This window comes from Saccopteryx leptura, chromosome 10 (assembly GCF_036850995.1).
Source record: "Saccopteryx leptura isolate mSacLep1 chromosome 10, mSacLep1_pri_phased_curated, whole genome shotgun sequence".
Classification (NCBI taxonomy): Eukaryota; Metazoa; Chordata; class Mammalia; order Chiroptera; family Emballonuridae; genus Saccopteryx; species Saccopteryx leptura.
In genome coordinates, this window is record NC_089512.1 from 64,387,890 (window position 1) to 64,532,068 (window position 144,179).

The 144,179-nt window shown below is 42.7% G+C and overlaps 1 protein-coding gene across 1 annotated transcript; it reads left to right on the forward strand.

Moving 5' to 3' along the window:
• The first annotated feature begins 24,926 nt into the window (after positions 1 to 24,926).
• On the forward strand, positions 24,927 to 104,590 carry RYBP (RING1 and YY1 binding protein). The gene is made up of 5 exons (XM_066350650.1): positions 24,927 to 25,165; positions 25,806 to 25,931; positions 99,536 to 99,712; positions 100,325 to 100,423; positions 100,847 to 104,590. Exons 1-5 carry the CDS (start codon positions 25,134 to 25,136, stop codon positions 101,097 to 101,099), a joined length of 687 nt encoding a protein of 228 aa, XP_066206747.1. The 5' UTR covers positions 24,927 to 25,133; the 3' UTR covers positions 101,100 to 104,590.
• Positions 104,591 to 144,179: the final 39,589 nt, after the last annotated feature.

Consider the following 144,179-nt stretch of genomic DNA (forward strand, 5'->3'; position numbering starts at 1 on the left):
TGCTGACAGACTGCTCTGCTCTTTGATAATCAGCCCCTGCTTCTCAGCACCTCCTTTCTTCTCTCCCTCCCACAGCAGTTAGGAAGACTTTTCTTGTCTGGAGAAAGAGCTCCCCTCTACTTCTTCCAAACATTTGTCTGTCCCCCACTTTCCTTCCCTAAGTTTCCATGTGGGGACTTAGGATTAGGAGAAGTTAGGATGGCAGAACACAAGAGCAGAGACTGAAAGATCTTTTTGCTTCTACTCGATCACATTTCTTCCTTAAGACAGAGAACTCAGGCCCAAATAACTGCTTGAGAAAGGAAACAATACCAGGAGACAAAAGAACACAGAGGGACAACTGTGATCACCTGACAACCATGGTCCTCAGGCAGCCCCTGCTGTCATTATCTGCTCTGCACCCCTTTCCTGCAGACTTAGCATTCTAGGGGCCAAGGCCTGCTGTGTCCTCTGTCCCAGAATTGTCAGCACCTGGTGTCTGGCACATAGCAGAAGTCTAGTAAATAAGAAGAGAGTGGACTGTGGAGTCAAGGAGACCTGAATAATACTGCCAGCTGCCTTCTTAGTTGTGTGACCTGGGCCACATTACTTGACCTCTCTGTTATGGGCAGTAGCAACATGGGGGAGAGGATTCCACAGGGAGAAGAGGGACACAGTACTCCTCAAGGCTCTGTTGTTTGTTCATTCCCCTCTTCCTAGCCATCCCAGGTTCTGGCTCAATTTTGCCCATTTACACTTACCCTTCAAGTGACCCAACTTTCTATGTCAGATACCCTAAGACAGTGGTCCCCAACCTTTTTTTGGGCCACAGACTGGTTTAATGTCAGAAAATATTTTCACGGACTGGCCTTTAGGGTGGGATGAATAAATGTATCACGTGACCGAGACAAGCGTCTAGAGTGAGTCTTAGACAAATGTAACAGAGGGAATCTGGTCATTTAAAAAATAAATAAAACATTGTTCAGACTTAAATATAAATAAAATGGAAATAATGTAAGTTATTTATTCTTTCTCTGAGGACTGGTACCAAATGGCCCACAGACCGGTACCGGTCCGCAGCCCGGGGGGTGGGGACCACTGCCCTAGGAAACACCTTTTGCATGTACTTAGATTTTTTTTCTCTAACCCCTTGAAATGGACCCCTTCCCTTCCTCCAATTAGTGGTTTTTAGGATTCTTGAGTTTCAGAGATTCCGTTCGTGATTAAATACAAAGAACTTGAAATTCTGGTTCCGCTCTTCCTGACTGTGGGACATTGGACAGATGCCTGGGTCTGAGTCTGTTACCTCATGTGAGAAATGGGATGGTAATTAACTTGACTACGTTCTTCAGAGAATGGGCTCAGGAGCCCAGGCCCCCTGGGTTTAAATTTTTTTAATTAATTAATTTTTTTTTTTTCAGAGACAGAGAGAGAGAGTCAGAGAGAGGGATAGATAGGGACAGACGGACGGAAATGGAGAAAGATGAGAAGCATCAATCATCAGTTTTTTGTTGCGACACCTTAGTTGTTCATTGATTGCTTTCTCATATGTGCCTTGACCGTGGGCCTTCAGCAGACCGAGTGACTCCTTGCTCGAGCCAGCGACCTTGGGTCCAAGCCGGTGAGCTCTTACTCAAACCAGATGAACCCGCACTCAAGCTGGCGACCTTGGGGTCTCAAACCTGGGTCTTCTGCATCCCAGTCCGACGCTCTGTCCACTGCATCACTTTTAAATCCCAGCTTTGTCACTTTCAAAATATGAAGCTCAGCGCAAGTGACTTTTGATTTTTGTCTTACTTTTCTTATTTATAAAAGGAGCCTCAACATAGAACCTTCCTCACAGGATTAGTGTTAGCATTCACTGAGTTAGAACACCTAACACTTTGTTCAAGTACCTTGTTCAAGTAAACACTCCATAAATGTTGGTTCTTATACCACAGGCATTGTCTCTTTAGTGACACACAAATTGGTGATATGTGTATTAGTCTGCTTGAGTTGCCATAGCAAAATATCAATGACTGGCTTTCTTTTTTTCTTTTCTTTTTTTTTGTGGCAGAGACAGAGAGAGTCAGAGAGAGGGACAGATAGGGACAGACAGACAGGAAGGGAGAGAGATGAGAAACATCAATTTTTTGTTGCAGTTCCTTAGTTGTCCATTGATTGCTTTCTCATATGTGCCTTGACCAGGCGGCTACAGCAGACTGAGTGACCCCTAGTGAACCAGCGACCTTGGGCTCAAGCTGGTGAGCCTTGCTCAAACCAGATGAGCCATACTCAAACTGGCGATCTCGGGGTCTCCAACCTGGGTCTTCCACGTCCCAGTCTGACGATCTATCCACTGTGCCACTGCCTGGTCAGGCTATATGGCTTTCTTAAACAACAGAAATTCACTGTTGGAACTGTCTCACAGCCTGGAACCTAGAGTTTAAAATCAAGGTGTCAGAGGGTGGTTTTCTCCTGAAGCCTCTCTCCCTGGTTTGCAGATAGCCACCTGCTTGCTGTATCCTCAAGTAACCTTTCCTCTATGCCTGCACACCCGGGTGTCTCTTCGTCTTCTAAGGCTATAGCCAGATTGGATTAGGACCCACACTAACAGCCTCATTTTAACTTAATCACCACTTTAAAAGCCCTATCTCTAAATACAGTCACATTCTGACACAATTCAGTCCATGACAACATGAGATGTTCCTTATGAATGAGACTCTGTCTCAATCTAATTTTTTTTTTTTTTGTATTTTTCTGAAGTTGGAAATGGGTAGGCAGTCAGATAGACGCCCGCATGTGCCTGACCAGGATCCACCCGGCATGCCCACCAGGGGGCGATGCTCTGCCCATCTGGGGCGTCGCTCTGTTGCAACCAGAGCCATTCTAGTGCCTGGGGCAGAGGCCACAGAGCCATCCTCAGCACCCGGGCCAACTTTGCTCCAATGGAGCCTTGGCTGCGGGAGGGGAAGAGAGCGACAGAGAGGAAGGAGAGGGGGAGGGGTGGAGAAGCAGATGGGTGCTTCTCCTGTGTGCTCTGGCCAGGAATCGAACTCAGGACTCCTGCACACCAGGCCAACGCTCTACCACTGAGCCAACCGGTCAGGGCCTCAATCTAATTTTTAATTAATAAGTCTCAAAGTGGTTGAGTTTTAGTGGTTCCTTTTTTTTTTTTACAGGGACAGAGAGAGAGATAGACAGGAATGGAGAGAAATGAGAAGCATCAATCATCAGTTTTTCATTGGGAGACCTTAGTTGTTCATTGATTGCTTTCTCATATGTGCCTTGACAGCGGGCCTTCAGCAGACTGAGTAACCCCTTGCTCGAGCCAGTGACCTTGGGTCCAAGCTGGTGAGCTTTTGCTCAAACCAGGTGAACCCACGCTCAAGTTCGCGACCTCGGGGTCTCAAACCTGGGTCCTCTGCATCCCAGTCCGACGCTCTATCCACTGCACCACAGCCTGGTCAGGCTTAGTGATTCCTTTTGTGGTAACATTAGATAGAACCTGGGATCAGAAAAGTAGGATATTTTTTGTTTGGTTTTGGTTTTCTTGACGGGAGAGAGATAAGAAACATCAACTCGTAGTTGTGTCACTTTAGTTGTTCATTGATTGCTTCTCCTACGTGCCTTGACCACTGGGATCAAGCTGAGCAGTGACCCTTTGCTCAAGCCAGTGACCTTGGGCTCAAGCCAGCAACCTTGTGCTTCAAGCCAGTGACCTTTGGGCTTAAGCTAGCGATTATGGGATCATGTTGATGAACCCACACTCAAGCCGATGAGCCTGTGCTCAAGCTGGTGACCTGGGGGTTTCAAACCTGGGTCCTCAGAGTCCTAGGCCCATGCTCTATCCTCTGTGTCTCCACTGGTCAGTCAGAAAAGCACATTTTGAGCTCAGTTTTTAAACTATTGCTTCCAAATCTGTTCAGGGTTCTGTAGCCTTGGACCAGTCACATGCCCTGCCAGAACCTCAGCAAGTATCCTCATCCTGAGGAGTACATAGTCTCTCACAGCAAGGGTGGCTATGAAGGTCAAGGGCAACAATGTGGTGAAAGCATTCTGTAACCTCCATGCCCCCAGGTTTTTGTCTCTGAACTCAAAAGACAGAACTAGATGAATTGTCTTGACTCTCTACCTTCAGAATTCTATGATGCTGATACTAAGGATGGAAATTCAAGCATGAAGAACAAGCTGTTGGGGAAGCAATTTCTGGACCCAAAGCCTTAACAGATATTATTGAGTCAGTGAAAGAAATCATACAATTATAGGAACCCTCCCCCATTCTGCATATTTCTAATGCCAAATTAGAGCAGTGCCCAAGTGTATCATTCATTCTCTGGGTTCTGGCACATGTGGTTTGTCTGCTTTGGTGAGAACTCACAGTAATGTGGACTCATAAACAAAATGTGCAAAGGCTAGCAAACCTTCCTGTCATTAAGAGCACTCTGGGATCCTCTGTTGGAAAGGGCCACTTAAACTTCCCTGTCTTGCCTGACCTGTGGTGGCGCAGTGGATAAAGTGTCGACCTGGAATGCTGAGATCACCGGTTCAAAACCCTGGGCTTGCCTGGTCAAGGCACATATGGGGGTTGAAGCTTCCTGCCCCTCCCTTCTCTCTCTCTCTCTCTCTCCTCTCGAAAATGAATAAAGTCTTTAAAAAAAATTAAACTTCCCTGTCTACCTACCTTCCTCAGGCACTCTCAAAACCAGCTGGCTCTTTTTATTTGTTTATTTATCTTTTTATTGATTTGACAAAAAGAGAGGAAGAGAGAGAAAAAGAGAGAGAGAGAGGAAGGGAGAGAGAGAGATGAGAAGCATCAATTCATAGTTGTTTCACTTTAGTTGTTCACTGATATGTATGCTTCTCATACATGCCTTAACTGGGGATCAGAGGGTGGCTCAAACAGAGCCAGTGACCCTTTGTTCAAATCAGCAACCTTGGGCTCAAGCCAGCGACCTTGGTCTTCAAGCCAATGACCTTTGGGATTATGTCAATGATCCCACGCTCAAACCAGCAACCCCGCATTTGAGCTGGCAAGCCCACAAGCCTGGGCTCAAGCCAGCAACCTTGGGTTACCTCAGCATGCCTGATCAGTGTGCTATCTACTGTGCCACCACCAGTCAAGCTGTGTGTGTGTGTGTGTGTATCTTTTTAAAAATGTTTATTTCATTGATTTTTAGAGAGAAGAAGAGAGAGAGAGAGAGAGAACATCAATATGTTCCTGTATGTGCCCAGATGTACCCTGATGTGCCCTGATGTACCCTGACCAGAGATTGAATGGACAACCTCTATGCTTTAAGAGGATGCTCTAACCAAACAAGCCATCCAACCAGGGCTGGTTCTTTTTCAATGAGAGGGTGCTTTAGAAGCAGCAGAGTGAAGAAAGAAATTAGGGATGGAGCTGGGAAGTCAGATGCTGAGTATGAATTCAGACTCTGACCCTGACTCTGGGCAAATCACTCGGTTGATTCAGTGTTCTCATCTAACAAATAGGGTGATAATAGGTCTTATAGAGTTGCTTAGAGTTTCAATGGGGTAACAGATGCAAAATTGCTTCAGTCGTTCTATAAATAATTTTTGGATTCTTGCTATGTGTAGGAACATTTACTATACCGCTCTATTTACTAGAAACAGAATGGAACAAAATAAAGTCACTTTCCTGATTAAATTAAATTCTAGAAAGAGTCAGGCAAAAAGAAATTATACATCATGACATGCCAGGTCATGCGAATGCAATGGAAGATGTCTTAGTCAGGGAGGTCCTCCCTGAAAAGGAGGAGCTAGCTGAATGAGGAGAGAGATGAGGCCATGGGAATTTCTAGGGGAGAACTGGTGGAAAGGCCCTAGGAGTGGCCAAACTTGGCAGAACACTGCCTGAGGTTAGTGTGCCTGGAGCTGATTAGCAGGTCTTGAAGCCAAGGGTCAAGAGTTTCAATTTCAATCAAAGTGTCATGAGAAATCATTAAATGATTTCAAACAGAGGAGTGACTTTATCATATGCTCTGTTTGGAGAAGACATTTTAAAGAATCAAAGGTCATTACAAAACTGACAACCAGATATTTCCAGTTTTACAACTCTGGGCACAGGCTGGGCTACACCTTCTACACCTCCTGCTGTTGCATGGGGATGTGCAACTTTGACCAATTAGCTGCAAGCAGAATTCACAAGAGTCACTCCAGGCCAAGCAATTCATTGTCAATGTGAGGCCCTCCTGAGCTCCTGCTCCTTGTGTGTCAGTGAACAACAGGGTTCTGGTGGAGGCTGTGCTTTCCACTTGAGTGCCAGGGGGAGGAGATATGGAACAGCGCTGCAGCTGGCCGGCAGGAGACTTGTCACTTCAGAGAGAATTCAACCTCTGTAGGGATAAATCATAAAGATTTGGGAGTGATAACCACAGCACAATCTAGAATATCCTGACAGGTTCAAGGAAAAGAAGAAGAAGGGAGGCCAATTAGGAAGCTTAAAGATGGTCCTCTCCTGGAATGGAATGACAGCAATAGGGATGAGAGAAAGGAGTCAGATTCATAATATGTATTGAAGGTCAAGCACAAAGATTTGCAGACTGGCTGGATGTAGGGGATAAGGGAAAGAGTGGAGTCAGGGATGACTCAAGATTTATGGTCTGAGTAGTGGAAAGAACCCTGAGAAAAGCACAGGGTTACCCAAAGTGTAAGGTCACACGGCTAAACTACAAAATGCTAGCGCTTGTGGTTATTACTATTGAGGGGGCAGGCAATGGAACATAGAGTCTTGAGGAACTCTTCATCCTGCATAATCAAAAGCCGGATTTATTGAAGTGTAATTTATTCATGGGGTCCTTGGGTTACAACACAGTTTTGTTCCTACGACAGTGACGTAACCTGAATTTTGGTGTAAGTTGAAGCACACCCTAGCCTAAGTCACCTACCTATCCTAACACAGTTGTAAAATTATAATCTAGAACATAAAAACACAACTAAGCCACAGAAAAAGGTAAAGGACATAAATATACTGTACTGTAGTAACAGCTGAAACACTCACGTCTCAATTTTTTAAAAATTTTATTGGTAGTGAGTGTCATAAATGTTGAGACTATGGTAACCTGAGGACCTCCTGTACAGTAAGATTTACTTTGGGGGGGGGCATATAGATTCAAGTTTTGACAAATGCATTTTGTCTTGTAACCACCTCCACAATCAAGATATAAATTACTTCCAACAGCTCCTGAAATTTCCTTTTGCTGCTCATTCCTTGTATTCGATCCCTTCCTCCACCCCTCACCCCTGGCAACCACTGATCTGTTCTCTATCCCTATAATTTTGCAATTTCCAGAATGTCACATAAGTAGAATCGCAAAGTTTGTGACCTTTTGAGACTGGCTGCTTTCACTTAGGGTAATGAATTTGAAATTCACCTGTGTTGCAGATATTGATAGTTTCTTCCTTTGTCTTCCATGGCATGGATGGACCGATCTTTGCCTATCACTCACCAGCTGAATGACATTTGGATTGTTCCAGCTTTTGGTGATTATAAATAAAACTATATATATCTGAGTACAGGTTTTTCTGTGAACATATGTCTTTTTCTGGTAAATTTTTATTTATTTTTTCTTTTTTTTTTTTTTTTATATTTTTCTGAAGTTGGAAATGGGAAGGCAGACAGACTCCCGCATGCGCCTGACCGGGATCCACCCGGCACGCCCACCAGGAGGCGATGCTCTGCCCATCCGGGGTGTAGCGACCAGAGCCACTCTAGCGCCTGGGGCAGAGGCCAAGGAGCCATCCCCAGCGCCCAGGCCATCTTTTGCTCGAATGGAGCCTCCGCTGCGGGAGGGGAAGAGAGAGACAGAGAGGAAGGAGAGGGGGAGGGGTGGAGAAGCAGATGGGCGCCTCTCTTGTGTGCCCTGGCCGGGAATCGAACCCGGGACTTTCGCAAGCCAGGCCGACGCTCTACCACTGAGCCAACCGGCCAGGGCCTGGTAAATTTTTAGAAGTGAGATTGCTGGCTCATGTGATAAGTGCAGGTTTAACTTTATAAGAAATTGCTGACCATTTTCCCAGAGGAACTGTATCATATTGCATTCCCACAAGCATGTGGGAGGGTCACCACACATCCTTCCCAGCACGTGGGATTGTTAGGATTTTTTTTATTTAAGCCATTCCAAAATGCATTGCATCTCAGTGGTCTTAATTTAAATTTCCCTAGTGAATAATAATGTTGAGCATTTTTTCATGTGCTTATTAACTATTGCCATATCTTTTTTTGGTAGGTTGCCTGTCTTCTTATATTCTAGATATGACTCCTTTATCAGATACATTTTGCAAATATTTTCTCCCAGCCTTTGAATTGTCTTTTCATTTTCTTAACAGTGTCTTGAGCAGAAATTTCACGTTTTGATAAAATCCAAGCTACTAACTCTTTCTTTTATGGAGCATAATTTGACTGTGGTGTATTTTTTTTGGGCGGGTTGTTAGTTTTTGTACCATATCTTAGAAATCTTTGTCTACCCAAGGCCACAGAGGTTTTCTCCTACATTTTTTTCCTCAAAGTTTTATAGCTTTAAATTTTACATTTAGGTCTATGATCTCTATTTTGCATTAGCTTTTGTAAACAGTGTGAGGACCAAGGACAGTTTTGACCACTGTGCAACAGGCAGATCAATTAAACTTTACCTCTCTGATAAGTACATGCACAAGTGGCTTTGCAGCTGGTTGCAAACTCTGGTTAAGGTTCAGACACAGAAGGTCAAGAAGGCTCTACCTCTCTTTGACTCCAGGCTGCTTCTTTATAAGTTAATCCTATCTTTAGTATCTCTGCAGAAGTCCCCAGTGATACCAGCACAAGCCTGAGCCTTAGTGACACTTAGTGAAATGTGCTGGGTTCTCCCCAGTTCCTAAGACACTCCAGGTAGTTAGCTGCTTCAAGAAGTGATGTTCCTGGCCTGACCAGGCAGTGGCACAGTAGATAGAGCATCAACCTGTGACACTGAGGAACCTGGTTTGAAACTCTGAAGTTGCTGGCTTGAGCATGGGCTCATCTGACTTGAGTGCAGGCTTATCAGCTTGAGCGCAAGCTTGAGTGAGGGATCATAGATGTGACCCCAAGGTCACTGGCTTGAGCCCAAGGTCATTGGCTTGAGCAAGGGGTCACTGGCTCACTGGAGCCCTCTGGTCAAGACACATAATGAGAAGCAATTAATGAACGACTTAAGTGCCACAACTATGAGTTGATACTTCTCATTTCTCCCTTCCTGTCTACCTGGTCTCTCTCTGTCTCTCTGTCTCTGTTTCTTTCTCTCTCTCTAAAAAAAATAAGAAACTGTTCTCTCTTTTTTCTATAAGAGAGAGACAGAAAGAAAGGTAGAGAGATGAGAAGCATCAACTTGTAGTTGCATCACTTTAATTGTTCACTGATTGCTTCTCATATGTGCCTTGACTGGGGTGGGGGTCAGCCAAGCCAAACCAGTGACCCCTTGCTCAAGCCAGTGATCTTGAGATCATGTTAGTGATTCTACACTGTTGGGGACTGAAAAGCCAACAGGGTTTTTGCAGTTTAGATTTTTGGGGGACAGAGGTGCGGGGAACTGGCTGTAAGCTGACAGTCTGCCCATCCCCCAACCTCACTTGCCTGACTAGGTTGCAAAAGGCTGTTAAGCTGTGGTGCTGGATTGTTTATACTCATCCTACCCCACATGGCCACTGGAAAGACTGGAGGCAAGTTTCTTCTATCCTTTGTTTTGTGTAAAGTTAAGATGTTATGTATGGTGGGGGTTTTCTGCACTTGGTAAAATTCTTGGGTTGCCTTGGAAACATGATCAGAGATCTTGGATTTGCTAATGGCCTAACTTTGCCCTATAAATAAAGCAAGAAACAGGCATGGAGCGTGCTCTCTTCTTGCCATCAGCAATTGCAGAGCCCTCCCAACCCCATCCTTTATTTCTTTAAGCCTATTTTCTTAATTCCACACCATTCCCACTCAGGACCTGGAATTACTAGCCGTGCTGGTTTGCAGTACTATACTCAAGCCAGTGACCCCATGCTTAGGATGGTGAGGCTGCACTCAAGCTGGATGAGCCTGTGCTCAAGCCAGTGACATCAGGGTTTTGAACCTGGGCCTTCAGTGTCCCAGGTCTATCTGCACCATCACTGATCAGGCAACAGTATTCTCTTTTAAACCACTGAAGGAACATTCAGTGAAAAATAGGGCATTACATCTTAGCAATTAGAATAAAAATCTTAAACCATCTTAGTTTAAGGATGTCCTTAAGTGGCTTTTTCAGCCACCAAATGATATTGTTTTCACCTTTCTTTTCTCCTCAGTAACATTGGCACTAAATGTTTCATTAAAATCATTTAGCTCTTGGCCCTGGCCAGGTAGCTCTGTGGGTAAGAGCATCATCCCAATACACCAACATTGTGGGTTGGATCCCTGGACAGGGCACATATAAGAATCAACCAATGAATGCATAAATAAGTGGAACAACATTGATGTGTCTCTTTCTCTCTCCCTTCCTCTCTCTCTAAAAAAAAATCAATCAATAAAAAGTCACTTAGATCTTGGTTACTTAAAACTTCAAGAACAAAGGGCTGAGGAAAGAGGAGGTTAGGAAGCCAATACAGAATTATCAACTTGTAGCTAGGCCAATTGGGGACATCTTAAGAAAGGAAACTACCAGCTACTATTGCCATCACTCCATTAAAAAGGAGACATTTAATTGACCAAACTCTCACTTGACCAGGCAGTGGTGCAGTAGATAGAGTGTTGGCCTGGGGTGCTGAGGACCCAGGTTTGAAACCAGCTTAAGTGTGGGCTCACCAGCTTAAGTGTGCGCTCACCAGCTTAAGTGTGGGCTCACCAGCTTAAGTGTGGGCTCACCAGCTTGAGTGTGGGTCACCAGCTTGAGCGTAGGTCACCAGCTTGAGCATAGGATAATAGGCATGGTTGCTGGCTTGAGCAAGGGGTCAGTGTCTCAGGTGCAGCTCCCCCACGCTGTCAAGGCACATATGAGAAAGCAATCAATAGAAACTAAGGTGCCACAAGTACAAGTTGATGCTTCTCATCTCTCTCCCTTCCTGTCTGTCTGTCCCTGTCTGTCTGTCCATCTTTCTCTTTCTCACTAAGAATTAAATAAATAGATTACCAAACCCTCCGGGGCTCTCTTGCTTTCTCTCTGGAGCACACCTGCATCCATCCCTACACCTTTCCTACAGGGCAATTGTTCTTTCTTTCTTTCTCCCAGGCTCCAAGGGTCCTTCTTCCACCTTTGTAACTTCTTTCCTGAGTCTACGCAGTCCAGCTGGCTCTCTTCTTCTATGGATTACTTTCACCTCTGTGACTTTCTATAAATTTTTGCAGGTATTTAAAAAAAGAAAAAAGAAGGCCCTGGCTGGTTGGCTCAGTGGTAGAGCGTCGGCCTGGCGTGCGAAAGTCCTGGATTCGATTCCCGGCCAGGGCACACAGGAGAAGTGCCCATCTGCTTCTCCACCCCTCCCCTCTCCTTCCTCTCTGTCTCTCTCTTCCCCTCCCGCAGCCGAGGCTCCATTGGAGCAAAGTTGGCCCAGGCGCTGAGGATGGCTCTGTGGCCTCTGCCTCAGGCGCTAGAGTGGCTCTGGTCGCAACAGAGCAACGCCCCGGATGGGCAGAGCATCACCCCCTGGTGGGCGTGCTGGGTGGATTCCGGTCGGGCGCATGCGGGAGTCTGTCTGACTGCCTCCCCGTTTCCAGCTTCAGAAAAATACAAAAAAAAAAAAAAAAGAAAGAAAAAAGAAAAAAAATCACCCAATTCTCCAAGAAAAGAAAAAAGGTTGGAAGGATATTGTTGGTCTTTAAATATGATATATATGTTTGCTCACTTATAGTTTGTATTGGGTGTGGGGGACAGGCTGTAAGCAGGCAGGGTGGTTATAGCCTAAGGCTTAGTTTTAAGACTAAGCTTTTTCCCACACCCTTGACTGATTGCATGATGTGGGGTGGTGCACTCTCATGAGGAATCTCATTATGCCTCAGATAGATGACTTTCTATCAGAGACTTCCTTGTTTGTATATTGGATTAAAGGTTTTGATTTCTACACTATAAAATGAGGGCAGACCGGGAGATTAGCATTAGAGGAGAGAGCAGAGGTGTTGTAAGGTACCAAAAAGCTGCAAATTAATACTGATATTCTAGGAAGAAAAGGTCAGGATTTCCTGTCCTTTCCTTAGAAAATGGAGGAAAAGGAATGTAAAAGTCTCCTGACTTACAAGGATGACTAGGGTCATTTGGTCTTAAGTTCTCTGAAAGTATTAAGCTTAACTGAGAAACTTTTTCCCTTTCAATGGGAGGCATAATTTACATACCACCTTGCATTGATTGTAGTTCCTACCTTTTCTGAAGTCTTGAGAGTAAAATACTTCTAGGCTAGTGAGCGAAGAGGAACCCTGAAAGATTTGTAAATGTCTTTGATTGTGTTACCTTGAAAGTCTTAATGTTTCTGTATATCCCCTAGACAAATGTTATAATCTTGTTAATAATTGTGCCATAATGTCATGCTCTCCCCCACCTCCTTGTGAACAAGGGCAGTGGTCCCTAACCTTTTTTGGGCCACGGACCAATTTAATGTCAGAAAATATTTCCACCAACAGGCTTTTAGGGTGGGACGGATAAATGTATCATGTGACCGAGACAAGCATCAAGAATGAGTCTTAGATGGATGTAACAGAGGGAATCTGATCATTTTTAAAAAATAAAACATCACTCAGACTTAAATATAAGTAAAACGGAAATAATGTAAGTTATTTATTCTTTCTCTGAGGACCGGTACCAAATGGCCCACGGACTGGTACTGGTTCGTGGCCCGGGGGTTGGGAACCACTGATCAAGGGTATATAAGCAGCCCCTGAACTATTCTGGGGGCTGCACAATTTGAGCCTGCAGATGCCCTGTGTCAGCCATATGCAGCCGGCATATTAAAATTTCCTCCTTTAATAAAACTCTTCAAAATTTATCTGGACTGGGTGTCTCTACGTGGACTCTATGAAGTGAGGTAAGGTGCCTTTCAGAATCTGGGGAGAAGTACATTATAACAAGGCCACCTGGAGGAAAGGAGAGGCAGCCAAGATGGTGGAGTGCTGAAGGAGAAGTCAGTTAATGCAGTTTATGCAGGAGATGGAAATGGGGGACTGTTGGGCAGATAAAATATATTATGCTCACTTTGTTAAAGATGGCGCTGCCCACATAGAAGCCTGTCGCCCAGGTGATATTAATGTGTGTTGGAGGTGGGCTGTGGGCAGGCAGGTTCCTTGTAGCCTGGGGCTTGGTTTTAGGACTAAGCCTTTTTCACCCTTTTTGATGTGTGGTGGTGTAATCCCATCATGCCTCAGATAAGTGACTTTGTATTAAAGACTTTCCTATTTTGTATATTGGATTAAAGATTTTGATTTCTACACTATAAAATGGGGAAAGAACAGGAGCTTGCTCTCTCAGTTCCTGGGATTATTAGCATTAGAGAGGAGAGCAGAGAGGAGAGAGCAGAGAGAGGCCACGTGGAGGAAGGCAGGAGAGACAGCCAAGATGATGGAGTGCTGAAGGAAAAGCCAGTTTGTGCAGAGTTTGTGCAAGGAGAAGGAAGGAGATGGGGAACAGAGGTGAATAAGGCTGGTGAGCTAGAAACCTTTGATTCTAGGAAACTTGGATAAGTCAGTAGCTTTGTGAGCACTGAACGAGTGGGTTTTGGAGCCCAGTGTGTGTGTGTTTTTCTTTAAATTTTTCTTTTATTAATTTTTAGAGAGGAGAGAGAGAGAAGGGGGAGGGAGGAGCAGGAAGCATCAACTCCCATATGTGCCTTGACCAGGCAAGCCCAGGGTTTTGAACCGGCGACCTCAGCGTTCCAGGTCAACGCTTTATCCACTACGCCACCACAGGTCAGGCCCCCAGTGTGTGTTTTTACTTGCCCGCTGGGTGCAAGCTAGGATTAAAGATGATGGCCCAGCAGTTTTTGGCTCCGTTGTTTCTTTACCAACTGTCCGAATCCAATGCGAACCTACATGGGCCAGGTGGCTGTGATGGTGGCCGTGGCTACCAGCTTTACATTTGGCGTAGCCGGCAGGATTTGATACAGATCGGCAAGGAGCCACTACCACCTTTGAGTGGTGGAGACTGGCTGCTGTTATGGTTCCCCATGGCTGTCCTTTTGGGGACCATAGGCTAGCTGACTTTTACAGCCATGTGTGAGGAAACCAAGAGCTCTGTGGAAGAGGCTGCCCGGGACCTGCAAACCAAGCAGTGGAAGGAGCTGGAGCAAACACAGGAGAAACAGATGCTGACCCTGGAGCTGGAGGAAGCGCTGGAAGAGGAGGCCGACCAGGTTTGCGAGATTTGCCTGGAAATGGAGCAGCTGCTGGAGTAGGATTCACGGGTTCATGAGTTGCAGATTGCTCTGGACATTGTGGAGAGCCAGCAGCGGCAGGAGGCTGGGGCTGAGGCCAGGGCCAGGGCTGCAAGGCCTGCGGAGCACATGGTGGCAGCAGCCTGGGGCTCGAGCTCAGCAGCAGGAGCTGATGTTTTCAGTTCCTCTTTGGAAGATGAGAAGAATCAGGCTGGAGTTGTGATCTGCAATCTCCAGAAGGTGAGAGCCCAGCAGCAAGGGGTACCTTGTATGCCTCTGGTAGGTCTGTGATTTTGGGACATAGGAGTGGACACCATCATGCTCTCCAGAGTAGAGATGGAAATACTGACTGCCATTGCCACAGGCTCCACCTTGGGACAGTGTAAAACCTACCAGGACGGCAGGGATGAGGGGGGTGGCTGAGGCCCCGTGTGTGTGGACTGATTCCTGGACTATGACCGGAGTGGGCACTGGCTCCTTTGTTGGATGGACTTACGGATTTTGGACAATGTGAAATACCCTGATTGGGGTGGGGGGAGGCTTTGCTGAAAGCACTCCCCTGCCCCAGGAAGCTTTTCCTATGGCTAGAAAGAAGGCCAAGGACATTTTGCACTTTTGGCAAAGTGCTCAGAGACTGGTGAAATGTACCTTTGTAATTGTTGAAATTGTATGATTTGTCATGTTGTAATTTGTGTAATGTGCCTAATTTCCTTGTGCAGGAATACCTGTGTTTTAGATTGTGAGCGAGCAAAAGGGGTGGAATGTTCAAATAAGTTTTTAAATGTGATATATATGTTTGCTTGCTTATAGTTTGTATTGTGTGTGGGGGACAGGCTGTAAGCAGGCAGGATTCTTATAGCCTAAGGCTTAGTTTTAAGACTAAGATTTTCCCCACACCCTTGACTGATTGTATGATGTGGGTGGTGCATTCTCATGAGGAATCCCATTATGCCTCAGATAAGTGACTTTGTATCAGAGACTTCCTTGTTTGTATATTAAAGGTTTTGATTTCTACACTATAAAATGGGGGCAGACCAGGAGCTTGCTCTCTCGGTTCCTGAGATTAGCATTAGAGGAGAGAGCAGAGAAAGGTCACATGGAGGAGAGGAGAGGCAGCCAAGATAGTGGAGTACTGAAGGAGAAGCCAGTTAGTGCAGAGTTTGTGCAGGAGAAGGAGATGCGGAACAGAGGGTGAATAAGGCTGGTGAGCTAGAAACCTTTGATTCTAGGAAACTCGGATAAGTCAGTAGTGTAAGGTCGGTGGGCAATGGGGGAAGGTCATGTGAGGAACCAGACCCGGGAACTTGGCTAGAACCACCCACACCCATGTGTGCCATAGGAAACTTCCCAGAATTCCTTTGGAAAAGAGCGACTGTCTGCCAGCCAGTGAGATTTTGCCACGTCATATCAACTCGCCTCCACCCTAAAGACTCTTTAAATATCCCCCACTTGGTTTCTTCCATGTGACTTCTCTGGCCCCTGGCCCCCAGACCAGAGAACCTCATCGGGCGGGATGCGCAGTACTAAATAAAACTTTTGTTTATCCACACTTGTGGCTATGCCCTTCCTTCTTCCTTGGTGGGGAAAAATACCTTACATTTGTTGCCGAAACCCGGGAGGAGTTCAAGTCCGCAAGGGACTGCTCCTCTCCAGTTCCCCTTCGAGAAAGAACCAGGACCTCCAACTTTCCACCCACTTTGGCACACAGTGCAGTAAGTCCCCTGCCTCCAGCCTCCCCTCAGGTCTTTCCATCGAGACTCCCTGTCCAAAACCCTGTCCTCTAAGAGCCCCCTGCCCTCCATTCACAGCAGCGGTTCTCAACCTGTGGGTCGCAACCCCGGCGGGGGTCGAATGACCAAAACACAGGGGTCGCCTAAAGCCATCAGAAATACATGTTTTATTTAAAAATGTATTGTATAATAACTATGTATTTTCTGATGGCTTTAGGCGACCCCTGTGTTTTGGTCGTTTGACCCCCGCCGGGGCCGCAACCCACAGGTTGAGAACCGCTGCTTCACAGGATCCTGTTTCTCATTCACCTGCAAATAGCATTCTCTCTTTCTCCTCCCCTGCTGGCCAGGGGTCCCTCCCTTCTCCACTGTGTTCTTAAGCCCCTCCTCCATCAGATCATTCTCCGCTGGGCCATTAGCTCTCACGCAGGTTTGCAGGGATCCTGACCCCAAGGCCCAACCCCGGTCTTTTTGCAGGAAGGCCTGGCCTGTCCTGTCTCTGGCTCCAGTGTTTCTGGCTGGATCTGGGTGCTGGGCTTCCCAGGAGCCCCCCTCCTGTTATTCTCAACCCCTAGATCCCCATTTGAGACCCATGAACATGGCATTTAAAGTTTTTAATGATCGCGGCTAGTAGGAAAAGGCCAAGGTTACTCGCTGGGCCTGCATGCAGCAGAAGGTAACACTCCAAACCCAGGCTCTTATGGCAGCCCTGAGGCCAGCAGAGCAACAGGGGCAAGGCACAGGAGGTGCTCGACCCAAGTCCGGGCCACAAGGAGGAATCCCACCAGGAGCTTGCTTTAAATGTGGCAAGCAAGGTCACTGGTCTCGGCAGTACCCCTGCCTGCGGCAGTGCCCACTAAGCTCTGCCCTGACAGCAAGCAGCCTGATCACTGGCAGAACTATTACCCCTTTGGGCAACAGGCTCATCCTCAGCGCCTCTACTTGGAGGACAACCCACCCAAATGGGAGGCCAAGCCAGCCAGGCGGGCCCACCACTCGAACTCCTAGACATCATGAACGACTGACCTGGCCTGGACTTGGAGACCCACGTCACCCTCACCAAACCATGGGTAATGCTACAAATAACAGGTAAATCCATCTTATTTCTTTTTTTTTAAATTTTATTTATTTATTTATATTAAAAAATTTTTTTTATTCATTTTAGAGAGGAGAGAGAAAGGGAGAGAAAGAGACAGAGAGGGAGAGAGAGAGGAGAGAGAGTCAGAGAGAGAAGGTGGGGAGGAGCTGGAAGCATCAACTCCCATATGTGCCTTGACCAGGCAAGCCCAGGGTTTCGAACCGGCAACCTCAGCATTTCCAGGTCGACGTTTTATCCACTGCGCCACCACAGGTCAGGCTATATTTTTTTTTTACAGAGACAGAGAGTGAGTCAGAGAGAGGGATAGACAGGGACAGACAGACAGGAACGGAGAGAGATGAGAAGCATCAATCATTAGTTTTTCATTGTGCGTTGCAACACCTTAGTTGTTCATTGATTGCTCTCTTATATGTGCCTTGACCGTGAGCCTTCAGCAGACCGAGTAACCCCTTGCTCAAGCCAGCAACCTTGGGTTCAAGCTGGTGGGCTTTTGCTCAAACCAAATGAGCCCGTGCTCAAGCTAGCGACCTCTGGGTCTCGAACCTGGGTCCTCTGCATCCCAGTCCGATGCTCTATCCACTGCGCCACCGCCTAGTCAGGCAAGTCCATCTTATTTCTTGTGGACACGGAGGCTACCTTCTCTGTTTTGCCATCATACTCGACCTCTAGTTCTCTCACAGGTCTCGGATATGAGAGTGAATGTAACCCCTTCCTTTCCCCTTTGTACGCCATTCCTGACATGCAGTTTTGCCTCAAGCTTGCCCCCATGCAGGACCGCTGGCAGTTGGAACCACTGGGCCGTACCTATCTCTGGCTCACCAAAAGGCTGGACCCTGCAGATCTCCCTATTACTCCTCTTTTTAAAAAAATCCTTACAGGACTGCATCCACGAAGTTTCTCGAGTCACGGTCAAACAGATGTTCCTCCCGACTCCCCTCAAAGCCACCACCTTCCAATCTCCCTTCCCCACAATGCCCCTAACCGGCAGGAAGTAGCCAGACGAATAATGGCGCCCCTATTTAACACAAAAGGTCGGAATGTAAGGTCAGTGGGCAATGGGGGAAGGTCACATGAGGAACCAGACCGGAAACTTGGCTAGAACCGTCCACACCCATGTGCACCAAAGGAAACTTCCCAGAAGTCCTTTAGAAAAGAGTGATTGTCTGCCAGCCAGTGAGATTTTGCCATGTCATATCAACTCGCCTCCACCCTAAAGACCCTTTAAATATCCCCCATGTGGTTTCATCTATACATCTTCTCTGGCTCCCGTCCCCCGGACCAGAGAACCTCATTGGGCGGGATGTGCTGTACTAAATAAAGCTTTTGCTTATCCACACTTTGTGGCTACTTCCTTCCTTCTTCCTCGGTGGGGAAAAATACCTTACAAGTAACTTTGTGAGCACTGAATGAGTGGGTTTTGGAGCCCAGTGTGTGTTTTTACTTGCCCGCCGGGTGCAAGCTAGGATTAAAGGTAATGGCCCACCAGTTATTGGCTCCGTTGTTTCATTACCGTCTGTCCGAATCTAATGCGAACCTTCGTGGGCCAGGTGGCTGTGATAGTGGCCATGGGTACTGGCTTTACAGACATATTTCCAAACACATAAGTGATGACCTCAGGACCAGCAGCATTGACTAATGACCCCTGGCATTGACCAATCAGTGGAGACCCTAGAAGGACACACCCGGAGAGCTGATGAGTATTCTAGAGATTCTGCCCTGGGACCTCCCCTAAAATTACTACCCTTAAAAGACCTTAGAATGAAGGACCCCAGAAGCATGCCTGCACCTTTATCTTCCCCCTCCCCCTGTTCTTACCCCACAGGTGTGTAGCTCCTAAATTCTAAATGTCCTCAAGGAACTTGCAACCAGGGAAGCAGTGGGCAGCAGCAGCTTGTCCTTGGCTAAGCCCCTGAGCCTGTCTCCCAGGCACCCTTTGCTCTGACTTTGCAGTGAGCCAAAGCAGCCCTGCCGAGGCTTTCCTGTTGCTTCTTCTACCCTAACCCCTTCCTTGTTTCCCTATCCCTAGCTTTACTAACCTTACTTTCAAAATCACTGGACTCATGTTGTGAAATTTTTCCTGCATGAAGTCAAGAACACACACATTACTGACTTGCCCTAGGACTACTTGAAGGGTCAGATCCCTTGTTCTGTAACAAGAACACATAAAAAATTTTTTCTTTCTTTTTTTTTTTTTTTTTTTTACAGAGACAGAGTCAGTGAGAGGAATAGATAGGGACAGACAGACAGGAACGGAGAGAGATGAGAAGCATCAATCATCAGTTTTTTTGTTGCGACACCTTAGCTGTTCATTGATTGCTTTCTCATATGTGCCTCGACCGTGGGCCTTCAGCAGACCGAGTAACCCCTTGCTCAAGCCAGCGACCTTGGGTCCAAGCTGGTGAGATTTTGCTCAAACCAGATGAGCCCACGCTCAAGCTGGCGACCTCAGGGTCTCGAACCTGGGTCCTCCGCATCCCAGTCCGGTGCTCTGTCCACTGTGCCACCGCTGGTCAGGCAAGAACATATAACTTTATCTTGTAATCCAATCCCCACCTTGCTTTCTCTCATCTTATGCTCCCACCTTAATTCTAAATGCATAAGAGAAACTGCAAACTATAGAACATTGGAGATCTTGCTTCTATTGATTATCATTTTTGGCTTAAATAAACTTATAAACATTTTCTATAGATTTGGATGTTTCTTACTTGACTATGGCTTTCATGCATTCAGGATAAAGACCCCACTCCCAGCCAAGCCTACCCTGCCATACGGGATCTAGCCAGAGTGTATCTCTGCAGCCTCATCTCTTCTCTCCCTCAGGGCTCTGGATACAGCTGTTTGCTTCCAGTTCCTCCAAAGCACCACATCCTGGAACAGTCTTCCTTTCTCTTCTCCTAGACAATCTTAACTTTTTCAGGAACCCCCTCTCTCCCTTACTATCCTCTTATTTTACATCCTGTACTTTGACTTTGTAGTAATTGTCAAATCATATTAATTGTTGTATAAAGTTTGGTTTCTCAACTAGAATGTAAATTCTAAAAGATTGGGAATTAAGTCAATCTTGTTTATCTGATCTCCTAAGACCCAGAAATGGGGCATGGCACCTAGAGGCTGTTCAAAAACTTGCTATTGTTAAATTTAAAAAAATTCAGTGTGTGTGTGGGGGAAATAAAAAAGAAAAATATCCTTGCTGTTATGGAGCTTATATACTACTGGGGCAAGATCTGCTAAACAGGACATGTAAATGACATGGTACATTAGATGGTGATAACTGCTACAAAAAAAAGTAAAGCAGTGCAGGGAGACATGAGGCATCAGGCTGTGGGCTGGTGTATGAAATTTTTAGACTGGATGACCAGAAAAAACCTCACTGAAGATTTAACTTTTTTTTTTTTTTTTTTAGAGAAAGAGGAAGAGAGAGAGAAATCAATTTGTTGTTATTTATGTGTAAAGCCAGTAGCCAGGGCCACCATCACAGCCACCTGGCCCATGCAGGTTCACATTGGATTCGGACAGTTGGAGCCAAAAACTGGTGGGCCATCATCTTTAATCCTAGCTTGCACCCGACAGGCAAGTAAAAACACACACTGGGCTCCAAAACCTACTCATTCAGTGCTCACAAAGCTACTGACTTATCCAAGTTTCCTAGAATCAAAGGTTTCTAGCTCACCAGACTTATTCACCTCTGTTCCTCATCTCCTTCCTTCTCCCTGCACAAACTCTGCACAAACTGGCTTCTCCTTCAGCACTCTGCCATCTTGGCTGCTTCTCCTGGCCTCCTCCACGTGGCCTTTCTCTGCTCTCCTCTCTAATGCTAATCTCAGGAACCGAGAGAGCAAGCTCCCAGTCTGCCCCCATTTTATAGTGTAGAAATCAAAACCTAATCCAATATACAAACAAGGAAGTCGCTGATACAAAGTCACTTACCTGAGGCATAATGGGATTGCACCACCCCACATCAAAAAGGGTGGGAAAGGCTTAGTCCCAAAACCAAGCTCCAGGCTACAAGGTCCTGCCTGCCCACAGCCCACCCCCAACATACATTAATATAATCACGCCCATTCCAAGCAAGAAGGGAAACTAATATCACCTGGGCAACGGGCTTTCACGTGGGCAGTGCCATCTTTAAAAAAGTGAGCATAATATATTTTATCTGCCCAACATTATGCATTCATTAGTTGATTCCTGTATGTGACCTGCCCGAGATCAAAACCACAATCTCACCATCTCAGGATGATGCTCTAAACAACTGAGCTACCCAGCGAGGGTCTCAAAATGTGACTTTTAAACAAAGACCTATAAAGTCAGTATACACAGCCACCATCGCAGCCGCCTGGCCCATGCAGGTTCACACTGGATTCGGACAGTCAGTAAAAAAACAACGAAGCCAAAAACTGGTGGGCCATTAGCTTTAATCCTAGCTTGCACCCGACAGGCAAGTAAAAACACACACTGGGCTCCAAAACCTACTCATTCAGTGCTCACAAAGCCACTGACTTATCTGAGTTTCCTAGAATCAAAGGTTTCTAGCTCACCAGACTTATTCACCTCTGTTTCCCATCTCCTTTCTTTCTCCCTGCACAAACTCTGCACAAACTGGCTTCTCACTCAGCACTCCACCATCTTGGCTGCTTCTCCTGGCCTCCTCCACATTCTCTGCTCTCTCCTCTAATGCTAATCTCAGGAACCGAGAGAGAGCAAGCTCCCAGCCTGCCTCAGTTTATAGTGCAGAAATAAAAACCTTTAAACCAATATACAAAATATGGAAGTTGCTAATACAAAGTCACTTATCTGAGGCATGATGGGATTGCACCACACCACATCAAAAAGGGTGGAAAAGGCTCAGTCCCAAAACCAAGCCTCAGGCTACGAGGATCCTGCCTGCCCACAGCCCGCCCCCAACACTCATTAATATCACCTGGGCGATTGGCTTCCACGTGGGCAGCGCCATCTTTAACAAAGTGAGCATAATATATTTTATCTGCCCAACAGACCTGAACGAAGTGAGGCAGCTGAAAATATGGTTATCTGGGGAAAGAGCATTTTAGGTAGACAGAACAGCAAGTGCAAAGGCCCTGAGGTGGGAGGTCGACAGTTTCAGAACAGCAAAGAAGCCAGTGTGACTGAAGTAGAGGAACCTGGAGGCCGAATATGGTCTTTTAATCTGTGCTATGCACCAGTGGAATTATTTACACAAGACACTTCATAGGGAGTGCTTCTAACCAGCATCTACTATAAAACCACAGGTTTCAAATAATTTTTAAAGCAGCAGAACTCTTCCTTTAAATGAAGCGTGAAATAGAAAATTCAAGATAGGAAACAGAGGAGCAGGGGAGGGGCTCTCTGTCAGCTCCCACTCATCTCTTCAAACCATGCTGGTTCAGGGCAACACTGTAGAGGAATGTTTGTTCCCCCACCCAGCTCAGGTTGAAACCATGGCTCTAGAACCATAGCTCTGCTTATAGCCATGCTATTCTATATAGCACACTGCTTCAGAAGTAGTTTTGTCTAGTTCCTGTCACTACAAGGAGACTTTCAGTAGATTGTTTACCTCCAACATATGAATGAAATTGTAGCCTCTACAGTTACAACCACATGGTGATATGTGGGTCTGATATGTTCTCAGATATTAGTTCCCTATATTAGAATTTATTTTTTTCCTAATAATAGAGTTTTAAGCTATGCCTCCCCCTCTTTTTGAAAAGGTAAAACAGGTTAAAGATACAAAAAAAAAAAAAGTCAGTCTCCTGTCGATGACTAAATTACTTGGTATTCCCAATGAAATTCTACAGACTTAAGCAAACAAGCAAAATTGAACTATTGATATAGGGAACAATATGGATGAGTATCACAAATATTATGCTGAGAAAAACGTGCCAACCCTATAAGTACATACCATATGACCCATGGATATGACATTCACAAACAGGCAAAGCGATCTTTGGTAACATTGGTTGAAATAGTGGTTACCTGTGGGGAGGGGATGAAAGGATGAAAATCTTCTATATCTTGATCTAGATGGTGGATACAGAGGTGTAGTAGATGTATATACATATATGTGTATATATAAAAACTCATGGAGCTTCAAAACAACTTGTGCATTTTACTCTACATAAGTAATAAAAATAAAGTCAGCCCTCTCACTACCTATAGTTCCCAGCTACGCAGTTCTTCCCAGAGGCCACTTCTCCATCAGGGATTTTTTACTGCCCCTTTTCTCTCAGTACCTTCTCATGAGGAGTAGAATCCCAGGAGTATGCCAGGCTGACACCAGAGGCCAAAATTGTGGACACTGGGCCATCGCTTGTGTGCATGCCCCTTGGCTTTCTCTGGCTCTTTTGGCCCTTTGCCCCATACCTCTCTCCTCTTCTTCCTACTTTCCTCTCTTCCTTTTTGAGAAGGCAGGCAGCAGAGAGAGAGTCAGAGGTGGGGTCTGCTGCCCCTTGCTAAACTGTGCTGTCCCTTCTGGCCATCTAGGGTGTGCCTGCCTAGAAAGGACAGCTTGTGCAGATCAAACTTAGAGTTTACACATTCCCTCCCCCTTTTATTCTCTGGCTTCTGATCCCTGGGTTGGTCCCAGAACACCCTGTTTCCAGGGCACCCAGTCTCAGTATTCTTCTCTTCCTGGGGCAGTCTTGATAATAACCCACTTTGTGTTTGCATATAAACAGGTCCTATAGGGTGGGTCCAGAGGACCCATTTTATCTTCCCTCTACAACCCTCTCCCCACTCCAATTTCTAGCAGCATTCTTTGACTCTCTCCCTAGCCTGACCCAGGGCTTCAGTCCTGCCAAGCTTCTATCTTATCATCTGGGATCCTCCCCCTACCCGGACTCCCCAGTGCCTTAGGGCAAAGGGGCCTGAGTCATGGTATTGGCAGGTATTCTTGGAGCATGGCAGAAAGTATAGGGTGCTCCATGTTTTTTACCTTCAAGAGCCTTCTAAAGTGGGGGAAATGGTACACAACCCAGTATTTTATATTGGTCCTTCCTAAGCATCGGGCCCTGGCTGTGCTTTTCTGCATCATGTCTCTGAATTTTCTAAACAATACCAGGACGGTTATTAGCCTCATTCTGGAGATTAAGGAGGGGAGGCCCAAGGTTTGACTGCTGGCACATGGCTGTCAGGATTCCCTAGAGAAACACCCTATTTAGGCTCTCGGTGGGCTACAGAGGGAGTTGAAGCGCAAGAGCTCAGTGTCCAGCGTTGGGGAACCTTTACTTGTGCCACACCCTTTCTGCACAGTTCAGTCCAGCATCATGGGCTTGGGCAGGATCTTAGAACTGGAGTATGTGCTGGAGGTGAGAAGTTAAGAAAAGCAGATACAAAGCTTCAGTGGCAGAGCGAAGGGCGCAGGCAAACCTAGACCAAAGAGGCCCTGACGGCTCCCGCGGTACTGCAAGCCTCGAGGCGTTGCCAGCGGCGCAGCTGTTGCAACCCCCAGAAGCGCATGCTAACTGCGCGGAACTACTTCCCCGGGGCGTTTTCGGGGCTGCGGTCCCGGGGACAGCCACACTAGGCGACCGTTCGGAGTCCGAAGGCCACCTCCAGCTCCCGGGCGCGGCCACGTGCGCCCCGCCAGATCCGCACGCTCCGTCGTGCTGGCCTGCGCGCCCCTAGCGTGCACATACTCCGGCGCACGCACACCGCCGACCCGACCCACGTCCGCCACGGCCCGCCCACCCCCGTCCCGCCCCGCCCCCGCGGCGCAGGCCGCCGCGCTCTCATTGGCCACACGGCGCGTGACGCGAGGCGCCCGACCCCGCCCCTCGTCAGTCACTCGGCGGAGGCGGCGCCGGCGGGGACTAGTCTCGTCCGGAGACTGGCGGTGCTGGCGGCGGCGGCGGCGGTGGCGGCGGTGGCGGCCAGAGCTTGAGCCCGAGCGGCCGAGGGCGGGAGCGCGCGGGGGAGGAAGGGGGCCGGCCCGCGGCGACTCCCCAGACGGCGGTTCTCCTCCGAGTGGCGCCGGTTTCGGCTTTGGGGGGCAGGGGTGCAGCCCGTCCATGACCATGGGCGACAAGAAGAGCCCGACCAGGTACCTGCTCGAAGCGGAGAGGGCGGAGGGGAGGGCGGACTGGAGGGCCCGGGGGCGGGCGCGGGCCGGCGACGACTAGGCCCCGGAGCCGCCCTGGCGGGGGAGGCGCCGCTAAGATGGAGATCCGGGGGCGGGAGGCGGGAGGCGGTGTCGCTCCGCGGGGCCCCGGCCGTGCGCGCCGCAGCCATGGCGGCTCCTCCTCGGCGCCCTCAGCCGCCGCTCCGCCCAGACAAAGGGAGATTTAACCAGGTGGGGAGGGCGGCGGGCGGGCGCGAGCCGGGGAGGGGAAGGGACGGGACGGGCCCAGCCTCCGCTGCGGCCCCGGAGGCCCCTGCGCGCTCCCCCAGACCGGGCCGCAGCCCCCCCAGCTCCGCGCGCGAGTCCACAGTCCGCCCGCTTCCTGCGCCCGCCGGGCCCTTTCCTGGGAGCCGCCTGCAGTGCGAGGCCACGCGGCCCGGCGTTCGCGGTGGTCAGCGGGGCCCCGGGCCCGCTTCTAGTCCCGGAAAAGGGGGAGGGTGGTCGCCCGGGCGAAGTTTCCAGCCCTGGATTCCTGCGAAATGACTGGCGCTTGTGATTTGCTGTCTCCCCCTTTCCCTGCCCTGTCCTCCCGCCCCGCTCCCCTCTCCCCACTCCTCCGAAGGCCGAAAAGACAAGCGAAACCTGCCGCAGATGAAGGCTTCTGGGATTGTAGCGTCTGCACCTTCAGAAACAGCGCGGAAGCCTTTAAATGCAGCATCTGTGATGTGAGGAAAGGCACCTCCACCAGGTACTTGAATATGAGTTGCCTTTTGTTAAAGGAATTTTTTTTTTTAAGGTGGGGAAGAGGGTAAGTAGTGAGCTATTCATTTTGCCTTCTTTCCAACTTGTTGATTACGGCTTTTTCTGTGTGTGTAGGGGTGGGTCTTGTGTGGTTTTGTTGTATTTCGTGTGTAATAAATGATGGGAGGGATTTTTTTCAGGTCTTCAACTCATTTCAGATTCCGACTTTATTTTATACCTACATCCATTTGACTCATAAAGAGAAAAAGCAGTACCTTTGCTATGGATTGTCAGGCGATGACCTTTTATTTTTGTCATGCGCAGGATGTTTTTGTCTTAAATTATTTTTTTCTTTGAGAAATTTAGTGGTGGTTGTGCAGTAACGCTGGTTGTGCTTTTCCTGTCTTGAACTGCAAATGTCTGTTATTTCCTTGCAGTTAAAATAAATGTTGAGCTTTGATAAAGAAGGTACAGTTTTTGGAAGGCTGCGTTGTCAGTTTGATTTTTCTTTTCTGATTAGCTTATGCATAGTGCTGGAAGATGATCTTGCAAAATGGTGACAGGAGTAGTTTAACAATATTTGTGATAAAAACTATAATAATGAAAAAAATACTGAAAGAATTTATTTTCATTTTGATGAAGGTTGTAAACTGCATCTGGTATCAAAACGAGTTGCGCTGGGGATTTAACATTTAAATATACGAGAGTAAAATGTCAAGGCTGGTTTTGAAGTCTTCCAGTCAACTTTTGATTTATATCTTGAGTTTGTTTAAGTGATTTTACAGTTTGCAGTTAAACTTTTCTTGATGTCATGTAATGTGCAGAGATTGGGGGGCATGAATGTGAAAGCAAGACAGGAGAAGAAACTTTCTGGTGGATCCTTGAAGACTTAACTTTGCCAAAAGTTTCATTTCTTGAGATACTTGTTTTTGTATTAGTGTCATTCCAATATGACTGTAGTAGTACTCCACAGTTTTAATTGGATTTTTTTTTTTGACAAAAGGAATGTGTCTGTTAGGATATCATGGCTCTATTTATTTATAGGTATTTGGAATTAAGTAGGATATTGGGCAACCTAAAGACTGAGAAGAATTGGTCCAGTTACTGACGGAACAGTTCTGAGAATTTTACCTAAGTAATGAGACCTTTGAATAAAAATACTCAGAAAGTGGAGATATTTTACCATAAGTTGTTTTTAAAGTAAATTTGTGTCAATTTTTGTATTACTGTAGTTTAGTTAAAATAAAAACATTGTGAGCTTATTAGATTTTGTTTTGTTTTCCAAAACAGGGAATTCCATCAAATGGCATGAAAGTTTAGAAATGTATGTGTTATTTAAAGCAGTAGCGAATGTGTTTTTTTTTATGAGTAATGATCTTTTACATGTAGGATCCCTGAGAAGCCATATCTCTTTATTGTGGTTTTGCTTTGAGTGTTACCGTAGATAATGTTCAAGTAAATGACTAGGAAACTCCTAAGAACTTGAGAACTTTACTGGTGAAAAGAAACACCAAATTCAAAAGTCTACATATGATTTTTGCTAGGAACAATTTTATGTAATGAAATGCATTACAGTTTCTACATGTATTAAAAATCTGACTCATCAACTCTGGAAGCACGTGAAAGAAAGATTTTGACTTTAAAAACACTGGATGTGTCAAGTTTTTTCAGTCACAGATGATGACACAAATTCAGTTTTTTAAGCAAACATTACATTATTAATGAAAATAATTTAGAGTCTTAAGGAATACAATACTTACCTACTATCTTTAAGGATCTTGGTGTAGTTTTTTTGATATCTGTTTAGTAGGTTTTGAACAGATTTCAGAGATCTGAAGACTTAAACTCTTTATCAACTCAAGCTAGATGATACCCTTACATAGCCAAAATTTGTTTCAGTTTGGTTATTGCCAATATTTTGGTGGTTCAGAGCTATTCTGGAAGTCATTACTAATTGGAAGGCAAATAACATTTGTGCTTCTCTGTGGAAAAGTTAATTTAATGGGTTTTCATCTTGTCCTATTGGTTAATTTCTCTGATCCTAGTTACTGATTTTTTTTTTCCTGGGCCTTTTTCTTGTCATTTTCTCTGTACCTCAGAGTTTGAAATTTTCTCCTTTGCGTAATGTTTTAATCAGACTTGGTACTGATGGCAGTAAAAAAAGCTTGTTGCTGGATTTTGGACACTCGGTAATAGGCAAAAAAAAGGGCTTTTTAAAAAAAAATCATTTTTAAATAATAAAAGGGTTTTTTCTAACCTGTTGACTAGCATAAAGATTGAATTTTGTTGTTCTGAACTAGTGTTTGTATTAGAACAGCCTAGTTGTTTGGCTAACCAGTGGTGATTTTCTCATTAGTTTGTCATTCTTGTCATTGTTGCCATCACTTGCCAGTCAACCAAAGAAGTTAGCTTTGAATTGGTAGTAGTCCAGTAGGACACAAAACTGTAATACACCAAACAGGATAGAGTTGGTCAAGAAAATAGTGCCAGTTACCAAAGAACATTTTTAAATTCCCTGAATGTGAAAGATACTGCTCAAGACATTGGGAAGGTTTCATAGGTTGGTAAGTCATATACCAGAATGACCATACTCCAAGTTACAAAGGCCCTAAGAGAGGTAGGTAGAAAGAGCTATGGGAGGACAGAACAGTCTGGCTTGGGGATCAATTAGAAAGAGTCCCTTCTCCCCCTATTTCTTCTGGACAGGAAAATTGATTTCTACAGAATTACCTGCCAACTCTTCACTGTTACTGCCGTGTGTACCAAATATAGTTAATTTTGCAGGAAGAATCATGAAAGTGATTCAAAAGGTGATTCTTTTTGTAGTAACAGAGCAGAATGAGAGGAGAGTCAGAAACTCCTAAGGAACATGTTAAATGTTAAGGGAAGAAGGAGGGAATACTTTATAGGCTACTTGGAAGTTCAGGGGGAAGTAGAGATTTTCTTTTTCTTTTAAATTAAAAAAAATTTTTTTTTTTTACAGAGACAGTCAGAGAGAAGGATAGACAGGGACAGACAGGAACGGAGAGAGGAGAAGCATCAATCATTAGTTGCGCATTGCGACACCTTAGTTGTTCATTGGTTGCTCTCGGATATGTGCCTTGACCCTGGGCCTTCCGCAGACTGAGTGACCCCTTGCTTAAGCCAGCGACCTTGGGTCTAAGCTGGTGAGCTTTGCTCAAAGCAAATGAGCTTGCACTCAAGCTGGCGACCTCAGGGTCGCGAACCTGGGTCCTCGGCATCCCAGTCTGACGCTCTATCCTCTGCGCCACCGCCCAGTCAGGCGAGATCTTCTATTTTAGAAGTGTTATCAAATGTGTTTTGGGTCTCTTTCCCTTCCTACTTTTTTTTTTTGTAGCTTTATTTAGGTAGGATATACGTATTGTAAAATTCACCAATTGTGTAATGCAGTGATTTTTAGTAAATTTTGAAAAGTGTAACCATCCCAACAAACCAGTTCAGAACATTTCCATTCCATCTTGTGGTTTTCTCATGCCTGTTTTGATATAGTTAGTGTGTGTTTGTGTGTGTGTGTGTGTGTGTGTGTGTGTGTGAGAGAGAGAGAGAGAGAAAGGAAGAGAGCGAGACACTTATATGTCTTTAACACTAGAGCATGGAAGAATCACCTCCAGTTGGAAAAGTTGCCTCTCCACCCACCATGCTGATGTACTTATTCTAAGCCTTTCAAGCTAAAAAATAAAGGAGTGTGTGTAAGGTGGTGGTGGGTGAGAAAGAAACATTATCCCTTCCTAGGTAATAGCTAGTGTATATATTTCCCAGCCCACTTTGCCAGTTTATGAAAGAGGACACCGGCTTAAAAAAAAAACCAACAAAAAACAACCCACAAACTCACAGATTTACCTAACCATTGTTAAGTTAAAGTTCTTAAGTGTTGGGTAGAGTAGTTTTTAGTATTGATGATAAGTATATTTTATTTTTGATCGTTTTCTCTGAATGCAGTGATGTCTTTAAGTAAAAATTACCAAGCTGTGACTGCAAGTCTTGCTGATTAATGGTTTTTTGATAATAGTGCTTGCATCTTGACCTTCAGCTACTGTTTAAATCCATCCACTTGAAAAAATTGGAAGTTTTTTGCTTTGGGAAATTATGTAGGTTTAGAAGTTGATTAATCTTAACTCCAGATTTTATTATGATGCTGAGTTGAAATCATTTTAATACTTGTTATTTGTTATTTGAATACTATTCCTTTGAAAAGTATCCTGTTCTTAGAGATTTTATAGACAAGTAAAAGTAAGGAATTTACTTCAGATGTGTAATAAGATTGTATAGTTTGATAAAAAAAAATGTTGGATATTTCCTAACTTAGGATATTGAACTGGAAGTTGGTTTCAGTAGTTTTATACATACAGTGTTTTCCTTGTTCCGATTCTTTGCAAACTCTCAACTTTTTCTCCCTTTAAATTCAAATACCCTGACAACTCAAAATCTCTCTAGTAGTCATGAAATACTTTAGAAGTTATAGGGGAAAACACACATAGTTGGTGATAATGTCAAAGTTTTGATATTAGCAGGAAACTTCAAAAGCACACCATCTTATAATTTTTTTTTTTTTTTATTTTTCTGAAGCTGGAAACGGGGAGAGACAGTCAGACTCCCGCATGCGCCCGACCGGGATCCACCCGGCACGCCCACGAGAGGGGACGCTCTGCCATGACCAGAGCCACTCTAGCGCCTGGGACAGAGGCCAAGGAGCCATCCCCAGTGCCCGGGCCATCTTTGCTCCAATGGAGCCTCGGCTGAGGGAGGGGAAGAGAGAGACAGAGAGGAAGGAGAGGGGGAGGGGTGGAGAAGCAGATGGGCGATTCTCCTGTGTGCCCTGGCCGGGAATCGAACCCGGGTCCCCCGCACGCCAGGCCGACGCTCTACCGCTGAGCCAACCGGCCAGGGCCTATAATACTTTTTAAATAGGAAAATGCCCAGGCCCTGGCCGGTTGGCTCAGCGGTCAGGGCCTATAATACTTTTTAAATAGGAAAATGCCCAGGCCCTGGCCGGTTGGCTCAGCGGTAGAGCGTCGGCCTGGCGTGCGGGGGAGTCCCAGGTTCGATTCCCGGCCAGGGCACACAGGAGAATCGCCCATCTGCTTCTCCACCCCTCCCCCTCTCCTTCCTCTCTGTCTCTCTCTTCCCTTCCCGCAGCCGAGGCTCCATTGGAGCAAAGATGGCCCGGGCGCTGGGGATGGCTCTGTGGCCTCTGCCTCAGGCTCTAGAATGGCTCTGGATGCAACAGAGCGACGCCCCAGATGGGCAGAGCATCGCCCCCTGGTGAGCATGCCGGGTGAATCCCGATTGGGCACATGCGGAGTCTGTCTGACTGCCTCCCGGTTTCCAGCTTCAGAAAAATGCAAAAAAAAAAAAAAAGGAGAATGCCCAGAAAGCAGAGGGAGTAGGTACCTAACCTGGAGCAAAGCCAGGCCACTTCTCCAAGTCCTGGGTCATCCACCAGGATGGTTTTGCTCCTTTGGTCACATTGATTTCATTATAGTGTTTGTTTTTCATAAAATTTCTTCATAAAATTGAAAATTACCTGCCTTCTAAATGATCAAACCTTGTCAAATCTTTCAGCATTGTCAATGCTGAATCAGTTACTCTTATCCAGAAACAGGGTGATAATTTATTTTGTATTTGTTACTACGTTGAACCCACTGATTTATTGGTCCTGACTTGATCTTGCGTATACTTGGTGACCTTAAAGTAAATTACCTGGGTAGTTGTGGTAATTTGATGGTTTTTATTTGAACACACAGCCATCTGGGCTCTGGCAACAGTGGTATACAGACAGATAAGATCTTTGTTCTTTTTTTTAAAGGTTTTTATTTACTGTCTTTTTTTGGGGGGGTGGGGGAAGTAGGATAAGAAAGAGGAGGGAGGAGCGGGAAGCATCTGCTCATAGTAATTGCTTCCTGTATGTGCCTTGACCAAGCAAGCCCAGAGATTCAAACCAGTGACCTCAGCATTCCAAGTTGATGCTTTATTCACTGTGCCAAAGCCTTTGTTCTTACAGAGCATAAAATGCAGTGGAGAAAAGAGAAAATAAACAAGTAAACGAAAGGAAGATAATTTCAGCTAGTGACAAGTGCTACAAAGCCTTTAGATCAGGGGTAGTCAGCTTTTTTATACCTACCGCCCACTTTTGTATCTCTGTTAGTAGTAAAATTTTCTAACCGCTCACTGGTTCCACAGTAATGGTGATTTATAAAGTAAGGAAATAATTTTACATTATAAAATTTATAAAGCAGAGTTACAGGAAGTTAAAGCATATAATGATAATAATTACTTACCAAGTACTTTATGTCGGATTTTTGCTAAGTTTGGCAGAATAAATCTTTATAAAACAACTTACTATAGTTAAATCTATCTTTTTATTTATACTTTGGTTACTCTGCTACAGCCCTCCATGAAAGCTGGAATGCCCACTAGTGGGCGGTAGGGACCAGGTTGATTACCACTGATTTAGAGCATGGGCCCTGGCCGATTGGCTCAGTGGATAGAGTGTTGGACTGGCATGCAGCCATTCGTGTTTGATCCCCAGTCAGGGCCCACAGGAGAAGCGACCATCTGCTTCTCTTTCCCTTGCTCTCCCCTTTCTCTCTCTTCTTCCCCTCTCGCAGCCGGTGGCTCGATTGGTTTGGGCATCAGCCTCAGGTGCTGAGGATGGCTTGGTTGATTGAGCATTGGCTCCAGACCAGGGTTGCCCTTGGGTCCCTGTTGGGGTGCATGCAGGAGTCTATCTCCTCCTCTCTCACTTAAAAAAAAAGAAAGAATTTAGTGCAGGATAGGAACTTTAGAGTGATGAGAACTGGGTGTAGTGACTGCTTATAGATTGTGGAGATACACATTTGCCTTCTTAGGAAACACTAATGCTACTTTCTTTTGGAGCAAGGGGATAGTTATTTCTGCAGGTTGACCTATGCCATTTTAACTCATTTGGTTGGGGGCATTTAGAGTTGGAGCCTTTGTGCACAGGCTATTCAACTTTTTTAGTTGCTTGTCACAGATTAAACCTAGGCTAGCTAACTTGCCAGTATATCTTACTAGTTACTAGGATGGGAAGTTCTGAATGGATTCAGTGAGGATTTATGAATGTGGCATACATTTACTACATGCTTACATAGATGCTGAAGAAATCTTAAGATTAATAAAAACTTAAGTGGCTGTAGTTTACCAAAAGAGTTATTAGCATTAATTCAGTTTATTAATACTTTAGTTGACGGTAGGTCTCTAATTGACTGCTTTCCAACTTGAACTAAGACATTCTACACTCTTTCTGTATCTTATTTTTTCTTTTGACCCATCACCAGGGCCTTTTCCCTTTGTGGCATTTTCCTTTATATTCCTCATCACTGGTGCTCTTCTCTCTCTCTCTCTGGCCTGTTGCTATTTATTTATTTATTTATTTTTTAAAGAATTCTCAGTTTATTTGCATATATACATGGTCACCCCAGGGAATCATCTCCACTTCACTCAGCCAACATACAAAGCCTACATAGGACACTGCGTCCTGAATAAATAATACCCAGGACTCATCACAACCCCACACATAGGTTATAATAATTTATTTAGAAAAAACAGAGGCCAGTGCCCATAAGACATCTTGACCCCTTTGTAAACATTTACTACCAGGCCACTGGAGCCTAGGGAAAATGCAAATATGAGGGTACCATACTTTGTGCTCACCAGGCCAGGGACACAGCTGCCAGCCATACCCGTGAAGTCCTGAGGACCTGCACTGACTGGAACCTGGCAAGTGCCAGGGGAAAAAATCAAGGCAGCTAGCCCATGCCTGAGGGCTCACGTTAGACTACAGCGGCACTCTTGCCCGTATGAATTCTCCACATGGGCAATCTCCTGGATGACTTAGTTGAAGATGCCTTGAGTCATCTGATTCTCTCGAGCAGATGACTCCGTGAATGTTGAACCCCAGGACTCTGCCAGCTTCTTTCCTTCAATTGCCTGGACCTCCCTGTCTGGAGAGAAATCTGCCTTGTTCCCCACTAGTACCACTGGCAGCTGGGTTTTTCCATGGCCTTCATGTAGCTTTTGGTACAGACTCTCAATGACTTGGAAGCTATGCAGAGAGGTGACAATACGCAAGCACGTAACCATGGACCCCAATGATGAATGAATAAGGCAGAATGCTGTACTCATCCTGCCCTGCTGTGTCCACCAGGTGTCGGTGAAGCTCATCTTTGCCAAGAGTCACTATCTTTTTTTTAAATTTATTTATTTAAATTTATTTTTTCAGAGACACAGTGAGAGTCAGAGAGAGGGATAGATAGGGACGGACAGACAGGAACAGAGAGATGAGAAGCATCAATCATCAGTTTTCGTTGCAACACTTTATTGTTCATTGATTGCTTTCTCATATATGTGCCTTGACCATGGGCCTTCAGCAGACCAAGTAACCCCTTGCTTAAGCCAGCAACCTTGGATCCAAGCTGGTGAGCTTTTTGCTCACACCAGATGAGCCCACACTCAAGCTGGTGACCTCGGGGTCTCGAAACTGGGTCTTCCGCATCCCATTCCAACGCTCTATCCACTGTGCCACCACCTGGTCAGGCGTCACTATCTTGCTGTAAGCTACAGAGCAGTACCCGAGGATGACCACCTTCCTATAACGGACTAGCGGCGTGGCAGGAGCTGGCCCCAAAGGGCTTGCAGAGCTGCGGGCTGAGAAAGCCCTGAGAAGAGTTGATATTTATTTAAATTCAGAAAACTTTATTTAAAAATTTTTTATTGAATCTTTGGGGTGACATTGGTTAATGAAAGTATATAGTTTTCAGGTGCACAGTTCTGTAAAACATCATGTGTATATCATGTTTTGTATTCACCACCCGAAGTCTCCTTGCCTGTTGGTCTTTTTATTTTTTTTTATTTTTTATTCATTTTTGGAGAGGAGAGGGAGAGACAGAGGGAGAGAGAGAGAGGAGAGATAGAGAGAGAAGGGGGGGAGGAGCTGGAAGCATCAACTCCCATATGTGCCTTGACCAGGCAAGCCCAGGGTTTCGAACCGGCGACCTCAGCATTTCCAGGTCGACACTTTATCCACTGCGCCACCACAGGTCAGGCATGCCTGTTGGTCTTTAAGTAACCGTTGATAGCATACATACATACAGAGAAGTGTGCAAATACAGTATTAGGCTTGAAGAATTTGCACAAAGTAAGCACACCTGCATAACCAGCACCCAGATAAAGAAGCAGAACAATTTGAGAACCCCAGAAAAGCCCCTGTGTACTCTGCTGTCACTTCCCCTACCACAGCTGCTCTTCTGACTTCTAGTGCTTGAGATGAGTTTTGCTTGTTCTTGAATGTTAATTCAAACAGTATGTGTACTTCTGGTTTGTGAGCCCCATTCCAGTTCTGTGTATGGTTCTTGCTTATTTCACCAGGGCTGATTTATTCTAAAAGTATCTTAGAGCTCAACTCCTTGCATCTAGACCTTGATACAGTCGAGAGATAATAAGATAGCTTCTCTTCATTACCTGTGTACTTGAACACAGCTGTGTCCTCAGAGCAGCACCATAAATCCACACCTCAGTAGTTGAATGGAAAAAAACCTGGGTGTGGAACTTTCTAGAGTACATGAGTGGAGTGAACTTTGTCTCAGTAGTAGTTTTTTTTTTATGTCATTTATATTTCAAGGTTAAATAGTTAAATTGATAGAAAATTCCAGTTTTCCAGGAACTTAACAAACTTGTTAAAAAGATAAGACCGTAAAAAGATAACCAGTGGAAAGCATCCAGTGATGTGAATGAGTTTCATGGTAGGTATGGAGTGAATGAGTGCATGGTAGAGAACATAAGTGCTTTTTAGAGGAGGTAGAGACAGTCATTCTGGGGGGTACATTGAGAAACGTCTCAATCTGGGATTTAGACTAGGTCTTTGTGACAATTTGGGTGTAGGGTTTGCTATACAGGCTGATGAAAGTTACTTAGTTCTTTGCTTCCTCCTACCTACTTATTAACTGTACTTTTTCAGATGGCATCTACACCTTCCACTTCTCCGCACAGGCTGGTAATTTTATTTATTTTATTTTACAGAGACAGAGAGTCAGAGAGAGGGATAGACAGGGACAGACACAGGAACTGAGAGATGAGAAGCATCAATCATTAGTTTTTCGTTGCGCACTGCGACACCTTAGTTGTTCATTGATTGCTTTCTCATATGTGCCTTGACCATGAGCCTTCAGCAGACCAAGTAACCCCTTGCTTGAGCAGCGACCTTGGGTCCAGGCTGGTGAGCTCTTGCTCAAACCAGATGAGCCTGCACTCAAGCTGGCGACCTCGGGGTCTCGAACCTGGGTCCTCGGCATCCCAGTCTGACGCTCTATCCACTGCGCCACTGCCTGGTCAGGCTTTACAGTTTCTTTAGAAGATCAGGAAGCAGCTTGCCATCACCCCATCTGCCCTCTGTAAGAAGTAGTGTGTATTTTCTAAGCAAGGACCATGATGTCTTATTTCCATACCATACCTTTCACTTACTGACTCCTGTTTGTTCTTCTGATGTCTCAGGAAGCCTTTTCATCACCCTCCACTGATGCATACCTCCTCAAAACTGTATTTTCATTGGATCACCTTTGCTATTTTCATCTTTGTTGAGAACCTGGAACCTTTCATAGATTTTCCTATATCTGTTAACAGTGCCTGACAGTGGGCAGGGGTTCAGTAAATACTTGAGGTTTCAATTGGAGTCTCTTAAAACTGTTCCAGTTAAGAGTTCTAATAAAGACTCCTTAATATTAGGGCTTGTGTCTTGTGTATGTAAATGTTACTGGATTAGAGAAAAGTTGTCTTCATGAAGTATGTCCTTAAAAGTAGTAGTCCTGTTTTTCTGTTTTGTTTTTTTCTTGTTTGTTTAAGTTAGAGGAGGGGAGATGGACTCTCATGCACCCTAACCAGGATCCACCCAGCAACCCCTGTCTGGGGCTGATGCTCGAATCAGGGAGCTATCTTCAGTGCCTCGGGGCCAATGCTCGGACCAGTTGAGCCACTGGCTATGGGAGGAGAAGTGAGAAGGGGGGCGAGAGAGGCAGATATTTACTTCTCATCTGTGGACGTTCACACTAGGCCGATGCTATATCCTCTGAGCCAACTGGCCAGGGCCCATTTTTCTGGTTTTGTTTTCTAAATGTGTACTAGAAATTTAACACAGAACTAGAGCCTCAGAAGCTGTGGGCAATGCATTACAGCAGTGGTCCCCAACCCCCGGGCCGCGGACCAGTACCGGTCCTCAGAGAAAGAATAAATAACTTACATTATTTTCGTTTTATTTATATTTAAGTCTGAACAATGTTTTATTTTTTAAAAATCAGATTCCCTCTGTTACATCTGTCTAAGACTCACTCTTGACGCTTGTCTTGGTCACGTGATACATTTATCCGTCCCACCCTAAAGGCCGGTCAGTGAAAATATTTTCTGACATCCGTGGCCCAAAAAAGGTTGGGGACTACTACATTACAGTACTGCCTGGAGTCATTACAGCTTCAGAGCTTTAGCATACTCGCCTAAGTAACGGTAACTAGGATGTGTCTTATCCTTTCTGGTTGCCCATTTGGTGGTTTAAGCAACCAAAAGTATTACAAAAAAGTCTGGTAATAAAGCAGAGGCCCATTTTGCTATGCAAAACTAATTTTGAAGGGTGATAAGGAATTGAAGGGGGGGTGCTTGCAACGGGCACCTAAAGATATTTTTATAATAGCTACAGAACATTTTGGGTGTTATAAATGTCATGCTGTTTACTGTGTAAATTCTTTTGTGTCAGCATACCCATAACTTGGTAGTTGTACCTTGAACGTGGTATATACATTACTATTTTGTTTATTAATTTGGATGAATAACTTCTGAAGTTGATTTTTTTTTTTTTTTTTTGTATTCAATGAGAGGAGGGGAGACACACCTGGACTGGGATCGACCTGACAAAACCAGTAGGGGTCAATGCTCTGCCCATGTGGGGCATTGCTGCATTGCTCAGCAACCAAACTCTTAGCGCCTGAGGCAAAGGCCACGGAGCCATCCTCAGCAATTGGGGCCAACTTGCTCCAATGGAGCCTGGGCTGCAGCAGGGGGAGAGAGAGAGAAAGAGATGCGAGAAGAGGAGGGGTAGAGAAACAAAGGGCACTTCAATGTACCCTGACATGGAATAAAACCCAGGACTTTTACACGCCGGGCCAACACTACCACTGAGCAAACTGGCCCGGGCCAAGTTGAAATCTTGACTTATTCAATTTATTCATTTACTTTGGTATAATTTTACTTCCAAGCAGTGACTGACACACACTGTGGTGTCAAAGACAAATTCTGTAAAGGCAGTACAGATAAACTGTGTTACTTGGAAATCATGAATATTTGAAATCACGGTAAACAAGTGAAATTTTTATTTTTTTAATAGGATTAGATATTCTTCCTCTTTTCCCTCTTGTCAATTTAGAAAAAACTACTTAATTTACTCTTTAGTTGGGAAAAGTAACTAGTGGAATGCATTTATAAAAAAATTAAAGTTTGTTCAAAACATTTTTTCTATATAATAAGCATTAGCAATCCAATTTAAGATGAAACTTGGATAGCTTTTGGGAGGAACAAGAAATTAAAGGTGATGTGTAGGATACCAGTTTCATCATCATACTGGATCTTAAAGCACATCAAGTGCATGGTGGTTAGTTAAAGGGAGGAAACAAACCTGGTGACTGCTTTCTAAGAACAGATGAGATTTCATATGTAGGTTATGAAGTTTATACACTGTTCTCACTTAAATTAGGTAGATAGAAAATAGCTACCATAACCTGCCCTGTGGTGGTGCAGTGAATAGAGCATTGACCTGGAAAGTTGAGGATGTCGGTTCAAAACCCTGGGCTTACCCAGTAAGGCACATTTGAGAAGCAACTGCTGCTGCTACTATTGCAGTTCCTACTACTATGAGTTAGTTGATGCTTCCTGCTCTTACCCAACTTCTCTCACTCTCTAAGGTCAGTAGTCTTAAAAAATAAACAAATAAAATATATACTATATGTTAGTACTAAATTTCAGTTTTGTTACTGGGTTAATGTTCATGATAGATTCAGTTTTAAATTCAAACTAGGAAAATTTCTTACCCCAGAACCGTGTTAAAGTCTTTTTAGCACTTCGTTAATTTTTATCACATAAAGATTATCAATGGATTGACCTGGCCTTGGTGCAGTGGATAGAGAATCGGACTGGGATGCAAAGTACCGAGGTTCGAAACCCTGAGGTCACCAGCTTGAGCCCAGGGTCGCTGGCTTGAGCAAGGGATCACTTGGTCTGGTGTAGCTCCCCCACCCCCAAGCACATAGGAGAAAACAGTGAACAACTAAGGTGCTGCGACACAGAATTGTTGCTTCTCATTTCTCTCCCTTCCTGTCTGTCCCTATCTGTCGCTCTTTCTGTCTCTGTCACAATAAAGAAAGATCTAAACATTACTAAGTTTTTTAAAATACTGATGATCTGTACATTAATTTCTTTTATCACTATATATAGTCACTGATTTTTTTCCTTTATTTTAGTTATGAAGATAATATTTTTTTTTAAGGGGAAGGATAAAAATATAAAGCAAGTTTTAAAAAATGTTTTTACTAGTGAGAGAGGAAGGGAGAAAGATGAGAGAGAAGCATCAACTCGAAGTTGTATCACTTTAATTGCTCACATATTGCTTTCTCATATGTGCCTTAACCAGGGGGCTCCAGCTGAGCCAGTAACCCCTGCTCAAGCCAGTGACCATGGGATCATATCTGTGATCCCATGTACAAACAGGATGAGCTTGCACTCAAGCCCAGTTACCTCAGCGTTTTGAACCTAGGACCTTGACCTCCAAGGTTGATGCTGTATCCACTACAGCACCTTAGTTGCTCATTGATTGCTTTCTCGTTTGTGCCTTGACCTGGGAACTACAGCAGAGCAAGTAACCCCTTGCTCAAGCCAGCAACCATGGGGTCATGTTTATGATCCCACGCTCAAGCCAGCAACCCTTCACTCAAGCTGTTGAGCCTGTGCTCAAGCCGGGGACGTTGGGGTTTTGAACCTGGGTCCTCTGTGTCCCAGTTTGACACTATCCACTGTGCCACTGCCTGGTCAGGTTCTTTAAAAAATTTTTAAAAAGGGAAAAAAATTTTTAGGCTGGGAAATGGGCCTTCTCTCATGGATTATTGATGTGTGTGTAAGTTGATTTACATTTTCTGAAGGCCATTACGCTGGTTGGAATCAAATTTCTTTGAAATATTTGTACTGTGTGACCCAATTTAACTTGTGAGAATTTTTTATCTACATGTAAAATTTTCTATTAAGCCTCATCTGTGGTGGTACAGTGGATAAAATATCAACCTTGGAACACTGAGGTTGCTGATTCGAAACCATCAGCTTGCCTGGTTAAGCAGATATGGGAGTTGATGCTTCCTTTCTCCTTTCCCTCTCTCTCTCTCTCTCTTCACCACCCCCCCCTTCACTCCTTCCTTCCCTCCAATCTAAAATGAATGAATAAAATCCAAAAAAAATTTTTCCTGTTAAGTACATGTATCAGGTCTACCGGAAAGTTCTGTTTGTTTCTATCACAAGTTTCGACATGTAAGCACGTTTATTTGGCGCATGTGTGCCTCTCTATTTTTATCACTTAATGTATACATGTTGACGTAGCAAATTAACTAAAACAAAGTTGATTCACGTTAGTCTTATGTATGAAGCCATAGTGTACCCATGGCTACTGATAAAGTTCATTTACGCCACTGTAATTTTTACGAATTTCAACAAGGAGGAAATGCTACAGAAGCATGTAGAAATTTATTGAAAGTGTTTGGTGAAGGTACAGTTTCTGATAGGACATGCAGAAGATGGTTTGAAAAATTCGAAACAGGTGATTTTGACCTTTCTGATAAGCCATGTTCTGGGCGACCATCTTTGATCCAATACGATGTTGTTAAGACCATGTTGGAGCAAGATCCTTTTCTGACAACATTGGAGATCACAGAAAGGCTTAATTCAGCTCAGCAAACCATTTCGGACCATATTCAGAAGATAGGATTGGAAATATTCAAGATGGGTGCCACATGAATTAAGTCAGAAGAATTTGGATGATCGAGTCGTCATATGCACATCTCTGCTTGCTCGGAACAAAATCGAGCCCTTCTTGAACCGGATGATAACTGGGGATGAAAAGTGGATTACTTACGAAAACATCGTAAGGAAAAGGGCATGTTGTGAACCCGGAAAACCTAGCCCTTCCACCTCTAAACCAAATTTGACTCTGAATAAGAGAATGTTGTGTATATGATGGGATATTCGAGGACCAATACATTATGAGCTTTTAAAACCGAAAGAAAAGCTCAACTCAGAGAAGTATTGTCAGCAACTGGATGATTTCAAGACAGCAGTCCGAGAAAAGAGGCCGGCGAACATCATACTGCATCATGATAATGCCAGGCCACATGCTGCTTTGGGGACTCATCAAAAAATTGCAGAACTAGGCTGGGAAATTCTGTCGCATCTACCATATTCCCCGGACTTAGCACCCTCCAACTATCACTTGTTTTTTGTCCTTACAAAATTTGAAGGTCAAAAAATTCAAAAATGAAGAAGATACCAAACAAGCATTGGTTCAATTTTTCGCATCAAAAGATAAAACATTTTTCAAAAGTGGGATATATAAATTGCCCTCACGTTGTAAGAAATCATTAATAATAATGACAATTGTATTATTTAATAAAGTTTATTGACGGTAAGAAAAATTTGTATTTTGTTTTATTCCAAAAATGGACAGAACTTTCTGGTAAACCGTATATATATTCATTGCATCATTATTATAACAAAAATGAAAATTACCTACATAGAAATCAGCAGGGAGTTGTTAAAAAGTATGGACTAATTGTGAATACTTTGCAGATCTCAAAAATGTTTTGTGATCTCTCATCCATTGGAGGTGTAAATATAAAATGGTACAACCACTCTGGAAAATAACAAGCTATAGAAATGATCCCTGAAAGTATAGTCTTCGCTCTGGAAAATAGTTTGGTAGTTTCTTACAAAGTTAAACATAACACCATCTGTGATGGTGCAGTGGTAAAGCATTGACCTGGAATGCTGAGGTTCCTGGTTTGAAGCCCTGGGCTTGATCAAGGCACATATGACAAGCAACCATTGAACAACTAAAGTGAAGCAAGTGTGAGTTGATACTTCTCGCTCCTCCTCCCCTCTATCTCCTCTTTCTGTAAAAATGAGTAAAATAAAATCTTAAAAAAAAACCCACACAAAACTTAAAACATATATTTACCATATGACCTAGGAATTGCATTTATGAATATTTATCCCAGGGAAGTAAGTTAGGTTCATGTAAAACCTGTTGTGGAAGCTTTGTTTATAATAACCCAAACCTGGAAACAACCTAAATGTCCTTCAGTAGGTGAATTGTATATTTATACTGTGGAATACTACTCAGTGATTAAAAAGGAGCTCTTTTCCCTGCTGATTTGAGAGAAGGAAAGAAGCATCAACTTGCTCTTAGTTGCTCCACTTGGTTCCATTTGTTGTGCATTCACTGGTTGCTTCTCCTACGTGCTCTGACCATGGGTTGAACCCACAATCTTGGTGTGCTAGGATGACACTATTCACTGAGCCACCCAGCCTGGGCCACCATCAACATTCTTGAAATGACAGAATTACCCAGAGAGAACTGATTAGCGGTTGTCGGGGCTTAGGGATTGTGGGGAAACGGGGATGGGCGTCACTACAAAGAGGTAGCAAGGAGAGCTTTGTGGTGGTGTATAGACTCTGTATCTTGTCGTCTCATGAGTCTACAAGTGTAGTAAGGTGGCATAGAACTACATCCATACATTGTACTAACATCAGTTTCCTGGTTTTGATACTGTACTAGAATCAAGAAGATGAAACCATTTCAGGGAAACTAGATTCAGGGTAAATGGACCTCAAACTATTTTTGCAACTTCCTGTGAATCTATAATTATTTCAAAATAAAATGTTAAAATAATATTAAGAAAGAATCTAATAAGAGATCATTTGTAATAGAAAAAAGGCAAGCTATAGAATAATAAGCAGTATGATCCCACTTAAGTGTTATTCATACACCTAGAAGTAATGACTGGTCAAAATAGATTTTTTTTCTTTTTAAAAATTTTTTTAAAATTTTATTTATTCATTTTAGAGGGGAAAGAGAGAGACAGAGAGGGAGAGAGAGAGGAGAGAGAGAAGGTGGGGAGAAGCTGGAAGCATCAACTCACATATGTGCCTTGACCAGGCAAGCCCAGGGTTTCGAACCGGCGACCTCAGCATTTCCAGGTCGACGCTTTATCCACTGCGCCACCACAGGTCAGGCCAAAATAGATTTTTTTTAAAGAATTTTTTTTTTTATTTTACAGATAGAGGAGGGGTGGGGGAAGCAAGAAGTATCAACTAATAGTTGCTCCACTTTAGTTGTTCATTGCTTGCTTGTTGCTTGCCTTATGTGCCTTAACTGGGCAAGCCCAGGGTTTTGAACTGGTGACATCAACGTTCTAGGTTGACACTGTCCACTGCGCCACTATGGGCCAAACTGATTAAAATATTCTGAGTGGTAAAATGACAGATTGTTTTTGTACGTGTGCTTTTCTGTAATATCTATAGTGTTGATGAATTGGTATTACTTTTGTATTTGGTAAGACCAATTTTCATAATAGAACATTTTAAAAAGTGATCTGATTGTGGAATATGGAAATTTAAAAAAGGGAAACCATATTTTTACATTAAGGGATTAAAAATTTCTTTATACTGGTTACACTAACTTGGTATTACACAGTTTTTGTTGTCTTTTTTTAGCGAGTGACTGGAAGAGAGAGAAATGAGAAGCATCAGTTTTTCATTTTGGCACCTTAGTTGTTCATTGATTGCTTTCTCATATGTGCCTTGACCAGGGGGCTCCAGCCGAGCCAGTGACCCTTTGCTCATGCCAGTGACCTTGGGCTTCAAGCCAGTGACCATGGGGTCCTGTCTGTGATCCCACGCTCAAGCCACATGAGCCTATGCTCAAGCCAGTGACCTTGGGATTTCAAAACTGGGTCCAGATGTCCCAGGGTGATGCTGTATCCATGTTGCCACTGCCTGGTCAGGCCTATTAAGGCTGTAAAATACCTGTACTCTAAAACAGTGGTCCCCAACCTCCGCGCCGCAGACCGGTACCGATCTTTGGGCCATTTGGTACCGGACCGCAGAGAAAGAATAATAACTTACATTATTTCTGTTTTACTTATATTTAAGTCTGAACGATGTTTTATTTATTTATTTATTTTATTTTTTTTATTTTTTTAAGTTATTTTTTACAGAGACAGAGAGTGAGTCAGAGAGAGAGATAGACAGGGACAGACAGACAGGAACGGAGAGAGATGAGAAGCATCAATCATTAGTTTTTCATTGCACATTGTAACACCTTAGTTGTTCACTGATTGCTTTCTCATATGTGCCTTGACCGCGGGCCTTCAGCAGACTGAGCAACCCCTTGCTGGAGCCAGCAACCTTGGGTTCAAGCTGGTGGGCTTTTGCTCAAACCAGATGAGCCCGTGCTCAAGCTGGCGACCTCAGGGTCTCGAACCTGGGTCCTCTGCATCCCAGTCTGATGCTCTATCCACTGCGCCACCACCTGGTCAGGCTACGATGTTTTATTTTTAATAAATGACCAGAGAGAAAGAATAATAACTTACATTATTTCTGTTTTACTTATATTTAAGTCTGAACGATGTTTTATTTTTAATAAATGACCAGATTCCCTCTGTTATATCCATCTAAGACTCACTCTTGACGCTTGTCTCGGTCACATGGTACATTTATCCGTCCCACCCTAAAGGCCGGTCCGTGAAAATATTTTCTGATATTAAACCGGTCCGTGGCCCAAAAAAGTTGGGGACCACTGCTCTAAAACATGTTGTGTTTATAAATTTAAAATTGTTTTGTACTCTGCATTTACAAGGTATCCTGAATGATGTTCTAAATCAGTGCTATTCAATATAAAAATATGCATTGCAAGCCACATGTAAATATAAAGTTTCTAGTCGCCACAGTAAGAATATAAAAAGAAGCAGGTGAAATGAATTTTAAGAATGCATTATGTATCAAAAGTACTATCATTTCAATGTGTAATCACTATAATCTTGCAGTGAGATATCTTAACATTCTTTTTTTCATACTAGATCTTCGAAATCTTGTGTGGATTTGACAATTACAGCACAACTCACTTCAGACTAGCCACATTTCAGTAACCACATGTGGCTACAGGCTTACCATATTGGAGAGTAGTTGAGAGCCAGAGTTTCGGTGTCAGACCTAAGTTCCAGTAACACCACCTCTGTCATTTGCTAACTTTGTGACCTTGGGCATGTTACTTGAACTTGTGCTTTAGTTTTTCATTTATGGATAATAACTTCTCCATGGGTGGTGGATATTATAAGGATTAAATGAGTGAATGTGTGTAGCATACTAGGCAAAGGACCTGGCACAGAATACGTACTATAAACAATATACAACTGTTGATAATGTTATTATTCTAGTATAGTATTAGCTTGAATGACTAATCATTCTAAAGACATGACTGATTTCTTTATAATATTACTAGTGAATAAATATATAAATAGTACATGAGATAATCTTTATGACTGATGAGTGGACAAATACTTGAGCACCGATGTATAAAATATTGGACCAGTCACTTGAACATTTAGATACACATAGTACTTCACATTTTGCATGCCAATTTGATATATATTTTTCTAATGTGATACTCAAAGCAATCCTTAGAGGTAGTCATTCCAACTTTCACAGTTGAAGCTGTGGCTCAGAGAAATGAAGTGACTTAGTTGATTTCATACTCAGTAGAAAAGAAGAAATAGATGACTTAATTAAATGGACAAATATGATATCAAAATATTAACTGCCTTCTTTGAGTTTCAGGAGAGTACAGCATCCTTTTCCATGGCTGTTTGAATTAGAAGAGGGCAGTAACATAGTGTCAGTGGAATAGCTGCCTTGCTCAGAATTATCCTGGGATTATTAGCCAATTCCGATCACCTATGGTGTAAAAAGTTAACGTAAGCCTGTATAGGTTTAATTTAATTTTGCTTGTGATGTTTCTCTTTATTGAATGCTTATTATTCTGTCTCTTGGTTAGATATATCCACAAAAATGGGATGAGGATATGTAATATATGTGGACTGCCTTAAAATCAGATCCTTTGAAGTACTGCATGTCACTTGACTTATTCAGAAAATAACATTTTTTTGAATGAAGGTTGCATGCCACCATTAAAATTAGTGGTGAAAGGCAGTGAGTTTGTGAGTGATTGACTCTCCCAAGGAAGGGGTGCAGTAGAAGTCACTTGTCTCCTGGGCAGAGTCAGATATAGCTTATGTCATTAGGTGTTCAGTGTTTGTGTTCTCATATGTATATGTAGGTACTGCTTTCACTGTTAAGCTTTGCTGACTTTATTCCTAGTTTCTTCTCCAGTTAGGAAAATTGAGGTAGTCACATGATACTTAATTTGTTGTTGGGTACTCTGGCACAAAATGTATGATAGTAAACTATCATCTCATTTTGACAAGAACTTTGTGTATGTACATCAATGATTTATATATATAACAGGGAATTAATTACATTTTGGTTCTCAGAACCAGAGTGATGATAGGATAAAGTAGGTAAATAGTCTATTCTTTGCTGCTTGGTTTTTTCTACCTCTTCTGATATATTTTTTTGGATCGGCATAATTTGACTAACAATGCCTCTCTTCCTGTCTGTCCAACATTTCCTTTCTTTTTTATTTCTTGATTTTAGAGAGCGGAAAAGAGAGAGACAGACAAGACAGAAGCATAGATCTGTTCCCATATGTGCCCTGAGGATAGAACCTGCAACTCTTGCTTTGTCTACCCAACCTTTGCTATAGATTTAGGACTATACATCCATACAAAGAACCTATCAGAGTCCTATACTAAGAAGTTGTCATTTCTGGTCTTGGTGAATCTTAGCAACATAAAATTCTGCATTGGTGTCTTTTTTTGTTTGTTTTTTACTGAAACAGAGTCAGTGAGAGGGATAGATAACGGACAGACAGACAGGAACCGAGAGAGATGAGAAGCATCAATCAGTTTTTTGTTGTGACACCGTAGTTGTTCATTGATTGCTTTCTCATATGTGCCTTGACCGTGGGCCTTCAGCAGACCGAGTAACCCCTTGCTCAAGCCAGTGACCTTGGGTTCAAGCCGGTGAGCTTTGCTCAAACCAGATGAACCCATGCTCAAGCTGGTGACCTTGGGGTCTCGAACCTGGGTCCTCCGCATCCCAGTCCGACACTCCATCCACTGCATCACTGCCCGGTCAGGCTACATTGGTGTTTATTATTGAAGTGCTGTTGTGAGAATTGTAGAATATAGCTATCCTGGTTGAATTTTTGGATGAAATTTTTTGTAATATCGTGCCTGATATTTCACTTTTGGCAAGGGGGATCTCAATGCCTAGAATTTCTTAAAACTCTGTATACATCTGACCCAGTGGTGGCGCAGTGGACAGAGTGTCAACCTGGGATGCTGAGGTCCCTTGATCAAAACCCTGAAGTTGGCAGGCTTGAGCAGGGACTCATCCAACTTGAGCATGGAATCATTGACATGATCCCATGGCTGCTGGCTTGATTGAGCACAGAGTTATGGGCTGGTCTGGAGCCCCCCAGTCAACGCACATATGAGAAGCAATCTGAACAACGAAAGTGCCGCAACTACAAGTTGAATTTTCTCATCTCTGTCCCTTCCTGTCTGTCTGTTTTAAAAAAAAAGTCCATATAGAATTTTTGCTACTTAATATGAATTAAAACTAAAATTAATCACATTGTAAGACATTATATATGTAAAACGATAGATGTCTGTGCTAAGTTTGAATTTTTATATGTGGGTTGCAATTAATATTTGAAATTTGGAGAACTTGATGATTTCTATGTCTCTTTCAGTTCTGAAATATCCCGATTTGTGCCAGTTTTCAGTTTATAATAAATAACAAAATGGCTCAACTATCAAATGCCAAATTACTTCTCTAAAAAAAATATAGAACACAATTTATTTGTAATGTCTTACCTCTCCTACCCTCAAGATAATAACAGTGGATATTTATACATTTCAGTCTCTAAATAGGAAAGCTTTATTTTTTAAAACATTTTGACAATGTAGAGTTTATGTGTAGCTGAATAGTTTCCTTATTTAAGTTACAGTTAATGTTTTTATTTTGAAATCCTTCATGTATGGGTAATACATCTTTGTGCCTGATTTTTCCAGTCTAAGAAATCAAATTCATTGTAGACCGACAGAATTACTAGATTCAGCTAATCTATTTAAGATAAGAACTTCCCCTTGAAACATCTGGTATGGAAGATGAGGGGTTTTTTTGTTTTTATTTTTTCAGTACAAACAGGTATTCAGCTTTAGGAATAATTCTTTTTTTTTTTTAAAGACCTCGGGCTCTACACTGAGAAAGTGCAGTCGGACTGAACTTTTTTTTATTTATTTTTATTTATTTATTCATTTTAGAGAAGAGAGAGAGATAGAAAGAGAAGGGGGGAGGAGCAGGAAGCATCAACTCCCACATGTGCCTTGACCAGGCATGCCCAGGGTTTTGAACCGGCAACCTCAGCATTCCAGGTCGATGCTTGATCCGCTGTGCCACCACAGGTCAGGCTTTAGGAATATTCTTACTTAATGTTTGTTATATCACTTGAAAGGATGACTCTGGTCCATCTTTTTTTTTTTTTTTTTAAATAGTTAATACTTGAGTCATGCCCCAGGATAGTGCTTTGTTCTAATAGTACAGATGTACATTGGAAGTTTTTCATGCTTAGTATTGTACTGAGTGAGCTAGATGCTGTGAGTATGACACAGACCTAGAAGGAACTTCACTAGGTAACAGAACAGTGGGACACAGTTCATCAAAGGCTTCATTGGTGATCTGCATCCAATCCAGTAATAATGCTTATAAGGGCCAACATAATAGGCATTCAACACAGTGAAATCACAGGCACTATGTGAAATTTGTTTCATGCATTCTCATTTAACCCTTAAGAGTCTATGATGTATACATAGATATATCCCTATTTTACAGTTAACAAATTGAGGCTTAGAGCTTGCATTCCTAACAAGTTTATATATTAGAGTTGCCTTGACTCAGATCTTTCCCTGCTTTACAGACTTTCTCTTTAGTTTTATTCTCTGATCATGGCAGTCATCTGTATAGACTTCAGTTTAGACACACCCATCCATAGCAATTAGACAAAACAGGAACCCTTGCATATTTATATGTTGCTAAGGGAGTAGATCTTTTTTTTTTTTTCTTTTTTTTTTTTTTACAGAGGGAGAGGGATAGATAGGGACAGACAGATAGGAATGGAGAGAGATGAGAAGCATCAATCATTAGTTTCTCGTTATGACACCTTAGTTGTTCATTGATTGCTCTCTCATATGTGCCTTGACCGCGGGCCTTCAGCACACCGAGTAACCCCTTGCTTGAGCCAGCGACCTTGGGTCCAAGCTGGTGGTCTTTGCTCAAACCAGATGAGCCTGTGCTCAAGCTGGCAACCTCGGGGTCTCGAACCTGGGTCCTCCATATTCCAGTCCGACACTCTATCCAGTGTGCCACCGCCTGGTCAGGCTATGATGACAGATGTTAACTAGATTTATTGTTATGATTTCACAATATATACAAACAGTGAAGAGTTGTATTGTATACCTGATATCAATATATGTCAATGATACTGCAATATAAAAAATTAAAAAACAGTAAATTAATGCCACAAACTGGTTTACTTCCTCTTTTTAGTTTTTAATTTTAGTGTTTTGAGTAGTTTGCTATTTTTGAAAGGGGTTCCTTAATTGTCTCCTGATCAAGTTCATACCAGCATTTCTGCTCCATCTGAGATGGCAGTCGACTGTAAAATACAATTCTTCTGAAGCACTCTTTTAGAAAGGTAATCCTCAGGAGAACTATAGAATGTCTTTCTCTTAAATTCCATTCCATTCTGTTTTGTGCTTGTTGAAGCAGTGCTTCTCAAAGTGTGCGCCCTATGGTATTCCAGAGAAATATGAGCCTCTTGGACCAAAAAACCAACAGAGTTTTGGGAATTTAGATTTTTGGGGGACAGAGATGTGGGGAATTGGCTGTAAGATGACAGTCTGCCCAACACCCCACCTCACTTAACTGATTAAGTTGCAAAAGGCTGTTAAGCTGTGGTGCTGGATTGTTTACACTACCCCCCCCCCCCCCCCATTCCCGGAAACTCTGGAGGCAAGTTTCTTCTATCCTTTGTTCAGTGTAAAGTTAAGATGATACGTATGGTGGGGGTTTTGGATTGATGTTTAAACATAAGGAATTGTCTCTTGAAGCCTTTTGGATTTCTAAAGAGAATAATATGTGTCAATATCTAAAACGAATATGTGGCAATATCTTTGAACATTTTATTAAAATTTTCAACATTCTATTTATGTGAATTAGGATTTTCTACCCTCAACACAATTAAGAGTAAAAAGAGAGGAGTTCTTCAATGTATTGACGAGGAAATGAGAGTTTGCCTTTCAAATATATGCCCAAACATTGAAGAAATTGTTAGGACATGTCAGGCTCATGTTTCTCATAAACACAAGAATGAAAAAACTTAACACATTCATGCCGAGACCTGCTGAATTTACCAAATCTTACTAAGAATGTATCTATATATATAAAAGGATAACTTTTTTGTCGTTTTTTTAATTTATTTTTTCCCCTTTTTAAATTTATGATTTCAATTTGTGTTTACATAGATTTAAGTGTCCCATTGAATATATCTCACCCCATCACCCCTTATTCCCCTTGGCCCCTCCATGCCCCCTCCCCCCAATGCCTTCCCCCTTCCCTCCAGGATTTGCTGTCCTGTTCTCTATAATGCTGTGTTATGCATATATGTAATTTCATTAATCTTTCCCTTTTCTGATCCCATCTTCTCTTCCGCTTTCCCTCTGGTCCCTTGGATCCCGCCTCTGTCTCTGTTCTGTTGCACAGTTCACACTGTTCATTGAATTCCTCAAATGAATGAGGTCATACGATATTTTTCTTTCTCTGCCTGGCTTATTTCACTTACCATGATAGTTTCCAGGTCCATCCATGTTGTCGCAAAAGGTAAGATTTCTTTATTTTTCATGGCCCCATAGTATTCCATTGTATATATGTACCATTGCTTTTTAAATTCATTCGTCCACTGACGGACACTTGGGCTGTTTCCAGATCTTTGCTATTGTGAACAAGGCTGCCATAAACATGGGGGTGCATTTCTCCCTTTGAATCAATGATATGGTGTTCTTGGGATATATTCCTAAAAGTGGGTTGGCTGGGTCAAAAGACAGTTCTATTTTTTAATTTTTGAGGAATCTCCGTACTGTTTTCCACAGTGGCTGCACCAGTCTGCATTCCCACCAGCAGTGCAGGAGGGTTCCTTTTTCTCCACATCCTCACCAGCACTTATTCTGTGTTGTTTTGTTGATGAGCGCCATTCTGACCGGTGTCAGGTGATATCTCTTTGTGGTTTTAATTTGCATTTCTCTAATGATTAGTGATGTTGTACACTTTTTCATCTGTCTATTGGCAATCTGTATGTCCTCTTTGGAGAAGTGTCTATTCATTTCCTTTGCCCGTTTTTTGATTGGATTATTTCCTGGTGTTGAATTTTGCAAGTTCTTCATAAATTTAGGTTATTAACCACTTATCAGTCGTATTGGCTAATATATTCTCCCATTGTGTGGGTTGTTTTTATTTTGTTAATGGTATCTTTTACTGTGCAAAAGCTTTCTAGTTTTATATAGTTCCATTTGTTCATCCTGTCCTTTATTTCACTTGCCCATGGAGATAAATCAGCAAAAATACTGCTAATGAGAGATATCAGAGAGTTTACTGTCTATGTTTTCTTCCAAGATGTTTATGGTTTCACAACTTACATTTAGGTCTTTTTATCCATTTTGAGTTTATTTTTGTGAATAGTGTAAGTTGGTGGCCTAGTTTCATTTTTTTTGCAGGTAGCTGTCCAGTTTTCCCAACTCTATTTGTTAAAGAAACTGTCTTTACTCCATTGTAAGCTCTTATCTCCTTTGTCAAATATCAATTGTCCATATAGGTGTGGGTTTATTTCTGGGTTCTCTGTTCTGTTCCATTGATCTGTATGCCTGTTCTTATGGCCAGTATCAAGCTGTTTTGAGTATAATGGCCTTATATTATAGTATAACTTGATACCAGGAAGTGTGATACACCCCACTTTATTCTTTTTCAGGATTGCTGAGGGTATTCATGTTCTTTTTTGGTTCCATATAAAATTTTGGAATATTTGTTCTAAATATATCTTTGAAGTATGCCTTTAGTATTTTAATAGGAATTGCATTGAATTTATGGATTGCTATGGGTAATATAGACATTTTAATGATGTTTATTCTTTCTATCCATGAACATGGTATATGCTTCCAGTTTTTTGTATCTTCCTTGATTTCCTTTATCAATGTTTTATAATTTTTTAAGTACAAGTCTTAAACCTCTTTAGTTAAATTTACTCCTAGGTACTTTATTTTTTTGTTGCAATAGTGAAGGGGATTGTTTTTTTTTGTTTGCTTTTTTTGTTTTTGTTTTTTTCCCTTGTATTTTTCTGAAGCTGGAAACGGAGAGATAGTCAGACAGACTCCCTCATGCGCCCGACCGGGATCCACCCGGCACGCCCACCAGGGGCGACGTTCTGCTCCTCCAGGGCGTCGCTCTGTTGCTACCAGAGCCACTCTAGCGCCTGGGGCAGAGGCCAAGGAGCCATCCCCAGCGCCCCGGCCATCTTTGCTCGAATGGAGCCTCGGCTGCAGGAGGGGAAGAGAGAGACAGAGAGGAAGGAGAGGGGGAGGGGTGGAGAAGCAGATGGGCGCCTCTCCTGTGTGCCCTGGCCAGGAATCGAACCTGGGACTTCTGCACGCCAGGCCGACGCTCCACCACTGAGCCAACTGGCCAGGGCCCGGGGATTGTTTTTTAAATTTCCCTTTCAGACAGGTCATTGTTGGTGTATAAAAATACCATTGATTTCTGAATATTGATTTTTATATTCTGCCACCTTGCTGAATTCATTTATCAGGTCTAGCAGTTACTTTGACTGAGACTTGAGGGTTTTCTATATATAGTATCATAGCATCAGCAAATAATGATAGTTTTACTTCTTTTTTTCCAACTTGGATACCTTTTATCTCTTCTTGTCTGATTGCAGTGGCCAGGACTTCCATAACTATGTTAAATAAGAGTGGTGAAAGGGGGCACCCCTACCTTGTCCTGATCTTAAGGGGATTTCTTTTATTTTTTGCCCATTCACTGGGGAACAACTTTTTTTTCATTATCTGTTGTATGAGGTTTTAGAACTATTTCTGTATATCTCTGCATCACTGATTCCAAATCTGTAATTTGTTTTTTGATGCATGCTCTAGTTTTTATGCAATTTTAATTTTTTTTTGTTACAGTTAATGGCATGCATTGGTTTTTAAATTGGGAGTTAAAGGGCAACAACCATAAGGCAATTAATGTTTTACAGACATCACTTTTACATAATTGTAGTTGTTTTTAAATGTAAAAAATTATCTGATAATAACATCCTCTTATTTTGTTTTAAGATTGAATCATGGCTTCTTCAAGTAGGCGTAAATGTAAGAATAGTCCTAAAACCTTCTGTTATATAGGTGGCTGTTACACACTTGAACGGCAAAAGCACAATATTTCATAATTTGTGACACGTGCATATATTGCCTATTTTCTAGTTCCCTTTGGCGATCAAGAAAAGAATTGGAGCTCCTCATATTGTGTGTCATATTGTGAGGGAATGCTTCGTTACTGGACAAAAGGAAAACGCAGAGGAATGCCTTTTGGTATTCACATGGTTTGGAGTGAACCTAAGGACCACAGCATTGACTATTATTTCTGTCTGATCCATACAAAGGGCATTGGCAAGAAAAAGCGACATATGATCGCATATCCTAATATTCTTTCAGCAATACGACCCATCCCACACTCTGAGACACTCCCAGATAGGAGTTAGTTCTTTAAATATTTGGTAAAATATTCCTATGAAGCCATCTGGCCCAGGACTTTTGCTTGTTGGGAGTTTTTTTGATAACTTTCTATTTCATTTGATGAAATTAGTCTGTTTATGTTTTCTGATTCTTCCAGATTGGTTTTTGAAAGTATATGTTTCGAGGAATTTGTCCATTTTTCCTAGGTTGTCTAATTTTATGGCATACAGTTCTTCATAGTATTTTCTTACAATCCTTTGTATTTCTCATTTGTCAGTTGTTACTTCTTTCTCATTTCTAATTTTATTTATTTGAGTCCTCTTTTTGTTGGTGAGTCTAGTTAAAGGTTCATCAATCTTGTTTACCTTTTCAAAGAACCATCTCTTGGTTTTGTTGATCCTCTGTATTGTGTTTTTAGTTTCTATGTCATTTATTTCCTCTCTGATCTTTATTATTTCCTTCCTTCTACTTCCTCTGGATTTTACTTGCTGTACTTTTTCTAGTTCTTTTAGATGACGGGTTAAATTGTTTATTTGAGCTTTTTCTAGCTTCTTTAGGTATGCCTGTAATGCTATAAACTTCCCTCTCAGGACTGCTTTTGCTGTGTCCATAAATTTTAAGTTGTTGTATGTTTGTTTTCATTTGTTTCAAGGAAATTTTTTATTTCTTCCTTGAAATCATTGTTAACCCATTTGTTATTTAATAACATGCCATTTAGTTTCTATTGTAGTTATTTCAGTTTTATGCCACCGTGATCTGAGATGATAATATTTTAGTTTTCTTAAATTTGTAGAGACTCTTTTTGTGTTCTAACATGGGGTCTATCCTAGAGAATATACCATGAGCACTTGAAAAGAATGTGTATTCTTCTGCTTTATTGTGAAAGGTTTTCAAGATATCTATTAAGTCCAGTTGATCTAGTGTGTAATTTAAGGCTGTTGTTTCTTTGTTAATTTTTTGTCTGGAAGATCTATCCATTAATGTTAGTGGTCTATTAAAATCCCCTGCTATCATAATATTGCTGTTGATCTCACCCTTTATGTCCATCAAAATATGCTTTATATATTTACGTTCTCCTATATTAGTTGCATAGATATTTGTAATGGTTATATCTTCCTGTTGGATTGCTCCCTTTATCATTATGTAGTGATCTTCTTTATTTCTTTATCCTTTGTTTTCAAGTCTGTTTTCTCTGATATAAGTATTGCTACCACAGCTTTTTTTTCCTTTTCATTTGCATGAAATATTTTTTTTCATCCCTTTACTTTCAGTATGTGTATGTTTTGTTTTGAGATGTGTCTTTTGTAGGCAGCATATGTACCGGTCCTATTTTCTTATACATGCAGCTACCCTATGTCTTGATTGGAGTATTTTATCCATTTACTTTTGAGGTTATTATTGATATGTAGTTGTTTATTACCATTTTATTCTTTTTTTATTAGATTTTTTCCCCTTTTGTTCTGTTTACAGCAGGCCCCTTGACATTTCTTGTAGCATTATTTTTGTTGTGATGAATTCCTTGAGTTTTTTTTTTGTCTGGGAAGCTTTTTATTTCTCTTTCAATTTTATTTTTTTATTTTATTATTATTTTTTTTTACAGAGAGTCAGAGAGAGGGATAGATAGGGACAGACAGACAGAACGGAGAGAGAGATGAGAAGCATCAATCTTTAGTTTTTCGTTGTGACACGTTAGTTTTTTATTGATTGCTTTCTCATATGTTCCTTGACCGTGGGGCTACAGCAGACTGAGTAACCTCTTGCTCAAGCCAGGGACCTTGGGTCCAAGCTGGTGAGCTTTGCTCAAACCAGATGAGCCTGCACTCAAGCTGACGACCTCGGGGTCTCGAACCTGGGTCCTCTGCATCCCAGTCTGACGCTCTATCCACTGCGCCACCACCTGGTCAGGCTCTCTTTTAATTTTAAATGATAGCCTTGAGCCTTGCTGGATAGAGAAGTCTTGGTTGTAGGCTCTTGTTTTGCATTACTTTGAATATTTCTTGCCATTCCCTTTGGGCCTCTAATGTTTCTGTTGAGAAGTCAGATGTCATCCTTATGGGGGCTTCATTTTAGGTAATTGACTGGTTTCCTCTTACAGCTTTTAGTATTCTTTCTTTATATCTTAATTTTTATATTTTAAGTATGATGTGTCTTGGTGTTGGCCTTTTGGGGTTCATCCTTAATGGAACCCTCTGTGCTTCTTGAACTTGTGTGATTTTTTTCTTCATCCATTTAGGGAAGTTTTCAGCTATGATTTCTTCAATCAGAATCTCTATCCCTTGTTCTTTCTCTTCTTCTTCAGGAACTCCTATGATGTGGATGTTATTTCTCTTCATGTTGTTACAGAGTTCTCAGATTGTCCTCAAACTTTTTTTTTTTTTTCCCTGAAGCTGGAAATGGGGAGAGACAGTCAGACACACTCCCGCATGAGCCCGACCGGGATCCACCCGGCACGCCCACCAGGGGCGATGCTCTGCCCCTCCGGGGCGTCGCTCTGCCGTGACCAGAGCCACTCTAGCGCCTGGGGCAGAGGCCAAGGAGCCATCCCCAGCGCCCCGGCCATCCTTGCTCCAATGGAGCCCCGGCTGCGGGAGGGGAAGAGAGAGAGAGGAAGGAGGGGGGGGTGGAGAAGCAAATGGGCGCTTCTCCTATGTGCCCTGGCCGGGAATCGAACCTGGGTCCCCCGCACGCCTGGCCGACACTCTACCGCTGAGCCAACCGGCCAGGGCCTTTCCTCAGAATTTTTGAGCCTCTTTTCTTTTTGCTGCTCTGCTTTGTGCTTTCATTTATCTTGTCCTCTTAATTCACTGATTCAGAAGCTTCATCCATCCTGCTTTTAATTCCTTCCAGTGTGGTCTTTTTTTTTTACAGGGACAGAGAGAAAGTCAGAGAGAGGGATAGACAGGGACAGATAGATAAGAACAGAGAGAGATGAGAAGCATCAACCATCAGTTTTTCGCTGCAACACTCTAGTTGCTCACCAACTGCTCTCTCATATGTGCCTTGACCATGGTCCCCCAGCAGACTGAGCAACCCCTTCTTAAGCCAGCAACCTTGGGTCCAAGCTGGTGAGCTCTGCTCAAACCAGATGAGCCCATGCTCAAGCTGGAGACCTCGGGGCCTCGAACCTGGGTCCTCTGCATCCCAGTCCGACGCTCTATCCACTGCGCCACCGCCTGGTCAGGCTCCAGTGTGGTCTTGATTTCTGATACTGTATTTGTCATTTCTGACTGATTCTTTTTTATTATTTCAATGTCCTTTTTTATAGTTGCTCTCTCTTTATATAGGTGCTCGTTATGTCCATCCATTGTTGCTCTAAGATCTTTGAGCATTCTAACAATCATCATTTTAAACTCTATCTGGTAATTTGGTTATTTCCGTCTCATTCAATTCTTTTTCTGGGGATTTCTCTTGTTGATTCATTTAGGTTGCATTTCTCTGCCTTCCCATTTTGTTTGTGTATAAGAAGCGTGTGGCCTCTGTGTTCCTTAGGTGTGGTCTGTCTGCAGGACTGCCGGACCCCCCTCTGCCACTACCTTGGGCATTAGGGCATGGGCGTTGCCAGCTCTTGCTGCTGCAGCAGTTGCTATGGATTCTGCATACAAAAGACTGTGTTCTCCTGTCTGGGCTGCAAGCCTTGGCCGGCCAGTCCTCCACACCGCCCCCAAGAGTGGGACTGTGCTCTGGTGCCTGGGCTGCAAGTCCTGGCTGGCACCGTGCCCCACCCCCTTCGGCGGGACTGTGCTGGTTTGTCCATGTGGGCTGGGCTGCGCTCCTGCACCCAGCCGCAAATCTCAGCTTTTCCCAGCTTTCGCCTTTTCCCTGCATGCGTGACTGCAGGTTGGACCACTCTTGCCGCAGGTTGGACTGCTTTCCTGTGCTCTTGCCTCCACTGCGGCTGCCCCTGATCTCCGCCCCCGCCGTGCAGGACTGCACTGCGCCCCTGCCGCAGCCATGGCCAGCTCTCGGCTTTCATCCCCACTGACGGGACTGCAGCGTCCCTTCGCCGCCACCCGCCCTCTGGCGAGCACTCAGCAGTGTGTGGGGGCGTGGTGATGCAGCTCAGACCTCAGCACTCAACACTGTATCCCTGATGGCTCCCTGCTTCTAAGCAACTCTTCTCTGACTGCAGTGGGACAGCTTCTTTTTGGCTGGTGACCTGATTCCCTTTGCTGGTATTACTCCCACCATGTGAGTCCCTCCAGGCTCCTGGGAGCTGGGCACACGTTTCAGCTTTACCTACCAGTCTCAGTGTGGCTCTTTCAGTGATCTTTGGTTATAGTCCTCTGAGTTTAGTCCAAAGTTGGTGTTTCCAGATGATTGTTCCTAAATTTATGTTGTAATCCACTTTTGTTCTGGGAAGTGGAAGCTGGTATGTCTGCCTACTCCATTGCCATCTTGCCACCCTCTGTGTATTGATTTTGGGATAAAGAGAAAGATAGACATTGACTTGTACACCTTTTTTTTTTTTTACAGACAGAGAGTCAGATAGAGGGATAGATAGGAACAGACAGGAACGGAGAGAGATGAGAAGCATCAATTATCAGTTTTTTGTTGTGACACCTTAGGTGTTAATTGATTGCTTTCTCATATGTGCCATGACCGCGGGCCTTCAGCAGACTTAGTAACCCCTTGCTCGAGCCAGTGAACTTGGGTCCAAGTTGGTGAGCTTTTGCTCAAGCCAGACGCACCCGCGCTCAAGCTGGCAACCTCGGGTCTCGAACCTGGGTCCTTAGCATCCCAGTCCGACGCTCTATCCACTGAGCCACCACCTGGTCAGGCAACTTGTACACTTATTTATGCAGTCATTGTTTGTTTCTTTTATGTACCCTTACCAGAACAAACCCACTACCTCAGCCTGTTGGGACGATGCTCTAACCAACTATCCTACCCAGCCACAGCCTTCACTGGTTATTTTAAATTCATCTGTGTTTGTTAACCATATTGTTATAACCATATCAGGCAATGTTATGACTTTTCAAGTGGATCCTTTAGAGCTGCTTCTTTCTTTGAAATGGAGACTATTTCACCTTGACATCCAGCCCTTCTTTTTCTGGCAGCTGTTTATTCCATTTAAAGAGTTCTGGGCACTGCCATTGGTAGATCACCACATGCAATAGAGGAAGCTTTGCAGACTTGAAGTATTTACATAACCACTCCCCCCCCCCCCCCCCAGTCTTTTTCTCTTCTCTCTCCCTCCCCCATAAAATCTTAAAAAAAAAAAAACAACTTCTATACCAAGCCACAAAAGACAATCTCTGGAAGTGGATTCAATATTTATAGAACACAAAAATCAAATCTTATCTATCAGAAAAGTACTTTTCTAGTGTGGTATAGATGGAGTTTTCAAGACTGTAAGACACACAAATTTTGTTACCAATTCCAGGTTTACCAAGCAAGTTGAAATCACTAACCTGGGTTCTTAGCACCCTGACACATAAAGTACACATGACAGGATACCTGAGCATTCTCCTTATACCTCAGTCTTTTAGGAATCAGATTTCATCTTTGTCTTCTATCCTCAGGTATAGAAGTTGAAAAAGCTTAATCTCTTTCCTACTCTTCTTTTTGTGTTCAGGGATCAATAGTGTTGAATGATTTTGCTCACAGCTTTTGTTAGGTCAGTTTTGTGTGTGTGTGTGTGTGTGTGTGTGTGTGTGTGTGTGTGTGTTTTAGATTTTATTGATTTTATATAGAGGAGAGAGAGAGAAAGGCGGTGGGAAAAGAGTTATTATGTGCCTTAACCAGGTAAGCCTGGGGTTTTGAATCAGTGACATCAGCATTCCAGGTTGACATTCCATCCACTGTGCTACCACAGGTCATGCAGGTTTACTTTTTCAGGAAAAGGTTTTTGTTCCATAAAAAGAATAATATATTGTAACTTAAAATAATTTAGCCTTAGACTATGTGATATATTAGTATTCCATAGAAGTAGTGGTGTGCATATATAATATATGGACTGTTTTAACTCTTTATGTTGTCTGATCAGGCGGTGGCGCAGTAGCTAGAGAGTCAGACTGGGATACAGAGGACCCAGGTTCCAAACCCCGAGGTCGCCGTTTTGAGCACAGGATCACCTGGTTTGAGCACATCTCACCAGCTTGAATCCAAGGTCACTGGCTTGAGCAAGGGGTCACCCGGTCTGCTGAGCCTCCTCCCCGCACCGGTCACAACACGTCTCTGTCTCTGTCACACACACACACACACACACACACACACACACACACACAAACAACTTTGTCTTGAAATAACTAGTTTCACATGTAAGAAATACTCTTAAGGAAATCTCACATCCTTGATCCTGTTTTTCCTAATGGTAACTAACGTCTTACATGACTATAGTGCAACATCACCCAGGAAATTGACATTAATACAATTTGCAGACTTTATTGAGATATCTCTAATTTTTCTTGGACCTGTGTGCCGAGTTGTGACGAAAGAAGTTGAGAATATGAGAATGCACATCTGCACAGCTGGTTTTATGTAATCTTATCACGAGTGTGGTTTGTGTAATAACATCACAGTAAAGATACAAGATAGTGACATCACAGAAATTCCTCTTGCTACTGTTTTATAGTCACAGCCACCTCCCTCAACACCAACCGCTTTGGCAACCACTAATTTTTCTTCATCTCAATAATTCTGTCATTTCAAAAATATTATGTAAATAGAAGCATACATACAACCATTTGAGGTTTTTTTTACTCACAATAATTTTATTCAGACCCATTCAAGGTGTGTGTATCAGTTCGTTTTATTTATTTTATTTTTACAGTGACAGAGTCAGAGAGACAGATAGATAGGGACAGATAGCAGGAACGTAGAGAGATGAGAAGCATCAGTCATCAGTTTTTCGTTACAAGACTTGATTGTTCATTGATTGCTTTTCTCATATGTGCCTTGACCACAGGCCTTCAGCAGACCAAGTAACAACCCCTTGCTCAAGCCAGTGAGCTTTGCTCAAACCAGATGAGCCCGTGCTAAAGCTGACGACCTTGGGGTCTCTAACCTGGGTCCTCTGCATCCCAGTCCAACACTCTATCCACTGCACCACCACCTGGTCAGGCCATTTCTTTTTTCAGTTGTTGGTATACTGTGGCATGGATGAACCACAGTTTTAACATTTCACCCATAGGACATTTGACTATTTTCAAGTTTTGGCTATGAACAAATAAAGCTACTATAAATACTGGTGTGTGTAGATTTTTGTGCAACTGTAGGGTGGGGCAAAAGTAATTTTACAGTTTATATAGGAAATAATCTAGTAATACAGGAATAAACTTTTGTGTACTTAAAACTGTAAACCTGCTGTTGTCCAACTTTACATAAGGTTTTTTGTTTGTTTGTTTTAAGATAAATGGCCAAGAGTAGTTACTTGGTAGTGCGTTTTTTTTTTAAAGTGAGAGTCGGGGAGGCAGAGACAGATTCCACATACACATGACAGGGATCCACTGGGCAAGCCTGCCCATCTGGGGCCGCTGCTCTGTTGCTTGGCAACTGAGCTATTTTAACCCCTGAGATGAGGCCATGAAGCCATCCTAAGCACCCAGGGCCAACTTGCTTGAACCATTGGAGCCATGGCTGCAAGAGGGGAATGGGGGGGGGGGGGGTGAGGGATGGAGAAGCAAATGGTTGCTTCTCCTATGTGTCCTAATTCAGAATCAAACCTGGGACTTCCATACACTGGGCCAGTGCTCTACCACTGAGCCAATTGGCTAGGGCCTGATTTTTTTTTTTTTAATCCCTGTAGATGAAACTGGAATATGAGTGCTATGTTAGAACTTTCTAAACAAAGTGACTTAATATGGGACACTGCTACCATCTTTAGTTTTATTTAATCCTAATAGTTTATGTTTGAAAACATAATTGTTTATTGATAAGTAAAGAATAAGATGAGAATATGTTGAAAAGTAAATTCAGTATTAAAATTTTCTAGAGAATTGGATTGTTAAAAGTTTTCACTTTTAAAAAGCTTTATTGCATTATAATTTACTATACAGTTCACTTCTCAAATAATTCAATGAGTTTTATTGAACTTACACAGTTGTATATTCATCACCATAGCCCAGTTGTAGAGCACTTAAAATACTTTTTATTTATTCTTATTTTTCCAAGTGAGAGGAGATAGACTCCCAAATGTGCCCCAACTGGGATCTACCCGGCAACCCCCATCTAGGGCTGATGCTTTGCCCATCTGGGACCATGCCTGCAACCAAGCTATTTTTAGCACCTGACGCAGAGGCTTCACAGATCCAATTCGGCACCCACGTACAATGCACTTGAATCAATCGAGCCATGGCTGCAGGAGTGGAAGAGAGAGTGGGAGGGGGTGGAAAAGTAGATTGTCACATCTCCTTTGTGTCCTGACTGGGAACCTAACCTGGGACATCCACATGCTGGGTCAGTGCTCTACCACAGAGCCAAACAGCCAAGGCCACTTAAAACACTTCAAAACAATTTCCTTTGTGCCTGTTTATAGCCAGTCCTTACTGTCCAGGAACCAACCATTGATATCCTTTTAGTTTCTAGGAGTCATTCAGTATCTAGTCTTTCATATCTGGCCTCTTTTAGTTAGCATACCGGTTTTGTTTCTTAATTTTTTAGAGAAGCATTAACCCCTTGTTCCACTTAGTTGCACACTCATTCGTTGTTTCTCATATATGCCCTGACCAGCGGTGGAACCCATGAGTTCTGTGCTCTGAGACAATGCTCTATCCACTGATCTACCTGGCCATGACCAGCATACTGTTTTTGATGTCCTTGTCACATTATTGCTGTGTACTATTTCCTTGCATGGGTAAACTACATTTTTTGTATTTATCAGGTAATGGATTGAGATCGTTTTCAATTTGTGGATGTTATGAATAATGCTGCTATAAACATTCGTGGGGACTTGTGTTATTTCTCTTATGTAGATAATTGTATATTTAACCTTTTAAGAAAAAGTGGTGTAATATGAGGGTTCCAGTTTCTCCCATGTTCTCTCCAACGCTTGGTATTGTCTTTTTGATTTAGCCTTGATGGTGGGTATATTGTGAAACCTCATTGTGGTTTTAATTTGCATTTCTCAAATGGCTGATCTCAATCATCTCTTATATTTACTAGCCATTTGTATATCCTCTTTAGTCAAGTGTCCATATATTTTACCCATTTTTAGAATAAGGTTGTCTACCTTTTTTTTAGAGTTGTGAGAATTTTTTCTATATTCTGAGTATATGCCCTTTATGAAGTATGTGTGTCTTTTCATTTTCTTAGATATTTTTTGAAGATCAAAAGTTTTTATTTTGAAGAACTTCAGTTTATCCTTTTCTTACAGAAGACATTTTTTAAGAAGGCAGTTTTACCAGTGAAAGAGTAATGTAGTACGTTAAGAGCTGAGCCTTTATTAGTCTGTTTCTAAAACAATATTGGATTACTGTATTATTTTTTAGTTTTCTTGCCCCAAAATGAAAAAATGGGTAATAGTATCTATTTTTGCCCCGGAACCTGTGAATGTATTATAAATCTTGTATGAAATTTTTGGTTTCCATTATATTACTTTATATTGGAAAAGCAAAACATACTTTTACACTAGACCCATACAGGGCATTTTTTCTTCTTCTTTTTTTTAATAGGGAGAGAGAGGGATAGATAGGGACAGACAGGAACGGAGAGAGGTGAGAAGCATCAATCATCAGTTTTGTGACACCTTAGTTGTTCATTGATTGCTTTCTCATATGTGCCTTGACTGCGGGTCTTCAGCAGATCGAGTAACCCCTTGCTCGATCCAACGACCTTGGGTCCAAGCTGGCGACCTCTTTGCTTAAGCCAGATGAGCCCATGCTCAAGCTGGCGACCTCAGGGTCTCGAACCTAGGTCCTTCCGCATCCCATTTCGACGCTCTATCCACTGCGCCACTGCCTGGTCAGGCAGGACATTTTCTTTTGTATTTTTCTGAAGTTGGAAACGGGGAGGCAGTCAGACTCCCGCATGCGCCTGACCGGGATCCACCCGGCCCGCCCACCAGGGGGCGATGCTCTGCCCATCTGGGGCGTTGCTCTGTTGCAACCAGAGCCATTCTAGTGCCTGAGGCAGAAGCCACAGAGCCATCCTCAGCACCCGAGCCAACTTTGCTCCAATGGAGCCTTGGCTGTGGGAGGGGAGGAAGGAGAGGGGGAGGGGTGGAGAAGCAGATGGGCGCTTCTCTTGTGTGCCCTGGCCAGGAATTGAGCCTGGGACTCCTGCACGTCAGGCCGATGCTCTACCACTGAGCCTACCGGCCCCGGCAGGACATTTTCTTAAAGAGCAAATTAATAAAGCTTGATTGAGATGTACTGTTGTGCGAGTGTGTGTTAGTGTGTGTGTAAGTGAAAACTGACCTCCAAATGTCATCAGATTATTAGAAATTCAGGCGATTGTGGAATCGGGGGTCTCTATTTGAGCTCTGCTGTCCTCATTCTGTTTAGAATTTATAGCAGAGTAAATAAAAAGGCTCTTTTATTTTTCCTTTTGTAAACTTGTTATGTGAACTTGATTGTTGCTGTAAGGTTTCTAAAAATGATCACCTTGCAGTCAATTACAACACTAATTCTGGTTTGAGAGATGTCAAATTTTTGTCATTTTCCCCCTCCCTTCATGTATATCTCAGTTTGTCCTCATTTGCTGTCAGCTCACTAGTAATATGTAAATTATCAAAGTGCAAGATAGATCTTGAGTAAATTCCTTTTTTTAAAAGGAGAAACTGTACACCTCATTATGGCATTAGGATTAGATTTCTTATCCAGTCATCTTCGTATGCAAAAGCACAGGGATAACACTTAATTGAAAGTGAATGTCTCAGGTGGATTTCAAGATGAGCACAAGCTAGCAAGATTGAGTCCTTTTTCCCCCATATGCTTAGCAGTCCTTTGTATCAGCTATCTTTTATAAATCTCCTCTGTGCAGACCGACTTTGGGGCAGTATGTAGACATATATGGACTGCAAACCAGAGAAGTGACTGATAATGAAGATCAGAAACTAGAGGGGACACAATAGCATGGTAAAAGGACATTTCTAAACTTGGTGATACGATTGGGGAAGAGGAGAAGTAAAAGGAATTTAATTGTTGCTTCACAACAATTTTTCTGAAGCTGGAAACGGGGAGAGTCAGACAGACTCCCGTATGCGCCCTACCGGGACCCATCCATCCGGCACGCCCACCAGGGGTGATGTTCTGCCCACCAGGGGGCGATGCTCTGCCCCTCTGGGGCGTCGCTCTGCCGCGACCAGAGCCACTCTAGTGCCTGGGGCAGAGGCCAAGGAGCCATCCCAGCGCCCGGGCCATCTTTGCTCCAATGGAGCCTTGGCTGCGGGAGGGCAAGAGAGAGACAGAGAGGAAGGAGGGGGGGAGAAGCAAATGGGCGCTTCTCCTATGTGCCCTGGCCGGGAATCGAACCCGGTCCCCCGCACGCCAGGCCGATGCTCTACCGCTGAGCCAAGGGCCCAGGGCCTGAAAAGCTTCTTATATGATAGAATTATGTGAAGGAGAAAGTGTGTGGCATCTGGCATGTGGAGTAATTTGTTAAGCTCTTCTGCCAGTTATTCCATCAACAATTAGCTGTGCCTTTTACAAAGTGTCTACTTTGTTTTGCATTGTACACATTTATGGGGAGGTTCCTTTAGATGTGGAACACCTGCCCATTGCAGACATTTAATTTCATACAGTTCATAGCTGATGCAAAGAAGTGCATGCTCTAATCTTTTAAACATGTATATTAGCCTGACCAGGTGGTGGCACAGTGGATAGAGCTTCGGACTGGGATGCGGAGGACCCAGGTTTGAGACCCCGAGGTCGCCAGCTAGAGCGCAGGCTCATCTGGCTTGAGCAAAAAGCTCACCAGCTTGGGCCCAAGGTCGTTGGCTCGAGCAAGGGATTATTCGGTCTGCTGAAGGCCCCCGGTCAAAGCACATATGAGAGAGCAATCAATGAACAACTAAGGTGTCACAACGAAAAACTGATGATTGATGCTTCTCATCTCTCTCCGTTCCTGTCTGTCCCTATCTATCCTTCTCTCTGACTCTCTCTCCCTGTAAAAAACAAACAAACAAACAAAAAACCAAACATGTATTAACCTGAAGTTTGTCAGAAATGGATTTCAAGTAGCGGGTTTCAAGCCTGCTATGGTGATAGTTCCTGCTGAGTTGACATGAGCTTTTAACTAGGCTGCATTTAGCAAAGCAGCACCTGCCTATATAGGCAGTCTGATTCTGTCCTCTTACCAACCATACTCTAGTAAAGTGAGTAGATAGGTCCCCTCAGTCATAAACCAGAAAGCACGTTTTGCAGATTAAGAAATGTGGATATTCAGTCAGCAGGTGACTGGCCTTAACCTTCTTTTTAAATTTTTTTTCTCTAAGCATGATGGGTTTTTTTTTCTCACTGACTACATTTTTACTGTTTGATTTAATTATGTCAGTGTCTTTGGGAGGAGTGATACAGGTGTATGGGGAAGGAATTTTGATTTTACCAGGAAACTTGATCTGATCTCTAGGCTGCTCTACTTCACTTAAGTAAGCGTAAATATATATAAGAAGATAAATCTGCCTGACCAGGTGGTGGCACAGTGGATAGAGCATTGACCTGGATTTTGAGTTTACCAATTCAAAACCCTGGGCTTTCCCAGTCAAAATCAATTATAATACAATAATACAGTAAACTAATTTAAAAGTATTTGGACTTTAAAGATGCTGAGTTTGGGAAGCATTATAAAGTACAGTGATAACTTTGAGATACGAGTTTAATTTGTTTTGTAATCGAGGTCGTAAGTCAGTCAACTTGTATATCAAACAAATTTATCCCATTTAAAATAACAGAGATTTAATCCGTTCCTGTGAAATCCCCAGACCATCCTAAATTATGAAAAAAAAGACATTTTTAAATAAGAAACACACATGTATACTTTACCAATGCATAACAAAATATATGAAATAAAAGAAAAAGTGTTATTTAGTACTGTATTCTTACCTTGGAGACAGATCTGAGTGCAGCTAACGGGGGTGAATGGCGGAGGAGGAGGGAGAGAGGAAGGGATGCAGGCACTGTAGACACGTAAACTAAAACTGCACTTTCTTAACACTAAATGTAAAGTAAAACTGCATTTTCTTTCTTTTTTTTTTTTTTTTTCTTTTTTTTTTCTGAAGCTGGAAACAGGGAGAGACAGTCAGACAGACTCCATCATGCGCCTGACTGGGATCCACCCGGCACGCCCACCAGGGGCGTTGCTCTGCCGTGACCAGAGCCACTCTAGCGCTTGGGGCAGAGGCCAAGGAGCCATCCCCAGTGCCCGGGCCATCTTTGCTCCAATGGAGCCTTGGCTGCGGAAGGGGAAGAGAGAGACAGAGAGGAAGGGGGGGGGGTGGAGAAGCAAATGGGTGCTTCTCCTATGTGCCCTGGCCAGGAATCGAACCCGGGTCCCCCGCACGCCAGGCCGACGCTCTACCGCTGAGCCAACCGGCCAGGGCCTGCATTTTCTTTAAACAAAACTAAAACTGCAATTTCTTTACTTTTGAAATCACAAAAACTTAATTGTAAAAAAATGCAACTTAACCTAAGCTTAACATTACCTGTTTTTCATTTAATCATCACGTGTTTTTGCCTTTTTGGCTGCAGTTTCGGCACTTTCACTTGCAGGACTTTTGAATAAAAATCTATGCAAAGAGTCTTGCTTTTGGCGGCCTTTTAAAATGTTAAGAAAATGTGTCATTAAAAAGTGAAGCATGACCAGTTGAAACTTTTTCTGGGTGTTTCTTTTCAATGAAACTTGAAAGCGTCTCCCACATTGCCAGCATGTTTTTAATTTCACTTGCAAGAAATCACTTCCTCCGACTCTACCTCCTCCTCACTACCAATCTCTTGCAGAAGCTCTGTATGTTGCATCATCTGTAGCTCCTTCAACTCCTCAGTTGAGAGTTCCTCCCATGTTCCTCGACGAGCTCGTTTACTTCAACCTCATCTACCTCCAGACCCATCGACTTTCAGAGGGACACAATCTCCTCCAACGCTTCTACCTCGGTCTTGGTCTCGGTCTCTGGTTCGAATCCTTTGAGGTCCCTGTCTACAACAACATCAGGCCATAACTTTTTCCATGCCAAGTTCAAGGTGCTTCTTGTAACCTGTTGCCATGCCAAGTTAATAATGTGTAAACATATCACGATGTTATAGTGATCTTTCCAAAACTCTCGAAAGGTTAGAATTGTATTCCAGTCACTTCAAAGCAGTGGCGGAACAAGTGCTTTGTGTAAAGCCCTTTTTTTTTTTTTTTTTTTTGTATTTTTCCAAAGTGTGAAGCAGGGAGACAGACTCCCGCATGTGCCTGACTGGGATCCACTCGGCATGCCCACAGGGGGCGAAGCTCTGCCCATCTGGGGCGTTGCTCCATTGCGGCTGGAGCCATCCTAGCACCTGAGGTGTAGGCCATGGAGCCATCCTCAGCACCCTGGCCAACTTTGCTCCAATGGAACCTTGGCTGTGGGAGGGGAAGAGACAGCAGAAGGAGAGGGGGAAGGTTGGAGAAGCTAATGGACGTTTCTGTGTGCCCTACTGGGAATCAGACCCGGACTTCCACATGCCAGGCTGACGCTTTACCACTGAGCCAACCGACCAGGGCTGTGTAAAGCTTTTTAAAGTTGGAAATGACCTGCTGATCCATAGGTTGCAAGATTGAAGTCGTGTTGGATAGATGGTAGAGGACTTTCACGAATTTGAACTTATCGAGAATGTCATCTTCAAGACCAGGTGGGTGGGCTGGAGCATTATCAAGGATTAGTAATGCTTTCATTGGGAGTTTATTTTCTGGAAGATATTTCTTTACTGCAGGACCAAAGACGAGATTTATCCATTGAATAAAAAACAGCTGTGTAACCCATGCCCTAGCATTGGCGTGTCACAAAACCTGCAGTTTTCTTTAAGAATCTTGTGAGTCTTAAAGGCTCGAGGATTTTCAGAAGGATACACTAGCAGTGGCTTTGCTTTACAGTCACTGCTAGCATTTGCACACAATGCAAGGGTCAGACGGTCCTCCATGGGTTTATAGCCTGGCAGCTTCTTCTTTGCGGTGATGAAAGTCTTCCATGGCATTTTTTTCCAAAACAATCCTGTTTTGTCACAGTTGAACACTTGTTGGAGGATGTAGCCTTCCTTTGCGATAAGCGCAGCAAAACGTGCAATGTACTCCTCAGCTGCCTTAACATCAGCACTCGCAGCTTCACCATGCCTCAGCACCAAGTGGATGCCAGATCTCTTGAAATTTTCAAACCAGCTGTGACTTGACTTAAATGTTATTTTCTGCTGCCCCTTTTGAGGTTGATGGTTCTTTCTTCAAGTCGCTGTAAATAATACGTGCCTTTTCGCATATTACAGTCTCTGTCACTGTATCTCCTGCCAGCTCTTTCTCTTTCACCCACACCAGCAGAAGCTTCTCCATTTCTTCATGGATATTTGTCCTTAATTGGGACAGAATTGTAATTCCTTTTGCTGGATTTGCACTTTTGATGGCATCCTTTTGTTTAAGGATGGTACAAATTGTAGACTATTGCGGTCGTACAGCCTTGTCAGTTCAATCACTTGTACACCACGCTCATGTTTTTCTATTTCTTGCTTTATTTCTATCGACATCTTTCTCTTCTTCTCACCACTGTCCTTTACACTCACTTTCTTCAACCCCGTGATAGCACACAAAAAAGTTAGTAAAAAAATACAAAAATGATGCAAGTACGAGTACAGTGCACAAGATTCAACCTGATTCTGTTGATAACACGTGAGAAAGAACGACATGCTGGTGTTGTGCAGCCGATATTGGACTTGTGTGCCAATGCACCAACTAGCGGTAGCTTACTGAATCACAACTAGTATCTCGGAATTTCGCTTGGATCTCAAACAAAAATACAGACCGAGTAGCAGCTCGTATCTCAAAAATATTTGTATGTTGGTCTGCTTGTATCTCAAGGTACCACTGTAATGCTTTTTCTTCCTTATCATTGCTATTGCTAATTATTACTGTTACCAAGTCCTTTTGTTTTTAAGTGGGATGTGTCAGTTGAAAAGAGGATAGATCTTGAGCTCAGTGTGGCCTCTGCCTGAGCACACGTGTCACTGGGGGGAAGGTCACTAAACCTTCCCTGCCTGTTCTTTTCTAGTCTGTACAATGAAGTGTTTATACTTACTAGATCTCAGCAGTGTCTCCCATCTCTAATTCTCTTAATTTATTGGTTGTAATTTTTTATAAATCTTTGTGTTAAATAAACATACCATATGAAATACTTTCCAATTAAGTTATTTGCAAATATTTTACAGACTGGAGAATAGCATATCTTACTACCTTTCCCCCTTTCACTTCTAATAGAAAAATATAACAGTAATGGAAATTCCTTACCATTTATTAGCTTTCCTATATGGAGACAGGCCTCAGATTGGTCTTCTGTGCCAATTCAACACCCTAATGTGGATTGCAGTAAAGAAGAAAACTTTATTTGGTATAAACGGCTCAATTGTGAGACAGCGGGACTATGAAACAGCTTGGCTCTGAGGTTGCCCTGGGGCTAGACACCTGTTTGCTCCTTTCTGCTTTGCTGCCTGGGAAATGCAGTGTTCAGTCTTAGCTGGAAAGTGCCTGTCCACGCCAGAGGGGAGCTGACTTATAGAGAGAGTAGTCCCCATCCCTGGTGCCTAATTGGTCCATCTTTATGTAAATAGGACTCCAAATCTTCACAGTTTGATTGGTCTAAAAATCACTGCCCTGATTGGTGAATATATTAATAGGGATATAGTTTTGCATCTCAAATTGGACAGAGAAAGTCTCAGTCCTGTTGTTTGAAATATGATTCCAGGAACTCCTTTATGGGCTGGCTGGGATGGCAGAAACAGTGCAGGCAGGCAGTTTAGTGTAGGCTTCTTCCTGAAGTGCAGTTTGCACGAGAGGCCCCTATTTAGCAGTGGCTGCTGTGCTCAACAGGTATGTTCATTCTTGGGGTCAATAATATGATCAGTGCTCAGTACTTAGATAACTGCAAAGTCAGAGCTCTTAAACTCAACAGCTGTTCCTAACCTGTTTTGAGAAAATTAAGCTCTATTGCTTTAAGATTTCCACTGGAGATAGTGAATTACCTTCTTCCATCTGCATTCAAAGATATATATATCCTTGGGAGAATTGAGAAACTAAGTGAAGCGATTTTTTTTGTGTTCTGTGGTTCAGGCTGAGAAAGGCTGTGGACCTAGAAGGAAAGAATACAGTGATATAATCAGTTCTCACACGAATTTACAAATGCCAAACAAAACTAGCAACAAAGATGGTCTTTGTACTTGACACATGCCTCAACACCCTCTCCCCCAATATGCTTTTTGTTTTCCTGTAAACTCAGATACTTAGTGAACACCTACAGTTATTTCTGTTTATAATGTGCTAATGTGCTTTGCCCAACTCTTTTGGGAGTTCCCCACACTTGTCTCTACCACAGCATTTACATTCCCCTCTTAGGGGTGCTCCCTTTGTTCATCTGATTGACTGATTGAAGACTCCCTAGTCATTGTGTTTACTTATCTCTTGGGGCAAAGTTGGTATTTCCTCTTTTGTACTACAATAACTAATCTAATAACCATCATCTTTCACATTTAAACTTTTCTCACCACTCCTAACCTTATCAATCCCCAGGGGGCAGGGACTATTAAACTTGTCACTACCTAAAGTATGTTGGTTGATCACTGAATGATTCATTTATACTCCCTTGTTTAACGGTGGGCATTTATAGTAAGATTTTTCACTAGTAGCAGCAGCAGTGTATCTGGGTGCCAAACAGCAGAACACCTTCATCTAAATCAGCGGTTCTCAACCTGTGGGTCGCAACCCTGGCGGGGGTCTAACGACCAAAACACAGGGGTCGCCTAAAGCCACTGAGATAGAAATATAGTTCTTGGCTTCATTAACACAATACTCAAGTGAGCTGAACCTAAAGACATTAAAACACATCCTGAGTGATGTAAGGCTATAACCATCAAATACAGGTATGTATTAGTGGCAGAGACTAAGTCAAGTGGGATCTTTTGAAAAGTGGATAGATGGATGGGTTTATGTGTTTTAGATTAGATGATGTGGTAGGTAGAACTTAAAAGGAAGTATGTATGCAGAAGACATAAATGAGATTGCCTTTATTGTGATTAGTTAGAAGGTCTTAAAAGGTCAAAATCATCTCTGGGCCTCTCATAGTTTTCTTATTCAGTAAATTGTTTTGAGAGAATTGCCTGAGAATATATGAGCAACTATGTTGAAAGGAGAAAGCAACAAAAATAGAACTGAAGTGTAGGGAAACCAAACACATTCTAGGCTTCTTTCTAGCTGTCACTTCTTTTGTCATTCAGTCAGGTTAATAAATATAGTGGATTTTTAGTAAATATTTGAGTCAACTGAAAGAAATGAAGCTTTAGAATGTAATTATGAAGAATGACACTATAGGTTGAATTGGGGTACAGAAAGAGTAGTCCAGCTAAAGGTACCTCTGGAGAAAGTCTAGAAGCACTAGTGCTACTTGGGACTGGGTTGTAAAGTTAAGAACCCAGTTTTGGCCAATGGTGCATGTGGAAACTCATGCTGATACCTTTGAGGAAAGGAATGGCATGATTAATTTTGTGACAGTGTAAGAATGGATTTTCCTGTTCTTGGTGATAAAGTAAAGAAGCATTAATATTAGAGGCAGGAGGTTTATCCTAAGTAGCTCAGGTGAACTGTACTTTGATCTGCAGCAGGAGGTGAGATAATAACCATTTGAGTAGAAGGCATATTCTGGATGACTTTCATCTTAAAGCAACCATGAAAATACCTAGTATTACTACCATTTTAAAGAATAGGATAGACAGCATCCATCCAGAACATATATATAGTGAGTATGATATGCTAACTTGAGTTGCAGAGGAAGGAATTATATCAAAGAGAAAAGGGCCAGGTAGTGGTGGTGTGAAGGATTGCCCTTAGCAGTGACATCTTCAGGTTTTGCCTTTACAAATTTGTTGGAGAACTAAGGTGAAGCTGGCTACTTGTTTTTGTTCAAATTACTTAGTTATTATTTAAATAAGTCAGACCTTTAAATTTGTTATGTTAAGGTGTAGTCTTACTGTAAGGAAGGATCTTTAACCACTTTGAAAATGCACATTACTTATTTTAAAAAGATTGTTTAATGAATGGTGGTCATTTATTGTTAAGTTCTGTTTGGGCGGGGGGGGGGGAGAAAAATAACATTTACTACTTTTGAAAGTAAAACTAAAAACTCTGTACAGTAATTTATTTCCCAGTTCGTAATGTAACCATATTAACCATCCAAAGAACATGAAAGTAAAATTTTTATCATTCAAGTATTTGGCTGTGCACATGTATCAGCTGTTTTATATTCCAAAGCCCCCTTTTTTGAAGAGATTACATTATTTTTCTCCAGTGTGTTCATACTTCTTTTCCTTCTTTAGACCATATAAGATTTATACACAGTGATGCACTTTAAGTTTTCTATACCTGCATGCCAGCCTTCTTTCTAATTGCATTTATTTCTGAAATGCCTTATATCAGTTTGTCAGATCCTGCTCTCAGCAACCTCAGAGATTTGAATTATGTAGATTTCTGTAATATCATATAGTGTTCAGCTATTATATGAGTTGTAATGACTTACTGCATCATACTGGCATTTATTCTTTGTCTTTTTATTCATCAGTTCACTGCATACACTATTTAGCTTGCTTCAAATATTTTATTTTGTTTTTTTACTTTGCATGTCCTTATTATTTTGTGTTTATAGGTTTAGGTCATACTTTCCAAAAGGGAGTTGTAGTATCTTTCACTTGTTTAGTATTGGGCTTATTAGTTCAGTGTAAATGGGCTCATTACTTTAAACAAAGTTTTAGTAAGAAGTAGTAATTTAGTTTAATGTTTTGTGTGTGGTTTAAGCTTCAGGTGAATGAAGTACTAAAGATAGAAGAAATGGTTTGGAAAATTGCTGAGTTAATAGAAATAACTTTTAAATACCACACAAAGATGTTTGGAAAAGATGCCTGATACATAAAGTAATTTTACATTAATTTTTAAGTCCTAAGATTTATATTTATTTTTTTAAAACACAAAGACGTACTATTGCTTCAAGGTGTTGATGGAATAGAACATATTTCTAAGAATGTAGCCATTGTTAAGATGGTGACGTCTTTAAGTTATTTTTCCCAAAGTGTAACTGTGCTTCGAGAAGGATATAAAAATCTAAATGAAGTGTTTTGAATTATGTCATCAAAAGGTGGAATAGAACATTCTTGTTACTAGATTTAAAGAGAAACATTTTCACGTGTCTGAAAGTTACAGAAATTTGTAGGTGAGTGGCATTTGCTGAGCAGACATGGCTTTTTTATTTCATTCATTCAAAACTCTCCTTAAAGACACTTTATGTTAAACTGACAGCTCCATGGGTTGTGTAGTTTCAAGCACAATACCAAGTGTTCAGCCTTTAGCTAACAAGAAGTAAAGGCATTAAGCCCAGTAATCCATTCTCACCTCAGCGCAGTGCTCTAATCTGGTCAGTGGAACTGGAGAGAGATTGTGGGCATTAAGTGGGATGGGTAATGTAAGGTGCTTCTGCCATTGATGTGATACTTTGTAAATGGAAAATGACTTCAGATAATGTTGCCTGATGGTGTGCTTTACAGTTGGCCCAGGTTCATTTTATTTTATTTATTAGTATTATTTTTTTAATTTTTGTATTTTTCTGAAGCTGGAAACGGGGAGGCAGTCAGACAGACTCCCGCATGCGCCCAACTGGGATCCACCCGGCATGCCCACCAGGGGGCGATGCTCCGCCTGTCTGGGGCGTTGCTCTGTTGCAACTAGAGCCATTCTAGTGCCTTAGGCAGAGGCCACAGAGCCATCCTTAGCGACCGGGCCAACCTTGCTCCAATGGATGCGGGAGGGGAAGAGAGAGACAGAGAGGAAGCAGAGGGGGAGGGGTGGAGAAGCAGATGGGCGCTTCTCCTGTGTGCCTTGGTCGGGAATCGAACCCGGGACTCCCGCACGCCAGGCCGACACTCCACCACTGAGCCAACCGACCAGGGCCCCAGGTTCATTTTAAAATGGAAAGTTCTTGGACATAACCAATTATTCTCATTGTGTCACTTATAATTATTCTTAGAATGGGCTTAGTTATATAATAAGAGACAATATAAATTTCATTTTTTGAGATAAGTTTCGGTGAAATTCTGAATTTTTTTTTAGTATGTAAAACTGCCTACTTAATGGTTAAAATCTCCTTTATGCTCTGCTCTGCGCACTGACCTAATGCTGAAAACTTGTGCACAGATAATCCAAAGTAGCCAGTAAATATAAAAACTTAATTTGGAATAATTATAAATATTACCTTTGTATATGAACAGTATTAGGGGTAGAATCCTATTATTACAGATATCAGCCGAAGGTCATTGGTGTCAGTTCAGCACCAACAGCAATCCTCAGTTCGGGGTGTGGTGAAGAAGGAAAATTTATTCAGTGATAACAGCATACTATGAAACAGCTTTTAGGTGACCCTCTTTCTGGTAGACAGCGCTACTCTGTACTGGTTTGCACCTGTGAAACATGCGGGAACGCAATCTTCAGTCTTTGGTGAGAAGCAAAAGTGCCCTCTCAGAGCCAAAGGGGAGCTGACTTATATAGATAGAAATCCGTCTCTGGTCCCCAAGTAGTCCATCCTCATGCAAATGAGAACTTGAAATCCTCACATTTGATTAGTCCAAAAGGTACTATTGTCCAATTGGTCAGTGAAGAAGATGATGAGACTGCAACTGCTCAGCCTGACTGGATGGTGAGAGCCTCAGTCATACTGGCTGAAATGGGATTCCAGAAACTCCTTTATAAGGACTGCACAGATGGCAGAAACACAGGGCAGGCGGGCAGTTCAGTGCAGGCTTCCTGAAATGCATTTTGCATGAGGCCCCTGTGCAGAAATGGCTGCTAGGCGCTTTTTTTTTTTTTTTAATTTGAGCTTAGCCACTAAGAGCCATACTTGATTGGTATCTTCTTTCTCAGGGTTCACAACAGATACACATTGACTAGCAGTTTTCTTAAATAACAGCACTAAGCTGTAACTGAAGTCTGTCTACTTAAATTCAGGTGATTTTAATAGCTTAAGAGTTGACCTATATTTCAGTTATAACTTATTTCTCTGTAACTTCTGGAGCCATTTTGAATGCACTCCTCTCCTCTAGTTTCTTGAGATAGTGCTGACTGATGGCGTTTTTTTGTTGTTGCTGTTTTTTTGTAATTTTATGAAGTTGGAAACTTCAGTCTCAAAACTTTTTGCCTAGGATACAAGCGAACATGAATCAACTAGTTTCTCTTTCTCCATTCTTTTTTTTTTTTTTTTTTGTCAGCCACCTTATGATTTTATTCTTCTCCCACAAACTAGAGTTTAACTAAAGTACTCAAAACTGAATTGCTTACTGTATGATTTTTTTTTTAAATTTCAGTGAGGAGGGGAGGCATAAAGACAGGCTCTCGCATGCACCTCTATCAGGCAAGCCCATTAAGGGGTGATGCTCTGCCCATATGGGGGCAACCAAGCTCTTCTTAGCATCTTAGGCGGAGGCCATGGAGCCATCCTCAGCACCTGGGACCAACTCTCTCTAATGGAGCCATGGCTGCAGGAAGGGAAGAGAGAGAGAAGCAAGAGGGGGAGGGGTAGAGAAGCAGACGGGCGCTTCTCCTGTGTGCCATGACTGGGAATCAAACCCAGAACATCCACACGCTGGGGCCAGCATTCAACCACTGAGCCAACTGGCCAGAGCCACTGTATGGTGGTTTTATTATTCCAACTCAACACCTCACTCCACCCTCACTTAATATTTTATTTATTGATTTTACGGGGTGGGAAGGGCAAGAAGTAGTTGCTTCACTCTAGCTGTTCATTAGTTGCTTGTCGTCTGTGCCTTGACCAGCCAAGCCCGGGGTTTTGAACCAGCAACCTCAACATTTCAGGGTGACGTTCTATCTACTGCGCCACCACAGGCCAGACCACTTTTACTTACTTTTTGATACCAACCTATTTATTTGAAAGGGCGTAAAAAAATCTTTTCCTTTGGGATTTAGCTACTCAGATGTGTTTGGGGACAGCAGCAGTGGGGTTAAATCTTGGGTGGGGGGCTATCTAGATTTAACACATTGTTGACTGGCAATTTTACGCAGAAGTTATCTCATGTCACCGGCTATTTTTTCGTAATTGAGTATGAAACAATCTCTTCAGTATACTTTATACATAATGAATTTAAATGAAACTTTGTACGTATCTTTTACATATCATATTTTATACATACGTATTATATATTTTAGTAAATTTTTTGGTGTGGTGTACTGTATAGCAATCACCTATGTGTAATGGTACACACAACATGTTTTGCAAATATATCTGGTTTCGCTGTGCTTTCCTTTTGAAACACACACTTTTACACTTTCTAGTTGGATTGAACACGACAAAGAAAGATTTTAATGATATCCTTGATATGTATGTTCAAACTGCAAGCGGTTAGAAGATAATCCAAGTTCGACACTGATTGTTTTTGTTTACCATACCTTTGATTTTGCGGTCTCATGCCTGGAGGAGTGGGAAGAAAAGGAGTCCTCATGAGAATATGGAACAGAGTGCTGTTTTTCGAACTTCGACCCTCAGGGCGAAGAGTCACAAATACAATAATCCCGTATTACCCTGAGTTTCAAAAAGGGAAATAACTAATGCAAGTACGAACACAAGTGAGCGGTCAGCAATGTGTTATGGAGGGGCTTTGAGAAACACACAGCTATTTCTCATGTTAGTTATGGGAATCTCCCTAAGACAAATGGTTCTTTACCGCAACTTCATATTAGAGTCTCTTGGGAAGCTAATTAAAATACATACTTTCTACTAAGTGGGTCCCACCTCAGACCCATTAAATGAATAACTATTGGTAGGGCCAGAGCATCGTTCTTCTTTAAACTCCCTGGTTGATTCTAATATTTAGTCATATTGAGAATCACTGATCTCTAAGAGTAGGCATGGATGAAAATCAGCGATATGTATCTAGCAGGATTGTCTGCCAGGCTACTTTTTTCTTTAGCAACTCAACTGTGTGTATTTTGTTTAGCATTTCAGCACATACCCATTGATATATGTAACTTTTCATTCAGCAAGTGAGATTTCAGTTTCCAACTATATAGACTATATAGGACTGTAGTAGACCATATAGGAAGGAGATTTATAGTAGCTAAATACTTGATCCCTAAGTAGTAGTGCTGATCTGGCTCCCTGCCTGCCCTTCCTGCTTCCTCTTGTAGTATATATAGTCTTAACAACTAAACAATTTTTCTTCCTACCACAGGGACATTTTTCATATTTACCCTGAGACTGCCAATCCTTAACTCTTCCTTCCTCCCATTTCTGGTAAACTTCCTCACCTCCAGCCCACTTTCTTTGAATAGGACCCCAGTGTTCTTGTTCTTTATAGCACTTACCTTGGTTATAATTTTCTATTTATGTGTGTGATTGATTACTTACTGCTTCTCACCCTGTTTAGAACAAATTCTTGAAGAGCAGGGATTGCTTGTTTTTACACACTATTAAATTTCTAGCATCTAGCACAGTGATTTTGAGACACAGTACATGTGGAATGAATGAATGAGAGAGAGAGAGAGAGAGAGGAAAAGAAAGACAAAGAAAACGTGCAAGGCAATGGGTAAAAATTAGGAAAAAAATCACATGTGTCTACAGAACCAATGTATATCATGTGTAAACAGGAGAGCTCATAGGAACTGAAAGACTTCTGAGGCAGTAGATACTGTGGTGGACAGGAGCAGTGAGGGAAGGCTTTGAAGTATAAAAGTAGGGAGGAAGGGAAATAATTTCCTTCCTCCATTCAAAAGGGGGGGGTGTCAATAGCCAGACCTATTTGTTTAGAGCAGCAATTTTCAACTAATGTGTCACAAGAATTTTAAAAGCATACAATACCTTACTATCAGGACACTAACCTTTTTTCCCCCTTAGGTTGTGAAATTTAAGAAATGACAACAACCAACACAATAGCTATTTGGTATGAACGAATTGGAATTATACGGTTTGGGGGGGGGTTGTTTTTTGGTTTTTGTCAGATCGACAAAACTATTTTCTGGTGTGCTGCAGAATTTTAGTAATTAATTCATGTGTGCCATGAGATGAAAAAGGTTGAAAATTGATGAACTATAGTAACAATGCTATATACTCTTTTTACCTAGTTTTAAATGTTTATTTTATTGATTTTTAGAAAAAGAGGAAGGGATGAGGGGGGAGAGACAGATAGAAACATTGATCTGTTCTTATGTGTGTGTCCTCTGGCTGGGGATCAAACTGGCAACGTCTGCTTCAGGACAATGCTTTAACCACCTGAGCAATCCAGCCACAGGTTCCCTAGTTTTAATTTTCTGCATTTGTTTTTCATTAGCACTGATTTATATATAGATATATTTCATCTGTAATTTTAAAAAATTGCTACCTCACCCTTTCTGGAACACAATGGAGAGAGAGTAAATCAATGGCACACACACACACACACACACACACACACACACAAACAAACAATTTGTTTATTTTTGCAGCAGACAGGAAGGAAGAGTGATGAGAAAGAAGCATCAGCTCGTAGTTGTGGCACTTTAGTTATTTGGCTATGACTTCTTATATGTGCCTTAACTTGGTGGTTCCAGCCAAGCCAGTGACCCCTTGCTTAAGCCAGCGACCTTGGGATCCTGTTGATGATCCCATGCTCAAGCTAGGGAGCCTGCATTCAAGCCGATGAGCCCGTGCTCAAGTGGCAACCTCAAGGTTTCAAACCTGGGACCTCAGCGTCCCAGGCCAACACTCTATCCACTGTGCCACCACCAGTCAGGTAGTTATATATTTTTATATATAACCCATTGTGTATATAAATCAGCCCATTAAAATATGTATTAGTTTCAGATCCACTCTTTACTTTGAAACATTTAGTCCTTTCCTGTTCTCTTCAACCCCATTAAAGTAATATATGGAATAGATTTATTGACGAGGAGATGATTAACCATGGCACAGCTCTAAATTTATTAAATAAGTAAAGCCATGTAAGTTTTCTTAGAACATAGAGTTTTTCTAAGGTACTTAATATTTTCAGTTTTTGTTTTTTTTTTTTTTGTATTTTTCTGAAGCTGGAAACAGGGAAGCAGTCAGACAGACACCTGCATGTGCCTGGCCGGGATCCACCCGGCACGTCCACCAGGGGGCAACGCTCTGCCCACCAGGGGGCAATGCTCTGCCCATCCGGGGTGTTGCTCTGTCGCCTGGGGCAGAGGCCAAGGAGCCATCCTCAGCGCCCGGGCCATCTTTTTGCTCCAATGGAGCCTTGGCTGCGGGAGGGGAAGAGAGAGACAGAGAGGAAGGAGGGGGGGGTGGAGAAGCAGATGGGCGCCTCTCCTGTGTGCCCTGGCCAGGAATCGAACCCAGGACTTCCGCACGCCAGGCCGATGCTCTACCACTGAGCCAACCGGCCAGGGCCTATATTTTCAGTTTTTAAAGAATTTTACCTAAGTAAATACATTCACATCATGGGATGTTAAGTATGTCTGAAATATTGAAGACTTTTAAATAGTACCTCAGTATATAGTGTACTTAGATTCACACTGTCACCAGTTCCAGAGATAGGATAATAAGGGCTTTACTAAATGCTCTCAGCCTCTGAGCAGGAGACCATGTAGTCAGGTGAGTGCAAGACCATAATTTCACAGTGAGTTTATTGATTTGTGACAGAAGTTGCTTAATTGATCCTGTTTTTTTGTTGTTGTTGTTGTTTGGGGTTTTATTGCTATGGGGGTTTTCAGGGTCGTTGATTGGCCCACCTGACTGATTTTAAGTGCTTTCAGTGATATCGTTTACTTAAGAGAAAACACTTAGGCTTCTTCTACTGAAGGGTGGTATTCTGAGATTAGTGGGTCTTTAATTTTAGAGACAGAGACAAAACACTGTTCTTAAGGCAAATTAATCAAGGAGATTGGCATTTCCTTTAGAAAAGATTTCACTGACTTCTTAGAGAATTTTTCTAATATGAGAACCTAAGCAAATGGAGTGTTTTCCAGACCTTAATTTCTTTTAATTTTCTTGCCTCTTTTAGTGTAAGAATGTTGCTTACCTACCACCTAATGTCAGTTAAGTAGACAGAATTAAATTATTTTAGCTTTTTTCATATTTGTTTTAAATATTGTCATGAATTTTTGCCACTCAAAGGAATCAAATAAATCTAAATTTAGAGTTTTCCTAAGGTACTTAATATATGAATTTTAGCTCTATCTTGTGGAAATGGCTGGGCAAAGGTTTAGCAGCTAGAGTGTAAAGGACTAGGCATCGTAAGTTTCTTGACTGCCATTGTTATGAGGGCTTATTTAACAAATAACCTCATTCCAACCATTGGTCCAAGTAAGTTGAATTTACAGAGCTGTGTGTATTTTTTTTTTTTTTTTTAATTTTTACAGAGACAGTCAGAGAGAGGGATAGACAGGGACAGACAGACAGGAATGGAGAGATGAGAAGCATCAATCATTAGTTTTTTGTTACAGCATTGCGACACCTTAGTTGTTCATTGATTGCATTCTCATATGTGCCTTGACCGGGGGACCTTCAGCAGACTGACTAACCCCTTGCTCGAGCCAGCGACCTTGGGTCCAAGCTGGTGAGCTTTTGCTCAAACCAGATGAGCCCGCATTCAAGCTGGCGACCTCGGGGTCTCGAACCTGGGTCCTCTGCGTCCCAGTCTGACGCTCTATCCACTGCACCACTGCCTGGTCAGGTGGAGCTGTGTGTATTTTTAAAAAATATATAAATTAGGAAATCTGTAACTTGTAGAATTTTAAAGGCAGAGGATGTGATCATGGCAGTAGTTGAGAGTGAATTGCATGATTCCTTGCTGTAGTGAGTAACCAGTGTGTCATGTTTGCTACACAAACCCCTTAAGTTTATGGTAAATTTATTTACTAGAGCATTTTCATTGTCACTGTCTTGTCCCTAATACTCTGACTGAAACAATGTGCATTTCTTCCAGTCTGACAGCAAGCAGTGTGTCTTTGTCTTAGGACTCTAGTGTTGAGATACTATAAACTTTAGGACGGCAAGCCTTGCTCTCATAAGAAAAAGCAGCTATTCGCCTGACCAAGCAGTGGCGCAGCAGGTAGAGCATCAGACTGGGATGCTTGAGTGTGGGATCATAGACATGACCGCATGGTCGCTGGCTTGAGCAAGGGGTCACTCGCTCTGCTGTAGCCCCCCGGTCAAGGCACATGTGAGAAAGCAATCAGAGAACAACTAAGGAGCTGACTGTCTCTCTCTGTCTCTGTCAAACACACACACACACACACACACACACACACACACACACAATTAACCTGAGATCTCTGAAGTGTAGATGACATTTACTTTGAGTATAATTTTATGGAGATCATCAAATAGTTTTTCCTAAGGTCTCTGTCTGGTGATTGACCAGACTGGTCTCATGGTGTTATACATGGAGGCTCTCTACACATTACCTTTGGTTCCTCTAGAATAGGTGCTTCACATTAAAATAATATTCCTTAGATCTGAGCAACTAATAGGTTCCTGACCAAATACGTGATGCTTAGCTATACGTAGAATTACTAAAGACATCATAGTTTAACCAATGTACATAAATGGTATATCTTATGACGAGTGAATCTGTATGCTAACATGCAGTACAGAACTGTATTTAATAAAACTTGAAAAATATTTTAGAAGTTTGACCATACAACTTAATATGTAAAAGTAAAATAAAACCACAGTGTTAGTACATTCAGAGTTCTTAGGATTCTTCCTCCTAACTCCTGCCCTCTTATATAACCTTACCAGTTAGAATGATGAACTCATCATAGATGTTTTTGACAGATATCTTTGATAAAATTTTGATAGAAGTGCTACTATTTCTGTGATGTCTATCCCTATTCGTAAATATTTCTATTTCCTTATTTTCTTGTATAGAACAGTGAGTTCTCTCAGCAGTGATTTGCCCAACAGGGGAACATGTAACAATACCTGGAGAGATTTTTGCCTGTCAAAACTTGGGGGTGGTTGTGCTACTGGCTCTAGTGAGTGTAGGCCAGGGATGCCACTAAACATCCTACAAGGTATACACACAACCCGCACAGCAGAGATGTGAGGTCCAAAACAGCAGTGCTATGGCTAAGAAACTGTAAGTTAGAATATCCTTCCGAAGTGATGATAGGTTTTAGGAACGCTTTGATTACCAGTGATTTAGGAGACCCATTATAACATCATTTGACCATGAACTAGGTTGTTTTTTATTTTCTAGTGTGCATTGTTTAGTTTTAAGGATTAGATTTAAAGGAATCCATAGACATTAGTTTAATTTAGTCAAACTCTTTCATTTTACAGGTGAGGAAACCAGAACTTAAAGAAGGCAGTTGATGTGTTAGACCTTGGATTCTTTGAATTATCTAATTGCTTTTTATTTTTATATTTTGAACAGTTACTAATTCTTTTGTGTGCTTTGTAAGTACCCAGTTTTTTTGTGACATGAGCTGTAATTTCAAAATGGCTAAATGCATTCTAATGGAATCTTTGACAGCTATAAAGTAATTTGTAGAGCATATTGGACTGCTTTAGTATAGTGTTTCTTGGAGAAAGATCTAATTGATCATCAGATTTATTTGCATTTGGAAATATGGTTTGCTTAGAGATTTGTAGTTTCTGTGATTCGTCTTACATAATGGATGTGCTTTGAAAGGTAATTTTGTTTGTATTTTGGGGGAGAGGGAGAGGTCATATCAAAGTCACTAAACCAACTCTAGTTCTGAGATGTGCCTCATGATGTTTATTCTTGACTTTAAAATAGAGCTAATGAGTTACTAACAGAATAAACTGCAAATTTGCCTGTGACTTAAGAACAAATACTCTATTTAGTTGTCTTTATTCAGTATTAAATACAAGTACCTGAGTTAAAAGAACCTTAGAGATGGCTGGCTCTGATCTTTTTACCAGTGAGGAAATGGAAGTTTAGAGAGAGCATGTAACTCAATCAAGGTCACTGAGTTAGACCCCAAAAGAAAAAGAGAAAATAAAGAGGGGAGAGTTGAGGTACCTCACCTGTGAAGTCTGTGATCCAGCTTGTGTGGCAGGCTGCAACCCATAAAACACAAAAGACCTAGGCTATTGAACTCTATTCTGTCGAATGTTATCAGCTACTTGGAAAATGAGCATACATCCACACACATCCATCATAAATAGCAGTATGTGCCTCAGCATATATGTAATAGGTTCCAGGAAAAGTCTGATTAATGAATTTTGGAAACATAAACCAGAATGCCAAAGGTAAAACAGGGATAGGAGACAGCACAAGGAGGGTTACAGCTCTGCTTCTTTTTCTTTTTTTTTAAATTTTTTGTTTTTGTATTTTTTTTTCTGAAGCTGGAAACGAGGAGGCAGTCAGACAGACTCCTGCATGCGCCCGACCGGGATCCACCCGGCATGCCCACCAGGGGGGCGACGCTCTGCCCCTCCGAGGCAGGGCTCTGTTGTGACCAGAGCCATTCTAGCGCCTGGGGCAGAGGCCATGGAGCCATCCTCAGTGCCCGGGCCAACTTTGCTCCAATGGAGCCTTGGCTGCAGGAGGGGAAGAGAGAGACAGAGAGGAAGGAGAGGGGGAGGGGTGGAGAAGCAGATGGGTGCTTCTCCTGTGTGCCCTGGCCAGGAATCGAACCCGGGACTTCCGCATGCCAGGCCGACGCTCTACCACTGAACCAACTGGCCAGGGCCCAGCTCTGCTTCTTTACCCAAACAGTTAGAGAAGCTGGCCTAGAGAGTGTAGACATTGGGTACACTCTATGGCCGGGGTCCCCAAACTTTTTACACAGGGGGCCAGTTCACTGTGCTTCAGACCGTTGGAGGGCCAGACTACAAAAAAATTTGAACAAATCCCTGTGCACATTGCACATATCTTATTTTAAAGTAAAAAAACAAAACGGGAACAAATATTTAAAATAAAGAACGAGTAAATTTAAATCAACAAACTGACCAGTATTTCAATGGGAACTATGCTCCTCTCACTGACCACCAATGAAAGAGGTGCCCCTTCTGAAAGTGCGGTGGGGGCTGGATAAATGGCCTCAGGTGGCCGCATGCGGCCCGCGGGCCATAGTTTGGGGACCCCTGCTCTATGGTTCTGTGCTTTCTCCCTCAGAAATGTGGCAGGTGAAGAAAGATGTGTTTCCACCAGGAGATACTGTGGCACTCTGCCTCACGTTGCCAGTGACCCTTGCTGAGGATTTGTTTCATTTTCTTTTTTTTTTTTAAGTGATAGGAGAGGAGATAGTGAGGCCAACCCTACATGCTCCACCAAGCAACCCCACCTGGGGCCAATGCTTCAATCAACCAAGCTATTTTTCGTGTCTGAGGCCAACACACTGGGACCAACTTAGCTATTCTTAGTTCCTGGGGCTGATGCTCAAACCAATTGGGCAACTGGCTTTGGGAAGGAAAAAGAGAGAAGGGGGGAGGGGAGAGACAGGAAGAGAAGCAGATGGTCACTTCTCTTGTATGCTCTGACTGGAAATTGTACCTGGGACATCCACATACCGGGCCAACGCTCCTCTGAGCAACGGAGCAGGGCCATATGTTCTTTTTCAGTGGGCTTGCTTTTGGAAAAATGCTGTGGGAGCTCTAAAGGGCATATTTATTACGAGACATTTACTTAAACTATTTGAATGACCACAATAAAATTGTTTTAGGTACGATAGGGAAGAGGACATGGAAGGAAGCCAGATCTATAGTTTATGGTTGAAATACCTTAAGCCCATTTCTTGAAAGTTGTTCTATTATTTTTTTTGAAAGTTCTATTACTTAATATATAAAATTTTTATTCAGAATGTTTTCTTAACCTGCAACTGGAGGTGATGCTGCTTTTTATGTTTCCTTTTTTGAAACTTTCCTGAGAAAACATTTAAGCTTGAATTGTTCTAGAAGTTGCCTTCTAAAGAAAGTCTCTTCCTGTGATGAAGTAGACTTGCAGAGTAAAATTTGGCATGATCTTTAGGGAAGCAGTTGTCAAGCTTTTGGTCAGAAGATTCCTTACACTCTTTAAATTATTATGGACCCCAAGGAAGTTTCGCTTATGTTGATTGTATCTATAGATACTTCCCCACACCAGAAATTAAAACTGAGAAATGTTTAAAAGTACAAGAATATACAAATATACATTTCATTAGCTGTCAGAGGAGTGGTGCTGGGTGTCATGTAGTCTTTGGAAACTAAAAGGCTAGTAATGTCTTAGAATTATTATGGGAAACAAAAGTTTTAGGGAAGCAGCTGTGGCCTTGTAGACCACTGCTGAAAGGGTTTTGAGGACCCCTACTACTTGGATCACGCATTGAGAACCACTGGGCTAAAGTATCTGTTTGTTGCTGCCAGGTTGGCTTATAAAATCTAAACCTATTGCTTTATGAAATCTAAATCTGCAGCCACTTTTACTTAACTACTGTATTTCCCCATGTATAAGACGCACACTGTTTCGAAAAATTTTTGGTCTGTAAAAACTGGGTTCATCTTATACAGTGGTTGTAGATTTTTGTACTTGGCATTTCCTGCTTTTTTGCACTTGTTTTTGCGCTCATTGTATGTAGATATATGAAGACAGTGATTCCTTATCTCAGATAAAGATGGGCAGGCTAATGGATCGGAATTTTGACAGTAATGAGGAGTTGTATGAATTTTATGATGAATAAAACTTGAGTTCAATAACTTTATGTAATACATTTCCCCACCCAAATTTCAGGCCCCTAAATTAAGGTGCATCTTATACATGGGGAAATACGGTATATATTCCTGAGTTGCAGGAAATTATAGTGCCTATGCTTAATGGTGCTCAATGACTGTATTTTTCACTCCATAAGACGCACTTTTTCCCCCCTAAAAGTGGAGGGGAAAATGCCCATGCGTCTTATGGAGCAATAAATATGGCATTTTATTAAATATTTTAACACACCATATTTGGTTCAGAATATTTTTTTTTCTTTTCCTCCTTAAAACCGTGTGTGTGTCTTGTGGTCAGGTGCATCTTATGGAGGAAAAAATACTGTATATGTTAAGTAACTGCTTGAAAGTGGGCATAAGAGATACTTGAATATTCAAAATGATGTTTTTAAGTGATGGGGAACAGACAGGAAAGGAGAGAGGTGAGAAGCATCAGTTCATAGTTGCGGCACCTTAGTTGCTCATTGATTGCTTTCTTACCTGTGCCTTGACTAGGGGGCTCTAGCCGAGCCATTGACCCCTTGCTCAAGTCAGCGACCCCACGCTCAAGCTGTTGACCTCAAGGTTTTGAACCTGGGTTCTCAGTTTCCCAGGCCAATTCTCTAATCCACTGCACCACCATCTCGTCAGGCGATAATTTTATTTTCATAATGTTAATTTTGAACCTAGAGAAGGACATTTCAGATTCTGCTGTTTATTAAGAATGATCATATTGGCCCTGGTCGTTTGGCTCAGTGGTAGAGCGTCGGCCTGGCGTACAGGAGACCCGGGTTCGTTTCCCTGCCAGGGCACACAGGAGAAGCGCCCATCTACTTCTCCACCCCTCCCCCTCTCCTTCCTCTCTGTCTCTCTCTTCCCCTCCGCAGCCAAGGCTCCATTGGAGCAAAGTTGGCCCTGGCGCTGAGGATGGCTCTGTGGCCTCTGCCTCAGGTGCTAGAATGGCTCTGGTTACAACAGAGCAATGCCCCAATGGGCAGAGCATCACCCCCTGGTGGACATGCCGGGTGGATCCCGGTAGGACGCATGCGGGAGTCTGTCTGACTGCCTCCCCGTTTCCAGCTTCAGAAAAATACCAAAAAAAAAAAAAGAGTGATCATATTAGTTCTGTTGGAGCCAGTTGTTCCTAACCAACTTGTATCTGGTCAGAGAGTATAGTACCATGCATATTGTACAATTGAAGTCTGATGTCCTCCTAAAGGGTACCCTCTTAAAAAAGAGTATCTGCAAAACCAAAATTCTCTCTGAAATATGCAGAAAATTTTGCAGTTATGTCAATGAAAATCCTCATTGCTGCTATTAACTGCTACACAGCATTGTTATCTTGAGGACACTAACATGTGTAAGTATTTCTGCCTCTAGTACCATCTCCTGGAGGAAGACTTACCAGCCTGATTCACTTGTAAGTCTTTCCATTTACCTCAGTTGCTCAGAGCGTGGTAGTCAAGTCTACTGCTGAAAAGGGTGTTTTGAAATGTATATACCATTCACAAAAATTGGGGATATTTCAAAATGATTATGAACTGATAAAAGCATTTGATTTTTTTTTTTTTTATTAAACAAGAACATCAGAAAAAGCAAACGACAAGTCAAAGAAAGTTCAATTATGCAAATGAGATGCAAAACCAACTTCTATTTCAAGTGAAATTATTTGTTGAAAATATCTGCGTGCTATATGAGCATACACTATCAACAAGTGAACCTAACAATTTAATCTTGACTTCAACCTTGTTGAATTAGGTGTGGCCCCATTCCCATTTCACATAATTTATGAGTTTTATAGCAGGCCCTTAATATAAGTCCAAAGGCTGTCCTAACTCAGAATTCATACTCTCCTCCCCTTGCTTGTGATGATGACGGAAGGAAAGATGTGGGAGAAGGGGGATGACATATCTTTGCTTCTGTTTATTTTTGATCGGATTATCAGAGTCAGATTTGAAGGGAAATGCTAGTTTTCCAGTACAAAGCAGAGTGGTCTCCTGAGTCAAGGATATACAGTGTGTCCGTAAAGCCATGGTGCACTTTTGACCAGTCACAGGAAAGCAACAAAAGACGATAGAAATGTGAAATCTGCACCAAATAAAAGGAAAACCGTTCCAGTTTCTGTAGGATGATGTGGCAGCATGTGTGCATGCACAGATGATGACATAACACCGTGTATAAAGCTGAGAAGACCACAGCCCTGCCAATCAAGATGTGAACAGTACAGAGGAAAGTTCAGTGTGTTCTGTGGCTCGCTAAATTAGAATCTGTGACCAAAGTGCAACGTGAATATCAGCGCGTTTATAACGAAGCGCCACCACATAGGAAAAACATTACACGGTGGGATAAGCAGTTGAAGGAAACTGGCAGTTTGGTGGAGAAACCCCGTTCTGGTATGCCATCAGTCAGTGACGAGTCTGTAGAGGCTATACGGGATAGCTACCTAAGGAGCCCTAAAAAATCTGTGCGTGAGCCCACATCAAACTGCACTGAATAGGTATGAAACTGGGAGAGTTTTCCTTTTATTTGGTGCAGATTTCACATTTCTATCGTCTTTTGTTGCTTTCCTGTGACAGGTCAAAAGTGCACCATGACTTTACGGACACACTGTATATTGGTAGGAAAGAATAACCTAGCTTGCAAACTGAGACCCCTTCTGGTAATCTAGGGCTCATTCTAGATGAGTCAAAGGATTTGAGAAAATTCATAAAGACAAGTGTTTTTATGAGAGGAAAGAACTACGTAGGAGAGAAAAGAACAGTGAGAAGAGATACATACTCTCTGGGGAACAGAGGGAAATTAATAATGCCGTATAATGTAAGATCCTAGCAAAGTTAAGTGACAGTTGACTTTTTAAATTATCCATATATGATAATGATTGGCTTCCCTGAAGGTCACAGGGTTACATAGGGTCATTAGTATCTTGGTTGTAGCGTGGTCTGACACTGGCAGGAGCAGCTCTGGCCATGAGTACTAACTAATCTTTACAGAGCAAAGCCAGCTAGGTCTGAGTAATGTTAACATGAGCCTGAACCAGCAAGATGAAAGGGCAGCATCATCTCTTGGACTAACAGCTAGTACAAGGTCTTACGTTCATGCATCAGGGAAGAATTAGGTTGGAGCTGTTGTGTGGTTTCATCTTCCCATAGCTGAACAGATGAGTATTTGTCTAGTGTTTGCTTAAGATTTTCAGCCCATTAAAATAACAGCAAAGGAAGCACTTACCTGGAAAGTTCCTGGGAATTTACTTGTAAACCAAATTATCTACCATATTTTCTCATCTGTTGTTTATTCCTCATTGGCCTTGGCTCACATTGGTGATTCTTAGTAATACTAAGCTGTAACATCACAACAAATAAGAAAAAGGCACACAATTTTAAGGTATTACCATTAAACAGCTCTCAGCTTAGTGTGGTGTAGGTGAGAGAACATCATATTGATAGTTTGGAGACACTGATTCTATGGTGGGTTATTAGCCCTCTTCCTTTGTTAATGGCTGTCTAATTTATCTTTTAGAATTGTTGAGAATCAAGTGTGGTGTTTGTCGTTTAACAAAAAGTACAGGTGGAGGGGAAAGAACCCTAAAAGTAGCCTGTTTATTTTAAATCTGTTCTATACATGTCTAGATTTTTTAAAAAGTTTTATATCACCTTTTAAGGTCCCATGGTTATATTTTGTCTATGATGTTTTAATTTGAATACTTTTTATTTTTCAATTACAGTGGACATACAATAGTATATTACTTTCAGACATATACCCCAGTGATTAGACATTATATAACTTACATCAGTCATCCTGATAAATCTCGTACCCATAAGATCTGATGGTTGTTGGGGTTTTTTTCTTAATAATGTTTATTTACAGCAGTTTCCAGTGGTTTTTTGTTTTGTTTTGTTTTGATTTGGGGTGGCTTTTTATTTAATTTATTGTGTTTACATAGATTCTAGTGTCACCCTGATTGCATCCAAGATCTGATGGTTGTTAATGTTGAAGCTAGAATTCTTCATTTCTGTGTACTGCTCATAGCGTTTCTCCTCTGAGTTATCTTTGGTATTAAAATAAAATAGAATGACTTAGTAGCAGTGAGTAAAATGAACAGAAAACAAGTTGTTGTTGTAGGCCTTTTTTCTGTATTAGTCATCAAAGCCAGGGGCCATTTATGTTTAGTGAAAGGTGTTGGGATAGCAGAAGGATGCTTAACGCTTACATTGCCTTAGAGACAAATACAGGCATTGCGCAATTTAAAAATGGATTGTATTTCACAAATGTACTTGCAATTTGATTGCTTGCAAACTTGGAGCGCATTACTGCATACAGACTAGTTCAAAGATCCGGTTATATTAACCTCATTGAGGCTTTAACACGGTACTTTTGCAAAGAAAAAAATTGTGCAGTTAATAAAGCATTTCTACACATTTGCCCTACCCAGGTAGGATTTGCCCTACGGTTGGATTTACCATTACCCATTTTGTTTTAAAATGTTTTAGTCAGAGAGTGTTACTGAATAATGGCCATGCCCAGAGTACTTTGTTATTCCCAACTGGTATATATGTATGTTTGGGGCATCAGTAATGCAAAAATTTTGTTATTGTTGGGTGGGGCAAATCTATTTCAGCCAGCTTAATGCACATGTATAGATGACCTTTTGAGTGTAGGGACAGGAAAATGGTGGAAAGACCCCTTATAATTACAGTACTATGATGTAGTCTTGTCATAAAGAATCATGGTTTCCTATTAAAAAGAATAGAAAAAACTCATGGACACGGGCCATGCGGTGTGATTGCTGGGGGTGGAAGAGAGGTAGCAGAAGTATGGGGGATAAATGGTGATGGACAAAGACTTGGGGGAATGTGAACACACAGTATGGTGTTTGGTGTACAGAGATGTGTTAAGGAATTGTGCACCTGAAACCTGTATGAGTATTTTAACCATTATCACTCCAATAAATTCAATTTTTAAAAAAAGGAATTATTGGCTCCTTATAGAGTGAACTAAGTAGAAAGGCGTTTCCAGAGTGGTTAAACTCTTGAAATTGCTAATTTTTCAACTAACTGATTGTCAAGGCAAGGCAAGGGTTGGAAGGTTGTAAATGTAGTGTCCAAAGAATTCAAAGACAATGGAAGCTGACTTAAGACATTTTGTAAGTAGTAAAGAACCCCCCTCCCTTTTGATGGATAAGTTGTCTAATTTCAGAGCCTTTGGGGTATTTTATCATAATTGTAAAGTAAAATACCAAATGGAATTCTGTAAGTAGGAAAACTGCACAAATGATAATTTAGGAAGAGCTAGGTATAATCAAGGAAAAGATGCAATTTGTTAGATACCTCTTGCTCTTGGTTCCCTGAACCACGAGGACATGTCTTTACCTTGTTGCTTGTTGGTGGTAGCTGAGGTATAGAGAAGAAATTATTGACTTTAGGGAGAAACAACAAAGAAAAGACACTGATGGGCTGTGGCGCAGTGGACAGACTGTCAACCTGACACTGAGGTCCCAAATTCAAAACCCTGAGGTCTCTCTCTGGCTTGAGCCATGGGATCATAGACTTGAAACCCAAGGTCGCTGGCTTGGGTGTAGTCTCCTGTCAAGGCAGGCTCCTCTGAGGAACACTAGTGAAAAAAGGAAAAGGGTATATGGGAGAAATGTCTCTTTAAAACAATATGGTTTGCCTATGTTCCCCAAAAGCAGCATGAGTACACATCAAAATGATCCCAAAAGATCTCATTGTGTGACCTGACTTGTGTTTATTCATTTATGTCTGCTAGAACTCTGAAAATTTACCTTTTTCAAAAATTAAGATGCCCCTAGAAAAAAATTTACCGTACTTTATACTGTATTTTTCTGAAACATTAGCTGTTTAAATGTGAATAGACATGTTTTCCTGATGACATTTATTATTCTATTATTGTAATTTCAGAGCAGGTATTTATTTGTAAACTTTATTGAAACAACAGTAGAGCTATTATTTATCAATTATAGTTGGCATGCAATACTGTATTTCAGGTGTACAACATAGCAGTTAGACATTTATGAATTTTATGAAGTGATCCCCCTATAAGTCTGACACCCATCTGACCATACATAGTTGTTACAGTATTACTGGCTATATTCCCACTGTATTAAACCCCATGACTATTTTGTAACCAATTTGTATTTAATTCCTTCACCTTTTTCACCCAGCTCCCAACTCCACCTTCCATTTGGCAACTGTCAAAATGTTCTCTGTATCTATGTTTGTTTATTATTTTTGTTGGTTAATTAGTTTTTGTTGGAGGCTTAGACACCAAAAGCTATAAGCAATGTGCTGTCATCAATTATTTTCCACTATATTGTGAAGCTGTTAATGGCTCATTTAAGGTTTGTTAACTGAGACACTTAGGTAATTTTGGAGAACCCAGACTCTCAGCTCCATATTGAAGAATTGATTTCCGCAGCATGTTGAAAGTTCTGTCCTTTAAACAAGCTGTATAACAGTTTATTGTGTGACAGTTAGAAAACGCCATTGAGCAACAGAAATATGTGGGAGGTAATTTTTTCATTGGTCAGCAGTGTTAAATCATGAATTGGCTAGTTCCTTACAGCACTGTTCTAAAGGCAGTGGGAAACTTCCGGTTCCTCCTGTCCTTGACCCTTCTGTTAAGGATACCCCACTTGCCAGAGTACAGCTGTGAGACTAATGAGAGTAATGAAACTCTCAGGAGGTGTCTAGCTACATTGTAGCCTGGGTTCGACCTGGGTTTTTCATTCCTAGTACCTAGTGCTCAAGCCACATCTCTAGTGGTAAGACTCTCTCCCCCCTCCCCCCCCCCCATATACAAGTACACATAGAAACCAGTCTGGGTGCTTCAAAAGTAGAGAGTTGTTGGTTTTTTTTACCTTCATAAGAGGAGTCTATGGAGAATCCTCCATAGATGGATCTGGGTTAAAAATCTCAGCTCACTCCTTTAACTATAATCCTTAGATACGTTTCTTAATCTATCTCCTTCTTGTGGAGACAAAATTTCTCCTCTAGGATGTTGTGCTAAATCTAGCTTTGTGGTGTACCTGTCCTACATTGCTTGTGACTCAGGTCTGCCTTTTCACATATTACGATCTCTGTCACAGTTTGTAATGTCTGATCTGGAAGCTGGCAACTTGGCTTCACAGAAGTGAGGTGGTGTGTGTGGTTTCGTTACTAGAGATTGGCCATGTCCATTTTGTCATATGCAGTCATAGTGTATTAGCCTAGAAATAAGGAAGAGCCGGATGGCAAGAACTGCAAAAACGGTTCAAATATGGTAGCACCTTCAGTGCAATAACAGGAGGGTCTCACACTAGCGGCCCTGCTAGTTTTCTGTATCTTCTCCTTCCTAGAGGTTTGAACTGCTTTTTGAACCAGTAAGTGTAGATATTCTTTGTTCAGAAATATTGTATGCCTTTTCAAAATTAATTAGTATTTTCCTATCTCATCCACATTCCCAGACCCTGTGGAAATTAGCTTGAAAAGGCAGCTGTAATAAAGTAATAAGTGCTTATCTGTTGTTGAGGCACTTTTGTGGAGGAGGGCTGAATTAAGTTGTTAGTTAGGATATATACATGACATTTAGAACACAGCAATAATTTTGAAAACAGATGGATTACTGAATACCCCATATTTCTTGGTAATAGATCTCAAAAAGCTTTGGGTACTTTTCATGTGTGAAGGTGTTTGGTTGGCCCTTATAGAAGAGGAACACTTTATTTTCTCAGGAGCATGTGAGAGCCATGCACACAGTTGTACACACATGCTGCCTTTGAAGAAGTGGAGTTCACTTTGCTTCTGTACCTGGAGCTCTTGTGATACAGGCACTGGATTGTGATGTATGGACTGAAGAAGAATTCTCTGGGCATGTTTGCCAAAGTGTTAGAGAATGATTGCTAGTGGCAGAAACTTGCAGGTGCTAACCTGTTTTCACAGTATTCAATAGCCTTGGCAAACTAGCCATGTGAGGGAATAATCTATTCTGGCTAAGCATGTCTGGGTGGCTGAGAGCTTCTGTAAGGCTAATCACACTCGCACCATTGAGGACAATTTGTAAGATTACCAGCAACTTTCTTTTCTCACTTCTCATCAACAGCTGTTAGTACCTGCTACGCACCAAACTAGGCACCATTTCATAATGTCCTTTGGTTTCCGAATCTCTTTGATATCTCATTTCCATATTCTTCGTACAGTCCTCCTCTACCTACTATCCCTCTCTGAGAAAAAAAAAACAAAAAGCTGTCCTCATTCCTTTCCAGGACTTCCCTGAGTGTGTTCTTTCTCTCCATTGTCCCATGATTTAATTCCTATCTCTTGTCAGCCTTCAGTCTTGATCCCTCTTTCGGATGACACAGTCTGTCTCCCTTTCCTATGGAAGTCTCTTTAAACCCTGCTCACCCCCTTCCAGTAGAGGCCAGGGCCATGCTTGACTTCAACACCATTGTTCTCAAGAAGGCTTCCTGTTTCCTCTGTATTATTCCTCTAGCAATCTTGAGTTCCTTCATCTTTGCAGCCCCGATCCCATGTGGCCTGTTCTAAAAGTCCACAGTGACCTCCTGATTACCAAAGCTTGGGCTTCTATTCTAAGTCCTCATCATACTTTGTCTTTCTCTGCCTTGTTTCCTTATTCTTTATGCAGTTTGATAATGTTAACAACAAAGATGATTAAGATCCAGTCTTACCATTGAGGAATATACAATTGATTGGCAATTACAGTAAGTAACGTTACAGAATATTTTAGGGTGTCCTAGAGTGAGACAAGTTCCCTTAACTGATTGATGAGCCTGGTGATTAGGCTGGAAGTTGTCTGGGGCAGGCATATCTATCTGGCCTGTCTGTGAGATACTCTTGGACTGGTGTCCAAATGTCCTATTGTTCCTCTGTGAGATTTCCTTGGAGTAAACTATATATACTGGCTCCCTTGAAATTCCCCTGCAAGGTGTAGTTTTTCCTAAAGGTTTAATGGTTTATTCACAGTACAGTGGTACCTTGAGATACGAGCAGACCAACATATGAAGTTTAAGATACGAGCTGCAACTCGGTCCGTGTTTTTGTTCGAGATCCGAGTGAAATTCTGAGATACGAGTTGTGATTCAGGAAGCTGCCACTAGTTGGTGAGTTGGCGCACGGGTCCAGTATTGGCAGCACGACACCAGCATGTCGTCGTTTCTCACATGTTACCCGCAGAATGAAGTCGAATCTCGTGCTCTGTACTCGTTCTTGCATCATTTTTGCATTTTTAACTAACTTTTTTGTGTGCTATCATGGGGCTGAAGAAAGTGAGTGTAAAGGACAGTGGTGAGAAGAAGAAGAGAATGATGTCGATAGAAATAAAGCAAGAAATAATAGAAAAACATGAGTGTGGTGTACGAGTGACTGAACTGGCAAGGCTGTATGACCGCAGTACATCTACAATTTGTACCGTCCTTAAACAAAAGGATGCCATCAAAAGTGCAAATCTAGTGAAAGGAACTACAATTCTGTCCCAGTTAAGGACAAATATCCATGAAGAAATGGAGAAGCTTCTGCTGGTGTGGGTGGAAGAGAAAGAGCTGGCAGGAGATACAGTGACAGAGATTGTAATATGTGAAAAGGCACGTATTATTTACAGTGACTTGAAGAAGAAAGAACCATCAACCTCAAAAGGGGCAGCAGAAGATACGTTTAAGGCAAGTCACAGCTGGTTTGAAAATTTCAAGAAGAGATCTGGCATCTACTTGGTGCTCAGGCATGGTGAAGCTGCGAGTGCTGACGTTAAGGCAGCTGAGGAGTACATCGCACATTTTGCTGCGCTTATCACGAAGGAAGGCTACATCCCCCAACAAGTATCAAGTATTCAATCCTGTGACGAAACAGGATTGTTTTGGAAAAAATGCCCCGGAGGACTTTCATCACCGCAGAGAAGAAGCTGCCAGGCTATAAACCCATGAAGGACCGTCTGACCCTTGCATTGTGTGCAAATGCTAGCAGTGACTGTAAAGTAAAGCCACTGCTAGTGTATCCTTCTGAAAATCCTCGAGCCTTTAAGACTCACAAGATTCTTAAAGAAAACTGCAGGTTATGTGGCGCACCAATGCTAGGGCATGGGTTACACAGCTGTTTTTTATTCAATGGATAAATCTCGTCTTTGGTCCTGCAGTAAAGAAATATCTTCCAGAAAATAAACTCCCAATGAAAGCATTACTAATCCTTGATAATGCTCCAGCCCACCCACCTGGTCTTGAAGATGACATTCTCAATGAGTTCAAATTCGTGAAAGTCCTCTACCTCCCACCCAACACGACTTCAGTCTTGCAATCTATGGATCAGCAGGTCATTTCCAACTTTAAAAAGATTTACACAAAGCACTTTTTCCGCCACTGCTTTGAGGTGACTAAGAATACAATTCTAACCTTTTGAGAGTTTTGGAAAGATCACTATAACATCGTGATATGTTTACACATTATGACTTGGCATGGCAACAGGTTACAAGAAGAACCTTGAACTCATCATGGGAAAAGTTATGTCCTGATGTTGTTGCAGACAGGGACCTCAAAGGATCCGAACCAGAGACCGAGACCAAGACCGAGGTAGAAGCGTTGGAGGAGATTTTGTCTCTCTGAAAGTTGATGGGTCTGGAGGTAGATGAGGTTGAAGTAAACGAGCTCATCGAGGAACATGGGAGGAACTCTCAACTGAGGAGTTGAAGGAGCTACAGATGATGCAACATACAGAGCTTCTGCAAGAGATTGGTAGTGAGGAGGAGGTAGAGTCGGAGGAAGTGATTTCTACAAGTGAAATTTAAGACAAGCTGGCAATGTGGGAGACACTTTCAAGTTTCATTGAAAAGAAATACCCAGAAAAAGTTTCAACTGGTCGTGCTTCACTTTTTAATGACACATTTTCTTAACATTTTAAAAGGCCGCCATAAAACAAGCCTCTTTGCATAGATTTTTATTCAAAAGTCCTGCAAGTGAAAGTGCTGAAACTGCAGCCAAAAAGTGATGATTAAATGAAAAACAGGTAATGTTAAGCTTAGGTTAAGTTTAAAGTTAAGAAAGTGCATTTTTTTTACAATTAAGTTCTTGTGATTTCATTTTAAGTAAAGAAAGTGCAGTTTTAGTTTACATTTAGTGTTAAGAAAGTAGTTTTAGTCTACGTGTCTACAGTGCCTGCATCCCTTTCTCCCTCCCTCCTCTACCATTCGCCTCCGTTAGCCACACTTGTCTGTCTCCAAGGTAAGAATAAAGTACTAAATAACACTTTTTTCTTTTATTTCATATATTTTGTTTTGCATTGGTAAAGTATACATGTGTATTTCTTAATTAAAAACATGTCTTTTTCATAATTTAAGATGGTTTGGGGATGTTTCACAGGGCTGGAATGGATTAAATCTATTTCAGTTATTTTAAATGGGATAAATTTGTTTGACATACGAGTTGACTGACATGAGCTCGGTTACAGAATGAATTAAACTCGTATCTCAAGGCACCACTATATTAACTCGGGCAGAGTCTTAGTTAGTGTATCGCACTCTGATTTAAACTGCTTGGTAATCCGTATAGGCAGCTAATCTGCCATGTCCCCAGGAAGTGCTTGTGAAGTGTTTTGAGTTGTGATTATCTTGTATTAACACAGTCATACTTCTCGAGTGAGTATCTGTCCCCTCCTCATCCTGCCTGCCTTCTCACAAGAGGTGGTCCAGTAACCCAGCAACGTACTTTCAGGGGTCAGTGTATCGTTTATCTAGCAATTTACTTTTTATTTTCTTGCCCCCCCAAAAAAAGAAGAAGAAGAAGAAGCCAGAATCAGTTAAGAAAGCTTTGTTTTCCTAGGTTTGTTTTTTATTTTGTCCTGTCCTCCATCTGGGCAAGAGAGAGAGGGAGCTGTGTGTAGGGACTGCAGGGTATCCTTACACTGTGGCAGCCAGTTGGTTCACCTCCTGAATGGATCCATCTGGATGTGTGCTTCCCTTATTTGTGTTTGAGGAGTTTGTCATGCTGTACGTGTAGATCTAGATAGGACTTGTCTTTGGAAATTAATATTGTATAGAGACTGTAGGTAGGCTTTCTTTCTTTCTCATTTAGGTCTGCATGTTCAAGCATTGTGAGAAGTTTTTGGCACCACTTACAATTTGTAAACAATAGTGTTAAGAGCCAGTGTCAGTTGGAGATTGGTGGGGACATAATGGTTGATATCACAATGAATATATCACTTGTCTAAGGTTTTTTTTATAGTGACTTTCAGTTTTCACCCCCTGGGAGCTGGTACGAAGCAGTAACTGTTCACTGCTCTGTGTGCTGTCCTTTCAGTCACAGAGTTGCAGAGGAGCAGACCAAGTCGGAATAATTAGATTGAGGAGTTGAGTGTCACACTTTAATTTTATTCTCTTTTCAAGGGATTACCAGTGTCCATTTAATAAAGTGAGATTAACCCACTGCAGAGAGAGTGTTTGAAAGCTGTTAGTCAGTATAATCTTGATAGCTCAAATGAAGTAGTATTCTGGACACGCTTAGAAGCAGTGTCCTTTTTTTTATTGGCTGGAAGACATTTCTACTGTTTGTGTGAGCACATGTCTATGTTATTAAAGGTAAATGTACAGAAAGTGAGTTGGAAAGAAGCAAGGTTTTTTAGACTCTACCATGTAACATAGAACTAGTAATATAGAAGTAGCACCATGTAATTGACCTAAGCAATTAGGACACCAACATAAAAATTGGGAGAAATATTTATAAAGGAAATAATGTTGAGTCTCTTTCCTTGAACGTTTTAGAAAACCTCGAATCAATTCTCAACTGGTGGCACAGCAAGTGGCACAGCAGTATGCCACCCCACCACCCCCGAAAAAGGAGAAGAAGGAGAAGGTTGAAAAGCAAGACAAAGAGAAACCCGAGAAAGATAAGGAAATTAGTCCTAGTGTGACCAAGAAAAATACCAACAAGAAAACAAAGTAAGTCCCTGGATAACTCAGCACAGTATACAGGGTCCCCCGTCTATCACAGGGGTTAGGTTCCAGAGGGCCCCCCCACCCCCGCGGTGGGCGAAAATCCGCGCAGTGGCGATCTTATATTTATTTTATTTATATATATTTTAAGGTTTTATAAACCCTCCCACACTCTTATAAACCTTCCCCACACTGTTACTAACCTTTACCACACTCTTATAAACACTTCTGTGCTCATAAACACTTTCTACACTCTTAAACCTACATAATTTTAATAACATATAAAATTCTATATGGGTACTCACCAGTGAATACTAATATATTTTAATTAATATTTTTATATATTTTAATATTTTAAGTTTTTTAGACTAGAAAAATGCTTATTTTGCTGCAAAAATAATTAAAATAAATATATAAAAATACTTGTGTACTACAAAATCCTGCGATATAGCAAAAATCTCCAATAGAAAATTAGATATATACAATTTAAAAATCTACAATACAGCAAAACCGCGCAAAGTGAACCACGATATGGCAAGGGACGACTGTATTATTTTGCAGGTGAATCAAAGATATCTTTTAAATGCCTCTTTTGGTACTCCCCTCCCCCCCTTTTAGACCAAAGTCTGATATTCTGAAAGATCCTCCCAGCGAAGCAAACAGTATACAGTCTGCAAATGCTACAACAAAGACCAGCGAATTGAATCACACCTCAAGGTATTTGAAACTAGAATGGAATACTAAAGTGCTGCTTTGATTTACTTAGTCATAATCAAGAACCCAGATGGTTTTGTGCCTGTGGGTTTGTAGGCTAAGAAGGGGTGGGATGAAGAAGTAGGTGTAGGTATGAGACAGTTAACTTCAAACACACGTGCGCACGCGCGACTTTTTAAATCACTGTGGCCAAAACAGGAGACAAATTGATGATTTTGGAGTGGTCCAAAGCTTTGCTAACTGCTGGTGGTTTCTGTTATTGCTAAGGTTAATCAGCAGGTTTTGTGGTAAGCTATGGTATGTGTGATGACAATTTAGATTCATTGCCACACTGTCATGAAATCTCTGTGTGTATTGATGATGTGTGCTAGAAATTATTTTTAATCCATAGCTTAATTGGCTGTTCCTCTGTGGCATTGCTTTCAGGCCCCGGCTGAAAAACGTGGACAGGAGCACCGCGCAGCAGTTGGCAGTAACTGTGGGCAACGTCACCGTCATTATCACAGACTTTAAGGAAAAGACTCGTTCCTCCTCAACATCGTCATCCACAGTGACCTCCAGTGCAGGGTCAGAACAGCAGAACCAGAGCAGCTCTGGGTCGGAGAGCACAGACAAGGGCTCCTCCCGCTCCTCCACTCCAAAGGGCGACATGTCAGCAGTAAATGATGAATCTTTCTGAAATTGCACAGGGAATTGTGGAAACTATAAATCAGGGTATGAAATTCAATCCTCTACCTGCCCATGCTGCTTACACCCCTGGAGAATCTTCTGTGGACATCAACCTGTTAGTGATGCTGCCAGGATAATTTCTGCTTGCCATGGGCATTTGGCCACCAAGGAATTTCGCACCCTGACGAGTACTCTTGACACTTTTATGTATTCCATTGTTTTATATGATTTTCCTAACAATCATTTATAATTGGATGTGCTCCTTATCTACTTTTTATAAAAAAAAAAAATCTGCTGTGCACAATTTTCCATGTACATTACAACTGGTTTCTTGTTTTTGTTTCGTTGGGGGGTGGGGTGGGAGGGGGAGGGAACTTTTATTTATTGTGTTCACAGACTCCATCCTTTCAGCATACCCTTCTAAGTTTAGTTCTTTCTTCCAGTTATACTATGTGCTATCAGTTTTGATATAACTATATATATAAATATAAAATTATATATAAAGGGTTATTTGAAACCAATCCATGGCAACGCTGGTGCTTGATACACTGTGAAGTGAATACAACATTGAACAGTTACAGATCTGGGACAGTCCCTTCTACGAAAGAGCTGACATTAAATTAAAATCAGTCTTACGTGAAGTATATTCCACCCCACGTGGTAACTTGACTCTTGGTCTGTTGAAAGAATACTGGATGATATGAAAATATATATTTTTAAACAATGTGATCTCAAATTTAACAACTGCTCCAGATAGCCTGCATTTGCAATGGAATAACTGACAAATCACAGGTGGTTAGGTTAGTTGGGAGGCTTGATCATTCAGAAGTAACTAAGCTAGCTCCAGAATGCCAAGTATTCATGTAAATTGTGGTTACATGTTAACATTGCTGTTCTTACATAAGCTGAAAATATGGTATTCTATATCTCGAATTCCATCCATTTTCCAGACCTCTACTTATGTCTGAGGTAAATTTGTAAATTGTCTTAGTTTTAGGGTTGAAACTGTCTAAACTGTATTTTTGGTCCATACAAGAAGCAAATCCCTGTTTCTTTCCACTTTGCTCATGACATTGCTGTGGTAGTTTTGCAATGGAAATTTGTGTCATGTTCCCTCCTTTTCTTTACCCTACCAGTTCAGTTGTGAGAATTCTTTTTTCTCTCTAAAATTTACTCTTTATTTATTTTACTGGTGGAATAGAGGTTATCAGCCACACATTGAGTCCAGACATTTCGCAGTGGTCTTGTCTTCCTCTACATAAAGATAGCTGAGTAAACTCTGATTAAAGTTTGTATTCTCTCTCTCTCTCTCTCTCTCTCTCTCTCTCTCTTTATTTTACTGTCTTACAAAAAAAATAAAGTCCACTAAAATTCTATTCCCCATATTTTTATTTTTTACTTTAATTTTGCTTTATTTGGATTTAGGGTCTCTCTTCCGTTTAACGCCAGACTTCATAGACATCAAAGTCATTTCAGGCACTGGAACTTGATGTCACCTTTCTTTATTTGATCATAGGGACTCATGAGAGGTCAACTGATTTATAAGGAAACACCACATTTTGGTGTGAAAAACCTGGTTTGCTTTTAGGAATAGAAATAATTTCTGTCTGGAGGCAACAAGTAAAAAGAAGAATTAACAGCTTGATTTGAGTAGCCAACAGGAAAGGTTCCTTTCACATTTACATTAAAGCTATTCTGTAGTCACAATTGTACCGTAATTTAAATTCTGTTCTCAAAGACAAAGGTTATAAAGCAGTGCTGTTTGTTGCTGTGGTCCTCAAATGCACAGTGGTCCCCTCTTTTTAAAAACAATGCTTGTATCTGGGATGCAAGCTACGCTTATCTTTTTAAATACATTTTTCACGTATTTATTAATAAGCCAAAGGAAATCGGGTGCTTTCTGTAAGCATCAGAATATATAATACATAGTGATTTGACTATGAATTTTAAATCCACATTTTAATATTAGTGGGATATTGCAAAGATATTCCTTCTAAAGTTTTAATATTCCTTTTTTTAAGGGTCTCAGGGAGGGTAAATTAGTCAGCCATATTTATTTGCCAGAGATATAAGAAATTGCTAAGTTTTTTAATTAACTTTTTAAAAAGAAAGATGTCACCAAGCTCGTGTTGCACTGCTTTTTGAACCAGTAAGTATTGGTATGCACTTTGTTCAGAAACACTGTTTTTCAAAATTGGTTTCATGTAAAGTGATTGGACCCCTACTACTTCACTGAAAAAAGCTGATTAACCAGCTACTCATAGGCTGCTAATTAATTCATTGCCAATGTCTTGGTTTTTCGGTTTTGCCTCCTTGATAAATTGAAGGATGGAGAGGGGTGAAGAAAGGGAGGTTTGCTTTAGAACAGGTGGGATGAACTTACATTTTGATAGAAACTGCCTGCCGTTGACTGGAACTTTTTTCCTTGGCAATCAGGTGTTTGGGCCAGTCCTTTCGCTGACATTGTGTCTTCTGCTGCGGTAGTGGTGGTAGGTACTCCAGGCATTTATTTTCTGAAATCGGTAAGATCCCTCAGGCATGCATTCTGGAAATGGAATTCATTTTACTTCCTGCATTTGCAGTTTTCCCTACATCTAATAGGCAGTGTGTAAAAACACTAGTGTTGATTAGAAAGATATATATTTAAAGAGGGCCAGAAATACTTGGTATTCAGTGAGTGGCACAGTAAGCAGGTTATAAAACCAAAACAAAAGCACAGTGTTACACTTGCAAGTTTCCATTTGTTTTAACACCACGTGATCTTTCACCGGTGCACGCGTGCACACACAGTGTGTGCACTTGACATACTCTGTTTATAGAGTTAAAAAGGTAAAGACATTAACACCCACAAAACATTTTAATCAAAACCTTTTGGTTCATTCTAGATATTACAAAACATTGGCAGAAGCTTCTGTAAATTTAATTCCACTAAGATGTTTCACCTGCCTTATCAAGACCATTATCAGTCTACTTTTTTAAGCTACCATATCTTAAATTATTGAAAATTTATTAATTGCTGAATATATAATAACCTTTGCTTGTATGTAACCGAAAGTGGTTTAAGAGCCAACATTTAGAGTATGACAATGGAGCTGAACAGTTTTTAATGCGCAAGCAGTTCTGTTCTTGTGTATGACTTGTAACCTTAATTTACTGTGTAAAGATGGTTACATTATTTCCTTAGCTTTGTTTGTTGGAGACAAATAGAGAATGCTTGTTAAGTATGTCAAAACATAATCTTGTGAATTTTTGTTAATGTATTATACGAGCTATATTTTTCATTTGCCCAGAAAGACAGCTTGTATAACGCTTTTGGAAGTTTCTGCTCTGTAAAGTCTTTAGAGCTAACAGTCTTAGGTTTGTTTTTTTCTTCATGCTAAAGTGTCAGTTGGTGGTTTTGTGAACTGGTCAGAAATTCACAGGTCTTAAATGTTTTGGGAAAATTTATATTGGACACTGCTCTTTGTCTAGCAAATAAAAGATGTTAATATATTCCTGTTACTGGCATGTGCACGACTGTTATTAGAAACCACTTTATCATTTTCCTGCTTTAAATAGAAATGTCTATTTATGAATTCTGCTTGTAGTTTTTTCACAAATAAATAGTAAAATTTACGTTGAAGTCTTCTATTTTTGTGTGTGTAGATTTTAGCCTTTAGAGAAATAGGTACTTTTTGAACTTAGATTTTGAGCCTCTAGAATATTCCTAGTGTGAATAGGAGGCTAAGAATTTGAGTTGTTTATCAGAAGCTGAGGTTGGGTCTGACCAGGCGGTGCTGCAGTGGATAGAGTGTCAAGACTGTGATGCAGAGGACCCAGGTTCGAACTCCTGAGGTCGCCAGCTTGAGCATGAGCTCACCAGCTTGAGTGCTGGGTCTCTGGCTTGACTGTGGGATCATGAGCTTGAACCCAAGGTCACTGGCTTGAGCAAGGGGTCACTTGGTCTGCTGTAGCCCCCTGGTCAAGGCACACATGAGAAAGCAATCAATGAACAGTTAAGATGCTGCAACAAAGAATTGATGCTTCTCATCTCTCTCCCTTTCTGTCTGTCCCTATCTGTCCCTCTCTCTAACTCTGTCTCAAAAAAAAAAAAGGAAAGCTGAGGTTGGGTTGCATGTCTCGGCATAGCTGCAGCAGAAAATGCCACAGAACGAGATTGGCTGAATTTTGAAAGAGAATGAACTAATGTGTCTAAGTGCATCCCTATGAGGGTCCCTTCCTCTGGTAGCACTGGTCCACTCACTGTTGGGGAGGATGGATACTGCCTCCCATACTAGGTAAAAGATGAGAAAAGAGGCAAAGGCCAAGGCCCAGCATAGATAGATCTGCTACTGAGGAAATACCATGGCTAGGGTGTGACACCACTGGTCAGAAGTTCTGGCTGAATTAATCTTGGTCAAGGGTAGGAAGATGTCTTAAGCTGTAGAGCTGGGGTCGGGAACCTTTTTGGCAGAGAGAGCCATGAAAGCCACATATTTAAAATGTAATTCCGTGAGAGCCATACAATGACCCGCGTATGTTATGCATTATCCAATAAAAATTTGGTGTTGTCCCAGAGGACAGCTGTGATTGGCTCCAGCCGCCCGCAACCATGAACAGGAGCGGTAGGAAATTAATGGATTGTAGTACATGAGAATGCTTTATTTTATTTAATTTTTTTTGCATTTTTTTTTTCTGAAGCTGGAAACAGGGAGGCAATCAGACAGATTCCGGCATGCGCCCGACTGTGATCCACCCGGCATGCCCACCAGGGGGCGATGCTCTGCCGCGACCAGAGCCACTCTAGCGCCTGGGGCAGAGGCCACGGAGCCATCCCCAGCGCCCGGGCCATCTTTGCTCCAATGGAGCCTCAGCTGCGGGAGGGGAAGAGAGAGACAGAGAGGAAGGAGAGGGGGAGGGGTGGAAAAGAAGATGGGCGCTTCTCCTGTGTGCTCTGGCTGGGAATCGAACCCGAGACTTCCGCACGCCAGGCCAACGCTCTACCACTGAGCCAACCGGCCAAGGCCGAGAATGTTTTATATTTTTAACTTTTTTTTATTAAAGATTTGTCTGCGAGCCAGATGCAGCCATCAAAAGAGCCACGTTTGGCTCACGATCCATAGGTTCCCAACCCCTGATGTAGAGTGACTTAGCTTATTCTCTGCTTGGCCTTGTCTGTCTCATCACCCGCAGTTTTTTGTTTGTTTCATTTGTTTTGCAACAGAATAACAGAGAGGGACAGACAGGCAGGCAGGGAGAGAGATGAGAAGCATCAATTTGTTCCTTGTGGATCTTTAGTTCATTGATTGCTTTCTTGTATGTGCCTTGATGGGGGAGGCAGCTACAGCAGAGGGAGTGACCCCTTGCTCTAGCCAGTGACCTTGGGCTCAAGCCAGCAACCATGGGGTCATGTCTGTGATCCATGCTCAAGCCGGCTGCCCCATGCTCAAGCTGGTGACCTCAGGGTTTTGAACCTAGGTCCTCTGAGTCCCAGTCTGATGCTCTATCCACTGTGCCACTACTTGGTGAGGCCCCCCAGGGGTTCTGGAAAGCTGCTCTGAAACCTTAAAATATGAGCAAGGAAAGAGCACCCTCCTTATGTTAAGATTAAAAACTCTTGAGCCAAGGTCCTGTTTGCCAAGAAGCTGGGTCTAATGTGGCTGTTTTATGGCACTTGCCAGAAAAGGAGTCTTCCCAGCAGCCTGAAATAGAAATAGGCCCCGAAGGACATGTCTGGAAAGATGGGATTGTTAGAAAGTAAACAACTAGGAGGAGCTTTACTAATAAAGCCGGCAAAAATCACGGAGTACAGCTCACCCAAATCCTGCAGCCCAGATCATAGTCCTGAGGCTGGTTGTATAGTCATGATCACATACTGGTTGGGGGGGGGGGGGAAGAGGGGCAGCATGGTACAGAAGACATTTACTGATAGCTTACAACTTTTATCTATAGGACCTATTTAGAGGAAAAACATTTCTACACATCAAGACCACAAGATAACGCAATAGTGATAAATGTTTTACATACCCGACACAGTAGAGGTAGATGTTTTACATTTCCGCACAGTAGCAATAAATGTTTACATATCAAAGACATTCCCGAATCTAGGGTTTACAACCCATCCCTGTGGCACAATAGTAGGAAATGAAATGTTTAGCTTAAGGAGGAAAGCTAAATGAAATTACCTTTGCTAGGAGTGTTGGGGTTAGCTTATTAGGAAACCTAATCTAGTCCCCACTTGCTTAGTTTACAAGTTTTATACATATAAAGAATTTTAAAAGGGATGATTATTAGAAAGCATATAAAATGTTACAGAATACAGGTTTCTCAAGGAAGGGGAGTGGGCTCATGATCGCTTTGTCTAGCCGTATATACGTCACCCTCAGGACTCCAGGAGGGGAGGAAGAGTTAGGATCAGTGTAGGGATTTTTAATTAAGATATGTAAACATTGGCTCCTAAGGCTCTTAAGGAAGGGGAAGAGGAAGTTTTCAGATAAGTTCTACCTTCTTTGTGCTGTCTAGCAAGTGGCCTCAGTCCTTCCAGATAACTAGAGTTAAACTATGATCAACTACTAATTAACTTTTGCCCCTTTAATCTCTTTCTCTTGGGTTTTTTTCCTCTTCAGAAAGGAGAGTAAGGGAGGCCTGGCTCTTCTTTTTGAAATACCAGTATCAACAGTTTTGCAGTTCCTTGACACCTTATCACAGGATAAGGCTCAGATGGGAGCTGAAAGTAGATAGCCAGGTGTTAAGATCTGCGTGGTGAACCTGCCTTCTCTTTAGGCATTGACCACAGGGGGCCTGGGGCTCACTGTGGGGGTAGGCATTGCTAGAGTCAGCTGTTTAGCCTCCAGTGCAGTGCTAAAAACCCGCAGGGTGGAGTGTGTGGAGAGGAGAGGACCGTCTGAGCACGGTAGGGTACTGCAGGTAGACCTGGCAAAAAAATGCCACCACCACCCACCACTGTTCCCTCAAATTTGTGCCAGATGTCACTAATCAATTATAACACACTTCAGCTGAATTTTATTGAGTCCTCAACACTGTTGTGCATCGTGACCCCGTATTCCTGTGAATCCCTGTGAAGTAAAACACATTTGTCATTCCTGTCCCAGACAAAACCCACCCAAAGCACCTGGGAACCTTATAAGGGAGTTTTTAATCAACTGATTGTGGGTCACTCCCTCGAAGCATAGGAATTCCAAGAGGATGGCTGGCTTAGAGCCGGGAAGAGTCCGGAAAGCTCGATATTCAACACCCAACTCTCCAAAAGGCTTAGGGGCCTCTTCCGAAGTGGACCAGGCCAAGAGGCTAGTGCTGAGCACACTGACTTTACATGCCAGACCCACAGGCCTGCCTGGGCTGTTACACCGGTCCTATCAACCTCAGGGACTCTCAGATAACAGGGCACAATGCCAAAGGAATTCCTAGAAACAACAGCATATACCTTTGGGGTCAACTGGTGAAACTACACCTCCACCAGACTGGGTGACCTCAGGGAAGTTATCTTCCCTACACTTGTTTTCTCACGTCTGAAACACCCTCTGGTGCTGGCCCTCTGCTCCCAGGGGCCAGTGCCCCAGTGCTGCGCCCCGATTTTAATAATGGGGAGTAAAATATTCTGAACATTTATTCTATTGCATCGACTGACGTCAACACTAGTAATGAATAAGAAGGGTTTATTTTGTAAATGTTTTATTTTTAAAATTTATTTGCTTGTTTATTTTCTTGGCCCAGAGGAAAGAGCAGTTGATGGAAGCCACATGTAAATAAAGCCCTGTGTTTTTTATTTTTATTTTAACTTTAGAGAGAGAGGGAGGGAGAGAGAGAGAGAGAGAGAGAGAGAGAGAGAGAGAGAGAACAGTTTGTTGTCCTACTTATTTATGCAGTCATTGGTTTATTCTTGTGTGTGCCCTGACCAGGGATCAAACCCACAAACTTGGTGTATCGGGTCAACACTCAACTGAACTACCCAACCAGGGCCCTATGGTATTTTTGACAGCTGCTTGGTTTTCCTGTGGTTTAAAAACAATGTTAACAATGAAAATGTATTTTCTTTACTAAAAGTTTGGTTTTTAAAGTGATGTTCACTGTCTTGTTATTAAAAGAGATATTTAGTTGGTGGGAAAATTCGAGTGCCTGGTATTACCACACGGTAGGAGCTTAATAAGTGTTAGTTTCTGGGTTACACACACACACATATACGTATATATAATACATGTACATACACATATGAGCTTATTAATTGAGAATGACATTTTTAAATTTTATTTTTCAGCCTGATCTGTGGTGGTGCAGTGGATAGAGCATTGACCTAGAATGCTGAGATCACCAGTTCAAAACCCTAGGCTTGCCTGGTCAAGGCACATATGACAAGCAAGCAATGAACAACTAAAGTAAAGCAACTATGAGTTGATACTTCTCACTTCCTACACCCTGTCCTCTCTCTGTAAAATCAATAAGTAAAATCCTTTAAAAATATATGTATAATAAAATACAATTTATTTTTCAATTACAGTTGACATATTTCAGGTATTCAGCATAATGGTTAGCTAGTATTTAACTTGCCCCCCAGTAAGTCTAGTCACCCCAGAATGGGATTTTTTTCATTCATGCGTAAATGGCGCAGGTTCTGGCACAGAGAAGTTGGAGCTACAGAGCATTAGACCAGCCACAAGTACACTCATGAAGAGTGAGTTCTCTGTGAGAACTACACTGTTCACAAAAACGAGGGGGTCAGGAAACGTGCAGACACTCCAGTACGTCCAGCCTTTTGTATAGTGCATTTTCACCAATGAAATCAAAGTTGGTTTTGTATCTCATTTGCATAATCAAACTTTTTTTGATTTGTCATTTGCTTTTCTGATGTTCTTGTTTAATAAAAAAAATCAAATGCTTTTTTTTATCACTTCATATTGATTTTGAAATATCCCCTAATTTTTGTGAGCAGTATATTATCCTCCTGAGCCATTCAGCCATCTCAGCAGCCTCAGAATAAGGAGCAAGACCCTGTGACAAGTAATGTCAGGCGGGTACTCTCACAGGAGTCATCCTGACTGCAGGCGGGCAGCAAACCAGCAGGGGAAGAAGGCAGAGAGTTGTGAGTCTCCCATTCATCTTTTGTATTTTATTTTATTTTTTTAGATTTTATTTATTTACTTTTAGAGAGAGAGAGAGAAGGGGGAGGAGCAAGAAGCATCAACTCCCAGATGTGCCCTGACCAGGAAAGCCCAGGGTTTCGAACCGGCAACCTCAGCATTCCAGGTAGACACTTATCCACCGCACCACCACAGGTCAGGCTCCCATTCATCTTGAGCAATCAGCAGATAACAATCATGTTTTCAATCATGTTGTGGTGGACAGATGGGCCAGCTCCCCCATATGGCCCACAAAAGGTGAGGACCACTTTGGCGAGCACCTGGCCAGGCTTACCATTGTTCTGTAGAAGCTGATAAATGCCAGTGGGAAACTGGCCCAGCTGAGTGACTGAAATGGGAATGAAGACATGGTGAGCAGCGCTTCACTGCAAGACCCTTTTTGTTTCCAGCCCTGTGACAGCTCCTCATTGCACTCTCTCAGCCAGTTCTACTCACTGTGGTCGGGCATCATGGCAAATTATACCGAAGCAGCAAGAATGGCCCAACTTACAGGTACTGTCTTAGGTGTGCTAACTCAGGGAATCCTCACAGGGCTGGGCGGGGCTGACTGCAGCTTCCAACAAACCATCCCTGCAGCCCATGAGCTAAGAATGGTGTTTACATTTTTAAATGATTGAAGAAAAGTTTAAAGAATAACATTTGTGTTGTGTGAAAATTATATGAATTTCAAATTTCAGCATCTATAAGTGAAGTTTTATTGGAACCCTGCCGTGCCCCTAGTTCACGTCCTGTCTATGGCTGCTTTCCCACTCCAACAGCAGCCGGGCATCCTCGCGACAGAGGCTGTGGAGCCCACAGACCCGGACATATTTGTTTGCTGTCATCTTAAATAAGCAGTATGTCTGACCCCTGGAATGCACTCCCGCTTCCTCATGCTCTGTGGGGAATCCTCCTGGCTGGAGGCAGCGCTGGAGGCTTGATGAATGGTGTTGGCAGGAAGGTCATGGCCTGCCTGTTTTACAAAGGAGGCGCCCAGCACAAGGAGGTTAAGGAACTTACATGCCCAAGGTCACCCAGACGGTAAGTGAAGGAATCAGAAATTGAATCAAGGCCACCTAATCCACAGTCCTGGCTTTTAGTTTTCGAGAGACTAAATGGGAAACTTGTTCAGAAGTATGACACCAAATAAGTTTGGTAAATACTGTTTAATATACAAGCCCTCTTGGAGTTTCAGTCATCATTAGTTTATCAAAGGCTCTGAAAGTCTGCAGGAAAGAAACCCATTTAACTTTCTTTAACCCTTTGAGAGGTGAGTTTTTTCATAGTCATTGATTCCCAGGAGTGAGTTTTTTCAAAAAATGAAATTAGTTCCAGTTACAGTTTTATTAACTTAAAATCATGTTTGTTTGATAACTTGATAGAATCAATCGGAGTCTGAAAGATCAATGTAACAGGCTTTAATGAAAGGAAGCCTGCCGGGCTGTCTCGTAAGGGAGAGCAGCCCCGGCTACAGACTCAGACCACATTTAAGGGTAAGGATAGGGAAGTAAGAAGGGTAGTGGGGCATTTGCTGATTGGCTGTCGCTATCGCTGGGCACAGGGGTGCTTTTCACCATTATGGGTGTTGGTGCATTTTCAATCGTCAGCAGTTTCAACCGTCCATGACTTCATCGGACATTCCTTTGTGGTTGGTCACCTGCCACAAGCCCTGAAATGAAACTCATGCTGGCAGGGTTAAAGAAATGAAACCTAAGATTCCCGACTATTTGGTGTATTTATATAAAAAGGAAAGAGAATGATTCCCAGAGAGGCTCAAGGGAAAGGGGACGGAGGTCATCATCTTCTGTAATTTCTTCCTGCTGAGTAGGGGCGGTGAAGGGTTCTGGCCTCTCTAAGGATCACTCTCAGTGGGGAGTAGAGAGGTGCAGTGATGGCTTCCTGCCGGGTAAAGGTGCATTTACCGGGATCCAGATTTTTCTGTTTCGCGAGGGCAGGTTCCAGGGTTGGTGTGTAGGGCTAGGTAGATTTCTGATTGGCGAAGGCCTGCATGTGGTTCTGTAAGAAACTAGTGAACAGACATAAGAGGCAGGGTCCAAAAGCTAGAATAACAAATAGGAGAGTGAGCGGACCAATGAAAGGCAATAGCCAAGACACCCAGTTTGTGCGAAACCTCTGATTCCATGACTCGGTTTGTTTTTCACATATTCGCTGGGCTCATTCCTTTAATTTGGTTGCTGTGTCTCTAACTAGCCCTGACTGATTAAGGTAAAAGCAACACTCTTCTCCTAGAAAGACACAAACACCTCATTAAGAGATCAGGTCCTCGGCGATTTTGTAGCGTGACAGCGGCTAAGGAATCAATTTGATCCTGGAGTTTTACTAAGGTGGAGGCAATTTCTTCCAGGGAGTTTTGGAGGTCTTCCGAGAGAGAGTGGAAATAAGACAGGGCAGTGGCCAGTCCCCCTGCCCCTAGACCTATTTCTGTAGAGATTCCTAAAGCAACAAGAAGAGGGATTACCTGTACAACTCGTTTGGTCCTTAGATTGAAGGGTAGTGTGCTGCTAGAAATTAGAAGAGGCTCATGGGGCAGGATTAGGTTGATATTTGGGGTGAGATAGACTAGGGTACAGGTTCCTGTCCAATTAGTAGGCAGATACATATAGGTGTTGGTCCCACACAAGTAGAAAGCCCCTGATTGGGTGAGGCAGGCTGAGAGGTGAATAGAGAATAGATGGACAAGGGGTCGGTTTCGTACGTCCGGCTCTGGATTCCAGACGGTCAAGGTGGAGGAAAGTGCAGCCCCAACAAGGGGGGAGATGTGGTCAGAGGCCTGCTCTGAGCATTACAACCGTGTAGTAGGGGTAGTGAGCCAGGAACATAGCTGTGTGGTGGGATAGGAGCATTCATGTTGTGAAGCTGTAAAAGTAGGGGGTCCTGTGAATTGAACAGCATTAGAAAATGAATTCGTTTGCTTCTGGAGAAACTTGATAGTTGTGCAGAGGTCAGAAGGGAGGTGACCCACTGGGACAGTACCTTGAGCAGTAAAGCATAAAGGGGCAGGAGAAAGCAGGGGGGTATTCAGGGTGACTGGTCCCCGAAAAGGGGGAATTTGGGGTTTTAATTTTTCGAGCTAGGAATAATAGGTTTGATATTGCTTATTTGCTTGGTTGGTGGCTGAAGTGGGATAATTCCTTATAAGGCTGTCGGCTCTCTCAAAGAAGGAAGCTCCTTTTTGGGTTTGGTATGTGAGAACTGTCCGTAGAAGATGGGTGTTGTTCGGGATAGGGAGGGCAGAGTAGGCTGAGGAGCACATAGACATACACATCCAGCAGTTAACTGCGTAGGAAGCGTTAGCTTCAATTAAAAGTCTTTGAGTGGGGTTAAGAGCATTCTATATACGTGTCCTCTAGGAGAGAGGAGATGGGGCGGCATATGTGGTGCCCAGTAAGAGAGAAAGTAGAGCTGGTGTTAGGAGATCAAGAACTGGGGGCATGGTGGTTGGGCTTAGGGGTGATTAAGAGGAAGAGGAGAAGAAATTGAAAAGCCGCTGTTTCTTCTGGAGTAAATTCAAGTAGAGAACCTTGCCAGGCCAAGTCCCGCATCCAATTGAGGAGCCCGTCAATTTCACTGGAGTGAGGCCTAAACCAGGAGAGGTCCTTGAAGGCCTGAAGAAGGAAGTAGAACAATCTAGCAAGGTGGTAATTGGCAGTTGGCTGTTGTGAGTGCCTGCTGGACTGGGCGGTATGGTGGGACATAGTCATTATGAGATGACTGGTCTGGTTCTTCTTGGATAGGGGAACATGTGGAGATCTTGAGAGACAGAGGACCTGTGGGGGTGGAGATGTAGGTTTTAGGGGTATTGGTGGGATAAGACTTAATGTGGGAGAGGTGAGTCCAGTGTGAGTCTCCTTCCACAGGAGTAGACAGGATAACAGTATGGGGCCCTGTCCAGGTAGGCTGGAGAGGGGTATTTCCCCGTGTCCTCTTGTAGACCTGGTCCCCAGAGAGGATTAATAGGTGTGAGTCCATGGTTGGAAAGGGCTGTGGAAGGAGCTTGTCAGGCTGGACAAGTTTTAGTATAGCTTGTTTGCTCAGTTTGCAGCTGAGATGAGGTAATCTCCTATGAGAGTGCTGGCTCTCTCAAAGAAGGTGGCCCCTTTCTGAATCTTGTACATAAGAGTGGAGTGAAGGAGATGAGTATTATTAAGAGGAATAGGGAGAGCTGAGTAAGCTGAAGATGGCATGGACAGACATATCCAGCAGTCGGCTGCATAGAAGTTAGTCTTGCTTACGAGATTTTAAATAAGATTAAGAGAGCTTTCTAGATGTGAGGATTCCAAGAGGGAGGGCATGGGGACAGAGTATGCCTTTAAGGGTAAGGAGATAAGAAAGAATAGAGCAAGCTGGAATCTCCATCCTGTCTGTTATCAGGGGGTAATCATAGTTACTCACTGCTCAGGCTGTTCTTCTGGGACTTTAGTCAGACTGACCTTGGTGGGCCCTAAGGGGGAGCAGGCGTATCTGGGCCGTGATTCAGGTTGACTGGAAGGGTCATATGTAGGCATGTGTGGAGATGGAGCTTCCATTTTTATTAACCTGGAGACAAGAAACGAGGGGGCCTTCCCCTGGAGTTTTGCCATCGTGGGGGTGGTGAGGAAAACCTTGGGATTCACTATGCTGGGTGGTAGAGGTAAATTTATAACAGAATTGAGCAAATCTGGCTGGCTGAGAAGCAGTAACAGCTGACTCTGAGGATGGGAAGTGAAAGGAGAGAGAGACTCTGAGTTTGGAGAGTAGGGTCCAGCCTAAAATAGGCGTAGGGCATTGAGGCAGGAAGAGAAAAGAGTGTTTAGAGGAGACACCATGTATTAGACAAGGCAGTGGATCCATGGCCAACAGGGAGGAAATAAGACCATCAACACCCACAACAGAGATCTTTAAGGGATGAGCAGGACCCAAATGTTTGGGCAAGGCAGAGTAAGTGGCCCCTGTGTCTATAAGAAATGAGATCGGCTTACCTGCTACTTGGATGGCTACCCTAGGCTCTTTGATGGTGATGTGAAATGGGGCCAACAGCCTTGGGCACCTTTAGTTATCACAGGTGGCTGGGGTAGGGCTAGAAGAGACTGAACCCTCCCTTAGAGGAGCAAGGGGGCAGTCTGCCTTCCAGTGTCCTTTTTTCCCACAATGAGGACAAGGCCTTGGGGAGGGCTAAGGAGCCAGACAGGCTTTTGCCCAATGACTTTTCTTTCCACACTTGAAGCAGGACTCTGCTGGAGTTTTACAAGGCCCCTTAGGGATGTTAGAGACTTTAAGAGCAGCCCCAAGAGCTGGTATTTTGCCGATCTCCTTTGGGCTGTTTGCCTTCTCCTGTTCCTCTCAGTTATTATAGACCTTAAAAGCCATGCTCAACTCAGAGACATGGACAAGAGTGTGGTGGTTACAGGGTGGGGGGGGGGGGAGAGAGGGAGGAGGTTGGGGGAGGGGAGGAGCACAAAGAAAACAGAAGGTGACGGAAGACAATTTGACTTTGGGTGATGGGAATGCAGCATAATCAAATGTCAAAATAACCTGGAGATGTTCTCTCTGAACATATGTACCCTGATTTATCAATGTCACCCCATTAAAATTAATTTTAAAAAAAAGCCATGCTCAGGAGATTTCATTGAGGGGGTTGGCTAAGAGAGAAAAATTGGGAATCCAGTGTCTAAAGAAGCCTATTAGACTGAGGAAAGAAAGGATTTGATCCTCAGTGGTAGGTGGTTGGAGACTGTGGAGGGTCTGAGTTCCATCTAGGGTGAGACTTCAGGTGGTGGGGATTAAGGCAATGCCTAGATAGACTACGGACTGAGAGTGAAGTTGAGCCTTAGCAGAGAAGATGCAATATCCGTTTACAGAGAGGAAGCTAAAAGGGTGGCAGTGTGTCTCCTTGAGGCAGGCGGGGAAGGGCCGCAGGGGGGGTAGGTTATCTACATATTGTAAGAGAGTACTAGTTTCGAGATTGCATGCTGCTAAATGCTGAGCTAGTTAGTGCCTGCCCAAACAGGTGTGGGCTGTTTCTGATCCCCTGGGGTAAGACAGTCCATGTAAGTTGCTGGGCTGCATTAGTGTCTGGGTCAGTCCAAGTAAAGGCAAACAGAAAGTAAGAGTCAGAGTGTAGAGGAATGGTAAAGAAGGCATCCTTGAGATCTAGGACCGTGAAGTGAGTTGTGTTTGAGGGAATGTGTGACAGTAATGTGTAGAGATTAGGGACTACTGGATGGAGGGAATTACTGCCTCATTGATTAGGCATAAATCTTGTACAAGGCGATAAGCCCCTGAAGGTTTTCGAACAGGAAGGATGGGGGTATTGCAGGGAGAGTCCGTGGGGATGAGTAAGCCTTGATTTAAGAGGTGGGTAGTTATTGGTTTAAGGACTTAGAAACAGACACAGTTACACAAAGAGTTAAAGACTTCACATATAAACTATAAATTCATAAATTTAAATGAGCATGCTTTCTTGTTTCAATTAAAATTATACTAGAGATATTTTCTGACAAAGAGACAAATCAGATTACTTACACAGCTTATTAGACAACTCTGCCTTTTAAGCTTCTCGAGATGGCAGGGAGTTGTCAGCATAGAGAGAAGGAAGAGAGGAAGCAGACAGATGGACAGCGTGAACAGCTGGATGGAAAGAAGGAGGGTCAGAATCTGCAGGAGGAGGAGAAAAAGGAGGTTGAGGTGCTGCTGGTGGTGCCACATGGTTAGAGGAGTCAAAAAGATCAGAGCTTAGAGGAGAGTTAGAGGAGGACGGGGGAGAACAGCTTTTAGCTAAAAGTATTTGGTAGGTCGAGCAAGAGGAACAGAGGGAGAGTTGAAATTGGAGAAAGAAGAAAGCCTGTACCTAGGGAATTTCTGAGGCCTTCCTAGACCGATGGCAAAAATTGTCTAGGTCCCGAAGGATGTTTATGTCAAATGTGCCGTTTTCTGGTTAATGGGAGTTATTGTCAAGTTTATATTGGGGCCAGGCTGTATTGCAGAAGAAGAGGTCTGAGAGACTGAGTTAATGAGATTTTTGAGAGACAGCCTGGGGGTGTGGCCTCTGCGGGTCGTGATTGGGAGGTGCTCATGATGGGCTGAGAATAAAGAGAGACGAGCATCCTCAGACTCCCTCAATTATTCCCGTAGAAAGAGTAGAATGTGAGGCGACCAGTCGTCACCGGAGACCTCAGTCCTAATGAGAATGAGAGTGACCTGACTAGGTGCCTAGATTTCTGAGAAAATGAAACTGAGACAGGCCACTTGAATGAGAGTCCTCCCAAAGCATGACCCTGGACCAGGGGTGGATGGGATGGATGGGAGGCACAAGGACCTACCGGGGATAGGAAGACCTCAAAGAAATTTCCTACCTCTGTTCTGGACCAGGGTCAGACCACCAGCCAATCAACCTACAATTACATGTCCAAACAGAATCAGGGGGTAAGCCCGGGATGAGCTGCCACTGCCCATTGCCTCCCTGGTTATTAGTTTGGACAGCAAAGAGGGATCGTCCAGGCAGTTAGTACCCTGTCCCGGGTTTCGGTACCAAATGATAGAATCAATCGGAGTCCGAAAGACCAGTGTAACAGGCTTTAATGAAAGGAAGACTGCCGGGCTGTCTCGTAAGGGAGAGCAGCCCCGGCTACAGACTCAGACAACGTTTTAAGGGTAAGGGTAGGGAAGTAAGAAGGGTAGTGGGGCATTTGCTGATTGGCTGTCGCTATCGCTGGGCGCAGTGGTGCTTTTCACCAATTATGGATGTAGATGCATTTTCAATCGTCAGCAGTTTCAACTGTCCATGACTCCATCGGACATTCCTTTGCGGCTGGTCACCTGCCACAAGCCCTGAAACTCATGCCGCAGGGTGAAAGAAATGAAAGCTAAGATAACTAATTTATGAAAACAAGAACATACATTTGCCTTTTTTTAATGTTGCCTTACACATTTTTAAAATAAATCGATCATACTCTCAGATGGTCAGGAGGCATGAGGACGTACATGAACATTTAGACCACTCAAAGGGTTAATATGGAGTTGTTTTTTTTTGTTTGTTTGTTTTTTTCATTTTTCTGAAGCTGGAAACGGGGAGAGACAGACAGACTCCCGCATGCGCCCGACCGGGATCCACCCAGCACGCCCACCAGGGGCGACGCTCTGCCCACCAGGGGGCGATGCTCTGCCCATCCTGGGCATCACCATGTTGCGACCAGAGCCACTCTAGCGCCTGAGGCAGAGGCCACAGAGCCATCCCCAGCGCCCGGGCCATCTTTGCTCCAATGGAGCCTTGGCTGCAGGAGGGGAAGAGAGAGACAGAGAGGAAGGAGAGGGGGAGGGGTGGAGAAGCAAATGGGTGCTTCTCCTGTGTGCCCTGGCCGGGAATCGAACCCGGGTCCTCCGCATGCTAGGCCGACGCTCTACCGCTGAGCCAACTGGCCAGGGCCTAATATGGAGTTTTTAAAACTTATTTGACCTACCTTCTATCAGCTAATAAAATTCTGGGATAAAGGTTAGTGGAAAGACTTGTTAACACATAATGGGCAAAAATTGCATCTCTGACCATGTGAAAATTATTGAGCCATTCTGAACCTCAGTTTCTTTCCCTGTGAAATGGTGAAGTGGTCATAAGGATCAGTGAACCGATAAGTTCCTGACTCCTGGTAGACGCCCAAAAAACATGTGTCTCCTGTCCCGCCCGTGGAACTTGGGTGCCTGTCTGGCCCACCTGCCACCACCCCCCCCCCCCCTTGCAGGCCACATTTGGAACCACAGTAGCTTTGCAAAGCTGTAGCTCATTTCGTCCTCAGGTGCTTATTTAGTTACAGACATGGGGCCATTCAGAGCCATAGACCAGAATCCCGACACACCCACAAAATAGGGAAGGACTGGTGTTCTAACTGCAAACAAGAAAATATTCAGTGTGTCTGTGCTGTGGCTCCAGTTGGTGCTATGACAGGAGCTGTGCTCTGGCCCATCAGGCCTCTCCCCTTTAGTTCCAGGGAAGATGTGATCATCATGCACAAAGGCTGTCAGCGGCTCTTGCGTCCACTCTCATTTTAGTCACACTCCTGCCAGAACGAGTCCTTCCTGGCTCCCTGTATACCAGAAGCCTTTCTTTCTGACAGCAGCCTCTTGACATGACCTTACACTTCAGTGCCTTCAAAAACTCCCACTGCCCTGAGACCTGGCTTCTGCAGATTCCACTGCAGAAAGGAGGTGTGGAGGCTGGGGAGTCCAGTAGTGCCATGCTCATGCTGGGCCTGGGCAAGGCTGAATTTCCCCATGGAGGGGGAGGGTAGCAGCATGATTGCTGGCACATAGGAGTAGCTGAATATGCAGTGTAATTACCAGGACCATGAAGCGTAGAGCAAGGTGGCCTCAACATGGATTTTAGAAATGAAACACAAGACCTCGGGTACTCTTCTGCTTTGATGGGTGCCTCAGTTAAAAGTTCGGGGCAGCCTGTTACTTTTTTGTCCCCTACCTGCATGGAGCCTAGTTTGGAGAGAGCTAGGTATATATTTAACAAGCCATGAGTTTTAAGTCCCTTCCAGCTAGGTACATCTGCTAGTCTCCAGAACTTGGCAGATAGAGCTGGTGGTTTTCTCACACATACTCCTGAATGCCTAAAAAGCAAAGGAATCAACCATTGGAAAAGAAAGCTGGTTCTTTCCCTTCTTCTGTTTTTCGTTTGTCTCCCCCATAAAAGCCAACTCCCCCCCTTCTTCAGATAGACCAGCATTGACTCTGTTGTTGTTTGATGTTAAAATGACATGGTTCCAAGACAATACCCTAGCTGATACTCTTACCACTTCCCCAGCTCCTTCCCATACTGAAGACCCTACCTTCATGCTGGGACATCAGGCTCTCCCACTCTGGGGCCACCAGGCTTGCTGGGAGCTTGCATCCCAGGGGTCAGCAGGCCCTTTGGGAGGAGCCAAGGTGGTAGCCAGCCTCCCACCGCTGCGTTGAAAGGCTCACCATTTCATTTCCTGAGTTTTGTGTCTCAGCCGGGCTTCCTTTTTCTTCATGTGTCAGGTGTAGCATATTTACCTTCACTGTTGTCCACCCTTGAGTATTTGCCCACAGGGGGTCCACCTTGGAAATGAGAGTCTGACCTGACCTCCCACTAAACAGACATCCTAGACTCTGACAAACACACAGTCTTTTTTTAGTGAGAGATAGACAGACAGGAAGGGAGAGAGATGAGAAGCATCAACTTGTAGTTGCGTCACTTTAATTGTTCACTGATTGCTTCTCATATGTGCCTTGACTGGGGGTTCTCAAGCCAGTAACCCTGAGCTTCAAGCCAGCAACCTTTGGACTCGAGCCAGGGACCATGGGATTATTTTGATGATCACACACTGAAGCTGGCAACCTCAGGGTTTCAAACCTGGGACCTTAGCACCCCAGGTCGATGCTCTATCCACTGCCACCAGTCAGGCAAACATACCAGTTATGTCTGGACAACCCTTGCCCAGAGCACACAGCCAGACTGAGAACCAGGTCTGTCTGATTAGAAGGTCTGTATTTGAATTTAGGAACAATATTATCTCCCAATTTGTGGTAAAGACTCTTAACTGACCCCTCAATTTCTATTCTTCCCTTTTTTTTAGTGATGGAATTCCAATTGCTAGCAAGGCGGAGTCTCTTCTGGGATAAGAAAACTTTCCCCAGACTCCCTTGCGGCTGAGTCTCGCCATATGACTATATTCTAGCCAATAGTAAGCAAACTGAAGTCCTTGAAGATGGGAGGGAGACAGCATCCTTTTGCTTTGACTGATTCTGCAAGCTTTCATCTTAGAACTTGAACGTGATGATTGGCATTCTATCAGTCACCTTAGACTGACAGAAGCCACATACAAAGGGAGAGAGATAGAAAAAGAGATATTATAAAAGTTGGCTTCAATGGTTTATGGAGGCTGAGAAGTCCCACAACCTGCCATCTTCAAACTGGAGACCCAGGAAAGATAGTGGTTTATTTAGTCTGAGTCTAAGGCCTAAGAATTGGGGACTAATAATATAAATCTCAGTCGTCTGAGTCCAATAATCTCAAGAACAAGTAATGCTGCTGTCTGGGGCAGGAGAAGATGGGTGTCTCAACTGGAGCAGAGAAAAAGGAAACTCACCCTCCTCTGTCCCTTAGTTCCATTGGGGCCTCAGTGTGTTGGCTGATGCCCACGTACCTTGGTGAGAGTACATCTTCTTGACTCAGTCTACTGATTCAAATGCTAATCTCTTCCAGAAACCCCCTCCCAGACACACCCAGAGATACTGGTTATCCAGCTACTGGGCATCCCTTAGCCCAGGTAACCAGACAGCTAAAATTAACCATCACACACAATTATTTTGGGTTTTTCTGTTATATACATGATAAAAAACAAACAAACAAAAACTTCCTAGTGAAACTAATGCCCCAGAAAAATGAGCTATGCTTCTTATGCAGTATCCTGTACTTGGGATTGAGTAGCCTGGGCCAATAAACAGTACCAGGTCCAAAGTCAATAGATTTAGGATACAGATCCAGTTCTCACTTAGTAGCTGGATGACCTTCAGTTCTCCAGTACAATGGAACGCCTCCCAGTACGGCAGTTGTGTTTAGTTCAACACTCTTGCCCCGACTGTCTACTTTGTGCTAAATATTGTAAAGACAGAGCTGAGTAATAAAGTCCTAGTCCTCTGGTGAAACATTTCTTCAGTGCAATGTCAAGTTTCAGCTCTCCAATTAAGTTTCTGCTGTTGGGAATTTTTGGAGAAAGAGGACTGAAATTAGACCTTAATTCCAGGGCTCATGAAAGGGCTTCAGAAGATCTGTCAGGTGAATTTCTTGAAATTATTTATAAAAATGTGTCTTTTATTGCAATTATGCATTTTTATTGGGAGCACTGTTCAGAGACTTCATTGGATACTTGAATAGTTTCATGATCCCAAATTGAAGTCCACTGTAGGCTAAGAAGGATTTAGATCATTTTGGTATGGCTCTCTCCTCTACGCTTTTAAATGACATCTCTGGAAAGATAGAATCTATATTAGAGAATGTGGTGGCTGCCTGAGTTAATGGGGAGCTGCTGGGCAGCTTGAAACTGAGAAAAATCCCTGTCGTAGTCAGCTCAGGCAGTTTTTTATTTTTAAATTTTATTTATTGATTTTGAGGGGAAGGGGGAGGAAGCAGGAAGCATCAACTCATAGTAGTTGCTTCATGTATGTGCCTTGACCGGTCAAGCCCAAGGTTTCAACTGGCAACCTCAGCGTTCCAGGTTGGCGCTTTATCCACTGCACCACCACAGGTCAGGCAGCTCAGGCTGTGTTGCTGCTATAACAAATGACCCTAAATCTCCAAAGCTTACAACAACAAAGGTTGGTTTGTCACGCTTGCTACAAGTCTCTTATAACTCTACTTCATGTCCTCTTTCCTTTGAAAGCCAGGCTGATGGAGCAGCCTCTCTGGGAAGTTATGGTCAGTTTTGAGACAGAAGAGACAGCATACTGTGCTTAGGCTTTCAAGCCTCTGTGTAGAGAGGACACATGTTGTGTCTGCTCACATTTGATGAGCTTGAAGACTCAGGCTGCACAGGTCAGGGCTGTATAACTATTCCACAGGATAAGTGCCACAGGGAGGGCAGCAAATATTTTTAGTATTAATCAGTATACCCTATCATTTTATTGAAATATTGTATATAGGAATGCAAACAGAAATTGACCAAGAACTAGAAAGAACTCAATTTAACCTAGCTCCCTCCATTCCACTTCCATCATCCCTCCCTGCTCGTATCCAAGCAGAGACTCTGAGCGGAAGGTCCTGGTTTTCTGTTCCTGCTGCGTGGCAAGAACTAGAAGAAAAGTATAGCTGGCTGCACGACCTTGGCACTCTGGAAGTGCCAGGCTGGAGCTAAGCACAACTTCGGGTTCCTAGTCACCTTTTGCTTCTGGTTAGCTAGACTCCTCGAAAGTGAAACCTGAGAAGTGTTCCTTTAAAGCTGGGGAGTTGTGGTCTGAAGTTTTGGGGAGGGTTAGAGATGTCGGGTTGTTTTTTTTGTTTGTTGTTTGAATTTTTCTGAAGTTGGAAACGGGGAGGCAGTCAGACAGACTGGGATCCACCCAGCATGCCCACCAGGGGGCAATGCTCTGCACATCTGGGGCGTCACTCCGTTGCAACCAGAGCCTTTCTAGTGCCTGAGGCAGAGGCCATAGAGCCATCCTCAGCGCCCGGGCCAACTTTGCTCTAATGGAGCCTTGGCTGCGGGAGGGGAAGAGAGAGACAGAGAGGAAGGAGAGGGGGAGGGGTGGAGAAGCAGATGGGCGCCTCTCCTGTGTGCCCTGGCCGGGAATCAAACCCAGGACTCCTGCATGCCAGGCCGATGCTCTACCACTGAGCCAACCGGCCAGGGCCAGAGATGTCATTTTAGTGACACATTTCACTGTTTCTGCTCTTGTAGCACGTAACAGTGAGTCACTTGTGATAATGGAAAGGTAGGACTCATAAGAAGTGTCTGTTTAACCAAATCCATTTGGTCCAGCTTTTTATGCCCCAATCCTGGCTTAAAAACAGGATGCTTTAACATGTGGTGGGTGCTTCCTGGATATACCCTATTCAAAATGCCCAAAGTCTGAAGACTCTTCTAGATCAACAAAGAGTGTTAAATGTTATGGATTGAATTGTGTCTCTCAGAATTCATGTGTAGAAGCCCTGACTCTATTACATACATGATTCTATTATTACATGATTCTATTAATACAAAATGTCCAGAATTGGCAGATATACAGAGACAGAAAGTAGATTAATGATGGCCTAGGACTTGGGAGAGGGGTGGAGAGAAATGAGAGCCAATGGACACAGGGTTTTTTCTGAGGGGCAGGATTGGGTGATGAAAATATTCTGAAGCTTTTTGGTGATGCTTACACAACTCTTTGAATATGCTAAAAATCATTAAATTGTACATTTGAAACAGCTGAATTATTTGTGGTATGTGAATTATATAAAAATAAATCTGTTATTCAAAAAACTCTGAAAACCATGGCATTTGCATGTCTACCAAAAGCCTTTATGTTAGATTTAGAAGTAGTTGGGCTGTGTGTTACAGATCAGCATAACAACACTGCGGATTTGGAGGAAGTCAGGGTCATGGACAATGCATCAGTTAGACCTGAGGGGACTCTTGGATGAATGACTTAACATCTTTGGGATGAAGTTTCATAGTCTGTATGATAAGATTAATAATAAAACCATAGGAAGGGATTTTATGTTCATAGGCAGAGCTCTATTCAGTAGACCACAGGAAACATCATCATCATCATCATCATCATTTTGCTTGTCTTCTACCCAGGAGGAATGTGTTAGAGGAATGGACTAAGCAGGACTCCTTTGGTTGCAAGAGGCAGACAACAAAACAAAGCAGTTTGAGCAAAGAGAATCAATTGGCTGGTGTTACTGGGAAACCCACTTTAGGCATGGCTGGATCCAGGGGATTAATTGATGTCATCCTTCCAACCTTCTCTTGTTCACTCCATGGAAATGGGTAAGAGGAAAGCCTCTGCAGCCAGGCCGCCTGCATTTCAATCTTACTCATCATAGGATCTTTTGCAAGTTACTTAATCTTTCTATTCTTCAGTTTCCTAGTCTACATGAAATGGTGATGGCAGTAGGAGGAGAGTTGTGGGGATTTGGTGAGGTTAATATATGCAATGTGCTTAGACAGTGCTTGGAACACTAAATACTATATAAGTATTTAACTATCATCATCATCATCATCATCATCATCATCATTTATTTTGTCACCCAGTTGCAGCCAGAAACACTCCATCAGGCAAGAAAGTTGGTTCCTAGAAGCTTGGGTCTGTATCCTTATTGCACAGAATTTTAAAAATATTTTTCTAAGAGGAAGACTATCTTCACACTAGCTGTAAGTTTTAGGGAGTTTGGATCATGTATGTGCCCCATTCATGACACAAACAGAGGAATATACTGTATTTCCCATGTATAAGACACACCCTTTTTTTGAAAAATTTGGGATCTAAAAACTGGGTGCATCTTAAACAGTGGTTGTAGATTTTTTTTACTTGCATTTCTTGATTTTTTGCGCTTGCTTTTGTGTTCATTGTTGAAGACAGTGATTCGTCATCAGACACAGATGAGGATAAGCTAGTGGATGGGTTTTTTTTAAATGTTTATTTTATTGATTTTGGAGAGGGGGAGGGAGAGAGCAGGAAAGAGACAGAAACATCTGTTCCTGTATGTGCCCTGACTGGGAATTGAACCAGCAACCTCTGTGCTTTGGAATGATGCTCTACTAACTGAGCTATCCAGCCAGGGCTGGATGGGAGTTTTGACAGTGATGAGAAATTGTATGAATTTTATAATGAATAAAACTTGAGTTCAATAACTTTATGTAATACATTGATTTTCAAATTTCAGGCCCCAAAATTAAGGTGCATCTTATACATGGGAGCATTTTATATATGGGGAAATATGGTAATTCTATACTTAGGCCAACTATAATGCCTGAGGGCTGGGTACCATAATGACAGCCTGACAAGACCATGTGGAGACACATGGAGTTGAAGAGGCCAGAGGAAGTAGACAGAAACAAGGAAGGGTTGCCTCCATCTTCTACATGGACAATCCCCAGCATGGCTGCAGAGAACTGAACTCTGGGAAGGCTGCAACGGCACCATGGCAAACAGATAAGCTCTTTGGTTCAGCTGATGGTGAGAAAGGGGCTTAGCCATGGTCCAGAGGGCCTGCTCTGTACCATGCCATTGCCGTTTTCACTAGATAAATGAGAATTTTTGGGCTTCCTTGAGGCTGAGGGATGTCATGTGGTATGCATTACCCAGCTGGGAGTGAGCAGACTTAATCGGTGTAGCCACTGGAATATTGTCTCAATGTGGTCTCAGAACTTGAGACCCTCTTACTTTTGCAACCAGAACAACATGTTGAAAAGATAGTGAGTGGAACCCGCCACATTCCTGGATACAGTTTCAAATAAGCCCCCCACTGAGATCAGTAAACAAGACTATCACCTGTTAAGAAAACAAACAAATCAAGACTTCAAAGTGGCCCAAATCTGAAAATGGATTACAAATAATAGCTGATGCCAACCCAAGAAGACCTAGAAATAACACAATTGAAAACTGGAGGCAGACAACACCAAGCCTAGACTCAACCAGCTCTACAAACAAAACACCCACACACACAGACATAATGAGAAGACAGAGAAGTGCAATCCAAATGAAACCATAAGAGAAACCTGCAGGAAATGAACTGAGTGATATGGAAATAACCAAACTTCCATATGCGGAGTTCAAAATAATAATTGTAAGGATGTTTAGGGATCTTAGAACAACAATGGATGGTCATTACAAACACCTAAATAAAGAAATAGCAAGTATAAAAAAGGATATTAAAATATTAAAAAAGAATCAGTCACAGATGACAAATACAATATCAGAAATGAGGACCACAATGGAAGGAATTAAAAACAGGGTGTATGGAGCTGAGGATCAAATCAGCGAGTTGGAGGACAAGTTGAATGAAGGCATAAAGCAGAGAAGAAAAAAGAAAAGAGACTCAAAAAGTCTGAGGAAACTATTAGAGAGCTCTGTGACAACATGAAGAGAAATAACATCATAGCTGCTAGAGAAAATAAAGCTATCACCTACAAAGGATCCCCCATAAGGATGACATCAGACTTCTCAACAGAAACACTTGAGGCCAGAAGGGAATGGCAAGAAATATTCAAAGTAACGCAGAATAAGAACCTACAACCAAGACTACTTTATCCAGCAAGGCTATCATTTAAAACTGGAAGAGAAATAAAAAGCTTCCCAGACAAAAAAAAAAACTCAAGGAATTCATTACAGCCAAACCAATGCTGCAGGAAATGTTAAGGGGCCTGTTGTAAACAGATCAAAGTGGAAAAAGAATATAGCAAAAGAGGAATACAGCTTTAAAGAATAAAATGGCAATAAACAATTACATATCAATAATAACCTGAAATGTAAATGGATTAAATGATCCAATCAAAAGACATAGGGTAGCTGCATGGATAAGAAAACAGGACCCGTACATATGCTGTCTACAAGAGACACATCTTAAAACAAAAAATGCACATAGACTGAAGGTAAAAGGATGGAAAAAACACTTCATGCAAATGGAAATGAAAAAAAAGCTGGGGTAGCAATACTTATATCAGACAAAATGGACTTTAAAACAAAGGATATAGTAAGATATAAAAAAGGCCACTACATAATGATAAAGGGAGCAATCCAACATGAGGATATAAATATCTATGCACCTAATACAGTAGCACCTAAATATATAAAGCAGACTTTGATGGATATAACAGCAATACTATAATAGTAGGGGACTTCAATACTCCACTAACATCACTAGATGGATCCTCAAGAAAGAAAATTAACAAAGAAACAACAGACTTAACAGACACACTAGATTGACTGGATTTAACAGATATCTTCAGAACCTTTCACCCTAAAGCAGTAGAATATACATTCTTTTAAAGTGATCATGGTACATTCTCTAGGATAGACCACATGTTAGGGCACAAAAGTGGTCTCAACAAATTTAAGAAGATTGAAATGATATCAAACACTTTCTCTGATCACAATGGCATGAAACTAGAAATCAACCACAACAGAAAAACTCAAAAATTCTCAAACACATGGAAACTAAATAGCACATTGTTAAATAATGAATGAATTAAGGATGAGATCAAAGAAGAGATAAAAATATTCCTAGAAACGAATGACTATGAGCATACAACAACTCAAAATTTATGGAACACAGCAAAAGCAGTACTGAGAGGGAAGTTCATAGCACTACAGGCACAGTTTAAGAAGTTAGAAAAAAATTAAATAAACAACTTAACCCTGCATCTAAAAGAACTATAAAAAGAACAGCAAGTAAAGCCCAAATGTAGTAGAAGGAAGGAAATAATAAAGATCAGAGCAGAAATAAATGACATAGAGGCTAAAGAAACAATACAGAGGATCAATGAAACTAGGAGCTGATTTTTGAAAAGGTAAACAAGATCTATGAAACTTTAACTAGACTCACCAAGAAAAAAAGAGAGGACTCAAATAAATAAAATTAGAAATGAGAGTGGAGAAATAACAACTGACACAAACAGAAACACAAAATATTGTAAGAAAATACTGTGAAGAACTGTATGCCAAAAAACTAGACAACCTAGATGAAATGGACAAATTTCTTGAAACATACAATCTTCCAAAAATTAATATGGAAGAATCAGAAAACCTAAACAGACCGATTACACCAAATGAGATCGAAACAGTTATCAAAAAACTCCCAACAAAGTAAAGTCTGGGCCTGATGGCTTCACAAGTGAATTCTACCAAATATTCAAAGAAGAACTAACTCCTATCCTTCTCAAGCTATTTCAAAAAATTCAAGAGGAAGGAAGACTTCCAAGCTCCTTTTATGAGGTGAGCATAATTCTGATTCCAAAACCAGGCAAAGACAACACAAAGAAAGAAAATTATAGGCCAATATTCCTGATGAATTTAGATGCTAAAATCCTCAACACAATATTAGCAAACCGGATCCAACAATATATGAAAAAAGTCATACACCATGATCAAGTGGGATTTATTCTGGGGAGTCAAAGCTGGTACAATATTCGCAAATCAATCAATGTGATTCATCACATAAACAAATGAAAGGAGAAAAACCACATGATAATTTCAATAGATGCAGAAAAAGCATTTGATAAAATCCAGTACCCATTCATGATTAAAACTCTCAGCAAAGTGGGAATACAGGGAACATACCTCAACATAATAAAAAGCCATCTATGAGAAACCCACAGCCAATGGGTTTGGGCAAAAATTAAAAGCAATCCCCTTAAGATCAGGAACAAGGCAGGGGTGCCCCCTTTCACCACTCTTATTCAACATAGTCCTGGAAGTCCTAGCCACAGCAATCAGACAAGAAGAAGAAATAAAAGGCATTCAAGTTGGAAAAGAAGAAGTAAAGCTATCATTATTTGCAGATGATATGATATTATATATAGAAAACCCTAAAGTCTCAGTCAAAAAACTACTGGACCTGATAAATGAATTCAGCAAAGTGGCAGGATATAAAATTAATACTCAGAAATCAGAGGCATTTTTATACACCAACAATGACCAGTCAGAAAGAGAAATTAAAGAAACAATCCCCTTCACTATTGCAACCAAAAAAATTAAGTACCTAGGAGTAAATTTAACCAAGGAGACTAAAGACTTTTACTCGGAAAATTATAAAACATTGATAAAAGAAATCAAGGAAGATATAAACAAGTGGAAGCATATACCGTGCTCATGGTTAGGAAGAATAAACATCATTAAAATGTCTATATTACCCAAAGCAATATATAAATTCAATGCAGAACCAATTAAAATACCAATGACATACTTTAAAGATATAGATCACATATTCCAAAAATTTATATGGAACCAAAAAAGAACACAAATAGCCTCAGCAATCTTAAAAAAGAAGAATAAAGTGGGAGGTATCACACTTCCTGATATCAAGTTATACTACAAGGCCATTGTACTCAAAACAGCCTGGTACTGGCATAGGAACAGGCACATAGATCAATGGAACAGAACAGAGAACCCAGAAGTAAACCCACAGCTCTATGGACAATTGATATTTGACAAAGGAGGTAAGGGCATACAATGGAGTAAAGACAGCCTCTTTAATAAATGGTGTTGAGAAAATTGGACAGCTACCTGCAAAAAAATGAAACTAGACCACCAACTTACACCATTCACAAAAATAAACTCAAAATGGATAAAAGACTTAAATGTAAGGCGTGAAACCATAAGCATCTTAGAAGAAAACATAGGCAGTAAGCTCTCCGACATCTCTTGCAGCAATGTATTTGCCAATTTATCTCCACGGGCAAGTGAAATGAAAGACAGGATAAACAAATGGGACTATATCAAACTAAAAAGCTTCTGCACAGCTAAAGACAGTAAGAACAGAATAAAAAGACAAACTACACAATGGGAGAACATATTTGACAGTACGTCTGATAAGGGGTTAATAACCAAAATTTACAAAGAACTTGTAAAACTCAACACCAGGAAGACAAAACAATCCAATCAAAAAGTGGGCAAAAGAGATGAATAGACATTTCTCCAAAGAGGACATACAGATGGCCAACAGGCATATGAAAAAATGCTCAACATCACTAATCATTAGAGAAATGCAAATTAAAACCACAATGAGATATCACCTCACACAGGTCAGAATGGCACTTATCAACAAAACAACACAGAATAAGTGCTGGTGAGGATGTGGAGAAAAGGGAACCCTCCTGCACTGCTGGTGGGAATGCAGACTCATGCAGCCACTGTGGAAAACAGTATAGAGATTCCTCAAAAAATTAAAAATCGAACTGCCTTTTGACCCAGCTATCCCACTTTTAGGAATATACCCCAAGAACACCATAGAACGGTTCCAGAAGGAGAAATGCACCCCCATGTTTATAGCAGCATTGTTCACAATAGCGAAGATCTGGAAACAGCCCAAGTGTCCGGCAGAGGACGAGTGGATTAAAAAGCTTTGGTGCATATATACTATGGAATACTACTCAGCCATAAGAAATGATGACATAGAGTCATTTACAATAACATGGATGGACCTTGATAACATTATACGGAGTGAAATTAGTAAATCAGAAAAAACTAAAAACTATATGAATTCATACATAGATGGGACATAAAAATGAGTCTCAGAGACATGGACAAGAATGTGATGGTAACGGGGTGGGGGGGGGGAGGGGGGGAGAGAGGAGAGGTAGGGGTTGGGGGGAGGGGAGGGGCACAGAGAAAACCAGATATGGAAGACAATTTGACTTTGGGTGAGGAGTATGCAACCTAATCAAATGTCAAAATAATCTGGAGATGTTTCCTCTGAACATATGTACCCTGATTTATCAATGTCACTGCATTAAAGTTAATTAAAAAATGTATTAAAAAAAACCAGGACCAACTATATATGGTTTATAAGAAACCCACATTAAATATAGAAACATGTATAATTAAAAGTGTATGATGGAGGACAATACAGCAAAAAAAACAACAACAAAAAGATAGTGAGTAGTCTTTAGTCTAAATGGAAGAACTAACAAAACCTGCATTTTAGACAGCTTGGAACTGTTTGAAGTGGTTTCTGGTTCATCCTACCTTCATCAGGCACCTGAGAGGTCTGCTCTCTCTGGGCCTGCTAGAATGAGGAAGCACTTTTGCTAAGCCAGCTGAGTCTGCATTCCCAAATATGGAGTTTGAGAATTCCTCTTGGATAAAATGAAAGAGGAGCTTCCAACAAAGGATTCTTGGAAGTTGATTTGTAATTAACCTTTCTGTGTAATTTGATATTTCTCAACTAAATAGAGTGGGGAAAATGGGTTCAATTTTAATAATTGACAGATACTTATAAACAGCAGTTCCAATGGGCTTTACTATACACTGGGGATATTAGTCGACAGCCATGATTCAATCTATCTCTTTCATTTGGGTTTTCTTGGGTTAGGCAAAGAGGCTCTGTGTGGAGGCAGCACACAGCTTCGGGAGCCAGGGGCACAAGCATCACAGAGGCCCTGAGTCTAGTCTCTGCCCTCATTTAATCTGTGACCTCATGGACTTGTCTCCAAACCATAACTGAATTCCCATTTGATCTGTTTGACCTCAGCTTCCCACAGAGCCAATTCCCTGGTGGACAGAATGTACTCTGGAAACTGGGGCAACTGCCAGATGGCCACCTGTGCCCCTGTGGACAGAATGCAAACTCTGGGTGAGTCTCAGCAGGCCAGAGGTGAGAAATGGTTTTGAATGGGAATGCCTTGGGATGCTGTATTAGTCTGCTAAAACTGCCCAGACTGGGCAGCTTAAAAGAAATTTATGGTCTCATAGTTCCGGGGACCAGACATCCAAGATCAAGATGGTGGCAGGGTTTCTTCTGAGGGCTGTGAGGGAAGGACCTATTCCAGGCCTGACTGTCCTTGGCTTAGAGAAGGCCATTTTCTCCATGTCTCATCACATCAGCTTCCCCCTATGTCCAAATATCCCCTTTTTTATAAGGACACCAGTCATATTGGATTAGGGCCCATGCTAATGTCTTTGTTTTAATTTAATCATTTACAAGGATCTATCTCCTAATAAGGTCACATTCTGAGGTACTGAAGGTTAAGACTTCAGCATACTCATTTTTTTTTTTGTATTTTTCTGAAGCTGGAAACGGGGAGAGACAGTCAGACAGACTCCCGCATGCACCCAACCGGGATCCACCCGGCACGCCCACCAGGGGCGACGCTCTGCCCACCAGGGGGCGATGCTCTGCCCCTCTGGGGCGTCGCTCTGCCGCGACCAGAGCCACTCTAGCACCTGGGGCAGAGGCCAAGGAGCCATCCCCAGCGCCCGGGCCAACTTTGCTCCAATGGAGCCTTGGCTGCGGGAGGGGAAGAGAGAGACAGAGAGGAAGGGGGGGGGTGGAGAAGCAAATGGGCGCTTCTCCTATGTGCCCTGGCCGGGAATCGAACCCGGGTCCCCCGCACGCCAGGCCGACACTCTACCGCTGAGCCAACCGGCCAGGGCCAGCATACACATTTTAAGAGAACACAGCTCAATCTGTAACATGCCATCGTTCCTTCCACTTGCTAGCACCTTACACTGGGCATCTCCCACTAATTATATGCTTTCTGGCCTCTTTATGCTTTTGGTCTGTGGCTCTGCCTTCATTTAAAAGTTTATTCATTTGTTCATTCATGTGTTCAAGTATTCAAACATAATAGTGCCTACTTCCCAAGATTGCTGAAAAAATGAAATAACATATTTTCATTTTTAACTTAATGTCTGGCATATAGTAAATATTCAACCACATTTATTTATAAATTTTTTTTTACCAATAATTTATTTACCAATATTTAAGAAGCTACTACCAAGTGTCAGGAACGAGGCTAGGCTGAGTTTGCAAAGCCGGGGGAAGGCTCTGCCTGGAGGATTGCAAGGTAAGGTAGAGGAGGCCGACTTGATGTAGTCGCTACAGTGGAAGTGTGTGAACCAACTTGGAGAGGCGGTCTGTGCTCTGTGAAGCTGGGGCAGGAGCTGGGTGAGGGGGGCTAGAGCAGAGAGAGACAGAAGGGCAAAGACAGGCCCCCAAGGGCAGGCTATGAGGAGCCCCTGGCTCACAGGCAGGCAGCTAGGCTTACCCTGAGTGTAGCTTTTCCGCAGAGGGGACGTGAGCAGAGCTGCTCTGAGGGACCAGGCTGGAGTGGGGCCTGGAGAGACCCAGGAGAGCTCCTGGGGAGCTGCAGCCCGTGATGCTGCGTTGGAGGCCAAGGAATCTAGACTTCATCAAGCCTAGAGTGACTATCAACCATTTACTTGTTTATTCCACAAGTATTCATGGCAAGCAGAGTGTTAGATGTCAAGGACATTGCAGCAAACAATGCAAAGTGCCTGTGCAATGGACGCTTTCTAGGGACATAGACAACAACCACATCGACACACAGATAAGAGTGTTCCAGACGATGATAAGGAAACAAAGTCAGATGAGGTGAAGGGGAGTGATTGAGTGTTACCTAAGTTGATGTGGACATGAAAGGCCTCTCTGAATAGGTGACATTTGAGCTGAAGCCTTGAATGGTGAAAATGAGCTGGTAATAGAGAACTTGGGGAAGAATATTCCAGGTGGAAGGCACAACATGTGCAAAGGCCCTGAGAAAGGACAGCAAGGCTCAGAATGGGTGAGAGAGGGAACCAGGAGCCAGGTCTGGCAGGAATGTACAGGCTGAAGGAGGCATTCATACTCTTGGGGCTATGGAAAGCCACCTGAGAAGGCTTTAAGCAAGGAATGCCAACTCTGAAGAACCCAAGTGGAGTTCTAGGGCCTCTGCTCACACTTTCCCCTTGTTGCTTAACTTGGTTTCCTTCCTTCCTTCCTTCCTTCCTTCCTTCCTTCCTTCCTTCCTTCCTTCCTTCCTTCCTTCCTTCCTTCCTTCCTTCCTTCCTTCCTTCCTCCCTCCCTCCCTCCCTCCCTCCCTCCCTCCCTCCCTCCCTCCCTCCCTCCCTCCCTCCCTCCCTCCCTTCCTTCCTTCCTTCCTTCCTTCCTTCCTTCCTTCCTTCCTTCCTTCCTTCATTCCTTCCTTCTTTCTTTTAAATTTATTGATTGATTTTAAAGAGACAGAGAAGACAAGAGAGAGAGAGAGAGAAGCATTCGTTTGTTGTTTCACGTAGTTGTGCACTCATTGATTACTTCCTGTCTGTGCCCTGACTAGGATCAAACTGCAAATTTGTCATTTAGGGATGATGCTCTAACCAACTGAACTACCTGGCCAGGGCCTTTAACTTGTTTCAATTGAGTTTTTGTCATCATAGGTCTTGATTAACACATTTGGGAAGAAAAACTTGTCTGGGAGTCATGTATCAAGATCCCGACTGACAGAATGTTGGCATGGGTGGGGCCTCAGGGTGGAGTTGGGCCAGCAGAATTCCACCTGCTCCCTTGGGAGCCTGAGGGACACCAAGATCCAGGCCACTGTCGTCTGGAGCAGCACATGGAGAGCTGAGTGCACTTTCAGCAGTGATGTCCTTGCCTAAAACTGTGTGGGAACCACTGAGCCAAGTGTGTTTTACAGATGGGGAAACTGAGTCCTGGGAAGACTCCTGAGTGCCTTAGGCCATACCCCTGGAAAGAGGTCAAACCCAGAGCAGGTGGTGGGTCTGCAGCCCCTCACTCCAATGCCCTTCATGGGGAGGAAGTCTGCCTGCCACTGAGGCCCAGACTGTGGAGCGTGCTGTGAGGGCAGAGGATTGATTTCGGAGGACACCCTTCTAGACATGGCCAGTGCTGGGCTTGGAGGGTCTGCAGCTTTGGATTCCTCCCTCCCAGGGCGCACAGGCTGGGTTGTGAGTGCAGGCCCTGACACTGAGCTTCTCTCTGGGGCTCTGCACAGGCTGAGGCGACTCTCTCTGACACAGCGTCCCCTGGGGCTGGCAACCCAGGACCATTAAGCAAAGCCTGAAATAAGGACTTCAGGTGCAAGCTTTGTCATCAAATCTCAGTTTAAGTCCTGGATCTTCTCCCCGCTAGATGTGGGATGTGGGCACATCAATTGAAATCTCCGAGTCTCAGTTTCCTCACCTGAGGTGAAGTGCGTAACAGTCCTACTGGGCTGTAGTGAGGACTGAATGTGACTTTGCATGCAGGCATGTATTAGTGTCTGGTATCTGGGGAGCGCTGACCTAGAGGTTGCTTTGCGGCTGTCATTTAACAAGGTCCTTGCTGTAGGTCTGGGCACAGTGGGCTGTCAAAGTGGAGCCTGAAGAAGCCTGGGGGCTAGTATGGCAACTAACATTAAAATCGCAACTCCCAGTAAATTTCCAAAGGAAATGAAGTATGGAAACTCAATGTATCCCATTTAATGGAATTGTGACTTTTCTTTTAGCTGTGACTCTTTCTCATGGGTTAAAATTGTAGCAAATGCTGTCACTGTTCACAAGTCTTAGTTTTATTTTTATTTGTGTAATGCACAATAAATTGGCTGTGTGATTTCAAGTAACTAAAACAAAACACAAAGAAGTATGAGAAAACCTACCTTCCCAGTGTTCCAGACGCCTCTTCTTACAGGTCAGGTGCCTGGCTTCTTCACTTGGGACATACTTTATGGTGTCATGTTCCCAAGGCCACAGGAGCAGACTGAACATTTAAATGCATCTTTACTCTTTCAGTAATTAAAATAATGAGAAAATATAAAGCTAACATGTATTGAGCTAGTTGACTGCACTAGGTACTATAACTGGTTTTTATTCAATATATATTCTCTCAACTATCTCCCCCAAAAGCTAAGAATTAGTATTATTTCCTTTTGCAGATAAGGAGGCTATGGATGAGAGAGAGCAGATAATTTGCCCAAGGTCACAGAGCTGGCAAAGACCCTCCGAGACCCTGTATGGAAGGCAGGGAAATTGCAGGTCTCCAGAAAGTATGCTGAAACTCCTGGCCTCTGAAGACTTTTTTGGAAGTTGAAATATGGCTGCTGTGTTAAAATGTGGTGGCTACGCCCTTCTGGATTACTAGAGTGTTTTGGCAGAATATAGAGTTGGCACAACTCAGAGTACTAACTCACTGGACGACTGTTCACTTCAAAGAATAGTGATCTTCCTCAACATAAAACCTCCCAAACTTTCAAAGTGTGATAGCAGATTTTGCTGTGACATTGCCACATACAACTTCCCCCGAGTCTTAGGCACTTACAACAACCATTTGTGTGTCGTGCTCTTAGGTATGTGGGTCATCTAGCAGTCTGCTCTAGGCTGTGGGTCTATGATCAGGTATGTTCCATGTAGTTCTTCATTCTGGGACCAGTGGTTATCCAGAGGATAATGATAAATGGAAGGAGGACAGAAGACCAAGACAAATAGCAAACACGTTTACAACCTCTGCTTGCTCACGCTCACTCGCACGCGGCTGGCCACAAGCAGTCAGATAGCCATCATACCATCCATGCATCCACTTCCTCTACAGTCCAGCCTTTTACCAAAGGCAGCTCACTCATGTGTTGCTTGCTGCCGTGAGTGAGAATTTTACCCCTTCTTTCCATGATGATCAGGTAGGATATTTTCCAGAAGGACTTTACAAAGACTGAAGGAAGTAACAGAGAGGTTGCCGCAGACTCTGCCAAGCACCTGTCTGCTAGTAAATGATCCCTTACTTCCCCGCAGCCCACTCTCAGTCTCTGTAATGTGGGAGTGAGATTGCTGTCCTTACCTGCTAGCTTCAGTGGAGGACACCTGATCTGTTTCTGGCCAATGGGAATACTGCATCCCCTTGACCAAATTATTGATTAGGGCTGGTCATGTGACCCATACTGGACCAATGAAAATGATACCTAGGACTTGTGGTAGAATTATTAGAAAAGAGGGTCATATTTCTAGTGAGTTTGTGAAGTACAGTGGTACCTTGAGATATGAGTTTAAATTCGTTCTGTAACTGAGCTCATAAATCAGTCAACTCGTATATCAAACTGCTGATACTGGACCTGTGTGCCAATGCGCCAACTAGCGGCAGTTTCCCGAATCACGACTCATATCTCAGAATTTCGCTCGGATCTCGAACAAAAATATGGACCAAGTCGCAGCTCTCATATCTTAAAAAATTTGTATGTTGGTCTGTTCGTATCTCAAGGTACCACTGTAGAGTAAAAGCCTAGAGCCACAAGTGGCCATTTTTGTACCTTGGGGACAATAAAGTACAGCTGACACTGAGAAAGGGAAACAGGGCCAGAGGATGAGATAAAATTGTGAGAAGGCTGATCAGTGGTGACACAGTGGATAGAGCATCGACCTGGGAGGCTGAGGTCCCAAGTTCGAAACCTAGAGATCACCAACTTGAGCACAGGATCGCTAGTTTGAGCGTGGGATTGAAGACATGACCTCATGGTCACTGTCTTGAGCCCAGAACTCACTGGCTTGAGCAAGGGGTCACTGGTTTGGCTTGAGCCCCCTTGTCAAGGCACATATGAGAAGAAATCAATGAACAACTAAAGTGCTACAACTATGAGTTGATACTTCTCATCTTTCTACCTTCCTGTCTCTTGCTCTAAAATAAATAAATAAATAAATAAATAAATAAATAAATAAATAAATAAACTGTCAGTTAAAAAAAAAGAAAGAATTGTGAAAACACTGTTTGACATCTGGATCCAGCTGTGCCTGAAAGCCCTAAACTTTATAATAAATTCTTTTTGAGAATGGAAGTGAGCTTAAGCCAGTTTGAATTGGATGTTTGTTCCTTGAAGCCAAAAACACTACTAATTCAGAAATAAAGCTAAAGGTGGTCGAATGAGATGGCTGAGATCAGCCCTGGCTGGGTTCAAATCCTATTCTTGCCACTAAGAGCTGTGTGGTCTTGTTGAAACTCAGTGTCCTCATCCATAGACTGGGAATACTTACCTCAATGACTGTTGTGTCGGTAAACCATGTAAGTTAGGCAAATTGTAGATAATGAATAACTGATGCTTATTAGAGGCTTGGGTTCAGGAGCAGGCTTCCTGTCCTCCCTAGGCTGGTGTCCAGCTTCACCATTTGTTTGCCCACAGATCCTGCAGGTCACAGGACGTCCCTTCCTGTCTACCACAGGAGGGTGGGGTTGGTGTGGGCTTTGAACTCTGGCAGCTGTGCCTTCTCTCCTAGAACTTCCCTCAGCTGTATCTCCCTCCCCACCTCCCCTTCCCCCCCCTAGACCCAGAAGGCTCAGCACCTTAAAAAAATGCCCACCATCCCAGCCTCACAGACCAACCCCAGGGACCTCAGAGGCAGGGACTAGGAGGCCTGGGAATCCCTTCTGCTCTGGTGGAGGAAAGACTGAGGCTCTCTGAGTCAGGCAGTGGCACCCCCAGAATTCAAAACCTGTTGTCTGCTTCCAGCCTGCTGCCCTGCTGGTCACAGGCAATGTTAGAGGACATGCTCATGAATAGTTTTAATTGTAACAGCTTTGTATTTATTTGATCAACTACCTCCCATCCCCTTCCACATGAGAATGCCAGATCCAGGACAGGGACTTGTCTGCTTCCTCCTTCCTGTATTTCCAGAGCCTTGCATAGCGCCAGTAGGAGTTGGTGTTCCTGAGCGCTTTGATGGTATATGAGAGTTGAGGTGCAGCAGTAAGCAAGCGGTGCTGGTTCTCCTTCTCCAGATAAAGTTCTGTCCGGAAATACATTTAAGCTGGAAGAAGGTAGGTCAGTCAGAAGACAAACACTAAGGGGAAATGGGCAGAGTGTGTGTGAATGGGGAACAGCGGTCAGGTGGAGCCTTGGGTACTTGGATTTAGGAATCCCAAGTGACTTGGCCCTGGGGTCCCTCCTAGCAGAAAATTCTGTCTCTCAAAAATATGTCCTTTGTGAGCTGAAGCAAGAGGTGAGCCTGCCTTTCCCAAGTGTACTCATTTCCTGTGGTTGTAACAATGAACCACAAGCTGAGTGGCCTACAGCTACAGAAATGTATTTTCTCACAGTTTTGCGGTCAGACGTCTGAGACCAGGGTGCAGGTAGGGCTCCACTCCCTGTGATGACCTGACGGAGAAGCTCCCCTTGCTTCTCTCAGCCTCTTTGGCTCTAGGCATTCTGGGGCCCATGGCCACCTCACTCCATTCTCTGCCTCCGTGTCCAAATCAAAGTGACCTTCTACTTTGTCTGTGTCTTCTCTTCTGTGTATATATTTTTTAAATTTTTTCTTTTTAGCTAGAGAGAGAGAGGGAAGGACAGATAGGGACTAGGGACAGATAGACAGGAAGGGAGAGAGATGAGAAGCATCAGTTCTTTGTTGTGGCACTTTAGTTGTTCATTGATTGCTTTCTCATTTGTGCCTTGACCAGGGGCCTCTAGCTGAGCCAGTGACCCCTTGCTCAAACCAGCGACCTTGGGCTTCAAGCCAGTGACCTTTGGGTTCAAGCCAGCGACCATGGGGTCACGTCTATGATCCCATGCTCAAGCCAGTGACCCCATACTCAAGCTGGTGAGCCTGTGATCATCTTCTGTGTCTTAAAAGGATGCTTGTCATTGAACTTAGGACCTACCTTGGTCACCCAGAATGATTCCATCTTGAGATGCTTAAATCTGCAAAGACTCTTTTAAAAATGAAGTCATATTCAAAAGTTCCAAGTGTTAGGACTTGGATCTATCTTTTTCTGTAGCTACCATTCAACCCACTACCCCCGGGGTCCGGAGCCTGCTAAGCACCAATCTCACTCAGTCTTGAGGTGTTTCATTCTCCAGAGAAGCCCAGGCTATGTCCCAAAGACTTTCAGGGGTTAGGAATCTTGAGAGACATTTGATGGGCCCTGAGTGAGGAGCAACAAACCCCTTCTTGGGGCGGGGGCTGCTCCTAGGCAGTCGGCAGTCAGCGTGGGGGCTTCCCTCTATGGCTGCCATTTCTGAAGAAGAAGGAAAGAGGATTTGGTCCCTGGGGAGTTCTTTGAAGGCAGGAGCCTGGCTGCCACCTCTCTGGGGTTGTTTAGTCACTCTCCAGGCTGTGATGAATATTGTTTTCTGAATGCTGTAGGAAGGGAGATGGAACAAGAGTGTCTGCTTGAGGAATGTGGTTTGGGAGACCCAGAGACCCACAGGTTTGTGAGACTAAACAAATAGTTTAGATCCCCACTGTGTGCCAGGCAGTGCCAGGCAGTACCTGCTCTCAAGGGACTTACAGCCTAGAGCAAAAGAGAGATTAAAAGTGAATCTATAGATAAAAAATGACAAGCTGTTATCATTGCTAGAAAGGAAATAGGTGAGATGGGAATGGAGAAGAAAAATAGGAAATGCCTTTTAGAGGAAATGGTATTTGAGCTAAATTTAAAGTTCACGAAAAGCATTCCTGACATGGGAACAGCAAGTGCAAAGGTCCTGAGGTTAGAAAAATCCCAGCACATTAGATAATAAATAAAAAAGGTTCAGTGTGTTGGAATGTAGCTAGTGGGGTAAATATAGGAGAAGTTAGCAATTATTAAACCCTACTAGCCCTGTGAGCTATGGAAAGAAATATGGATTTTATTCAAAATATTTAAAATGTAGTACTTGAGTTAGCTTTTTAAAGGATCCATTTGGGGAGCAAGCAGAGAAGATTACAGGATGGGGGTTGGCAACCTTTTTCCGGGTGGTAAATGTGAGGTCAGTTGGCAATGGGAGAAGGTCACGTGAGTAACCAGGCCCGGGAACTTTGGCTGGAACCGCCCACACCCATGACGCCAAAAGAAACTTCCAGGAGCCCTTTGAAAAAGAGTGACCGTCTGTCAGCCAATGACATTTTGTCACGTCATATTAACCTGACCACCCTACAGACGCTATAAATTACCCCCACGAGGATCCCTTCCCCACCGACTTTTCTGGCCCCTGTTCCCTGGACCAGAGAACATTGTCCGGGAAACGCTCTGAATAAAGCTTTTATTATTCCACACTTTGTGGCTACACCCTTCCTTCTTCCTCAGTGGGGAAAAATACCTTACAGTAAATATTTTTGGGTTTGCGGGCCATACAGTCTTTGTTGTGACTAATCAGCTCTGCTGTTAATATAGCACAAAAGCAGCCAGAATTAATTTGTAAGCAGCCAAGTTATGGCTATATTGCAATAAAATTTTGTAAAAACTGGCAGCAGCTGGATTGGCAACAGGTGGTGGTTTGCTGAGTCCTGTTGTAGGATAACAAAATGGAGATGAGAAGAGCACTGTGAGCCTAAGCAAGTGATTTAACCTTTCTGAGCTTCAGTTTTCTCATCTGTAGAATGGTCACATCTTAACTCACAGAAATGTGAAATTTCTGAGTATTAATGGAGATAAAGAGTGAGCACAGAGCCCTGGTTTGTGGTAGTTTCCATACACTAGTGGCTGCTCTATTATTACACAAAGCCAGGATGATCATGTTTATAAAACAATGGCTTTAAAACATGGAGTCAATAGCGCTAACCAAGTGCTGGTCCTTGTGGTACATTAGTGGTTGATTGGAATGTTTGTGCATGGAATTGAATGACGGCTGCAGTGACATTGGTTAGGGCTTCTTCTTAGGCCAAATTTCTTCTGCAAATCTTGATCCTTTTTCTTCAAGGAGGCATTAGCCCCCTCCTTCCTGTCATTCTTTTATCCTTTTGAGAGATATCTTTGCAGCCATAGTGGCCGCTATGCTATCCCTCAAGGCTCCATAAGGATCTAATTAATACTTGTTTATCTCTTCTCGTTGTCTTTTCATTTTCTTCTTTTTCTTCTTTTTCTTCTTTTTCTCCTTCTTCTTCTTCTTTCTGCTCCTCCCCTCCTCCTCCTTCTCCTCCTCCTCCTCCTTCCTCCTCTTCTTCTTCTTCTCCTCCTCCTCCTCCTCTTCCTTCTTCTTCTCCTCCTCTTCCTTCTCCTCCTCCTCCTCCTCCTCCTCCTCCTCCTCCTCCTCCTCCTCCTCCTCCTCCTCCTCCTCCTCCTTCTTCTTCTTCTTCTTCTTCTTCTTCTTCTTCTTCTTCTTCTTCTTCTTCTTCTCCTTCTTCTTCTCCATGACAAGAGAAGAAATGGTGAGGCAGACACCCCCATGAGCCCCAACCAGCCAACTAGGATCCACCTGGTAATGCCCTCTGGGGTGGATGCTCAAGTATCAAGCTATATTTAGCTCCTGAGGCTGTCACACTTAAAGGAGTTTTCCTCAGTGCCTGCGACCAATGCCTGAACCAATCAAGCCACTGGCTGTGAGAGGGAAAGAGGGAGAGAAGGGGGAGAGGGAAGGGGAAGAAGCAGATGGTTGTTTATCCTGTGTGCTCTGACCCAGGATGTTCATGTGCCAGACCGACACTCTATCCACTGAGCCACCAGCCAGGGCTTTTTTTCTCTTCTAACATGGGAGATTTATAAACTTCTCTTTCTGGTAGTTTCGTAGGGAGGAAACTGTATGAAGGCTAAAGGATCTGATTTCTTAAAAATTCTGGCTGGGGAAAGGACAGGTAAGTACAGACACTGGTTCTGAGGGAGCACTTTTGGCAAATCCTGAGGGTACAGTTCAGAGGCAAGGAGGAAAATGTGGGGACTTCTTCACCACCGTGTTGTTGGGGTTAGTGTCATAGGTACTGACCTCTGAGAGCACGTACTTCGGGGGAAGAGGAGGGCCTCTTCATGAGTGGGACCCTGTCATGAATCCCAGAAAGTCAGGGAGGGGTGAGAGGAATACACAGAAAAGCAGGGCATGTGGCCCAAGTAGAAAATAGGTGGTCCCCAAAGCTCAGAGAGAGAGGTCAAGAGAAAAGATGATGGACGGATGGACGGATGGATGGATGGATGAATGAATGGATGGATGGACAGATGGACAGATGGATGGATTGATGGACAGAAGGATGGATGGATGGATACACAGATACATAGCATCTCTTTTCTATCTAATCAAATGAGAGCCACTCATTCATCAACAAAGGTTTCATGAACACTAAATATGTGATGGGCATACGATTTGTCTGACCCTGATTTTTCAGTGCCCAGTGAAACAGCCATGCTCCTGCTTGTACTGTGCCCTCCATCTAATGTGAAATCTAACTCCATGGGCTGAAAGAAATTACTTTTACTCCTCTGGTCACCTCTTGGTCTGAGTCACACAGCAGTCCACAATAACTGCATCATCAGCTAAGAGAAGGTGAAGGGCAAGGCCTGAAAGCCTGGTACACACATAAGTAAATTTTAAGAGGCTGACAGGTATTATTGAGTCAAACAATAAAGGTATAGGAATCAGATCTTCCTAAGTTCAAATCCCTAGCATTGACACTTATTAGCTGCATGACATTGGGCATGTCTACTCTTCTGAACTTCAGTTGCCTCATCTGTTCATTTGTCATTGTAGGTGCTGAGAATGTCACAGTGAACAAAATAGACAAAATCCTAGTCTTTGTGCAGTTTACATTCTAGTTGGAGAATACAGACAATAAACACACAGGTTGGTGATGAGTGAAATGGAGAGAAATCGCACAGAATCAGAAGAATGAGGAGTACCAACTAGCATGTGGGTGAGTGGACCCTTAAAGAAGGTGAAAGAATGAACCATATGGATATTTGGGGGGAAAGCATTTCAAGCAATGAAAAAAAGCAAGTGCAAAGGCCCTGAGTTAGAGTGTCATTATAAGCGTGATTTGTTTAAGGTTATTGAGATGGGAAAATTATCTTGGTGCGTTGAATGTCCTTATTAAGAGGGAGGCAGGAGATTCAGGAACAGAAGGCAATGTGAAAATGGAAGCAAGAGGTTGAAGTGAAACAAGAAGGGACCACAAACCAAGGAACAGAGCTGGCCTCTAGAAACTGGAAAAGACAAGGAGCCAGCTTTTGTGCTCCAGACTTCAGATGGAGCACAGACCTGTTGGCCTCTTGATTTTGCACCTCAGACCTCCAGAACTGTAAGAGTCTGTGTTGTTTTAAGCTTTTAAATTTATGGTGACTTTCCTTCCTTCCTTCCTTCCTTCCTTCCTTCCTT

Bases quoted from the DNA above. Each gene is read 5' to 3' on its own strand.
- RYBP (XM_066350650.1), top strand. From the start codon at position 25,134: ATGACCATGGGCGACAAGAAGAGCCCGACCAG. The intron at 25,166-25,805 runs GTACCTGCTCGA...ACTCCTCCGAAG, and splicing joins GACAAGAAGAGCCCGACCAG to GCCGAAAAGACAAGCGAAAC. The intron at 25,932-99,535 runs GTACTTGAATAT...TGAACGTTTTAG, and splicing joins AGGAAAGGCACCTCCACCAG to AAAACCTCGAATCAATTCTC.